The sequence below is a fragment of the Xiphophorus maculatus genome, chromosome 1 (assembly GCF_002775205.1).
Source record: "Xiphophorus maculatus strain JP 163 A chromosome 1, X_maculatus-5.0-male, whole genome shotgun sequence".
NCBI lineage: Eukaryota > Metazoa > Chordata > Actinopteri > Cyprinodontiformes > Poeciliidae > Xiphophorus > Xiphophorus maculatus.
The window spans coordinates 28,629,215-28,751,110 of NC_036443.1; the positions used below are offsets into that span (position 1 = coordinate 28,629,215).

General features: G+C 36.2%; 10 protein-coding genes across 16 annotated transcripts in view; 2 read left to right on the plus strand and 8 right to left on the minus strand.

The window, feature by feature from the left end:
• Positions 1–518, minus strand: part of gdap1l1 (ganglioside induced differentiation associated protein 1 like 1) — a 19,908-nt gene extending 19,390 nt beyond the window's left edge. The window contains exons 1-2 of one of the 2 annotated variants that reach the window (XM_023349547.1): positions 331–517; positions 1–121 (exon numbers count right to left, since the gene is read on the minus strand). The exon at positions 1–121 is cut by the window's left edge and continues 21 nt beyond it. In XM_023349547.1, the coding sequence (XP_023205315.1) occupies positions 1–102 (102 nt within the window). In that variant the 5' untranslated portion in view covers positions 103–121; positions 331–517. The other variant, XM_005811083.3, reaches the window with a different exon arrangement.
• Positions 519–2,724: 2,206 nt separating this feature from the next.
• On the plus strand, positions 2,725–28,183 carry jph2 (junctophilin 2). The gene is made up of 6 exons (XM_023339348.1): positions 2,725–3,429; positions 8,298–9,111; positions 20,336–20,454; positions 23,415–24,505; positions 25,527–25,627; positions 26,960–28,183. The coding sequence occupies exons 1-5, from the start codon at positions 3,051–3,053 to the stop codon at positions 25,605–25,607; spliced, it is 2,484 nt and encodes an 827-aa protein (XP_023195116.1). The 5' UTR covers positions 2,725–3,050; the 3' UTR covers positions 25,608–25,627; positions 26,960–28,183.
• Positions 28,184–33,335: 5,152 nt separating this feature from the next.
• LOC102227459 (CDK5 and ABL1 enzyme substrate 2-like) lies at positions 33,336–73,616 on the plus strand. The gene is made up of 10 exons (XM_005811093.3): positions 33,336–33,966; positions 50,695–50,790; positions 56,890–56,967; positions 58,773–58,881; positions 58,960–59,128; positions 63,743–63,840; positions 67,186–67,292; positions 67,375–67,494; positions 69,372–69,456; positions 71,037–73,616. Exons 1-10 carry the CDS (start codon positions 33,395–33,397, stop codon positions 71,181–71,183), a joined length of 1,581 nt encoding a protein of 526 aa, XP_005811150.1. The 5' UTR covers positions 33,336–33,394; the 3' UTR covers positions 71,184–73,616.
• A 1,935-nt stretch (positions 73,617–75,551) lies between these two features.
• LOC111606754 lies at positions 75,552–81,963 on the minus strand. The gene is made up of 7 exons (XM_023327983.1): positions 81,924–81,963; positions 80,890–81,219; positions 80,570–80,731; positions 79,899–80,000; positions 78,716–78,753; positions 78,461–78,616; positions 75,552–77,082 (listed from the first exon to the last, which is right to left on the minus strand). The coding sequence occupies exons 1-7, from the start codon at positions 81,961–81,963 to the stop codon at positions 76,963–76,965; spliced, it is 948 nt and encodes a 315-aa protein (XP_023183751.1). The 3' UTR covers positions 75,552–76,962.
• A 1,618-nt stretch (positions 81,964–83,581) lies between these two features.
• On the minus strand, positions 83,582–87,813 carry LOC111611618. 2 transcript variants are annotated; one of them, XM_023348846.1, is made up of 7 exons: positions 87,730–87,813; positions 86,810–87,130; positions 86,461–86,616; positions 86,116–86,226; positions 85,449–85,483; positions 85,194–85,349; positions 83,582–84,368 (listed from the first exon to the last, which is right to left on the minus strand). In XM_023348846.1, the coding sequence occupies exons 1-7, from the start codon at positions 87,767–87,769 to the stop codon at positions 84,177–84,179; spliced, it is 1,011 nt and encodes a 336-aa protein (XP_023204614.1). In that variant the 5' UTR covers positions 87,770–87,813; the 3' UTR covers positions 83,582–84,176. The 2 variants fall into 2 exon arrangements, with proteins under 2 accessions (XP_023204614.1, XP_023204562.1); XM_023348794.1 differs by having other exon boundaries at positions 86,810–87,133.
• A 591-nt stretch (positions 87,814–88,404) lies between these two features.
• LOC111611634 lies at positions 88,405–95,035 on the minus strand. The gene is made up of 8 exons (XM_023348930.1): positions 94,988–95,035; positions 94,072–94,392; positions 93,682–93,837; positions 93,337–93,447; positions 90,605–90,706; positions 90,111–90,215; positions 89,008–89,045; positions 88,405–88,921 (listed from the first exon to the last, which is right to left on the minus strand). Exons 1-8 carry the CDS (start codon positions 95,025–95,027, stop codon positions 88,841–88,843), a joined length of 954 nt encoding a protein of 317 aa, XP_023204698.1. The 5' UTR covers positions 95,028–95,035; the 3' UTR covers positions 88,405–88,840.
• A 1,240-nt stretch (positions 95,036–96,275) lies between these two features.
• Positions 96,276–100,906, minus strand: LOC111611640. Its single transcript, XM_023349012.1, has 7 exons — positions 100,843–100,906; positions 99,726–100,046; positions 99,452–99,523; positions 99,125–99,235; positions 98,614–98,648; positions 98,359–98,514; positions 96,276–97,481 (listed from the first exon to the last, which is right to left on the minus strand). The coding sequence occupies exons 1-7, from the start codon at positions 100,880–100,882 to the stop codon at positions 97,290–97,292; spliced, it is 927 nt and encodes a 308-aa protein (XP_023204780.1). The 5' UTR covers positions 100,883–100,906; the 3' UTR covers positions 96,276–97,289.
• Positions 100,907–104,435: 3,529 nt separating this feature from the next.
• On the minus strand, positions 104,436–107,114 carry LOC111608107. 2 transcript variants are annotated; one of them, XM_023330788.1, is made up of 6 exons: positions 107,016–107,114; positions 105,704–106,024; positions 105,454–105,510; positions 105,268–105,369; positions 105,162–105,199; positions 104,436–105,063 (listed from the first exon to the last, which is right to left on the minus strand). In XM_023330788.1, exons 1-6 carry the CDS (start codon positions 107,053–107,055, stop codon positions 105,016–105,018), a joined length of 606 nt encoding a protein of 201 aa, XP_023186556.1. In that variant the 5' UTR covers positions 107,056–107,114; the 3' UTR covers positions 104,436–105,015. The 2 variants fall into 2 exon arrangements, with proteins under 2 accessions (XP_023186556.1, XP_023186562.1); XM_023330794.1 differs by having other exon boundaries at positions 107,012–107,114.
• Positions 107,115–107,855: 741 nt separating this feature from the next.
• On the minus strand, positions 107,856–112,247 carry LOC111608647. The gene is made up of 7 exons (XM_023334147.1): positions 112,204–112,247; positions 111,130–111,192; positions 110,866–110,961; positions 110,518–110,703; positions 110,213–110,314; positions 108,940–108,977; positions 107,856–108,566 (listed from the first exon to the last, which is right to left on the minus strand). Exons 1-7 carry the CDS (start codon positions 112,241–112,243, stop codon positions 108,390–108,392), a joined length of 702 nt encoding a protein of 233 aa, XP_023189915.1. The 5' UTR covers positions 112,244–112,247; the 3' UTR covers positions 107,856–108,389.
• Positions 112,248–112,887: 640 nt separating this feature from the next.
• On the minus strand, positions 112,888–116,956 carry LOC111608658 (natural cytotoxicity triggering receptor 2-like). 4 transcript variants are annotated; one of them, XM_023334398.1, is made up of 5 exons: positions 116,825–116,956; positions 114,652–114,978; positions 114,365–114,493; positions 113,619–113,720; positions 112,888–113,550 (listed from the first exon to the last, which is right to left on the minus strand). In XM_023334398.1, the coding sequence occupies exons 1-5, from the start codon at positions 116,862–116,864 to the stop codon at positions 113,498–113,500; spliced, it is 651 nt and encodes a 216-aa protein (XP_023190166.1). In that variant the 5' UTR covers positions 116,865–116,956; the 3' UTR covers positions 112,888–113,497. The 4 variants fall into 4 exon arrangements, with proteins under 4 accessions (XP_023190166.1, XP_023190062.1, XP_023190116.1 ...); XM_023334294.1 differs by having other exon boundaries at positions 114,652–114,981; XM_023334348.1 differs by having other exon boundaries at positions 115,688–116,956.
• Positions 116,957–121,896: the final 4,940 nt, after the last annotated feature.

Below are 121,896 nucleotides of genomic sequence, written 5' to 3' on the forward strand. Positions count from 1 at the left end.
CGTCCAGTGGTACAAAACCAGCCTGTCTTTGTTGAAGGGTTTGGACTCCGCCGTGGGCTCCTCGCACTCCTCTCCGTCCGCCACTTTGCCGTCCTCATCCATGGCTGAGATGGGCCACCAGCTACAGTTGGTGGGGGTAACATGGTTGGAAGACGCCATGACAGAGCGTTTTGTGCGTGTGGAGGAGAGGAGTGGAGCGAGGAGGGACGGAGGGGATGGATGCACACAGAGGGAGGAGAGAAAGAGAGAGAGAGAGAGACAGAAAGAGAGAGAGGTAGAGGTGGAAGGGGTGGGGGAGGGAGAATGTCAGCAGCTCGAGCGCAGCATCACCTGAGCACGCGGCGCCAGCATCAGTCAGCTCCGGTGCTGAAATCCGCCTCACCTCCCGCTACAAACCCGCACAGACTAATCCGTATGCAAACTGCCTCTCAGTAATAGTATGCTGCTGCTGCTGATGATGATGATGAGGAGGAGGAGGAGGAGGATGCTGCTGCTGCACGCGGATAAATCAGAAGGACCGTATTACATCACGCAGTGAGGCACGCACAAACATGCGCGGTGCAGACGCGCGAAGGGAGCAGTCAGGGGAAGGTCATGCGGCTCCTGTAAGGACGTGGAGAATAAACCCAGCGAAACCTTTTATATCGAAGCAGATGGACCAACAGCAGGAGTATCCACACGTTTCATTTCATGCTTTTATGTGTTTTTACTGGGATTTTAAATTAAACACGAGCACAAAGACTGTGAGGTGGAAGGAAAATTATATAGTTTGAAAATCAATCAGTGAAGTTAATAGCATTTATCAGCAACACGTGATAATAAACATATTATACAATCACATTGAAGGTAGATTAACTTCAAAATGAAAGTCAAGATAAGGAAATTGTTTTGGTTTTAACTCAGAAATTAAAGTTCATGACGTTGATGTAACAATGTGTTTTTTTTATTTCATTTATCGTGAGTTTTAACTTAATGCTGAAATTTAAACCAAATAATTATTTCACAATATGCAAGAAAAAAACTGCCCTCACCTAGTTAAAGAGCACACATTTTTCTTATTTCCACTCACACTATGAAGTTAAAATAGCTACTTATTTAACTGTAGAATAATTTAATTCTTGTTTCAAATTGCATGAACAAAATTTCTGATCCAATAATGAATTCATTAAACATCTCGATTAATTCAGCTCAGAAACATTTAGTGTGAACAGGACATTATCCTCAAGCTTTGCTAACTGACAGCTGCATTAAAATAAAAATGTTTCTTAGTAAAACACAAGAGTCAGATCAATGTAATGCTGCTAAGCATTCTGGGAAATAGTTCCCACTTCTGTCTTTTTCTTCTTTCAGTTTTTTAAGTGTTAACCTAAAAACTCTCCAACTCTTGACAAAGTGATTAAAAAGTTAACACAACTTACTGCTGTAAGTTCATCTTTCTCAAACTCACACATTTAGGTTCAAAATATAAAACTTTATACATTTACTTGACTTAAACAGTAGAAGAGACACAACTAAATGCAGCTCAAATGTTTTACAGTGTAACCATTGTGAAAACCAGTAACATTACATTTTGTCAAGTTAAAATCATCAATAAACATCAAATATGAAATATGTTGGTTATTTCCCGTTTGTTATGGTTCAAAAGTAACTGGGATTTTTGCACCAGTTTAGTAATTGTTGTTCCCACCTCTCTCCAAATCTGAATTTCTTTCTGATTTTCCACAGTACATTTCCTTTTTATAAAAACATGCCTTAGTGCAAAACAACCACATAACATAATTATTGATTATTAACATCACTTATTCCTTAGTAAAACTTTTTTTCTTTAAACTGCAACTACAGTTCATTGTTTTTTCTTCAGAACTTTTTAACTTACCTAAATGCTCTGAACGCTACGAAAGGTTTTCACCACAATCATTGCTGTTGTCTGTCAACACACAGCTGTTAATTAATAAGAAATTACTGATAATTAGTTCCCTAAATGTCTTTGAATATATATTAAAACAGACCGCTTTTTCAATTTGACTTAGATTATGTTTTAAAATAAATAACACACAATAATACACTTTTTATGACTGAAAGTTAAATCACTAACTTATGAAATATTGCTATCCTTTATGACTGAAAGCAAGAGTTAAATCAATAACTTATGAAATATTTTTAAATAAATGGCGCCAAAAAATTAGGCACAGCATTCAGATTGAGAGAGTTTATCAGTACTTTTACTGTAGTTTCTTAAAGATCCAGCAGGGGGCGAAATTAACTTATAATAAGTTTTTTTTTTAACGAAAATTCTAGAAAACACGGATGTCAAACAATGCTACTATAATGTTACATTGATTTTAATGCAACTTAGAGATCAAAAATAGTAATTAGTGCATTTTAAAGCGCAAAAACAATTCCGGTACCACAGAATAAACGTGTCTTATCATTAAAATCCCACTTGACTTGATTAAAAATAATTATAGAAGAACGCATGGTTGGATTTATGTGCAGATCTTTGTGCTCAACTTTTCTACCTGCGTAAAAATGGTGTTTAAAAAGTGTGGAGTTGGACAGCAGAGACCTGAAAGGCATGCAGCTACTTCAGTCCCGAAGGGGCAAGACTCTGGCATTGCTCCTTGCAGGCAGCGGAGTTAAGGATTGGGTTGTATTTTAGGAAGGGTGTGTGTGTTTGTGGATTGGTCGCCTTGTTAGGTTTGCTGAAGTGTGTCCAACCGCGGCGGCTGTCAGGAGGCAGCTGGGTGGCAGGGACAGGGGGGGAAATGCCACCTGAGGAAGCCATGTAAGATCTCTGGCTTTTCAACACGCACTTCCACATTTTATTGGCAATTCGCTCTAATAAATCCGCAACACAAAAAAATGAGTTGTTTCCGGAACGATGCTTGATTTAGAATAACAAGTACTCAAATGGAGATCGCAACAGAAGAAACCCAATAAAGTTCATCTCTCAGCTGCATGTCAGGTGAAATCCACGTCAGGAACTTCGGACAGGTAAAAGGAAACGGAAAACCCAGAACCGTCTTTCAGTTCTCAATTTGCGCTTCGGGATGAGTGGAGGTCGCTTCGAGTTTGATGATGGCGGGGCTTACTGCGGAGGCTGGGAGGGGGGCAAAGCCCACGGCCACGGCATCTGCACCGGACCCAAAGGCCAGGGCGAGTACTCGGGCTCCTGGAACTACGGCTTCGAGGTGGTCGGGGTCTACACCTGGCCCAGCGGGAACACCTACGAAGGCTACTGGTCGCAGGGTAAGCGCCACGGACTGGGAGTGGAAACCAAAGGACACTGGATTTACCGAGGGGAATGGACTCACGGCTTCAAAGGGAGGTACGGGGTCCGGGTCAGCGTGGGCAGCGGAGCCAAGTACGAAGGAACCTGGAACAACGGCCTTCAGGATGGATACGGGACGGAAACATACGCAGATGGAGGTGAGAGTCATAAAATAAGACTTAAAAGTTTTCTGAAGTTCTTAAATGTACGGAAGGCCTGAAGTGACTTAAATAAATAAGTCCTGAATTAATAGTTCTTAATAAAATAGTTGGAATAAGAATAACTGATAGATACGGGACAGAAAAATACATAGATACAGGTGAGAGTGATGAAATAAGCATAAAAGTGTCCATCAGTCCCTAAATGTACAGTAAATGTAATGACATAATTCAATAAGTAAATGATCCCTTTATTAAAAGAAAACTTTGAATAAGAATAACAGGCGTCAGGGTAGATAAGGCACGAAAACATACAGAGATGGAGGCGAGAATCATGAACTATACCTTAAAAGTTTCCAGAAGTCCCTAAATAGGTTTATATGCAAGTAACTCCATAATTAATATTTATTAATAGATTACTTTGAACAAGAGCAGGTTTCAGGACAGAAACATACGCAGATGGAGGTGAAAGTCATGAAATATCCCTTAAAGTGTCTCAGTCCAAAATATATGGAAGGCCTAAAGTGACACAAATCAATAAGTACATAAGTCCTTAATTAATATTTATTAACAGAATAATTTGAATAAAATTGGAAATACATACTCTGGATAGTTATGTTTATTTATAACTATGTGATAATTTATAGAATTCACTAAAAAAAATGGATAAATGTGGTAAAGAACCAGAACCCACAGCAGGAATGACGTAGCGTTCTGGCCCGGAAACAGTTTGGTGTCACCTGGAATGAGCTGGAGCGTACCAGTGGTTGGAGAGATTGAAGTCTGGGTTTTCCTACCGGACCTGGTACCAAAGTGACAATTATTTCACATTATTTCATTTTCCTGTTCTACAGTCGATCTTGGTGTTGGAATATCACATATATGTATTTTGCCTTGTGTCTATCATGAGGTCTAATACTAAATTACATAAGACCAAGGCTTTACAACCCTACTGACTCTTTAAAAATGTTTTAAGAAAAAAGTAGGTGTGCAAAAGTAATATTTAATTTAAGATTTTAAAGTAAGGCAGACGTGTTTAGTATCAAAGTATACTCCAATTTGAAAACTGTTACAGTTTCAAAACCAAAACCTTTTTTTCATATTGTTTAACAAGCTGACATTGTACAAACTAGAACTGCAATGTTAATCTCCCAGGTTTCACTGCACACTGCCGGTCAGCTGGCTGCACCAAGACTTCTGTAATGTTTTTCTTGTTCACAGAAAAGAAATATGTCTGGTCACAGAAAACACATATAGATAAATAATACCTCAAAGGAAAGTTTATTTGTACAGAAGTTATAATTAGAAAGCCCAGATAATTAACCAGATTATAGTAGCTTCTCCTGCTCTTCTATAAAGGCAAAATGACAATTTATAAAAGTTAGAAATAACTACCAAATTTAGCAGTTCTTTAGTTTTTATTTGTGCACAAGTTTATCAAATAAACAATAAAAGATTATCAATAACATTATCATAATAACACTAGTCAGTGTTATATAATTTAATAGTAGCAGGACTAACTGTTGCTTTTCTGTAAAAATAAAAGCAATTAAATGAAACATTTTTGTTTTATATTTTTGTCTAAATATGATGATGTTGTAATGGTTTTACTCACGGCATACAGTGAGTAAAACCATATGTTACAACTTAAAATTACAGAAAGTTCCTCACTATTACTGTCCTACTCATATGCATCATGTAAGAGGTATTTTACACTAATTTGCAATAAATTAGTAACAATTTTAACAGATCAATGATTAGGTTCACTTTGTAAATGATGATCTGAACAGTTTCTTAAAGAACTTTTAAACCAGAGTCACTCTTACAGACATTCAAACATATCCAGTAGTTGTCAACTTAGGCATTAATTTGTGAGTTTGTATCAACATGTGACAGTCAGAATCAAGCCCATAACCTTCAGATTATGAGGAAACTACTCTTTCCACTGCCTCGTTTCTGCAGAAACAAAATCGTTTACCTTCACTCTTCATTCTAGTGTAGGAAAATGCACCACTCTTGTTTCTCACTACAGAGGTTTTGATGATGTTTTGCTTTAAATTTTGATTTGTTTCTTTACCAAAGATGAATATCATTCAGATCAGATCAAATCAGCAGCCAAATTATATTTATTATTTAATTGCACAAATATTCTTTCTAGAAACGTGAAAGGAAGTGAGTGTGTAAGAACGAGTCCATTGCCAATGATCTCCTGACGTTTTATGAAGTGAGTGTAACCGGAAGAAAACACCACCCTGCTGCTGTCAGTCAAGCAGAAATCTGAGCATGTTGGGAGTCAACCTCACAAAATGTTTTCATTCATTACTATAAAGACATCAAGAGCAAGACGAAATAGATATTCTATTTTTAAAAAATATAGAAACAAAGATAGCTTATGATGGATAAGCAAAATAATGCAGTCCTGCTGCTGTGCAGGTCAATATGGCGTCTTATTTTGCATCACATTGTTTATTTTGAACTGGTGAAGGTAAATACATGGAAAATGTGTTATCATTACTAAGTTCACATTTCCCTTCAGAAATCCACATTAACTAATGAATAACGGCATGAAGTTAAACAATGAATACTTTCCCAAAAGTTTATATTTATAACACCTTCACAATAACTGTTTTCTTTATGAACACGGCTAATAGACATGTGCATGCTTAAAATTAAAAATATTCTAGCCAAGTAATAGCTTTGACCTTGTTGGATAAAGCAAGATAAAAACATATTGACCCTGCTGGTACAATGAAAGCATTTCCCTGACTCATCAGGTTTCCAGCCTCGTCCACTGGAAGCTGTGGTGGGGGATGTGACGGCACCAGATCTCAGGATTTATTAATAGCACAGGCGCTCAGTGACCTTTTGGCCTTACCGGCACAGGACTAGCTATCTCTAGGATCCACACTCAACAGTTATAACTTGAGTAAAATCTGGTTGCTAACTTGTCATTTGGGTAATTAATGAGTAAAATGATTATTTGTAGATGTTTTGGTATCAGAAATGTACTTCCTGCTTTAGGAACAGCTAAATTTAGCAACTATGTCAGCCTTGAATAAAGCTAACTTTGGTAATTTAGCTTTGACCAGCTGGACAGAGCTAACATTTTATAACCCTTAGGAAATATTAATTGTAATAATTTTGGTGACAGATATTAATAAAAGTTAACTAAAGTCAATTAAATTTGATTCTTGTTTTGTTATAGAAAAATTAAGCAAATCTAAGGAAAGCTAACTTTGCTAAGTTAGATTTCACTAGTTTGGCAGAGCTAACTTTTCATAACCTTTAATCAAACCACTAAGTTAATTAAATGTGCTTCTTGTTTTGGTCTAGAAACATTAACTCACTCGTAAGAAAAGCCAACTATGCTAACTTAGCTGTCACAAAAATTAGCACCTCTGTGCATGCTCCCAGATAGAGCATGCTAACATGCTAACAATACAAATTAATTTGTGATCAAATTAATTTGTGGAAAATATATTGAACAAATATTTTTCAAATATTCCAGCTTCCTCCTACATGTTAATGAGTCCCTTAGGCAAGTCACTTAACCCCAAGTTTTCTACTGATGTGTGTTTTGGTGTATAAATATCTGCACATTTCTAAGTTTGATTAGGTGAATGTGGTTCTAGTGTGAAGTACTTTGAGTTGTCAGTATGACTAGAAAAGTGTTATATATATTCAGTCCATTTATTACACATCTATATAAAACGAACCAAAAATGTTCAACACATGCATAGCATGGTTGGGACTCTATCCGACCTTTCCCCTCCAGTTTGTTTTAAAATAGATCACTGCCATTCAGTGTTTCAGCTATCGCTGTCGAGTGTTGGTCGTCGGTGTAAAGACTCACCCTGCAAAGATAATAAAAAATTCATGACTCTTAAGACTCTGGATCTCTGGTCTTCAAGGATCAGGCCAAATATTCAATTGTTTACAATTGTAAACATTGTTTACAATTAGCAAATATTGTTTGCTGGAAGTTTACAATGCTAGTTGTAATTATTAAATGCTTACAATTAAAGCATTTAATGCTTAAATTAAATGCATTAAATCTAATCAAATTTAATGCATCTTACAATGCATTAAGTGCAAGAAGTCCCTGATCATATTCTCTTTCTGTATCAAGTTCAGATTTCAAATTCAATTTCAAATACCCCTTGTCTGTTATATTGAAAGCTTCTATTATGCAAATTTCAAAATTTTAAATCTTTTTGTCCATTTGGGTTTCAAATGCTTCAGAAAACCACCCCCCAGTTTTTGGTAATAAGTTCATGTTTTGTTGTGTCTGGAAAATGACCCGTTTCCAAAACCTCTGGAATATAACGTCACAAATCAGCAGGCACTGCCCCCCAGCAAAGACCAGCCTGTTACCTAGCAACCCAAGCGGTGCTCCAGCACATTTGGTCAGCTGGTTTAACTGCTGTACAATGTCTGCTGGAAAAGACATGTGCTTTGTTGTTGACTTACCATTTAGAAACCACATGGTGCAATCTTGTTGGTTGTGCAGGAGGCTCCACTTTTGCATTTCAAAGATATATTGTTGTATAATTCTGTTTCTGTTTTCAGCCATTTTCATGTGCGAGTTTAAACCTTCTATTACAAGATGCCCTAAAACATCTCATTCTGAAAAGAGCTAAAAAATAAGCATAACTGAGCAGAGTAAAATTTCATTATTGTAGAATGATTTTGGCATGAATGTACCTTCCCTAAACATATTCTCTAACCTCTGAACTCCTTTCTCTTGCCACTTAAAGCACAGGAATGGAAATTTTCCTATAAGTACTACCATATTGTCCTAGACTGAGGAATATTTTTGCTTAATAGAGCAGATTCCAAGTATCTTACATGCTTTGGTTCATTTTCAGGTACCTACCAGGGTCAGTTCACTGGTGGGATGCGCCATGGCTACGGTGTTCGGCAAAGCGTACCCTATGGCATGGCAGCAGTCGTGCGTTCCCCTCTTCGTACTTCATTAACTTCACTTCGCAGTGAGCACAGCAACGGCACCGTTCTACAGCAGGATGTCCCGGTCATCACCACCACCAATGCTTCGGGAGAAGAGACGCCTGTCGCCACCCCTACCCAGCTGGGACCATCCCGCGGAGGCTTTGCTCTCACCCTCCAGGTGGATCCGGAGGCTGTGAAGCCCAAGAAGAAGGGCCTGTTCCGAAGAGGCTCCCTGCTGGGTAAGCTGAAGAAATCCGAGTCAAGCACATCGCTGTCCAGCCAGAAGAGCAAGATCAGCTTCCTGAGGACAGAGTCCGCTCTGAGTTCCAACGCCAGCGACACAAACTCCACCATCAGTGGGGATGAGAGCCTGGCCGGAGCGGAGGATTTCCCCCCGGTGGAGGCTGACATTGACGCCACCACCACAGAGGTTTACATGGGCGAGTGGAAGAACGACAAGCGCTCAGGATACGGGATAAGCGAGAGATCCAGCGGCCTGAAGTACGAGGGCGAGTGGCTCAACAACCAGAGACACGGGTATGGCTGCACCACGTTTGCCGAGGGAGGGAAGGAGGAGGGCAAGTACATGAACAACATGCTGGTGAAGGCCATGAAGAAGAGGGTGATCCAGCTCAAGGGAACCAAGATCAAGCAGAAGGTGGAGCGGGCGGTTGAGGGAGCGCAGAGGGCGGCAGCCATCGCCAAACAGAAAGCAGAGATCGCTGCTTCTAGGTAAGGAAATACATGTTTCTGGTCCACTTTATGTCAACGTAGTTTTTGTTCTTGTATTATGAGTCCAAAAAGGATTGCTATTCATTTATTCAGCTAAATGGTTTGAGAGGCATTTTGAGGATTTTGAAAATATCTTCAGAAAAACCAGCCACTGACTTCTGGGTGGGCTTGTCACTATAAGTAATTTTGCAGGACAATAAATTGTCCCAAAAAATGGCTACGATAAACAATAATATTATTAATAAACTTTAACTTTTAAAGAACTCTTAAAGCAGCAGAAAGTTAGTCGTTTCAAAAACCTACTGAATGTCAAGCAGCCATTGACGTGGGCTGCACCGTTACCTAGCAACCCCAGTGCATCACCTAGCAACTCAAGCAGAGCACCAGCACGTTTGGTCACCTGGTTTTATTCTTGTACAATGGCTGCTGGAATAGACAAGTTTCCACTTGCTGTATTCTTGTTGGTTGTGCAGGAGGCTCCACTTCTGCTTTTCAAAGATGTATGGTTGTATAATTGCACATCTGTTTGCAGCCATTTTCATGTGTGAGTGAAAATGGCTCACACATTTTGGAGGTCACGCCGTGCTTATTAGCACGCCATGCATCTTATTAGGATTTAAAGGGACCAGAGGCCCTAAAATAGGCAGAACTGAGAACACTGAAATCTGGTTATTTTATGATTTTGTGTAAAAAAGAAATGCAAGGAAGATGTTTTGTACATCCCATAGACCTATCCAACCTGTTAAAGGAAGCATAGTAGGTCACTGGAACTGGAAAACATTTTAATTATCCAAAATAAATAATAATAGTAATAATAAAAAAAACAACCAAAACCAATAAACAAATTGGAAAAAACACACAGAACCAAAACCTAAATAAAACAGATTATATTAAATAAAATTGTCCTTCAAAATGTACTATTTATTGGTTTCAGACAGTGAACACAGGCAAAACTGCCAGTTAGAGCTTTTGTAAACAAATAGTGCAAACTAGAAACAAAAACACTCAATTTAAATAACTCAACTAGCATTTTTTTTGTTGGCTTGCTACTCCTAATGGGACTGTCATGCTTCAAAACCATGTAAGTAACTGATGAAAGAATTCCTTTGTGTCAGTGGAGACCGATGGACCGGAGTGAAGCCATTTGTCCTCCAGTCTCTATTTGAAACAAAAGAAAAACAAAGCATTCAAATGGAAATGATCAAGTTCTTTTTCATTTATAATGCGATTTATTGCTCATTGCAACAGCTTTGCTCTGAATCTTGATATTTATTTCTTTAGCTGACAGGTATTAGGACTCAGTAATGTAACAAAACGAGGTCCGACTCGTGTCATTCTGGTAGTGATGCTGCCAGTTGCAAAACAGAAGAACATAAAACTTGGTGTTTGTACATCAGAGAGTGAGCATGTCTAAAGGGGTTTCTGTGAGGATACTGGCTTCTTTCATCCAAACCGCCGGTCATGTAAGCTGTCTATTTTCAGTCCTCAGGCCTTCTGGGTACATTTACGTTTGTATTTTCTTCATGGAGAAATTAGCGGGCCAGTTACGATAAAAACAATTTGCTGGATGATAAATTGTTCCAGAAGGTATTGCGATAAATCATAATGTTGTTGTTGTGAGACCTTTTTCAATTAATATAATGGTAATGGCATAATTATGCAGCTTTAAATTCTAATGAACATTTAACAGTGGAAATGGAAGACATTTTAAATATCAAAAATAAATAAACAACATCAAATAAAATGAATTAAAAAGTCTCTGTAAATAAAACTATCCTTCAAAAATTGCAATAGTTGGGACCAAAGCACCAGACTGAAGACTTTTATCATCCAGTTTTTGGTTTAAAGAGAGAAAAAGGAGAAACATTGAGCTTGTTTTTATTTATCATGTGACTAATTGATATAATTTTTTTTATTTCATCTTATATTTAAATGAGAGGGCCTAGTTTTCTCTGTAGTGGGAAATATGTAAATTAGCTTTGCAAAACAAAAGTGTTAACAAATAAATCATTATTATGAAATAAATAATTAAAAAAACACATAAAACAATCCTGAAATAAATACATGAATATTGAAATAAAAATACTAAGTAAATAAATAAATAAATAAGTTAAACTGTGATTGAAAAAAATGAGCACACCAAATAAAAATATTTATTTAGTTTTTATTTCATGGTACATTCATTTGTTTGATTGCATATTGATTAAATATTTATCAATAACCATATTTTTAAAATTACTTATTTAGATCCATTCCATAAAATTCTGATGAATACATCGACGTTTCCGTTAATAAATGTGGAGAAAGTTCAACAGTTTTGGGTATTTTCCTAAATGCTCTGAGTTGAAGTGATGGTGGGTGAATTTTAGAGAATTAGCGGTTGCCAAGACGATGCATTTGAAAATATATGGATATTTAGGCGCATTATGCAACAAGTCACTTATTTACTATAATTAACTGGAGGAAAACTGTTGTGGTTATTTCTCTCTTTTTAAAACAACTCATTGGAGTCGTTTGGTTAAACAACAAACCAAACCCAGATTCAAAATGTACTCTGGCATTTTATGGTGACTTTTAAATCTCTTGTGGTTGAAGAAATGCCAGGGTGTTTTCACTTGATCAGTTTACCGTTCACATAGGTCAGATCTGGGCATGGACTCCTGATCGAGCGCCCATCAGTACTGCTTCTGTAATTAAAAATTGATCAGTACATAAATACATAAGGTAGTAAACTTTTCATTATTTACATCAGTGTGTAGCTTTTGGTTTCATTATTTTATACCTGATGTTGTTTTAATGGAACAGAATAAACTTTAAATATCCACTGGAGTGGTTGTTACATTTAATTGCACCTCTTCCCAAATATAAATCCCAGGTCACAAATCAGGGTGATGTTTGGTTCAACATGCAGTTTGTCTTTGACCGTACAAGGTGTTGGTATTTCTGTCCACATTCATTTTCAGAACCCAAAGTAAGCTCAGTGTTTACAGCAGGCGGACACTTCGCTGATGCTCTGCAGACTTTCTGCAGACACAAATCTAAATATCGCACTGCACAGATAGCCACTAAATATGAGTTATTATTTTTCTCTGTGTGTTGGGCGCACCTACAGCATGCACATGAGGATTTATGCAGGCCTGAGTTCGGAATATCTCAGTGGGCTTCGGAAACAACCAGCAATGTTCAAACTGCTGGAAAATAATGGACAGATTTAATCAAATGCATGCATTAATAACAGATTCACTGATTTGGCTATCTGTCTTTGGTCATATCTTAAAGGAATTGGATAATCTCCAGATTGCACCAGTTAGGAATAGAAATGGTTTGTCGCTTCTCATTCAATAATAGTAGATATTAACCTCATAGCTTAAAAGGAAGGTTATTTCCTGGTTTTATTAATTCAGATTACACATGTGAAAACACAAAATCTAACCAAGTACTTTTGTCTATAGTTCATTGTGCAAATATCTCAGTACACTTTAATTAAGACAAAACTAACTTACAAGTAACTTTTCAGCAACATATAGAAATTTACTTTAGAAAAATTCTCTTTCTTTAAGTACAAAACATGCTGTAGTATTTTTCATACTTTCAAAACAGCTTAAAGTTTGTTTTTCTTTATGTACTTTTAATCTGAAGATGGAAAGCTCGTTCTGTATTTGGGACATTCACTGTTGCTATAGTAACGGTTGCCAGGGGGATGATGTGTTGTTAGAAAATGACAGTTGAAAACGAATAAACAACACAACAAGATTAAATGCCCTCCATATCTTCAATGTTTTATGGCATGACAACAACATGATACTGATTTAGTGAATCGTTTGAAAATGAAATAAAACCCGATTTTGATTCGACTTTAGAAGTTAACATGGACCAGGCTAACTACTATTAGCAATACAAGCATTACATTCATTAAAAGACAATGTGAAAAATTTAAAGACATAAGATCACAAAACAAAAAGTTGCTGTTTTTTGTCTTATGTTTTAGATGTAAGGCAGCCATATTGGATTTTGGCGGTAAAGCTCCCAGTTTCCTATGTCAAATTCCAACTTTGGTGAAACTCTGTTATTGCTTCAATGTGAAACTGAAGAATTTTAACTAATAAGTAAAAATGGAATACATAATTAAATTATATCCTTGATAGGATTTTTTCTTTATACGAATTTCTTGCATTTACTTTTAGAACAACGCAACAAACTTTAACTTAAATTTCCTCCCGTAAAACTAATTCTTTACTGCGGCGGTGTGAACGTTTTGGGAAGCAGCGGTATATCACAGTACTTCTGTTACCACAGTTACTAAGTGGTGAGCAGCAATGAGCATTAAGCTTTATTATATAAGCAGTGGAGAGATGACACATCTGTTCCTGGCAGCGGTTTTCTCTTGCTATGATCCTTTGGCAGAGAAGTGGAGGGTTTAAAAATACAAGCAGCAGCGCGGTTCATGGGATGCCACACCGGACCTCTTCAGATCCAGTTGGTTAAAGTGTTTGCTGGTATTCAGACACTCTTTGGACATTGTTCTCTCTCTCTTTTTTTTTGTTGCTTGGGGCTGGCAGATGGGCCTGGGTGCCATGACAGGGTGCAAATGACGCACACCGAGGCCGCGCGGTCACAGACGGGCCTCTGACTAAATATGGACAGGCACACTCTTGCTGTATCACAATCGCAAGGGAATGCAACAGCTGATTATCCCCCTTCCCCCGCTGCTGTCTGACCCCATCTTCCGTGCCTGCACACAGACACACACGTTTGTTTTTTCTGTGTAGAAGCGCAGTGACTCTTCTTTTTGTTTGCACGCTTGCTCAGAGTTCCTCTCTATTGATTGGGACCTGCTGTCGACGGTCTGATCTGTGTGTCCGCCTCTGAGAGCCTCGGCTGCTCTGCAAGGCGGCGACAGTTAAAGACCCGGCTCGCCTTGCGTCAGCAGTGGTGTCAAATGGTTCTGCAGATAAAAATATGGCACAGCTCATAAGCAAGTGCTTCGGTATAAAGGGGTGGCATATACATGTACCGCACCTTGCTTTAGTAGTCGAGCTTGGATTACGCGCTGTTCTGCTGATACAAGCTGTTTGCGCAGTCGTCATTTGTAAACAATGTTCAACATGGAAATTATAGCTATTGTTGAGGAGGAAAAAGTAACTAGCTGAAAGCTCATTTTAGTAAATGAATTTAACTTCACTTCACACAAACTGCAAAAACACCAAATCTTACCAAGTATTTTGGTCTAGTTTCAATTGCAAATATCTTGAAATAAGACAAAAGTAACTTACAAGTAACTTTTTCATCAATATTAGGGATTATTGACTTAAAACAAAGCTTATATATCTTGCTGAAAAGTTACTTGTGAGTTAGTTTTGTCTCATTTCAAGTGTACTAAGATAGAAACTTTTTGCAGTGCAGCTGAACGGTAGCATCCAGAAAGCTCTAGCGCCAGTTTGAGAAAATATCTGTCGCCACCAGCTGGTTTTATTATAGGACGGCTGCTGCTGAAAGGAAGAACAGAAAAAAAGACAAAGCAAAATTAACTTTTGTTCTTTCCTGACAGTAAATCTTTATTTTCCCACATTGTACACTGCAAAAACACAAAAACTTACCAAGCTAGTTTCATTGCAATTATCTGGTAATAAGACAAAACTAACTAACAAGTAAAATTTTCATAAAAATTAGGGACTATTGACTCAAAACAAGCTTCTATATCTTACTGAAAAGTTACTCGTAAGTAAGTTTTGTCTCATTTCAAGTGTACTAAGATATTTGCACTAGACTTGGTAAGACTATGTGTTTTTGCAGCGCAGCTGAACAGTAGCATCCAGAAAAATCTAACAGCACAGGCCAGAGATTGAGAAAATATCTGACACCATCAGCTGGTTTTCAGACAGGATAACTGCTGCAGAAAGTAAAAACAGAAAAAAGACTTTTGTTGTTTCCTGACCAAAAATCTTAGTTATTTTCACTAATGTTTGGTGCAAAAATACCAAACATTACAAAGTATTTTTGGTCTAATTTCTACTGAAATATATATTAGTACACTTGAAATAAAACTAAACTAACTAAACTAAACTAAGTAAATTTGCAGCAAGATATAGGAGCTTGTTTCGTAATACAGACTTGCAGATTATTTCACTTACAACAAGGCATTTTTGAGAAAAGTGAACAAACCTGGCATAGGAACTTATATTTTTGATCAATATTCAAGAATTGTTGGCCTAAAACAAGGTCTTGTATTTTGCTACAAAGTTACTCATATGTTTGTGCTTTTGTAATAAGACAAAACTTAAACAATAGCTCTAGAAACGAAACAAAAATACTTGCTAAGATTCTGTTTTTTTTTGCCGTGTGCATTAAGCATCTGAGATCTCTTACCATCTCAGCATCAAAAAGCATGATACCTGCTAGATCACATCGCCATATGTTGAAAAGAAAGCCTTCAAAGAGCAAATGTGCCTTTGGGCAAGTCACTTCAAATGTAAAGTACTGTATGATTACTGTAAATAAGATCCAAAGGGGTGAATTCACAAAACTATTTGCGCACGCTAAATGTGTGCGAACCGGTGTTTGTACATCTGTCCAATATTCAGACTTCAAGCAACTGAAGATTTAAAATAGTTCAGCTCATCAAGTAACGCCCTTCTGTGCCAACGCTGTTCGCTCACATTTAAATAAGACTTTATGGAGTCTTTAAATGATAAATGTATTGAATTTATCTCATACTTTTCTACTCATACTGACCTCTAAAATTCAGACAGCTGCTCTCACAAACATGCTCACATTTTTGGAAACTTGGAGCTAAGTTCCCTCCCATCAGGAACATTGATGAGTGTTCATGTATTTTTGCATGTGTAAAAGAAGCGCATGTGCATTCAAAGAACTTACTAACACGTAGTAGACTGCATTACTCCATAAATGCCCCTTTACTTTTAACTTATATAAAATGTCATGTAATGATTTGATTTTATAGCCTGTAATTTAAATGTCAGCCTTTTCCTGTCATCAGGAAAACCAAAACAGGATTCCTGCTTTGTGATCACAAAGAATCAAACTAAAAGACTGATGTTGAGTTGAGAACTTTTTATTAATCAACTGCTAGAAACTTATTCAGCCAGATTTAATCCACTGTGTTTTTCTTCATAATTTAAATGTATGAGTCTATTTTAATTACTTTAATAAAACTGTCAGCATGCTGAATTAAGAGTCACATTAACACTTTATCCTGTTCATCTATAATTCCAGTTGGCATTCTTCGCAGACACTTGAGTATATTCATATTAAAATGTTTGCATAAAGGGTTCTTGAAAGCAATAATTGTGAGTATATTTGGCAGAGTAGCTGCACAATCTGGAAAATAAATTTTAAAGACTCTATTCGGCCATGAAATTAACCGACATCGAAGCAAGTTTATATAAACTCTAAGCTGGGAAAAGTTCACAACGTTGGTTTTTGTGCAGGTGGAACCGATTAATTTTACAGTTTAAACAAAATATTGTCTGTTCTAGTCCACTGGATTCAGATAATTTTCAATCCAATCATTGTGACTCTGCTAGCACCAATTGGCTGGACCTTTGTTGAATTAGGTCAGTCAATTTAAAGGGAAAGAATAATTATGCAATATTGTATTTATCATTATTTTGTGGAAATCAGTTTTACTGTTTTTTTGTAATTATTTTGTCAAAAAGCCCTTTTTTTTAGATCACAATTTATTTATAAAAGCAACAGAAAGTGTGAAACATTCAGTTTTATTGGCACTAGACAACCAGCCTTAGCTGTAAAGGACCAGTATTGGTTAATTGTCTCATCACAGAGACACTAAAGTCTTTTTGTTGACATCATGTTAAATATTTTTATTTGTCATTATTTTTGCAGAAATCAGTTTTCACTTTGATATTAAAGTTTTTTGGGGGTTTTTTTTTTACAATTATTTTGTCAAAAAAACAAACAAAAAAGGATTCTTTAAACATGATTGATTTCTAAAAGCAATAAAAATAGTAAAACTCAAGGTGATGAATATGTTTTATAGGCACTGCACAACCTACCTAACTGTATATGTAAGTTATCTGCAATTTTTGGTAACTAAAGTCTTTTTTTCAGCAGCATTCTGCTGTAATTCAGGCTCTTTATTTGATCACTGATTTTGACAGAAAATGTAGTGTTCATTCACATTGGTTGGTTTCCTGGAAGCATTGTCGCCTTCCAGCAAGACAGTCCTGAGTTTGAATCCCAGCCTGGAGTCTTTCTGTTTGGAGTTTGCATATTCTCCAAATGCATTCGTTGGTTCTCTCTGGTTAGTTTGTCTCTCTAAATTGCAAGTGTGTGTGTTCACTTGGTTGCTTGTCCTGTGTGTCTGGTGATTGGCCCAGAGTGTATCCTGCCTCTGACCCAATGACTGCTCGATACAGAAGTAGGTTTAGTTGACTGGATTGGTGGTTTCCTGGCACTGTTGCAGCTTTTAATCAGAGTGCAATGACCTTAAACAAGGTTGTGGTTATTGTGAAAGATGAATGTTAATCTGCTTTATTAAATTCAAAACTATTTAGCTGACAAAAAATGTTTGGAGGAGTGAAGGTGAGGGTTTATGTACACTTTACCGCCTATAAATAATGATGGTGTTAGCATATGTTGCTAACATAATGCAACATATGTTGCATTATGTTAGCAACATATGCTAACATAGTGCATATGTTCGCATATGCATTATGCTAACGTAATGCATAATGCATTATCCACTGAAAGCTAAACAGCTTTCAACCACTGACAGATGGAAAATCCTCAAATTCTTCAACTTCACCTCAAATAAGCATCCAAATGGTTGAAACTTGAACCCAGTTGAGTTTTCTCACTGCATCAAAATTGCTTTCGAAATGGTTAAAGCAGGTTAGCAAACCTATGGAATAAAACAACCCCAACTCTGCTGAAAATTACTGGACCATATTCAAAGCAAGCAAACAAACTCTACCAATTCTCCAGAGAAAAATGTTTTAATTATGCTAGAATCCTGATTACGTGGCCTAAAAATAAGCTGCTGATTAAGATGTAGTCAGGCAAAAACAGGTAATTTATGGCCATTTAAAGCTTTTGCTTTAACTAAAATCAAAATATGTGATATTACAATTGTAAGAAATCCTGTTTAAAAACAGCAGGAAGAGCTACTGGGATCTAAAGTGACTGACAATAAACACAACCTAAAACATGTTTATATTTCATTTGCACATGCCAGTGTAAATGTGTTTTGTTACAAAGGGTTTTCAGAGAGGTGGAGATCACCTAAGTCAACCAGTGGACTTTCTAATTATTCCACTGGGAAGCACCTTCTCCACTGGGTTTATAACTGGACTGGGGAGCTATATTCAGATCGGTATTAAGTTACAGTATGCCAAGTGTCTTCAGACTAATCACATTCAGTTATTCTCCCAGTTACTATGAGACAAACAGCAGCAGCAGCTGCATTGATTATCAGAGATGTCTGTCAGTTCGTAAAGACAGAAATATCTCTCCAGATTGTTGATGGAAAACTTTGAACCTTTACATACAATCTACAGCCGCATGAAAGTTTTCCTCATTATTTCTAAGACATTTAGAAATTTCGGGCCATTCAGAAATGTTAGTTCAAGATCTAATATCATGAGTTGTTGTTTGTTTTTGGATGATTCAGTTTAACACAATGTACAGTTGAAGTCAAAATTGTTAGCCCCCCACCCCCTCCTATGAAATTTACTTTTTTTTTTTATTCGCCAAGTGCTGTTAAACAAGTCAATGATTTTTTTAAATACACTTTTCCAAACATCCTAAGTGTATTTTATTTTGCACATAGAAACCAAACAATTTCACAACCCAGCATGCAACTTTAACTGAAATGCCAGCACCTTGTCAGTGTTTCACGGTCTGACTGAGGATATGAGTGTCGATGCATCTTCGCCTTAAAGATCATTGATAGTCCTGATGACGATTCAGAGCTTCCCAGCAATGATGCTCTCTTTAAGGGTTCCAACTCCTCATCTGTCTCCAAGGTTCTGTGGATCGATGCATCATGAATCTTGGAGTGTCTAAATTATGACTCCAATGGTCTAAGTGCCAATGCCTCATCACTTGCCAAGGATCCAAGCAACAATAGTCAATGACTCTGAGTGTCCAAGCAAGGATGCATCAATACTAAGCATCCAAATGTCCCCGCCTCATCCGTCTCTAAGGCTGTGGGCATCGACACCTCATCCGTCTCTGTGGGTCAGAACAATGAGTGTCTGAGCAGTGGTACCTTACTTATCTCCAAAGGTCCAAACGATCATGTCTCACATCAATTTTCGAATTTTACAATAAGGACTCATTAAGTCTAAGGCATGAGTGTCAATTCCAACTCTCGAGTTTAAGTTTAACATGCAACTTTTGAATGTGTCCGAATTACAATACATCTAAATCAAATTACAGAATTACTTCCTTGTGCATTTAGGTTCTACAGAGTCTTGCTAACAATCTTATTAAGTAATTCAGAGGGGTTGACGAATGCCAGGTCAACCTCTGCTGGGCCTTGCTTTATGTTTCAGATCTTTCTGGGTTTCTAACTTGTAACCAGACACTGGTTAAGGATGTGTTGCCATTTCAAGATCTGATGAACTTCAATAACCAGTGGTCTTTCTGAGCCTCAAACCAATAACAAGACATTATTGGTTTTTAATGCATTAGTTGTTACATTTTTAGTGATTTTCATTTATCTAAAACATCATATTGACGTTACCTAAAGTTTGTAAAAACATAAAGTTATTGAGTTCTCATTTAATCCCAGAACTATGGATAATGATAATGTATCTTTTGAAGCAGACTGTCATTGTAAGTTTTAAACATAGTTTTACATTTTCTTCATTGCTTCATAATTTGAATGTCTGTATTTGGGTGTAGTTAATCAAAATTGCTTTTTTGCTTTATTGTCGAAAGTTAATTAAACATTTTCTACAATAATCTGGACTTTATCTTTTATGCACCGCTGCCTTTTCTCTGGGGGTAAACTGATTGGCTGTAACCATACGGATTTATGTATATACTGTAGATCTTATTAACTTCTTGGTTCATGACCTCAAACGATGGTGTGCACTGATGATGTTCATTATAACAAATAGTACTGTTACACATGACAATTTGCCAACATTGCATTCTGTTGACGCAGTCTAAAAAAGGGAGGTGTGATGGACTGTTGTTGTCAGTGATTCACGACTTGTGTTGCATCTCTTGACTGCAGGACATCCCATGCAAAGGGCAAGTCAGACGGCGCTGAACAGGCCGCCCAGGCCTCCAACAGTGAGTCCAGCATTGCCAGACTGGTTGCCAAAGAGCTGTCGCCTTCTTTCTATCAGCCAGGTCAGTGGACAGCAACTCCTCAGTAACGGCATAATATGATTTTATGTTTTGTCTTAATACAAGCCTCATACTGTGGTTTGCAAAAAGGCATTTTGTCATGTAGCAACTAAAGAATTCAATGTAACTTTATGCAGTAGAAGCATGAAAGGTGTGCTGAGCATTAATTTTGTCCAGCCCCCTTTACTCTGATATCCCTAAATAGAGTCTAGTGTAACTTATTTGTAATCAGAATCACCTGTAATGGTGATTTTTTGGCATACAAACAATGCACATTTTGTTTTTAATGTACAGATTTCTTTTGTACAGATATTTGTGAAATACAAGGAAAAGAAAAAAAATATTTTTTGAAATTTCACATCTAACCTCAAATGTGTGCATTTGAACCATTTCTTGCAGTAGATTCAGCTGGAAGCATTTTGGGTTTCTACTAATGTTGCACACATACACGCTGATTAGTATTTTTTGCTTCCTAATTAAGTGATTTCTGAATGCACTTAACTTTATTAGGTTTATCAAAGTAAAGTAAAATATCGCAGTAAATGCTTACTCCATTCATGTCTAACAAAAAATGCCAATTAATAGATGAATACTAAGCTGTTTAGCTTTTTAATTTAATTTTTAACAGTAGAGCAACAATTCAATATATTGTTCTGGGCTAATATTGTGCAGCTCTAATTATGACAATAGTACAACATTAGAACTGCACAATTTATTGAATTCTAAAATCAGTGAGCAATACTGCAATCACTAGACATTGCTGGTATTTGATATTTGACAAGATATTATATTGCAGATGTCAGACACGTAAACTGCCTCTCACTATTATTTATGGATTGACTCTAATTGTCCTTTTTGCTCATAACTGATGCATATATTTGGTGGTTGAGATCGTAAAGCTAACTGAAGGTGGTGAAGACATTTTGTTATAATAAATAAAGAACGTCTTCAGGAAAAATTGGTGCAAACGTAATTTTTAGCAATAATATAGTTATTAAATACTTTCTTAGCCTTGTGCAAAATCAACATTTTGGTAACCAAAGATGGTGCAGTTTTGTGAGATGCATATATATTACCGTATTTTTCAGAATATAAGGGGCACCGGATTATAAGGCGCAGTATCAGTGAACGGATATATTTTCATATATAAGATGCACCAGATTATAAGGCGCATAAAGCGAAACAAAATACGGTAGTCGGATAGGTCAGACTTTATTCAAATTATTAACGATAACTGTTAATATCACACAAAAAAGTACACTCACTTTTTCAATTATTCATCTTCTACGAACCCATCAAATTGCTCGTCTTCGGTGTCGGAATTTAACAGTTGGGCGATAGCGGCATCAGGCAAGCCCGGATCCCTCTCGTCATCATCCGATTCAGCCTCATTGCTGTTGCTTGGCTGTTCATTGATGATTGAAGCACCGTACGTATCAGGAAAAGTGGTTCGCCGCCCCAAAACAAGTCTGTCTAGACAGCATAGAAAGCTGACTCCACGAGGTTTCTGACCAGCAGCGATTATGCTTCGACAATCAAGGGGAGTGGCTTCGTTGCTTACCAAAGTCGTAATAAAACATACAGTACACTGTTCATACATAAGATGCACTGGAATATAAGGCGCATTGCCGATTTTTTTGCAAATATAGGGATTTTATGTGTGCCTTATAGTCTGAAAAATACTGTACTCTGTCTATGACATGCAAAATTTGCTTCATACTTTGCCTCCTGATCTCAGAGCGTATGCTGTTGAATCTCTCTGCTGAGGCTCCCCACAAGGCGAGCAGAACTGAATGTCTAAAAAAAGGATGGTCTTATTCAGTCCTGGGGATTGTATCAGTTTCAGCACAGGCTTTTTGACACACACATTGACACAAAAGTAAAGAGCCACTTCGGAGGTCCCTGCTTTTCTCTTTCAGCAGTAGGCTTAATAAGACACAAATAGACAAAGACAGAAAAAGGTATCCAGTCTTCTGATGTTACTTACAAGTTCTGAAAATAGAAGGATGCATATTTTAATGCAAATGAACTACTACAAAGGTCAGAGGAAACCTTTTTGGCTTTAAGACGTGTTCTTTTCAGTGATTTTGAACTCAAATGTGTAAATAAAGAGAGTTGATGTCAGTAAAGTAGGAAACATTGCTTTAATAAATTTTTTAACAGTCTAAATTCCTTTCAGCAACTTACATTGTTGCCCATAAAGTTTAAATAATTTTGTTTTTAGACCATTTTACTGATTTGTCTGGAGAAGATTTAGGGCTACACTTTTTACAACATGACAGGACAATTTGGTAGTATATTAAGAAAGCAATGTCCTTAAGTCAACTAAGAGTTGATAGGGTTGATTAGTTGTCAGTAGTGTTACAATGCCTGGATGTTCAGCACAGGGATATAACCAAAAAACAAACATCGGAGGTGGCTACTGAACAGACAAGTTACACAGGAAAGCTCAGAGGAGAATGCGTTTTAGAGTTTAGGATAGTCACATCAATTAATGCCTAAATTAACACCTGCAATACTTTAAATGATAGTATACACAGTAAATTTTACACAGTATCATACTCAAACCTAGATACCGTCGACAAAGCCCTAACCTTCAGAGCTCCTGGATTCAAATCCCGGACGAGCCCCCAATTATGACATGGCTCAAAGGTCACAAAAAAAAGAGAGAAACACCCTATATTGGAGTTCTAAAATATAAATGTATTTAACAAAACCAAAAGTTAATATACATATTATTTATATAAAGTGTGACAGTTAGTAAAATTAGGGGTGTATGGTGTGCATGAATATAGGATGGATGGGAAAGTGTTGTAATGTGCAAGCAAAATAATCTACATTTCAAAAGGTGTTTGCATACCTGTAATAGATATCAGCTGGAGTTGCCCTTCATTTTAAGAATATGATCAGATTTTATTTGTAGATAAATTGAACTGAAACGTTTGACTGTTTTTAATTTTTAGGCCCTGAGTATCTAAAGAAAAGGGTTTTGCTGGAGGCTGTGGAAGACCAGGAGAACCCTGACACTGAAATACATGAGCCCCTGCTAGCAGAAGAGGAGCCTCTGCTAGCTGATGAAGAGCCCCTGCCCACACCACCAGAGAGCCCGATTCTGAATGAACTGGCCAGCCTCATGCCTGGCTCGTCCCCGGCCCGAACTCCCTCCCCGAGTCCGGCCATAATCAACAAGGAGGATCCCAAACTCCTTGGTCCAAAAGGCCGGAATGAAGATAAATCCATGAAAGGAAGTTCCACTAAGGGTAGCCTTAAACCCAGCAGTGCACCAGGTAGTCGTGCCACCACTCCTTCAGTGTCAGCTGCTGCACCTGCCTCGGCTGCACCTGAGGAGGGAGCGGCTTCCAGCAGTCGTCAACCATCACGCTCCCCGAGTCGTCTGAGTAACAAGATCGAGCAGGGCTCTGACTTGGAAATTAAACCACTTCAGAAATTTGACTCTGAGGTAAAACCTGCAGATGTCCCTCCAGTCACTGACGCTCCAGAAATGAATAGCCTCATCTCTCCAGATGAAGAAGAAGAAGAAGCTCCTCTTCCATCTGCCAGTGTGCCTCCCAAAGCTGTGACCCCTGAACCCAAAGCCCCTGAAGTAAAAACCGAAAGAGCTCCGTCTGTCCACGAGCGGCCGCCGTCCACCTCTGAGAAGAAAAGGCCATCCAGGGAGGGAAGCAGGCCTGGCAGCAGAGCAGAGACAAGACCATTACCAAAACGGCAACAGAGTCCAGCTCCGCCTCCAAAACGACAACCAAGTCCTGCTCCCTCTCCAAAACGGCAACAGAGTCCAGCTCCGCCTCCAAAGCGACAACCAAGTCCTGCTCCCTCTCCAAAACGACAACTGAGTCCATCTCCGTCTCCAAAACGACAACCGAGTCCGTCTCCGTCTCCAAAACGACAACCGAGTCCTGCTCCACCTCCAAAAGCTGCTGCTAATCATGAACCTAAAACAGTTTCAAAGCCGGCGGAACCCAAAGCCATAATTGCCAAGCCACTCGTAAAAAGCCTGATGACGAGAAAAATGGCAGAGTCTTCAGATCTGGAGGTGAGATGGTGAAGATACACAACATAAAAGGGACCTGTGATGCAATATTCACATTTTGCATGTTTTGTACTTCCATTTGGGTCTCTACAGCTTCTAAAAACAGCTCAAGCGATTTTAAAAACACTCCGCTGTTTTTTGGCAGTAAGTTAAAGTTTTTTGGTGTCCGAAAAATTATCAGTTTCAAAAGCTTTCCAAATGTAATGTCACAAATCAGCAGGCATTGCACCGTTACCTAGCAACCCCACCAAAGCCCAGCCCGTTAACTAGCAGCCCAAACTGAGTTCCAGCACATTTGGTCAGCTGGTTTTACCGCTTTATGCACTGTACAATGGCTGCTGGAGAAGAAAAGTATTTTGCTGTTGACTTACCATCCAACATTCTTGCTGCATTCTTGCTGGTTGTGCAGGAGGCTCCACCTTTGCTTTTCAAAGATGTGCGCTTGTATAATTGCACATCTGTTTGCAGCCATTTTCCCGTGCGAGTGTAAACATTGAGTTGGGGGAGTTTGGGGTCATTTAAAACACATTTCGATTTCATCATATATCTTTGTGCAACTTCTTCGTATCTTGTTTTGTATTAACTTTATTTCTTAACTTAATATGCAAAAAAAAGTTGATGAGCAAAGTGCACAGCTAGACCTGATGATGCAGCCATTTTCATAAGGATTAGGAATCATTTTGAGCAGATGTATTTTTTCTGCAATCTGTAAGCACTTAGAAACTGCCTCCTATTCAGTGCCGGATTAATTGTAGGGATTCTTTATTTTAGCATAACTCTGCGTCATTTGACTCTGTTCAAAGCTTTATAAGATCTCCAAAAACCAAACCAGCAAGTATACACGTAGCATTTTATGGATAACTCTTGACGTTAATTATTAAGGAATTTGTTTACCAACTGCGTCTACCATACTCTGGTAATTCCTAATCAGCCAGTCAGTAATTAGACATGATGTGAAAACTGGAGAGTAAATATGGCGTTCAGTGGATACACTGTGATCATTGCTCTTCTCCTTCCTTTCCAGGGCCCAAACACCATCATGGTGTGTATGGTGATCCTGCTAAACATCGGCCTGGCCATACTCTTCGTTCACATTTTGTCATGAGACGTTTTCCACCATATCAGGTAATTCATAACCTGGTTTCCATGGAGACATTTAGGTTAAAAAATAGGATTTTGGTAATGACTGAATATATATAATTAATGTCAGATTAAACTGTGAGTCTTAAGGGAGAGGTTGTGTTTTCATTGACAAAATCCTCCATGATTATGCTGCAAAAATTTAGTTTGGAACACATTTAATAACAACATTTAATATTTACAATTTCTACTCTGTTTTATTGTAATTTCCTAACAATACTGTCTGCAATTTTCAGAATTATAATTTTCAGCCATTGTTTACATTCAGACTGACCACATCTGGCTTCTTCTGGCGCAGAATTACGACGCATGTTTCTCGTCATTGACGTAAAAGGTGGATGATACATGACCGTTCAGACTGCAGACACTTTGAAAACTCTTGGATAATTATCCGATTTAGTTCCAAATATGGAAGCGGCCAGTGGATGAGATCAAAAAGTTTGGAAACCCCTGCTTTAGGGGTCTTAACAACTCAATACATCTTGCACCATAATATATGGAGGAACTCCTGATGGACAATTACAAAATATAATCCGGTGGTTTGCATTAGTCCATAAAAAACAATTCTTGACAAGCATCTCCAAGTCAATTAAATGCTAAAACATCTGCAGGACCTTTGGCCACCATACTTGTCCCAGCATATTTTATATACCAATTTCTAGCTGCGTTTCCATTAACCATATAATTAAGCAAATTTTTTTTCTATAAAAAGTTTCTTGCACTAGGATGATGTAGTTTTTCAACCGAAATAGATGTATTTCCCAAAACTGCAATGGAAACACTTTTATCACATCACGAGTCATGTGACTACTGGCGAAAATGATGAAGAAGACGACAGGAAGTAGAAGGAGGAAGATGGTTTGGTTTAATTTTTTTTCAGACAATGTGGAACTGCTTCCACCGGAGCTCTCACAGCAACGCACAGTTCATAAAAAGTTGTGCATCTTTAGATTGTGTTGAATGCAAAGCTCTTCAGTAAATTCGCAGAGTACAGTTTTCCCAAAACGTTGCATACATAGCCTCTCCCAAGTATGAGAAGCTTGTCGCCTGAATAAGATGCAGACGTCTCCACTGATTGTTGATAGATGCTGAGATGATGGCTGAGTTATGAATGTAATCACATCTAACTGTTTATATCTGTCACTGCCACGATATTTATTGATTTATCACGTAAACAAGCTTATTCACGTGTGATTTGGATTTAATTTCTAATTTAATGGAAAGATTTGCTCCATTTGTATTGGAAACAGTTTCTGATCTGCTTAGTTACCAACGAACAATTCCTTCTTTGAGTTTAATTGCGTTCTTCTGCTGCAGGTCGCAGGTGGTGTTGGACTGTGATGGCGCTGCTCCTCCACCTCATGGACCAGAGATCAGAGACACCACTGGCGGCTGGCAGGAGCCTCCTGGAGTCGTCTTCGTCGGTTCTGTGAAGCTCTTCTTCTGCAGAGCTTTGGGGAAAACTGAAGGACAATGAAGAGCGGAAACGTCTGAATATGACTGTTCTGTTAAAGTTGGTGGTTAGATGGTAGAGCAAGTCTTGGAGCTGTGTGGGCCTCCAGAATTCAACTTTGTCACAGAGTGTCACAAGGTTTGCTGTCATTTTGCAATATGGGTTGTCCTACTGCTAATTTGCCTTACACCGAGTGGTCCTCACAACACTGAATCAGTAGATCACACGCTGCCTCGACATGAAGTAATGTTGAAAACTCATCCAGACTGAACTTTCACTCCAGTTTGCCTTGAATTTGCTCGAACACAGCAGCGTCCCTGTGAAGAAAAACTGCGTTTTTCGACGCCTGCAGCGGGTTAAGCGCTGTGTGTTTGTGTCGGTCATCTAACACATATGTTCTCTTTTTACAGGGGTTTACTGTATGTGTGAGTTTTTATTCTGCTGCTTTTTTGTGTAGAAAGAAGATAAAAAGAGATTAAGAAAGGAAAAAATAGAAGAAATAAGGATATTTGAGAGTCCCTGCTGACATTTTTGTCCTGTTTGTTCCTGTGGAGCCATGCACTGCTAATTAGCTAAGGGGAATGATGTCTTCATTCAGATTTGTCCAAAGCAATCACTGTATATTTTAAGAAAGATGCTGAATCTGTGGATTGTTATTCCTGCAGCAGGAGGAGTTTTAAAGTGATCGCTATGTCTCTTGAGATCCTAACTCTGTGTTTCATTCAGCTTTAGAGCCAAATGTTTGTATGCAGGAGGTGATTTTCTGTACTTTTGTACATTTTTTGGGAATGCGCCTTTTCATCTTATACAGAATTCTGCTGTTACCTTTTATTTATAGCTAAAATAATTAAGCCACACCAAATCCTAAATTAATTTACCTCACTGTAGTTAGATTAAAAAACCAGAATGATTCTTAACTCCATGTCTTACGGTGAAAAGACTTATTTTCTCTTTCTTTGTGTGGGGGGTCGGGGCCTTACAGAGAAGAAGTATCTGAAGCTGATCTGCCTTTAAGTTTGATGGTGTTGTTGTTGATGAAGGAAAAAGCCTAAAAGTATTTGCATTAAAATAAAGAAAAAAAAATCTCCCATGATTCTTCCTCTGGTGGTTTTTGTAAGTGAGTGTGCAGGGAAATTTAATGCTATTTGAAGAACTGAGTTAAGTGTGTCACCAGAACCCATTTTTTCCAGGCCAATGTTAAGCTTTGTTTTTGCTTTAGTAAAGCAGGAAGGTCTGTTTTTACCATGTTACTCAGACATGATGAATCCAGTCTGGTATAAACAGTTTGAAGTATTTTTAAACAGCAACTGGCTGCCAGCATGCGACACCCTCTGTTCATCCATGGGGCCACTTTGAATATCACCTTATTTTAGGCTGCAGGTCTGCTATGGAAGACCATTCCTGACACAAAAACTTATTTTTTAGAGTCATAAAATATGTCTTTAAAACTTAGAGTTATGACTTTTTAGCTCGTTGCTAGAACTTTGTAACCTAACACTTTCTCAACACCCTTTTAATTGCATTATAATAACTTTAAAAGCTATTACTTATAAACTGAAAATCCATAATTACAACTACCATTTAATTGCAGTAACTTGAAACTTGTAATTTTAATCTCATAATTATAAAATTGTATATCACAATTATATTTTACCTCCTAAATATGAGTTTGAAACTGTAAAAAACTTTAAATTTTCTCAGTTTTGAAACTTGTAGCTTGAATCTTAAAAATGAATTGTAACTTAAAACTTTTATTTCACAATTATAAATTATTCTTAAAATCATGAGTTCATTTTTGACATTCAAGCTCCAACTTTGTAAAAATTTTATTACTTTTTCTTTTATCTCAAAGCTACTTTAAGTTTTGAGATAAATATTTTTTTTTAATCCTTTTTAAGATAAAAGAGAGAAAAACTTATTATTTCATGATGAGTGTGATGAGTTTGATTTCATAAGCATCACATCAAAACTCATTATTTTGTCTTTTTAGCTCAGAAATATACATTTTTTGTTTCATTATGACAACTTTAAAAGTTCTGAGTTTGAAAGTGAAAACCTTTTATTCCAGAACTATGACTGCAACTAATCATTATAAAAATTATTTCATAGCTGGATCTTTAAAAAGTGCAATTGTAACTAAATCTCTAAATTATAAAACAGCATCTCATAATTATGACCTTTTATATCTATAATCTTAAAAATTATTCTTTTTCATTGATTTGTAATTTGAAATTCAAGAATGGATTGCATGTTATAACTTTTATTTCACAATATAAATTATTCTTATGATTTTGAGTTTACTTTGACCTGCAGACTCATAATGGGACTTTTTACATTTCATTATTACTTAATTATATCAAACTGAGTTGTGTACAAAGCAGATAAGTTCAATCTTATATTAATTACAACAAAACTCTTAATTATGTCTACCTAATGCAGAATTTTTTTTAAATCATATTTTATCTTTAACATGACTGAAAACTTTATATCTCAGATTTGTGACAAACTCATAAGTATAACTATCATTTTATAACTTAAAATTTGACTTTTGTAACTATGACTATATAACCTTGTAATTATGAAACTATATATCATAATTCAGACTTTGCATATCACACTGTAATTAATTTGAAAATAATTTGACCTCAGAATTTTGAAACTCAAATACGAATTTTATGTCATTGTGACTTTTATTTACAATTTTGACCTGTTCTAAATCACTCAAACTCATAAATGAGACGTTTTTCATCGCATATCTATCGGTTTTCTCACCATAATCATAAAATAAATTAAACCGATTTATGTTTGATTTGTTGAAACCAGGAACGCAATTCAAACATTTACTCAACAACACTCCCCTCTAGTGGTCAAAATTAACAACTCATCAGCTCACAGGTTTAAAATAAAACATTTAGTTTTACATACATTTATAAAATCCAATCAAATTTTTGCACCACTAGACAAATTTTATTTTGTAGCAGCAAGAGCGAAAGCTGACCTCTGGAACAGAGTATTATTGCTCAAGTGTTTGTTTACTACTCAAGATTTAAGCTTAAAAGTGGTAAATGATTCTCTATAAGCTGTTTAAATTTAAGGTTTTGTCCAGAATCCGCCAGCGTTCGTGGTAGCAGAAACTCTACTAGAATAATATTGAAATTAAACGAGGAATATAGTGCAGAAGACCATGTAGGTCCATGCATTTAAAAGTCTCTGCTTCTTGCAAATGGTATAACATAGTTTATCATCAAATTCAAACATTTTAAAAATCCTTTCAGAACAATTTCGTTAAACAACAAGAAACAAAAACACGCATGGCATCAGGAAAGATTCCTCAGTTTTCCACCAAAGGACGCAAGGCTCATCTATTTGCTTTACTCTACTGCGCCCAGTGGTGAAATTAAATTGGTGTCTTTAAAGTTAGGAATTAAACTTGTGCTAAATCCTCTCCTTCATATTGAGGTAATATTTACTACAAGCAACATCAATCATCCATATTATGAAATATGCAAATTGGTATAAAATTGTGTATCTTGTACAAACAGTTTACATGGAAAATTTTAAATGAGGACTGTATTACTGCTGGCAGATAAGGATGCAATATGTATTTATCACCACTAGGTGGCAGGTGAAGACAAAAGAAAAACTAGTTATATTTCTGCAGTTCAGATAAAAGCTATGAATAAAAAGCATAGATTGATTTTGATTTGAATACACGGAAAGTCCGATGCATTTTAGTCCCAATGCTGCATTGACCCATTGTTCTGCATCATGACCTACCCATGATGCACTGCTTCTCCCCTCCTGGCTTTGCTCTGTGCCAGCATCAGTGAACATCAGCAGGGACTGTCAGAGCATCCATGGGCTTCACCCGAGCTGCACCACTCGCTCTGAGTAATTATGTAACAGAACCAATTTATTTGTCATAACAAAGTAATTTCCTTTTCAATAGCAGTGACACAGTGCAAAAAGGATGAATATAGTGTCATTAATGATTTAATGCAAAATCCTTCTTCCATAAAATCTGTCTGTTCATTTGGAAATAATGAATGTGGTGTTTCAGATGGAGACTATAACTTTAAGTTTTACTTGTTTATTAATTCAGTCGTTATGATAAAAAAGCAAAAGCAGGGATAAATAAAAGTAAAACTAACACCTTGCATGTTTTCACAGTTTGTTTGCATCATGTTTTAAAATCACAAAAATGTTAAGTAGATTAATCTGTTTTTGTTTAATGATATTTATTTTTTCAAAAATATGCCTAGAAACATCCCTGAAATCTTCTATGTACTCTGAATTTATAAGTTTGTACATTTTTACAGAAATTAAAAGCCTCATGGTTTGTTTTAGAGAGGAGCGACGGTAAGCAGTTAATCACTCCATAAAACATGACCCAGAACCTCGAGAAAAATTTGGGGGCAATCGCAGCTTTAAGATATTTTTTGTTGGTCATGAGGTTTGTGCAGTTCTAAGGAGGGATTTGGTACAAAACCTTTTTAAATCCATCAGTTTTGTTGGCAACTCAAGTTTTAGCTCCCTCTAAAGATTTCAGGATTGAGGTCCGAAGAACGAATAAGCCGTTTCATGACCCTCATGTGATTGTTCTCTAGCTGGGCTTTTGTTGATCTGGTGACATGTTTTTTTGTTGTTATGTTCATGTAGGAAGACAAACTTCTGACCACTACTTGGTGTTGGTGTTAAAGAGTTTAATGTTTTACGGCTGTGTTTATTGGCATTTCTGCATGGTGATGTCATTCTGTGCCTTGAGCAGAAAAACAGTCCCTAATCATGATGCTCCCACCTCTGTGGGGATGTTGATCTTTGGATCAGAATGAACATTTCTTTCATGGAGCGCCACTCCGAGGATGATTAAATTAAATGGTTTTGATTAAAAAAAAAACTTTCACATGTATCTACACCACTGCGGTGGTTTCAGACAGATGTGGTTGTAATTTTACAAAAATAAATAAATCATGGACAACATGAATGTCCTGTAATATTAATCTGGTTTAGGTGGCTTTCTACCTTACAGCTGTTCCAGCTTAGCAGGCAGGTAAGTGGTGACTCGCCTGACGCATTACAGATGTAGGGGATCAATGGATGACTACACACACAATCCAAGCCGGCAGAGATTACAGTGTGTCCTGCAGGATATATTTAGCAGTAAACTACAAGTAAACTGTAGCTAGACACTGTGACTGTCCTGCTAGATTCACCCAGGCCAGCACCGTGTCACTGCAGGGGATCAGCACAGAGAAAATCCACTGAGGTTTCTTAACAAGAGGGCAACAGCCAATCAGAGCTGCTGTCATGCAGAACTGCAGCAACTGCTGTGTGGAAGCTACTGCAGTGCTGAAACAGAGAGGAGCACTGGGAATGTACAAACACTCAAGAAAGTGTGACATTGCTGAAGTGTTTTGTATTAATCTGGTCATTTTAATACTAATAAGACAAAACAGGATATTAATGTTAAATATTTGAAACATAGTCGGTCCAAAGTACAACTGAATTAGGCTGTTGCTGTTGACTTCTCAAATAATATGAATATGACAGCTTGGAATTGCAGTAATGTGTCAAAAAATTAGCCTGCTTTTAAATTTACTCTGAATATTTGAAGTCATAACTTTAAAATGTTTTCAATTTAAAATCCAGATTTTTTTGTGATTTAAAATCATGGAAACTAGTTGTGCTAACTGTTTTGGTCACAATAGTTATCTTCATTTCCATGACCAAAGTATATTCCTACAAAGTAATTTACACCCTGCTTTTGTGGAAATAAAAAAATGTGTTATATTTGTTGCTGCCTCTTGGTCAGGCCTCCATTGAAACAGAAGTGTTTAATCTCAGTGGGGGTTTTATCCTAGTAAAATAAAGATATAAAAGTTTAAAAAAAAAATTTTATTAAAAGGCATGACATTTTGTTTTTGTCAAAAATTATTCTAAATTGTATTATCCTCTTCAAAAATGCTCTCTCTCTCTCTTTGTACTAAATATATATTTATTTATTTAATTATTTATTTATTTTTTAGGTTCCCATACATTTTTGCATCACCTCTGAATTAAAAAATATTGTAGGACTATTGATTACTTCGGTAATATTTTGATGATCCCTTTGTTTTACTCGGTCATCTTTGTAATGTTTACAGCGTGCTCTGGTTCTAAACGTCATTACGTTTTTCCTGGTTGACCAATCAGCTCGCAGAAAGGCGTAAAACGGTCTAGCGCCGGGTAAAAGGGATTTGACAGATGCAAGTCTTGAGCGGATCCCCGCACTTCGCTTCCTCAGTGGGGCCGGAGGAGCCATGGCGGCTGCTGCCTGCGGACTGCACGGCGCTGTGGTAGCAACCTCAGTCAGCGGCAAAAAGACGGTCACTTACCGGGAATACAACAGGAGGAACCGGGAGAACTCCCGCCGAAGACAAGCAGCTCTTTTGTTCCTGACTAACATCTCTCTCGACGGCCGGCCGGTCCGGAGTAATTCAGCGGAGACTGGAAGGAGCTACAACAAAGAGCCCGAGTTTGATGGAGCAAACCCCGGCACCGCAGCAGCGGGAGGTCTCTGTGCGGATCCCCCTCACATGAACAGCCTGTCGGCGTCTGTCAGTTGTGGGGTCGTTAGTCCCGGATCGAAGGCAAGTCTCACAGTACCGCCAATCCTGGTCCTTCCGTCCGATAGCGGGCATATCGATGTGGGGAGCACGGAGGTGCTGCTGGGAAGCCGCCGAGGCTCGGTCCCCTCACCGGGGGACGGTAACCTGCTCTCCCCGTCCCTTTCCAACAACAGCCTGCTACCGTCTCCGCTGGGACCGCGGAAGTCCTCCACGCTGCTGTCGGTCCAGAGCTGCAACTCTGTGTCCTCCGAACCTCGGCACAGGTGAGACAAACGGCGCTGCTGTGTTTTTTAAATGTATATATTTAACTGTAATTTCAGCGACCAGTAACGGTTTAAACCAGTCCCTCATTCAGTCTAGTCAAACTGGATAGATTCTGCGGGACCTTCACTGAAAGCAAAGACTGTTGTGTTTGGAGATGTCATGTTGTAACCTGCCTAAAATCCCACTTTTCTGTTCCCCTGCATTCTATCAAAAATGCTGGAAAGTGTGCATGGAGTAGTTTTGTTCAGAATAAGGTTTTAAGATTATTTCAAATTGAGTCAGAACAACAACAACAACAAAAATCAAGCAGCTTGTTTCTGGGTTTTGCGCCTTTCAAATTCATTCATATCCTTTCATCTTTTATTTGGACGTTACAAACTTCAATTCACTGGTTTTGATATGTAGGTCAAAGTACTTAATATTAGTGACCTGGAAGAAAATATACACTTGAAGTGTTAGACTAGGGGTGGACGATATTGACTTAAAGTTTTATCACAATGTAAACTTTTTGTGATGACGATAAATTCATTTATTGCATCTTTTTTAGACGACGGTATGGTTATTGCCTAATAACCCCATAAACACAATAAATACTCTAAAAAAATGTCCATTTGTAACGTGCTTCTTTAAGACAGGAATCATAAAGAAGTGTGATTTGTATCACTAAACTGTAAACAACAACTTTATTGTCAAATATATTGGCATTTATTGATGCGTTCATTGAAGAAACAGGAGAGAAAATGGTAAAACTGTCAATCAAAACAGTAAAGACAATTTTTTTTTTCTAAACATTATCGGTTGGAACAATAAATAAGTTTTTATCATTAGCAATTAATTGTGATAAATGATAAACGATGTCATAAATTCCAACACCTAAATTTAATACTTCCTAAAGCTACTTTCTGCTGCAATTACAGCTGGAAATTGTTTGAGGAGCTCCCTACATTAACCTCAGATTTGTGGGGTGTGTTCATCAACAGAGATATTGTTTGGGAACCTAACCCTTCCTTAAGCGTCTCCACAACTTCCTCCCTGACTAGTCTGGTGTGCTCCTTGGTCTTCATGATGCTCTTGAGTCTCTAAAAAAATCCTCCGAGGTCTATGTAAAGATAACTGGGTATAGACAACCGAAGGATGGATGATTTTAATTGGACATTTGCAAGGCACTGAAAACAGGGTCAGCTGTAGAAGCGCGCTAGTTGTTTGGTTTGGCAGACAGGAAGTGCAACCAGGAACGGTTGAAAGCCACTAACAGATGGCATGAAGTCAAACCGTTTATTGTGGTGAAGTATCTCTCAGTCAGTGATGCTCAGGTGTTTTTAGCGTGCGTCAATAGCTGCTTTTCCATAACTGCACACTTGCTGGTTATTGTAATGATGTTTCTAACTAACAGTGCTTCCAGTCACATAGTCAATGCTGTCAGAAGAAGCAGATCGTTTTATTTCTGGTTGTTTCATCTCTTTGATTCGATTCCCTCCGTCAGTCCAGCTGGTTGCTTTGGAAGTGAATGAGTTGGAGAGATGCAGCCGCTCCCAGAGGGGGAATGAATGTTGTCAACTGTTCTGGCTTCCTGCTGGGTCCCACTTTAAATGCACTTATTTCCTCACCTCCACGGTTTAATCTGCCTGCTTCCTGAACAAAGTCGCTGTCCATCAGATAAAAGTGTCAGCCTTGCTCTGTTTTGCATCGGTCTGCACAGGGAGGCTGTGTGTGAAGTCCCGCCAGCGATTTTGCCAGCTGGCTCAACACTTTATTAGCCTGCTGACTGAACACACACTCTCTGACACGTGTGGCTGATGAAGTCGCGCGCCTGCATGCGGCCGGCGGGGCTGCTGGTGTGGATGCTCCAGGCTCTGATGCTGTTTAGATTTAGGGCTTGATCATCTGCTTCTGCTGGTTTATAGTCATGTTGTGGGTTAGCATGTGGCTAACCTTAAAGTTCAGGTTAGTGTTTTACCTATATTCATAAATGCTACATTTTAATATATTTATGGTAGGCTTGAGAAATGATAAGATGTACATATATGTACGTATTTGCTCTTTTATTTTTTAAGTGTGTATATGTTTAATATGAGAAACAAAGTCAAATTCCCTGTTTGTGTGCACAAACTCTGTCAATGAATTTGATTCAGTTTAAAAACATTCCTTAGCAAAAAGTAGGGTATTCAAGCATACATGTATTTTATGCTAAAAATGAGGCAGTATACAAAAAGTTTACTTTTTATAAGCTATATTTAAATGCTAACAGGTGACCTATTATGCTTCATTAAACTGGTTAGGATACGTCTATGGCCAATACAAAACATGTTCATTGCATTATTTGCCCAAAATCTTTCTTAGATAATGGGATGAATTTGGCCACGCCCCCTGATTCAGCGTTTACACTAGCATGTGAAAATGGCTGCAAACAAATGTACAATTATACGTATTTGAAAAGCATTAGTAGAGCCTTCTGCACAGCCAACAAGAGTGTAGCAAGTGGTTCCTGAATAGTAAGTCAACAACAAAACACTTGTCTTTTCCTGCAGCCATTGTACAGCGCATACAGTGGTAAAGCCAGCGGACCAAACGTGCTGGAGCTCTGCTTGGGTTGCTAGGTAACGGCTCATTTTCAGACACCATAGAACATTAACTTATTACAAAAAAAGTGCTGGTATTTTCTTTTCTTGCTATTTTTAGTGAGGGTATGGAAGTCATGATGAAAGTAGCATTTTTGTTTCTGTCTACATATTTACTTTTTGATTCAAAGATGTGCGTTCTTTTTTTTAATTTAAATTTTGGTTGTTTTTGGACAATAAAGTATTTCAGTTCTTATTTGGAGACACTATTTGATTACATTTTTAAAGGCAAATTCTCACTTCTGGAAATAGCCTACTATTTTTTTCAGTCAAGAAGGCCTTGATTTCACAGAGCCTCTTTGTATTTTAAATGCACTTATTTAATATTTAAGTAGATATTTGTAAATAACACCATGTTTTTATTCTTTGACAAAGAAACACTTGTCATGGCAATATGATTGTGTTCTATATTGCATAAAAAAGACTGCGGGAGTGCAGTATTTATTAGGATATTATATTTCAAGAGCCATATAGTAATGCTCTCCATGCATGTAATATATAAACAATGACCAAAGCTGATTTGTATTTTAGTAACCGAGGTAAGCATTAAAGGATTTGTGGAGACATTACCATAATGGGAAAAAACTAAATAAAATGTGGATTTGAACCATTTACATATGTTACGTTCTTTTTAAAACAAAGTTTACAAATTATATTGCAGATAGTGAAACATTTCTGTAAATGTCTTTGTACACATTGTTCAACATAAATCCTGATTAGCTGCACTGTGGTTTAACATTCAGGTGCTGATTGGTAAAAAGTCTGTTTCACAACGATGAGATATTGATCAAATATTTCTATCAGTTTGTGGTTTCTCTTTTAAAACCTTCTGACGTTTTGCTGTAATTTTCCTCCAGAAGAATTTGCCCTCCAGCGTTTGTAAGATTTTTCTCCCGTCTGATTGAGAATGCTGTGCAGATAAGACTCAGTTTAGGATGTCCGGTCATGTTCTCAGTAACAACTCTGTGTGCTAACTTTGCAGAATTATTCCAGCTCGGGGTCTGGAGCATTTAGGTCCAACATGAACAGTGACTCTGTGTTCCCATCATGCATTTTGTTCTTTTATTTACACTCTGTTAACCAACTGAAAGATTATTGTCATGTAGAAACAGATATCCTAGTAGGACTTGTATATTTTTGCATTGATGGAATATTTACAACAAATGTAATCACATTTTTATTCGCTATAAACAGTCTGCATATTATCTAAAGTGACTTTAATTCAGTTATTATATAATCTTGCATCTGAATCGTGTCCTGCGGGAAAGGCCCTTTGCCTTCTGTCGCTGCATGTTTGCAAATATCATGGAATACATTGAGACATGAAGCACAGAGTTTTAAAGGTTATATTAGGTTATGAAATACTTAATATCAAAGTAAGCAAATGCATCCTGTCAACCCAGTGGACAAAAATGAAAGGTCGTTATGCAGAAATGTATGATTAGAAAAGAGGGAATCTGCTGCAAAGATGTCAACATTCTTATGCATTACAGTATAATAGCAACTATGCCCAACACAAGACAAACTGAATAGCAGGGATCTGTTCTGATTTTTATAATTTAGAGAAGTTTTGATGAGTGTGACCAAGTGTAAAGAGCATCCTGAGATTAATTTCTTAAATTTACACACCTTCAGCATAAGCTTGTCAGTTACAAAGCAGTGGAGAATGAATTGACAGGTACAAATGGAAAAATTCTCACTCTTTTCATAAAGTGAAACTTATATTTTATAGATTCCTCACACTCATTTATTTTTGGTGCAATATTAGTTTATCTTGCTTTGACATACAGTACAGACCAAAAGTTTGGACACACCTTTTAATTCAATGAGTTTCCTTTATTTTTATGACTATTGACATTGTAGATTCACACTGAAGGCATCAAAACTATGAATAACACATGTGGAAATATGCACTAAACAAAAAAGTGTAAAACAACTGAAAATACCCCTTATATTCTAGTTTCTTCAAAGTAGCAACCTTTTGCTGTGATTACTGCTTTGCACACACTCTGCATTTTCTTGATGAGCTTCTAGAGGTCGTCACCTGAAAAGGTTTTCACTTCATAGGTGTGCCCTGTCAGGTTAATAAGTGGGATTTCTTGCCTTATAAATAGTCATGAAAATAAAGAAAACCCATTGAATTAGAAAGGTGTGTCCAAACTTTTGGTCTGTACTGTATGTGTCGCACCCTAATCTTCACTCAAAATACCTGCAAAAGTTTCCTGATTCTCTAAACAGTCAGTCTGGCTCAGCAGGAGACACAATCATAGGGAAGACTGCTGACTGGACGGATGTCCAGAAGACAGATATTGACAGGGGAAGTCACAACATGTCAGTGCTGAAGAATCTGGGTGTAAAAAAACTGCTATATCCATCCATACTCATAGAAAGTTGAGTGGAAAATTAAAGTGGACACCAGCCTCAGCACCCTTGGGAGAATTCTCAAGTAAAATCCATTCAAGAAAGGTCAAAGGTTATGACTCGGACTAGGAACACTCAGAACCCCAATTTATTGCACTCGGTTTTTACAGGACATTTCAGGATTTTCAAACTTCTCCTTTGCAGTTGTGTTGGGCTTGTATTTTATTACAATTATATTAATTTTACTGTTTTAAAAAAATGAGCAAAAGAAATCAAAAACAAGGTTGGCAACTAAAAATTGTTGAATAATGGTAACTGTATGTACAGAACACCAACATTGGGTTTCAGTGCAGAACACAATGTCTCCACCTTGAATGTGAGTTAATAATTTATTTGATTATTTATCCAGTGAGCAGGAGGAGATGAGGAGAAACATTGAAAGAGACTGGTGCTCTGCCTCTTCGTCTTCACTGTGGCAAATTTCTGCTTTTGATAAAAAAATATAAAAAAATGAAGCAAAATTCTTGCAGCATTGAAGTAGATGTTACACTTTCTGCTCCATTCCGACAAGCATTATTGTTTTTTGTTAAACAACTGCGTTACCTGAATACATTTTATTTGTTAGCTAGCTATGTGGTGGTTGGAAGCAGCCAAAAGTCTCACTTTCCTGCCTAAAATCAATCCATGTTTTACATCTGAGGGTTTAACTACACAGCAGAAACGTGACAGTCAAAATGTTTGCAGACAGATTGCCGTAGCTAGCTAACTTTATAAGTTCCTCCACAGTTAGCGCTTTTTGAACATGAGGTTTGGCTCTAAAAAGGGTAAATAAGAAGGAAGTTATAAATGGTCATTCATTTAGCTCGGACACTGAGAAGAAAAAGATTAGTCTTTCTCAACTTGTTGTTGTGCCTAAAAATGCAACAGTTTGCAAACAATGTTTAGTTATTTGAAAAACTTTATGCTCACAAACAACACCTCGCAGTCACTTCAATGGTTCAATGGTGGTCTGACTATTTAGAGTTGATCTGTTGTCAGCCTTTGGAGCTAGATTTCTACTTGTTTCTTTATCCTGAGGTGAGAAGTGTTTTCAACAGATTGACGTTTTTTGGTGAAGATTTCTTCACCTTTGTGCTTTCATCATTCTCGCCCAGTTTGGACAAAGCTCAGCCTATTTGTTACTGTTTTACCACACATGCTTCTCGTTCCTGAGAGAAAATAGATTTTGTTTGTCAAGGAAACAATGTTTTCCTGTTTTCAGTCTGTTGTTCCAGACAGCACATTATCAGAAACCTGAAGGCTCTTTTTGTATCAGAAATGTTTTTAAATTTTCTGCTTTCAGATTCAGAGGATGAATTACCAGTTATTTTGTGTTTCATACTTTCAAACTTTAGTTTCACTAAAATATGATCACATTTGTCCTTTAAATTAGTGGTATTGTGGTTGTTGGGGGGGAAAAAATGAAGTATTGGACTGTTTTGAACTCTAAAGGTCCTGATCTAAATGAGTAATGACATCCAGTCTGGCCTGATCGGTTCAATGACCTCAGAGTCGGTGAAGTAAAACTAACTCTGCACCGATGAAACAAGCGTATTTCTCCATGAAACCAATGATTTTGAGTTTCCTCTGATGACCTCAGACTGTGAAGTCATAATTGGCTAATATGTAACATTGCGAGGAGGCGGTTAGTGTAGAAAATATCTACCACCACAAAAGGGGAAATGAAAAGAGTGTGGATGGTGAGAATGACGCAGTGTAACGACCTCAATAAAGGAATTAATTACGTAATTTTTAATCAGATAATTACTAATAGTAAGATGGTTTATTTTAATAACTTTTGCATCACATATATTCCATAACCATATGTGGAAGAAAACTGGGACACTATTTGATTAATAATAACTTGGAATCATTGTATAATGGAATAGACGTGATAAATACGCAACTATTTTTTTCTAGCATTAAGTCATCCTTACACTTATTTTTATGTTTTAGTCAAATTAGTAACACTGAGTTTTGGTTTGCGCCACATTTCTTCCTTAAAATGAACTTATCTGACCCCTGAGGATGTTTATTCTTGAAATATTATCCTGATATAACCCGCCTAGAGGAAGTCAGCATCATGACGCACGCATTGGGTTTTAGTCAGCATAACTAAATAAGAGGTGAAAGAGCCAAGACCATTTTAAACAACTTTTTGATTACTAAGGGAAAAAAAACTTGACACAGTGGCAAACAAGACAAAAATCTTTTTTAAACACTAAGAAAATATCGTCACAGTAATTGCATCCAATTTGTTTCATAACCATTTGTACTTCATACTCTGGAATATTTGTCAGATGTGAACTTATGTAAAAAAAAAAAAGAAAAAGTTTTTCTTAAGGATTTTGGACCACATTTGATCAGCTTTTGCTCAAAAACCAAAACTGATAAGATAAGATAAGATAAGATAAATCTTTATTGTCATTGTCACAAGGACAACGAAATTCAAAATGCAATCAAATCCTCTGATGCAATCAGAGGTGAAGGTATTTTATTATTTAAAAAAAAACGGAGATGAATTACGAGTTTATAATCTTTAGTACCTTTTACTGTAACTGAAAGACTTGATAAAGGTAATTTTTCACTAGAATTTGTGCCATTAGAACAATATAAAAATCTAAATTCTACTGTCATTACAAACTCTTTAAATTTAGATTGGTGAAACCTTTAGATTGGGGATTCTTAGATTTTTAAAACACTGTTAAGGTCCTGTAAATCTTATGAGTTGGATGTATAGTTTCATCTCCCTCCCTGTCTTTTTAATCAGTTTTGGCAGAATCCAAATGGACTATTTTACTTTTGTAAAGTAATTCTTTGTATGTTTCTAACAGAATACTTTTGAAATGATTGTATAATGTGTTCATTTTTAAAGTGCAAAGTATTACACAATCCATACTCAATCAAAGGTGACTAATTGTCTGAGTTCTCATCCTGTCATTTAGTTGCTGGTAACGGTGAATTATCAGATTAAACACTGGACTGCTCAGTCAGACACAACTTCCCTGAAAACGCACATGTTTACTTTGTTCGTAAGATAAAGGTAGGGTAGCTAGAAACTGACTGACATCATCTGTATGCCTCGGTGTGTGTTCCTGAAAACTGCCAAGCCTCATTTCTCTGCTTTCACACACAAGCACAGGCATGCTTTCTTTCCGAAACCTTCACTCCTTTCTTACACAGCTTTCACTCACATAACGTACAGGTAACACCAGTTACATTAGGGATGACATCGAAATCCTGTATTAATATTGCCATTATGTACTTCAATACCCTTTCAAGAATCCACAAACTAATCACTATCACTGTCACATAACCAAACAAATGCCCCATGGCCAATCTCTGTCCCTCAAGAAATGCAAACATCAAAATAGAAATTACAATCTGTGTTTATTGACATACTTTCTTATCGATTTGATACCGTTATATTAAAAAAAATTATGAACACTGACCAAAACCTATGTTAACGGCAATATATCATACATCACTAAGTGACTTGCTAATACAGAGAACTTGCAGTATTGTTCAGGTTTGAGACCACCTCTGCTCACCAATTGCTAAAATCCGCCAAAGCTTGGACCTCTCTGAAAAGGTTACTAAGTGACTATTTTAATAGTTCAAACATCAAATATACCTAAATGTGCATTAAAACACACAGTGGAAACCGCCTTAGCAGTACTTTAGAAGCTAACATCCTTATTTCAGCCAATCAGCGGCGAGAAAAATAAATTTGAGCTCCTTTATTTACAAACGGCAGGCAGTAGTGTGTCAGATAGCATCATTCTTTAGTATTTCAGCTTCTTGAGCTCCCTTTCTATGTCCAACTCCATTTTGTAACCTGGCAACACGACCCCAACTCACTTAAAGTCACTCCACTATGCTGTGAACTTCTTGATTGTCTAGTTTGAAGATGTCAACAAAATCACATCATCTGCAAATGGGAAAGCAGATAAGAGCCTGGGGCTATTTCAGCAGTTTCTGCATGCACTCTGATAGCGTCAACTCAAGTAACCACTTTCATGTTGGAGTGCTTGACCCAGAAAAAAAAATCACAAGTGATTTTCTTTTTGCCCTTTTTGGTGTCTGAGCTTAACACCAAGTCAAACATAGTTACTGAAATGACATAAAATGGAAGCATCACATTAAACAGCAGACTGTGTTGTTGGCTTGATTGTGCTTAAATATAAAATGGCCCAGGAATGTTAATTCTAGAGTGCAAATTTCTCCTCTGTAGGACGCACAGCCGACATCAAGGGAAAATGAGGCCATGGCTTTTTAAAGTGGAAAGTTAGTTGTTTGTCCAGAATGAGAGTCTGTGAGGAGAAACGTTAGTGGAGCTTTACTGTAGAAAATCTGATTTCATACATCATTTGAAACAAATACCAGTACGTTAAGGGGAGAATATCGCTCCCAGGCTTGGAAGGGCTTTAACATAATGGGTAATCTGTGCTTTACAGAGACAGATTAACATTAAAATGTCTGTGTTGATTTAAGCTGGTGTGCTGCTTTGGTTTGGTGGAGGAAGAAATGGCTGCCAACTCATTAGAAAGCAGCAGTGATCATCTTCGGACGATTTGGATGGCAACTGCACGTGTTTGGCATCATCTTTGGGGCTCAGCTTTTATTTTTTCAGCTCTACTCCAGACTGGCAGCATGATGATGCAGCCTTCAGTGAAGAGCGTCTCTCTTATGTCTCTCTGCTTGTTTTTAGCTGTAAAAGCTAGTTCTAAAAATATGTTTGGGCTGTCACAAACGGGACATCAAAGCTGATATTTTTACAATAAAAACAGAAAAGGGAGACGAAGGCAACAGAAAGCAGTAAAGAACTGAAAATGATTGCAACTTTGATAAGACAATTACAGCTTTTCTTAGACTTCCTGGATGATTCGATGTGTCCTTTGTTGTGCAGTGACAGACAGTCTAACACTCACAGCTCAAAGATCTGAGTTCAAGTTCTTCAGTCGGAAATTAAGCTGTAATTTGAAGTTTTTATTATAAACATCCACTGAGCAGAGTTTTACAAGGGTATAATGAAAAAACACAAGAATGTCATTCCTCCCGCTTAAACAAAACATTATAAATCATTTAAAAAAACTCTTTACTCTCATAGTGTCTTTTTGCTGCTTTATTTTAGGCTATATATCCATTAAAACAGCAGCTATTATTGGTGATAGTGCACAGAACATGCATCAAACTGGGTAAAATCAGTCTGCAGCTCAGACCAATTCATCATCTCAGACCCAAAAACATGACCCCACCGTATCAATAGATTTATATTTAGCTGAACCCATAATGATTCATACCTCTGGCAGATTTAGATCCTCAAACGTTTCTTTAAACTATTGACTTTTGGCATCTTGTTTTATTGTAGTTATGAGCAAAATAGTTTCACGTAGTACTAAAAACTGTCCTTCCCTTTTCTGTTAAGCATTTCATTAAGATTTGAATTTAAATTTCCTGCATCAGTGTTACATGATTCACACAGACGGATGACGATCACGACATCAAAATCAACTGATATTCGTCTGAATTCATATTTTCTGCAGATTTCCCTTCATTTTGAATCCTGCCTTCCCTCTTTCCTTTGTCTTTTCAAAAATTTCCTTTAAAGTTCAGCTCAACCATGCAGAGCCTCATCATTTACTTTCTGACTTGGCTCATATGTTCGCTTTTGATATGACTTGTCAATTATTCAGCTCTTAACATGTTTTCTGTGAGTTTCAGTTAATTGACTGTGGATTTATCATAGAGAAAGGCATCTGAACCTCTATATAAATGTTGAATTTTTCTTCAGAAGTCTAAAATTTTAAGAGCGAGTGTTTCAGGTCTGAGGGAGAACTTAGCTTAAAAACATTTACCGTAAGTTTTCCCCCCAACAAATCAATCACTGTTAGCCAGAATTTGGACAGATGTTTTTGTTAATAGCCAATCTTTTGTGAGCAATATATTTTTGTGATTGGCAATCAAGACACAAATTTGATAAAAATGATTCCCTTAGAAACGTACTGATTTTGTGTTGGTGTTTCAGATGTTTTTAATCCATATTCAGGGATTATCATCACCTTTGTACAGTAAAGGTCACTTCCTGTCAGGATGTTGGTCAACACAGAGTCACAAAGTTCTTCATGTGAACCACAGTCACCATCACCATCAAGTCGAGCATCAGGGGAGTTTTCCCACCGGATTTTTCCATTCCCACAGAGGGGGAAGTTTCCACAACATCCCAGAGACGTGAAGCGGGCTGGTTCTCATGGGAATGGGACGCTGGTCAGACTATTGTGATAATGAGTCTGGAGATCTACGGCTCAGATACTGGGACGGATTTAGAATGACTGGGAGAGCACTGGTGTCTGTGATCTCACTGGGTGACAGAGTAACATGTGCTGTAATGATGAACCCACCACTCTGGCAGCTTGATGATGCTAATTGTGTTTGCAGATTGGTTTGTGCTTCATTAAATCTGATTCTTATTTGCAGCTGCCAGCATTGAGTTAAATGCTGTCATTACTCAGGCTCTGAATATAACTCTGGCCACTATTCAGCAATTTTCTGAAAGTGATGGGTATTTATTTGGGCACAGGCTAAAATTAAATGACTGGATAAACACTGCAGTCATTTAAGGTGAAATTAACTCTCAGACTTGGACAGATTGGGATGTTATGACTGTAATAAGAAGCGTAATTATGATGGCCATCATCATAATTATTGATTAGCTGCAAATGCTGCTGATTTCTGAGCATTCCCACACATTGGAAACATCCAGTAATGCTCCAGGATTTTCCTTTCTGATAGTTCCCACGAACATGTAATGCTGAGAATATTCCATCATGTGAATGAGGTTATAATGCTAAAGTTAGAAATTCTTAAAATGGATTATTTTGGTTAAATAGTGCGGAAAATATACAATCAGAGTGGATATTTTTACTGAAGATATTTTTATTTTTGCCCTGTGGAGACCACTTGATCTACATTTCTGTAAACACTGGAGCTTTGATAAAAATAATTCTGATCATGTTCTGACCGTCCGTGTTTAGTCCACTTTAATCAAACTCGAGTTTATTTGCGTAGAAAGTCTGGTTTGTTTGGGGAGGTGTGAACACTCAATTAAACTCTGATTCGGACCAAAACGGCGAATGCTAGTCCCCCTACAAAGCTATAGGTCTCAGTTCAGTAGAAGTGAACTCTGGTGCATTTCGAATGTATATGTGGACACCAAGTGGACCAGAAACCGCTCCAAAAGCAGGAAGCAGACTGTAGCGCAGAGCATTCTGGGTAAATCAATCAATCAATCAATCAAATTTTATTTGTATAGCACATTTCAGCAGCAAGGCATTTCAAAGTGCTTTCCATCATATCAAACACAGAAACACAAAGTCATCAAGTGGGGGGTTTTCTTGCAACCAAAGCAAACACAGGAATTTAGTGGGGAAAATGGTGGGAAAAGTCCTACATCCTCTAAAATCTGACACGACTCCATTTTGTTTACATTTAGTGAAGAAGAACGTTACGCTCAGAGGTTTGTTGTGTCATTTCCTTCAGAGGTTCTTGGTTCAGCGCCACCAAAGGTGAGGGGGTGAACTGGTTTTTCAAAGCGTTTGGTTTGTTTGACACAGTGCAATGTGGAAGAGAACCAGCTGAAAATGTAACAAAGTTCACAATTTTGTTTCCCAATCTACTAGACTATCGTGTGTGAAAACGCCCTAAGACTCTGTAAAAATAGAGACGAAAACAAAGTAATTACACCCCCGACAGATAGGCCTTCCCTATAAAAGAGAGAACAGAACATGTTAAACTGGATGCTAATGGCACTGCATGAGTCAGCTGGTGAAGCAGGATGTCTTCAGTTCCAGGTCTTATTCCATTTGCTGCATCTCTTCTCTTATCATCTTGCAGCTGATGCACATTCCTTAAATGATAAAGTTTAACTTGCTGCTACATTGTGTTAGAGAGCTTAGTGATGAGGTCATGTCTATTCTTCTGCTTCCAGAACTGCTTGAAAAAACTGTTTCTGTTCCCTCGTCGTCCTTGGATCCTGTTTGCTTCCACCAAGGCTGCTTGCAGTCAGAACCGTGACCCACGTCCTGGTCCCTTTAAATGAAGGACTCAAAATTAACAAATCTTCTCCTGGTCCGTTTACTGAGCATCTGGATTTAAACTGCCTGTTCTTTGGTTTCTGCTAAGAAACTGAAAACTACCAATAAAAAGCTATGAAAGAACTGAGGTTTGACAGCTGTCCATCCATCCATCCATCCATCCATCCATCCATCCATCCATCCATCCATCCATCCATCCATCCATCCATCCATCAATCATCTGAAGCACCAGCCAAAATCCATTCAGTCATTCATCCAAAGCACCAATCCCAAATCATCCATCCATCTCTGGAAAATTTTTACATTTTTAAAACAGCCTGGTTCAAACCTGAGGTCAGTCATTTGGACTTTTGGTTCATATTATGTATGTGCCAAGTATGGACCTGCATAAGAACCATGAGTAGAAATGCAACCGTTTCACAGTATAAACACAAAATGTAAAACCAAAAGTATACCATGATGGAATTGCTTTAAACCTAGTTTCATTCATGAAGGGAGCTGATCATCAGTGTGCAGCAACAGGTGAGGGAGGGGTAGCACTTCCGTACTGCCATGGAGAATTTGGTCTCACCAGCACGACTCTTACATTTCAGTCAAAGTATTAAAACAGTGCGACGGCTTTGAAATTAACTTTTTAAAATCTAGGGTTAAACATCAGCTGATTTTACTGGGGTAAAGGTAACACAACTAACCACAAAAATGCTCTAAAAACAAATGAAAAAAATGAGTCAGTTCATTATTAATCGTCATTGGAATAGAAATATCTGGCTACTGGCTGCCCTGACTCAGGAATATCAGCACCATCCATAGAAAAAGCTGTAAAACTAAAACCTGATTTGACATCATTTTGTTACAAATTAATTTTATGAAGTGTGATGTTGCCACAAATGTAAAACTATTAAGTGGGTTTCGAGTGAGACAGAGTTTCCACATGTTTCTCCCTGAGGAAGATGAATGTTCTGTAATAACATGTCTGGGAGGTGGAGTGACCGGCAGAGGGTAGAGCGTCACATTGAAGTCTTAAATCCAGCGTGACTGATGAGAAACATCTTAGTGCCCAGATGTTCCGGCTGAGTAACAGACACACTCGCAATAAACATGTATTAGTGAGTCAGGCAGTGAGCAGCAGTGATAACAGTGATTTAAAGCCCATGTGCTGTGGAATCAGCAGGTCAGTCCCAGAAAAACAGCAACAGATGCTCCCTCTGTGTGTGTGTGTGTGGCGACGTGTGGGGGCGTGGGTGTGTGTGTGTGTGTGTGTGCATATTCACAGTTGTGTAACCATTGTGCTTCACTCCAAGGCCTTGTGGTTTTAAATCTGTTATTGCTGTGTGTTTTTATGTCTGTATGTGTGTAAAAATGTTTCATTTAAAATGACTTGAGTCTTTTTTTGGTCCTTCACACAACCTGGAAGTGACATAATGATAAAAATAGCATGAGTTGGTTTTAAAGGAAACTTACCAGTAGGCCTGACATGATAACAAATTTTGCTGGATGATAAATGGTTCCAGTAATTATAGCGATAAATGATGATATTGTTGTTTTGAGACCGTTTTCAAGTAAAGTAGCTCTGGAAAAAATAAAGAGATCACTGCACAGAACCCCAATGAACACTTCATGGTTATTCCACCAATATTTATTTCTGAACTCTTCCTCAGTAAAAACATTAGTATTGCTGTTTCTAAATGAATATGACCTTTTTTTTCTTTGCATTATTTGAGGTCTGAAAACACTGCATCTTTTTTGTTATTTTGACCATTTCTTGGTGTCTGCAAATAAATACTAAATTTTTGCTTGGAATTTCGGAGACATGTTGTCAGTAGTTCATAGAAGAAAAGAACAATGTTCATTTTACTCAAACATACAGCTATAAAAAGTAAAATCGGAGAAACTGACATTTTTAAGTGGTCTTTTAATTTTTTCCAGGGCTGTATGTTGATAATTTCTACTCCCTCAGATCTGTGAGGTGTTGCTAAACATGGAGACTGTGGACATGTGGAAAAAGCCTCAATCTCTCTAGTTTATTTGTATCTATTTGTATTTTATTTGTAGTTCATTAACAAGGCAGTTCAAAGTGTGTTAGATAATAAAAACACAACAAAAAAGTCATAAAAACATCATACAATAACCCATTGAGAAACCCACACGGTTAGTGATAAACACAAGAAGAAAATGTCGGACAACAAAGTTAAACTTTTTGCAGTTCCTCCATCACTCTCAGTTCCTCAGAGTAATCCACCATTGTTGTTGTTACATATGATGTGTTTGGGATTGGAGGTCAGGTTAGCAGTTGGGCTAATGCATCAGCATTTCACAAAAGATACTTTTTTCGCTGTCCACATGAGTACGTGAAAGGGAAATATTAACTGGAACATTTATTTTTAAAAAACTAAACTTTTTTGCATGCCCTAAAACGCCGCTTCCATGCAGAAGCTTTGCAAAAATCTTAAAAACTTTCCTGTTTTAGAAGAAAATGTTTCCATAAGGACGAGACCTTAACCTCAGAAGTGGCACCTGATGCCTCTTGTATTTATAAACCTTAAGTTTTTCTCTTTTAATATGTTCTGTCTTGTTTATTTTTATCTGTATTTTTACTCCTACAGATTTTTTACTTATTTATTGTTATTTTTTGTTTTTTGTTTGTACTCTGTCAGTAGAGAGATGTACGATATATCCGCATTAACATCGGTATCAGCTGATGTTAGTTATTTTCGTTTAACACATTGGTTCTGGTACCAGAAATAACACTGGGCTGATATGTATAATTAATGTTTATGTCCATCTTGTTACTGTTTGTGTTCATGTTCACGGAGCGGAAGCGGAGGAGGTTGGTCATGTTAAACTGAAGCAGAGATGCAATGTTAGTAGTATTATCAGTTTTTATGGTGTTGAAAGGATAGGAAAATATAAATATTGATAAATATCTGCTATCAATCACTGTGATCTTAATATTGTGTATCAATATTGGCCCAAATTTTCATATCCACTGATGACGACTCTTATCTTCTTATTTAACATGCATTACATTTACCTGGGCAGGTAATTAACTTACTGCTTCAAATATCATCCATTATCGTGACTAAACGACCACCAAATGAGAAAGTCTGTGCAGATATGAAAACATGTTTATTTTAAAATGATAAATAAATCTTCTGCCATGACTGTTGTTGTCATCAGTGTGTTAGAGCTGTGAAATAGAAATGTTTTGTGTATTTTCTGAAATTTTGCATCCTTGCTGCACCCAAGTGCAGGTGTCATGTGCGCGAGACAAACTAATGCTGATGTCAGTGTTATGTAAGAGCTGTGATGTCATCGCGCTGAGCTCCTTGGCCTGCTTTCATGGTGAGGTCTGTCGTTTTTAAATCAATAAGGTCAACACAGCAGCGCAACCTGACCTTCAACACACACACACACACACCCACACCTACACACACACACACCAGCTCTGTTTCCGCGTCTTAAACGTCAATATTTACTGCACTGTAATTACTTTAAACATTGTTTAATCAAAGTCAAATAAGATGGAGTCTTATAGTGCCTTCTGGTTGGATGTACGGATGATTTTCTGAAGTACAAGTAAACTCTTCATTAATATTTATGTTCTTTCTTTCTGCAGAACTCGGAACCTCTCTGGTGGTTCTCCGAGACCTCGACAAGCAAAGAAGATCCACTTCATTAAAAACATGAAGCAGTACGACACCAGAGGCAGCAGGTGGGAAACAAACAGAAACATGTTATTGTTCTGCACCTTTAACCTATAGATTATAGAAATCCTGCGCAAAAGCAAAGTCTGATCCAGTTTTTCTGTACGTCACAGTTCACTTTTCTGTTCTAGGGCGAGTATAGATAGAAAATAAATATTTATATCGTAGAGCAGTTCTGGATAGATGCAAACTGCATCTCGTTGCTTGTACTTGTGACAGTGCAATGACAATAAAGTTGAATTCTATTCTAAAAAAAAAAAAAAAAAGAGTAAATATGCGCCAAAAAAACAGATATTGACTTTTATCTCAGAAATTTTCTAGAGAAAATTTAGGAATTCATGAGTTTCAAAGTGGAAATTTGCTAGAAGAAACTCAGAAATTTTGAGTTTAATCTCAGGAATTTTCAAGAAAAAACATGGAAATTTCTGAATTTCAAAGGTTTAAAATTTACTAGAAAAAAATCAGAAATTTTCAGATTAATCACAGAAATTTTCTAGGTAAAACAAGGTAATTCAAAAGTAAAAAAAACTTGCTAGAAGAAACTCAAAAAACTTGCAACTTTCAAACTTGATCAAGGACAAGGAGAAACATGTGAAAGCGTATTAGGGCCATTATTAAAAGAAAAAAAAAAAGAACATTTCTGCCAAAAAATTAGGAAATTCTGATATTAATTTCAAACATTTTTTATTAAAAACTTGGAATTTTGAAGTTTCGAGTCTAAAATTTACTAGAGTAAACTCAGCCATTTTGAAATGAATCACATAAATCTTCTAGAAAATGTTTTGTTTCTAAAGTAAAAAAAATAATTGGCTTTTGAAACTCAGAAATTTCAAAGTTTTTCTAGAAAATTTCTGAGAATAATCTCAAAATTTCCACATTTTTTGGCAGAAATGTACTAACTTCTTTCTTTTAATAATGGCCCTAAACGCTTTCATATGTTTCTCTTTGTCCTTGATCAAGTTTGAAAGTATAAGTTTAATTTTAGCCAACATTGTTCCATTGCTGCAGCCAAGTGTACATCCAGGTGTTGCAGCATGCTGAGCCTTCCTGTTCACACCGTTTGAAGTTACTGAAGAACAACAACAATAGAAAGGAAGGTCAGGCCAGCTGGCTGGCGCTCCAGCTCTCTAAATATCTGCGCAGCTTAAACAGAAGTGACACGAAGGCTGCAGCAAACACCAGTAGGAAGCATTTAGCGTGCATGCACAAGTGTTATTGTCAGGACTAATCACTCACTGCTACTCCAAAGAAAATTATGTTGAAACGGCAGAAATTCAGATCTGCTCTTGGGCATCTGGTGTTTGTTTTTAACCCCGCTGAGCTCCACATTCCCAGCAGTGAGTCACTGTTGTCCTTTGTCAGTGGACTGGCACTGATTTAATACTGTAGTTAACCTGTTAGAAAATCTCAGTTATTATGCCTCAAATCTAAAAATGAATCTTGATGTTCAGAGTGCAGAGTACATGCCTTAGGGCTTTTATTGTGAAGGTGTGAAGGTGTAAATTAGATGCTTGTCAAACAGCTTCAGGCTCATGTTCTTGTTTTCCAGTCCTGCTGAGTATAAGCAAGCCTTGGGATAATCTACGCTGCTACTCAGACATACAGACCAGACCATCCTGAATATCAAAACACTGTGAGAAAAGCTGCCTTATAGGCTACCAGAAGCTACAGGAGGCAGAACAGTCGAGTCATTTCCTGTCTCTGTATGGAGAAAGGACAAAAAATATCTTTAAAATTAATTTTTAGTACAGTTAAACTGAAACACACTGCTGCACACATTGCAACTCAGGTTGAAATATTTCTGTCCGAGACGGTGTGTTTAAGAAACATTAAAAAAATTATTTGAAAGGGTTGTGATGAAATGCATGGAATGTCCCTAACTGACAAACTAACAACACTGGTTTCAGGAATTAACACTGTAAAACTTTACAGCCTAATATATCAGTCACTGCTATTCACAGTGGTGAGCACACTTCTGCTAATTCGCTAATAGCGGAGCTGATTTTTTGTTTTCTTTGCTAACTTTGTTAATATTTACCGCACTTAGCTTCCCCTAACCTAAATTTTCTAGATAAATTCTAAATCGATAATTTACCCGACTGATTTTAAAACTTTGAGTTGAATAAAGTTTTACATTTGAGTTGAAGTTTTGGTTATCGATTGTTCAACATATTCATGTTCTTTACTTCAGAAAAACTTTTAAACTTTATTTCAAACAAGAAACATACAAGTACAAAGAAGATATAAGCAAGAGATAAACATATATAAAATATTTAAATGCATTATAGAACATGTAAATCATGATGTCAAAATTAAATCGGTGCTTGATGGTTGCTGTCTTTCATGGGCAGATATAATTTAGATTGAAGTTACCGCTTTAGCATTAGCATATTCTAAATACCATGTTTACTTTTAGTGGAACTAATATTTATGATTAGTGCTTTAGAGTTAGTACAGCTAACTTTTTAGTTAGCAGTTTGACTTTAAATGGAATTTAATAAGACAAATGTTGAGCTTTTCATCAACAAACATTAAAAGTGTGTTTGGAAATAAATATCTCCACTATTAACCTTCTCTTGTAATGAACAAGGAAACCTTTTCTACAGCAGATTATGACGTAAATTATAAATAAAAATGTGGCAAAAAATGAAAACGAGATGTCTATGGGTCAGGAGATAATTTCCTGGTGTGTATTTTCATGATATAATAATTATACTCAAATAAAGGTTGTATTTTCTTTCATTTTCACTGACATAGACAGCAGGAGGAAGCGTGGCACTGCTGGGGAAGCCTGGACTTTGTCAGTCTGAAGTGTTCGCTTCTATTCTTGTCCTTCCTGCAGAGAGCATGAATTAAACCTGGGCATCAACAGAGCCGAGGACAATTTATCTGTGTGAGAAATGATTGTTGTAAAAACAGGTCCAGCTGGGAGCATTGAGGCGTGTTTGTGGTTCAGCCAAGATTATTATCATTAACTGGAATTAAACATCATAATGATAAATTAGAATTTTATAGGAAATTTATCACAATATATGATAAATATTACGATAAATGCCCAGCCCTTCATAAACCTTTTGCCTTAACTGAGGATCAAAGCTTCCTTAAATAAATGAATCTTTATGTCAAATGTTTTGGACAGAAGGAAAAGTGTTAAAAAATCTACATCAGTCAACAAAAACATTTCATTTGTAACAAAAGTTTGTTTTCCTCTGGCTGTTTTTCAGAGTCTCGTTGCTCTTTGATTGCTCCCTCCTTCGGCCCGTTCTTAGACGTGATGCAGAAACTCAGTCTGACAAACGGAAAACCCCCATGAGCTCTTTGTGCTTCTCTTTAACCTTTAGTGAGTAATGGTTACAGAATGTTTAAATGGAGCCAGAATAAAGACAAAGCTCAGCAGACTGCTGTGTTGAATTGACAGATCAGTACTTTCTGTTTCTTCCTGATCTGATTTTATGTTAGGAGCTAAAAAAATCCCTTCATTAAATCTCCATTTTGCTGCAATTTCATTTTTCAGTTTCCTCCAACTTGATTTGTTGCCACCTTGGTTCCTGTTTCTGCACGTCAGCTTGTTTTAGAAATGATTTGACAAAATAAAGCAATATTTTCTAATTGATAGATCTGAATAATTTACTCAGTTGTTTTTTTTTTTATTTCTGTTTTAATGTCCATTCAGACTGGTCCATAAAAACACCCAGTTATTTTTAATGGAATTTAAAATTAAACATCTCCAAATAAATAAATAACATGTGTACTTCAGGGGTGTCCAAAGTGTGGCCCGGGGGCCATTTACGGCCTTCTGAAGGAGTTTGTGTGGCCCCAAACCTCAATGCAAGTTTAGGTGGTTCATGCAGATGGACTCTTTTTTTTTTCTAGAGCAACTTTTTTTTTTTACAGATAAATAACATCTTCTTAAAAAAGAGATACAAATGTCCATTTATCAACATTTTTGCAATCTTCTTACTAGAACCTCAAGCATTGACCTACTTTTACTCAACGCAAATTGTTCAGCCCAAAAAGAAAATAATCGAGCCTAAAAAGTTAGAAACTGTATGCCTGTCTTATGATAACGCAATTGTGCAAATCATTTTTTTTTACATTTTTTTCTACAATTATTTAACTAAAAAGGAGAAAAAGGCCCAGAAAGTTTGGCTTTTGCAGCTCAAAAACCAAACTGTTTTTGGCCCAAAACGTTTGGACAACACTGGTGTACTTGTTAGAAGTTATTAAACAAATAAGCACAACTGAACAAGTTTAGAAGTATAAATCAACGTCCATGTTCCAACATCTTTGCTGACCCCAAACTGTTGTCAGATGATTGATAAATGTTTTGGGGAATGATCTGCTCCTCGTCCTTTTCGACCAGCTCTCCCGCCGCCATTTCAACATTTGAAATTTCCTCCATTTTCTCAAGCTTACCATCTGTTTTACTTCCTACAGACTGGACAGGGGGTTTTAAAACACCCAAAATACCAAATTTATGACAAAGATTACGTTGATCTTTGTCATAAATTTTGGTGTTAATTTTCAGTTTATCGCCCAGGCCTAATCCTGTGTTTTAATTTTGAACCTCCAGAACACCAATTTGGATCCGGAGGTCTGTTATGAAGTTAGTTATGTAATAATGTCACTGAATGTTATGAAATGTGTCCTAACAGCTCGGTGAACTTGGGGTCTCCCCAGCTGGGTTCTGACTGCAGCAGCCATGTTGTGATTGGTCCACTGTTTCCTCTCCTCTGCCTGGTGACTTCCTGTTCTTGACTTTCCCACTGATCATCAGAGACAAGCGAGGCGACCGTGCCGAAGGTCCACTTTGAGATAAAAAAGCCTATCTGAAAACAAAAGCATCTTTTATTTTTTTATTAATCCCTTATCCATAGAGCCAATGTCAGCACTAATCTCATAAAGCCATGCAGGTCATATTAGCCAAGATTTCTTTTAAATCTCTGTTTAATTTGTGAATATTGTTAAATCCAGTTTATGTAACCACTTCAGCAGATTTGCTGCTCTCTCTGCCAGCGTTCTGATTAACTTCAAAGCTGATCTGGCTGCGTTTTAGCGTAGCATCTGCTTCGCTTTAGCAGTTTTAAAACAGGCTGCTTGTAATTTCGTGGACATCCTCATCGTTTTGCGTCACTCCGACACTGACCTCTGTTTCAGAGAAACACAAGGTCAGTAAATATGAAGTTGTCCAAAGGCTTCATATTGAAAACAGATTAGCATGTGTTTTTTGTTTTCACACGTTTGTCTTAATTGTGAGCCTGAGTGTTGGAGTGTGAATATGTTTCTCCAGAGCGGCGCTCCTCGGGGGTTTGACCTCTGGAGGAGATGCTTTAAAACACACACACACTCTCACGCTCCAGACGGTGCACTGATAAGACGTCATAGTTAACACATCAAAGCTAAAAAGGCAAGCAAAGCATCTTTCTTCTTTTAAAAAAAACACAAAATGAATTGATTTTTAAGTAGGGGTGAGCATTTACCATATCTTTGATCATTTACTGTGAAAGGATTCCCCCTTTCTTTGGTACAGAAAATAAATTAAAATGACCAGATTCAAGGAATCAAACATATTTACCGTCCTCTGAATAAGCTTATAATGGGTTTTAATTAATAATTTGTTGTATTAGCCAATAACAATAATTGGAATATGTTCATATTTTTAGGATACAATAATTTTTGTTCTTGCCCCATATTAAATATTGTTTTGTTTATTGCATGCTCAGTAATTTTTAAGACTAGTTGCCACATTTCTCTTCATAATGTTAAAATATTACGTTACCCAAGTGTTGCAGGGTTGCAGAGTCACTAACATGGACGGGCGGATAAATTTACCATGTAAATATGTCCAGAAAGTGAGTAAAATAATAAATAAATACTATTTCAGTTTTCAGATGCTTCATGGTGTTTGCTGAGAGCTTCTCAGCTCAGCTGTTTCGAGTCACAGCTGTGCTTCAGAGTTGACTGTCTGTGTGTGTTTTTGCGATATGACGACGGCCGCTGCTCCCCTGAGATCCTGCAGCCCAGCCGAGCCTCGGTTCTGCTCTTATAAATGGAACCGAATGGGACAGATGTTAACCGGTTTGGGTTTGGGCTTTTTTGCATTTCAGGATCGTGCTCATCTGTGCGAAGAGGTCTCTGTGTGCTGCCTTCTCTATCCTGCCGTACGGAGAGAGCTTCTACCTCAGGTAATCAACACACTTCATTCAGCATCAATCTCAGCAGACTGAAGGACTGGGGACGGGGACAAAGGGTTCAAGAAGAGAAAGAAAGCCGGCCACAGGAGGAGATAAACTGGAAGATGTCATTTCCTACTTCAAGACAAAGGAAAATGAGAGAGGAAGCAGTTTGGAAAGCTGACATGAAGCCATCTGGGTTAACCTTGGATCTCCCTGATGACTGACGCAAACACAGCGATATAATCGCACATAAACATCCTCAAAGATACCACTTAGTTCTCACACAGACGCAGAGGAGGAGTTATGTAAACTTCATTCTAATCTTCATACACTTTGTTTCAGGATGATATCTTTTGCACGCCATCACGTCTCGTTGGTGTGATGCTGCAGAACGACAGGAAAACAACCTGATAATTATCATAACCTTACTACTGCCCCCACACACACATGCATACGTGGAAATGGTTTGAACACACACACAGTGGTTGAGGCAGATGAGACGCTTTTGTTTTTTCTGTTTCACCCGCAGAGGGAACGAGCTCAGACCTCACATTTTATCAAGTAGCTGCGGCTGTGATCTGGAACTGAAAGGATCCAGCGCTGTGGTTTCTGTGACCTTTCAGGCACAGACACGTCCCACTTTTGTTTTTAGACGCTCTAATGTGCAATCTATTTACATTTCCTAGCTCGTTGTCTTGAAACTTACAAACTCTAACTTTATGTTTCTCAGTTCCTTGCAGAATGAGTCATGTGCCTTGAAGTTTTTCATTTTTACTAATGACGAACTGAAATTGGATGTGGTAGACCTACAAAGATGCATCAAACATTGGTCATGGTTTTCAAAATGGCTTAGAGATTAAAAAAACCTTCTGAGTGCTGCAAGTCATTTGGGGTTTATCTCCACCAGCTAGATGCTATGAAATTGTCACGTATTTGTCACACACCACCCGAACTGCATCAGTCAGATTGGGTGGAAAGTGAATACGAATATACATGTTTACGTCTTGGAACCCGATCCTCTAAAGGTCTCCGCATATATAAACAAGAACTACAAACGACATGAAAAATGTTTCAAACTGAGGAGAATCGATAAATTTAGTGTGTCTGTCTGTCTTCATGAATATGCAAAACATTTGCACACAGATGTGTCTGCAGTCAGCATGAGGAATAGATACAATGGCAGAGAGTTTGCATGAGGGACCCCACATTTTCACTTCGAGTGGATCTTCCGTGCAAATCAGAGCTGTTTATTTAAACATCTCAGAGTTTCCACCAGTGTTTCATAAGCCTGGCGGGCCACCAGGCTTTACTCGCCCCCCACCACCAGGCTAAGTGTTGTTTGTTTATCTTAAGTGACTTTTTAAAATCAGAATCTGAATGCTTCTTATTGTTCATTCCATTTCAGAAGACCATAAACAGACAAAAAATAACAAGGAAGACACCAGTAACATTGATAGCAAAGAGTTAAGATAGATTTATATACATCAGTAATCTTTAGCAAACAATTCTTCCAAAAGATAATGGCATTTCAGTAGTTTTATTTAACTGTATTTTCTTCAAAATTTCCTTAACATTTTTTAATACAAAAACACGACGGGGCAAATGGTGAACTGCCCACATGCCCCTACCACCAGGCTTATCTAGATTTCCAGGAGAAATCCTGGATCTTATACACAAAGTATTTACGGAAAAAAATAAAATCAAAAGTAATTCTTTCATTATGAAATCTAGAAATTTGAGTCTGTATATAAACAGGAACTCTGTCATGCTGTCGGCTGCATTTGTTTCAGTTCCCTGCCTCTTTTTGTGCTTAGTGACCCCACATTAAACCACCCCAGGAGGAGACACTCCTCTGGAAACATTTCCACCACCCTGGAGATGGTGCCGGGACTTGAGGGTTTCCAGCTGGACTCGTATGGGAGGGTAAGTTTCTCCTCTCTTCTTTTCTAACCTAAAGTCATCTATCTTCAGATCCATTCATTTACTTTCTTGCCCCGTCAGTCGGTGTCCTACGCCCAGTTCCTGTACCCCACCAACGCTCTGGTGAGGTGCAAGCCGTCGTCAGTCAGCGACCTGACGCTGCAGATCCCCATGTCCAGGAGCACACACAGCATCCCGGGCAGGAGCCACCCGCCCAGCCGCCTGAGCAGCACCGTGGGACTGGACCTGGGTAACGAACGCACACAACAATGCAAATGTAATGCAAAAACAAGTTATTAGGAACAAATCCTGAAACATCAAGTTACTGTCAAGCAAATTAACACATAAAAACTATTATTTTATATTAACTTTGACTTTCAGAGATGTAATCAATTTTATATTGATCTATTTTTACAAATTCACTTTCAATACTTTCACTATTTTAAATATTCCTTAAATGTTTTTTTCTTTTGGTTTTTGACTCGGCTTGAGGTGATGGCGTTAATCTCTTAATTATTTTGTTTTATTTGTTTTAGTGTAAGCACTTTGGCCAACGGTGTTGTTTTAAAGTGATTTATAAATCAAATTGTAGCTTTTGATATTAATGAACCAAAAGGATGAAGTTTTCCAGATGTTCTTTTGTCCCATTATTTCAGCAGAGCGGATCTTAACGTGATTTTCTTTACTCATTTTTTGCCTTCAGTCCAGCTGGAAAAAAAAATCTGCACACATTTTACACAACCTTTTTAAAAAAGACAACTTGAATTGTTTTTATAAATATTTATTCTAGACATTTTGTTGTCATTGAAGGAACCACATTTTTTTTTCCTCATTATAGGTTTTAAAATAGTGGAAAATCACAAAACTTTAGCAAAACCAGTATTGATATATTTTCATCTGCGCTGATGTTGCTAGAAAGTGAAGAAAATAAAACCACATAGTTTCCAACTTGATGATGAGAAACTTAGGTAAAAAAATATTACTGACACTTTCTTATTTCTGTTATGGAAATTCCATTAAGAAAATGAAAAATGGCTAAAACTTACATTTGTTATATTTAAAAGATTAATTGGTTCTAATTGGGGCATTTTTATCCAAGTTTTGGAAGACCTCAGGGTTAGGTGGTGTTTTTTTTTTATTGTCTTTCTGCAAAATGCATGGAAGGATTTAGCGCAGTGTATGCTACTCCAGTTTATCTGCATTAATGCTGCAACCACAGAAGTGGATCTGAGTTTTCCCAAAGGAAACGGTGAAACCCCAGCACAGGGACCGACTGCAGGGACCTGTTGCTGAAATGAGTCTAACTGTGTCTTTTTTTATCTTCTGGCTTTTGGGGAAAAGAAAATCAGTATTCCTACTCCGTCTGACCACAGTCCATGTTTTCAGCCCAGATATTTCTGAATATCTTTGGAAATCAAAGTTGATTATTGATGAGATTCGTGCAGAACAGTTGAAGCGACTTTGGTGAATATCTATTTTCTTCCCTAATGAATGTATTCTTCACTCTACTGCTGATAGAAAAATATTTACTTTTTCTTTCACGTTCTCAGCAGCTCCTTTAAGTGTCTGTACCAAATCATGTTTTCAATCGCCTAACATTACCTGACTTTTATTACATCATCTATGCTCCTCAACGCCCCCTAGTGTTTGTTTATTGTGTTGCAAGGCTGAAAAAGCTCAGTGACAGCCAGTGGGTTGCAGTCAGTTTGCCACACTTTAATCTTTCAGATCATCAAACTGATTTTATTATCAGACAAAGACAAACTTTTTCAAATGACAATTTTGTTTATTAAGAGAAAATCAAATCAATCTGGCTCTTAGTGAAAAAAGTTGTGACAAACCTAAAACATTTTCAGCAGCTGGATAAGTTTGTTTTACGTTGATGTGGAGGAATTAGAGGTGGATTGTCCTGCTTAACAATCCAAGTTGGTTTTAGTTTGCTTGTTATCTCAGATTTGAAGAGTAGGATTTTCAGCTGGAGAGCAGGATCTGTTTGACTGTCAGCCTGTGGTACTATTTCCTGAAATGCTGTTTGTTTTACCTCCGATGTAATGGAAACGTCTGTGTTTGTCGTCAGTCCACTGAAGATTTTCCCAAATGTCCTGGGATCATAAAGATGTTTTTTTTTGGCAAATGTGAGATGCATCTTTGTTTAGTTTTTTTTTTTTTTTTGGTCAGCAGTCGTTTTTTTCCTTAGAGCTCATAGATGCCGTTTTTTTGCCTTTCTTACTGTTAAATTATGAATAATGACCTCATCAGAGACAAATGAGGCCTGCAGAGCTTTAGATGTTGTTCTGGGTCGTTTTGTGACCTCCAGGATGAGTCAGGACTTCGGGAGTCCGACCTCTCCTGGGAAAGGGCACCGCTGTTTCATGGTTCCTCCATTTGAGCAGAATGGCTCTGACTGTGGTTCACTGAGGTCTTAGCCTTGACGTTTTAACCATTTCTACTCTGATAGATGTCACTGACGTTATTTCTCATCTGGGCTTTAAATTCCCAAGATTTTTTGCACATAACATGTCAGATTTTGAGATTTCTCACCCATGATGTCAGACTGGTTCTATCTAAAGGATATAATGATCCTAGAGGGTGTGTTCTTAATTATTCATTTTGAAACTACATGTTTTGTTGACTCAAGTACACTTTGGTATTAAAATTAGTTTTATCTGAGATATTTAAGACTCTATAATGGACTGGCTGCCTGTCCAGAGTGTAGGCCTGTTGCAGTAAAGAAGAAAACAATGAATCATATGATAAATTCAAACAAGCTCAATAATTTTCATTTGCATAATTTGTCATTTTTCTCATTTCTCTCTTTCTATCAGAAACTGAGTGATAAAAGTTTTCAGTATACTGCTTTTTGTTGCAGTATGAGGTTCTAATTGTTTTTAAAGAACCGAGACTTAATTCATTTTCTGTGTTGTTTCTGTTGTTTTGTCTATTTTGGATATTTAAAATGTCTTCCACTTCCAGTGTCCAAGGTTATTGATCTTTGAGAATGTGTTCCTGCATTATTATACTATTACATTACATTACTTGAAGATGGTCTTTAAACAACAATATTATTATTTATTGCAATAACATTGTGGTCAAATAAATCAGTATTTGTCTCCAGAAAACATTTGTCTTGCTCCATACGGACCACTGATTTTGAAAATTTTAGTTTTAAATTTGAAAATCTCTACATTAACCTGCATCAGAACATTTAATAACTTTAATTTCAGATGTAAATTATATGGTTTTAGATATAAGAAGTGAATCCAGGAAGTAAAGCCAGAGGGGCAGGAAGGCAAAAACACAAAGACAGATGAAGGACGCCACTGGAGGAAGTGAAAACAAATACAGGATGGAGGGAGGGACAACAAACAGCTGTGCTGGAGTTTGGGTCAGAGTATATCTCCAGCATATGTCACATCCTTTATCTGCAAACACACACACACACACACGCACACGCCGGATTGTTTTAATATAACACAGCTGTGTGTGTGCGGGTTGAGGAAACTCTTAATTTGTGTCAGCATGCACACTGATGTAAGGATGGTATTTTTAGTTTTCCTGTGATGTAATATTTCATCCTCTTAAATCTCAGTTTACATATAAAGTTAAAGATGCCAGAAAATTACAGAACCTCCCTCTGTCTTCAGTTTCTATCTGTTTAGAGGCCCAGCTGCAATAACCGAGCTCATCAGAAGGTCGGCTAACATCTGCATCATGTGACCTCTCTGCAGGTTGAGCTGCATATAGTTAAAACAAAAGCAAGATTGTTTAGCTAAAACATAAACAAAATGGCCTTTTATTGATCTTATTGTTCTTCATGGTGTGGCAACAGTTTGTGTGCAGAGTCCTCCATCTGGAAAGATGTTTAAAAAATAAGTTCTTTTGTTGTTCCACCTGCAAAATGATTAAAATAATCGTTAATTTAAGGATGTTTAATATGTAGCAGGAAAAATGTTAAGAAATAACATAATTATTGTCATATTTGTTGTAAATGTGCTGAACCCAGCAGGTTTTATGTAGGATTTAGGTTTGGGGATTGGAGGAATTGTGAGCTTGACTCTTATGAATCATTTAATTGTTGATTTGGTCGTACATTTTGGATCGTTATCACTTGGTTTCATTACTCTAACAAAGGTTAGATTTTTAAATAAAAATGTTTTGGGATATTAGAGAGTCTACAATTCCATGCACTGTAGGGCTGAAACGACTAATCGGATTAATCGATTATTGAAATAATTGTCAACTTATTTAGTAGTTGGTTAATCATTAACCAAAACAGTACAAAAAATATAGAAAGTTTGCATTTAAGATGATAAAAAAAAAACATTGTAAAAAATGTTTTACCCGAACCCCCCCTGGTTCAAATTTTGTAAAAAAAAAAAAAAAAAAAAAAAGCTCATTAACACCTTTCATTATCCAATTATTAATTATTTAATCCAAAAAATATTCAACATGAGTATTTTCTAGCTGTAGATGCATCCTTTGCCACTAATGATTTAAGCGTTCTCTAAATGAATGCTGTTATTGCATTTTAGGGAATAACATGTTCTTATTATAAAAATTATAAATTATTTGTTTACTTGCATCTTTAAATGTATTTCTGATATTGTGTAAAAAACTAAAGTTAAGTGGTTCAATGAAAAATCTGCAGAATTTGCCTTTTTTTTATCTGAATAATTATTTATCATAATATTTAATTTCTAAAAAAAGTCATTAGTTGCAGCCTTAATGCAGATTAGGACAGATTCTCCAGCTTTTTTCAATTTTCAAAACAAAATGGCATCTTTCTTGACCCTTGGATACAGAAAGTGATTAATTACTAGCAGTGTGTTTGTTTTTGAATGTGTCTGATTCTGTTTTGGTTCAGGTGTGGAAGACGTGTCAGAATACGACCCCAACCTCCTCAGTGACCCCCAGTGGCCTTGTGGGAAACATAAACGGGTGCTGATCTTCGCCTCCTACATGGTAGGAATTCACGCCGCTGCCGCATTCAAACGCTGTCCGTGTTAACTACAAGGCGTATTCATATTTTTAGTTTTTTGTTTTGAACACATGGTCTCGTCGTTCCACATCCCAACGCTTGGCAAATTTAGATGATTAATTGCTTTCTGTACACTGCTAGTTTATAAAAAATCTATCTTACTGGATTTAAGGCTGTGTGAATGTGTATAAAGTAAGAGGAATATTTCAGATAATCCGAGCTTTGATGGCGGGGCAGCTGTGGTGTGGCTGCAGCCTCTGAGCCGACGTCAGTCTAACATGCTCTGAGCTCTCGGTGTGACGCCAACTGACCTGCCGGGCGGCTCCAAGACTTCAGCAGCAGATCCTTTAAGCCCTTTAAGTTGAGGTTTGAAGCCTCTGCGTATCAGATTTGCTCCAGCTCATCACTAAACACCTCGTTGGTGGGTCACGGTTTATCCTCACCACCATCAGGGAGACCAGCAGCCGCCCACTGGCAGACAGTTTTTTATATATATATATTTTCTTAATTCAAGTTGAGGTAGTTGAGTTATCTGTTCTTATTTATTGAATTCAATGTATTTATTTTGCAGCATTTCTAACAACTATTATCTGAAGGTACTTTACTGGACTAAAAGCTTTGATTTATACATAATTACAGTAATTTCTGGACTATTGAGCAGAAGCAATAAACCAGTTAATCAAATGATTAATTGGTTTAAATGATTAATAAACCAATCTCTTCCTACCAAAAACTGAATGATGAAAGTCTTCAGTCTGGTGCTTTGGTCTAAACTAGTCTTTTTTTGAACAACAATGAACTTTTAAAAGCCTTCAAGCAAAATAAAAACACTGCATCTCCAAAGATGTATGACACAATATTGGGCTTGTACCAGTCCAGTCCAGTCCAGACCAGACCAGTTCAGTCCAGTCCAGTCCAGACCAGTCCAGACATTCACTGCTGGTTTTCTGTTTTACGTTCAGCTCTGCATTGGCTTACTGCAGTTCCTAATTAGGAATATCAAATGGCTCTTTATAACAATGCTGCCTCATAAAATTGATTTCTAAAAGTGGAATAAATACTGGAGTTCGTTACGACACAGCTGGATTTCTGGTTTTTCTAATTCTGAAAAGTGGGGCAAATTAGCAGTTGAATAAAAAAAACCTGAAGAAAAGATGAAAATGTGGAGCCATCATGAGAAACTTGCCTCCTTTACGTCGGTAGAATTATCCTGGAGGCTGCGGTTTAGTTTGATCCCTCTCTTGAGATGAATTAAATGTATGGAAACACACACACACACACACAGGCTAATGTCATGCTACTTAACTCCTCTGAGAAGATTAATGTGAGGTGGGTTGCTCTGACACCCACCTCAGAGCAACCCAAGAAGTGTGGGATTATTTTACCACCTTTAAATTATGCCTAATCTGTGGATACATCACGGCATACTCTTACACTTTTACTGACATTTGAATAAACACAGATTTAAGGACGAATTAAGGAAGCTTACCTTCATTCATTGCTGTCTATAACAGGCAGAGGGAACGTAGCATGAAGCTGACATGAAAGCTCGAAGGAAGGATTAGGAGAAAACTGAAGCAGATTTGTTTTTTAAAGTATGGATTTATTCAGAAAATTACAAAGACTACAATTGTTTTACAAAATTAATACAGTACTGTCCAGACTCAGGGTACATCCCTAAAAAGTCTTAAGTAAAAAAAGGTAAGTTGGCCTTTTAATGTTAATCACAGGTCTTAAATTTTGTCTTGACAGAACTGTGTTTATTTATTTTTTTCAGCAGGTTTTTTAATCCAGGCAAACGTTTGAGTCGTAGATTTAAAAGTTTTACCGTAAATTTACGGAGTTTTTTTTACAGTGTGGACTGTAAGTCGCTTTACCAGATAAACTATATTTTCCAACATGTAGTCTGGAAAATATGGTAGCTTCTTTATCAGTTCCTGCACTTTGCAGTAGTAGTGATTAGACACTAGATAGTGTACAAATATATGGATTATAATAGGGTTAGCTCAACATTTACAACCAGATCCCTCAATGTTTTTCAGTGTAGCAGCTGCCCCATAATCAGCTTGAGAGTAAAAACCTTTTTTTTTTTTTTTTGCCATTTCTGTTCCCATGTGAGGGAAAACTTTAGCGATATGCAACAAGGCCAACAACCTCTCATGCTTTTCTTTGTGTCGTATCACACAAACTAATAGGAGGAAAACATATTGAAAACAAATGATTTGTTGCAGTTGGAGTGCATAAAGGCATCAGCAGCATGTTTATTTTTGGCTGTAAATCAAGTTCTGATTGTATTAAAGCTTTTTTTCCCCCAGTGGCTGCATGGTCACTCTGCAATCACTACAGGCCTCACATCTGCATCAAATGATTCCCATTGATTTCTGCACAGCAGAAAACATAATAAAGCTAATTAATTAAACCAATTGACATATTTTAAATGTGCCAAATGTGTTCATATACATCTTTTTCATAAATCCCTCACAAAGTAGCTTTATGTGAATAGATGACATCTTTCTGCATTAGCACACTTTACCCTTAAATCAGGTATTCCTTATTCATTTAGAGAAAAAGACGTATATATGCAGGTATATTTATGTAAATGTAAAAGGCACAAAGACATCCTGTTCTCAAAGATTAGTGCCATTTGTGACATGCATCACATTAAGAGGATCAAGAGGATAACGTTGCCACTTTGTTCATTAAAATATTGCATCTTTATTTTATTGCTCACCACTTAAATTGTTTTAAGTTGGAAAAACAATATGGCCCCTGAATACTTTCAACTTTCAAACTAGCATCTAGTGACAAAACTAGATGCTAGTTTGTAAAACGGTATTTTATATTTTCTCTTTTGTAACGTCAATTTACCAAAAAATAAAGTTAATCCCTCAGTTTCTTTGTTTATAAACCAGCTACTATCTTTTTTAAAGTCTGCATAAATCTGAGTTGGGCTTTATGAACTTATTTTGTCATTAAATGAACAAAAATACAAATTACATAATTCATATTTCACAATCCGGTCATGCAAAAGATGGAGCACAATGACTTTCTCTAAAGTGAAAAACAATCAGGAACAAACGGCGTCATGGAGAGCAGTTTGAAATTTCCACATTGTCCTGAATGTTTCTGTGAACAGTCGTTTCCAATTGTCCTGTAAAATAATCCTTGTAATCCTGGTATAATGAGAGAAATATTTACTCCTCTCAATGTTTACATTCTCCTGCAGTTGTTTGACTGTTCTATACCTCTGCTTACACTCCATCCAGAGATCATCTTTCCTCTGTTTATGCATTTTTTCCCTCATTATGTTCTTTTTCTTTCTTCCTCAGACGACTGTTATCGAGTACGTCAAACCGTCCGATCTGAAGAAAGACATGAACGAGACTTTTAAGGAGAAGTTTCCCCACATCAAGCTCACCCTCAGTAAAATCCGCAGGTAAAGCTGTGAAATATAAACACTTAAATGTGTGTATTTTATTCTGTAAATCGTCTCTGACCGTCCTGGATGTTCTGCCCAGCCTGAAGAGAGAGATGAGTCTCGTCGGGGAGGACTGCGGCCTGCAGCCCGTCACCGTTGCCATGGCGTTTGTGTATTTTGAGAAGCTGGTTCTGCAGGGTCGGCTCAACAAACAGAACAGGTAAATTCAAACCTTTCGTTTCATATTCTTCCTTTTGTTTATTAATGTTTTTGGACTCCACTGTTTCTGCCTTCAGGTCAGTTCCACTCACTCTGCTGCAGAGCTGGGAAATATCTAGTTACATTTATTCAGTTACATTTACTTGAGTAACTTTTTGGGAAAAATGCACTTTTAGGAGTATTTTTACTACACTGAACTTTTACTTGAGTGATTTTATAATGAAGTATTGCTGCTTTTATTTGAGTAAATATTTCTGGATACTCTACCAACTGTGTGTAGGTTCACTGAATGAAAAACAGACAAAGACAGACACACAGCTGCAGTTTTTGTTATGTTTTTATAAATAAATCGGAAGGAACAGATTTAAGACATTTTTTGTTTGCTTTATTTTGTAATGATGTTATTTATATTAATTAGTTTCATTTTGATCTTTAAAATAACAAAATTTTCACATAACTTTATATTTAAGCCCATCTGAGGTCATTTTAAAATATTAAATGATCGATGATAATTTGATCAGTTATTCATAACTTGAGTAGCCATTTTTTCCAAATACTTTTTTACTCTTGAGTCATTTCTTGGATGGATACTTTTTACTTTTACTTTAGTGAAAACATGTTGAAGTAGTGCTACTTTTATGTGAGTAAAATCTCTTTTTTTTTTTTTTTTTGTGGGATCTACTCATCTCTCCTCTGCTGGAACGCTTGCGCCATCTTGTGGTTCACTTGTTATTAGGATAAAAAAAAAACAAGCTGCTACATTAATTATATCTCTGATAACCAGCTGTGCCTCACTGATTATCTCTGAAATTATATCATTATTTGCAGTGTTAATTGTTGCCCTTTAAAACCAAAGCAAAACTTTAGCCTCTCTGTCCGTCGCATAAAACATAAAAATATAATCATGTATTTTCTGTTAATCATTCAGAGCAAATAAATCGGCATCCTGCATGTTTTAGTGATTTTCTTGGTTCATTAGAGGATTTCTGCAGAATTTTGACATATTAAGGAGTAAAGCTGGGATGATATGATTTAAGAATAAAATCTCTGATTTTTTTCATATCGGATCCAATTTTCAATTTTAATCAATGGTTTGTTGTTGTTTTTTGCTCTCTTTCTTCTCTAGGGTAAGGCTACAAGAATATTTGTTTAACTTTGAAATATAGTCATTATATTGACAGAAAAATGATGCATTTGTACAAGAAAAAAGCCCTGAAAATTATGTGATAAAAACAACAACAACCTGTTTTATTTGGGGGTAAAAACCTTCCAGAGTTATCAGGATCTGACGTGACCACCTCAGTTTGTTTGGTTCGTTCTTCAAAATAAACTCAATCAAATGTTTAGTCAATCATTTCAATGTCCTGCTGCTAATCTGATACTGATGTGTTAAAAGATGAAGTATGTCTATTTATAAATATTTATCTGTAAAACTGGTGTCAAAGAATAACGTCACAAGATTCTCAGTGTTCCTCATTTAATGTTTTTATTTTTCATGTTGGAGTTCTCATGGAGTTACTACTTTATTCTCCAAATATTACAACTTTTTTCTTGTAATTTTTTTAAAATATATCGCAGCCTGGCCCTAATATTCCATCAAAGAGTTTACCCGAATTTAAAGTGCAAATAAATAGAAGCTGTAAAACTCGCTCGTCAAACAAGATGGCCGCCCTGGGTGTGCTGACATCACTCTGAACTACGGGAACCCGAGGAGTGTGTTGGTGGAAAAAACATCCAGATTTTCCAAAGATTAAATCATCCAATTTGATTAATCAATAAGATCAAGCTGTACATCCATGATTTAAAGTGACAGAAACCAACATGGCTGCCCCTGCAGACGCCTGATCAACTACCTGACATGTTGTTGTTGTTTTACAGGAAGTTGGTGTCAGCTGCCTGCATCCTTTTAGCTGCTAAGATCAGCAGCGACCTGAAGAAGCAGGAGGTCAAACACCTCATAGATGTGAGTCACACACACACACACACACACACACACGCACACATACACACACACACACACACACACCGGTTGTCATGGCGGTGACTCCCGCCTGCGAGTCAGATCAAGTTGCTCATGTGTTTATATGATTGTTCCACCTGAACAAGCGGAAAAAATCGGACTGGATCGCTGAGCTGCAGAATCTGAACTCTGAACCCGGTTCGCCCATCAGCTGGCGGTGACTCATTTAAAAACTTTAGCTTGAGCAGCTTCTTTTCCTCAGTTCACTGCAAAATACACATATTTATGTGCAAATATCTTAGTGCACTTCAACTAACTGGAAATTAACATTTCAGCAAAATATAGGAACTTGTTTTAAGTAAATAATTATTTTTTTTATTGATGATGAAGTACTACTAGCAGATTATTTCACATGGGGAAAAAGGTTTTATTGTAAGTGGAACTAGTCTCTTTTTATTAATATTAAGGAATTACTTACTTAAACTCTCATAACTTAGTTTTGTTTTTATCTAGTTTTAACTGGAAACTAGATGAAAAGTACTCTAAAATTGTGTTTTTGCTCCTCCCTCCACAGGTTTTAGCTAAAATAAACTCTTTGTGATTCTCTATCTAGTGCTAAAGAAATTCATGGTTATTTTTGCCTCGCAGCTGGTTGCTGTGAGAAACGTCTCCGAGGAGCCGAATGATGCAAATTTACCCAAAACTTCTCTTATCTTCTCACCAAGTTTATGATTTCCTCATATTTAAAACTCTGTGTGTTGTAAACTTCTCCTTACTCAACAAGCCAGAAGACTTGTCTACAAAAACACAACACAAATTTAGTCTGTCTGCCACAGTTCTTCTCTGATGGTATCGGCACAGAAATTTGAAACAGAAAACTAAAAAGTGTCTCAATTTTGCTCCTGCTGTTAAAATGTTACCTACCAGTGTTTCTATAACATTTTTTGTTTTGATTTTATTTGTTTTTATTAAATGTTTGGATGAAAACAGAGAATAAAACATGACATCAAGTAATTGGAAATGTACAGAAATTGAGTTTACCTCTTTATAGGTTTAGATATATATGGAAAAATAAAAATATTAAATATAAAGGACTGAATTTCTTTCTAAAAATATTTAAAATTCCCAAAGATGGCTGGTCCAAAAAGACAAACTTCTAATGGTTTAAATATTTTTACTTAAAAAACATTTAAAACTTTTGATTTTTTGTCTGTTTTTTGAAACTAATGTTTTAAATGTTTTATTTAAGATAGGATTTAAATTATTTGCATGTTTTCATCTTTCATTGTATTTATAATGTTGTGTAAAAAAGGCTTAAGTACTTAAATGAAAAATCTACAGAATGTTTTTATCTGACTAATCATCAGAATAATCAATTACTAAACTAATCATTTGTGCAGCTGTAAAATAAATAAATAAAAATATTTGCAATAACACTTTAATGCAAAGATATAAAGCAACAACACGGCTTGTTGTTAGCAGAAGTCTAATGGCTGATTGAATGAAGATTTACTAAAAACTCTCTAAACTTGAACTGATTCTTAAAAGTCGAACCATTGAATTGAGATTTGTTGTCTGTGCAGAAGCTGGAGGAGCGCTTCAGGATCAGCAGGAAGGAGCTGATTTCGTTTGAGTTCATCATCCTGGTTGCCCTGGAGATGGCGCTGTACCTCCCTGAAAGTAAAGTGTTGCCTCATTACAGGCGGCTGATGCAGCAGCAGCAGGTATAGCGGCGCTTGGCTCAGCGGCACAGCGGCAGTCTGCTGCTCCGTCTTCCACCCGGAGACTCCCAGCACCTTCCACCACCTACACTGTGATGATCCTCACGATGCCTTGCTCAGAGGCGGCTTCCACACCGTCCTCTGAGTGGTGCACAATAAAAACCTGAGAGGGGAACACCAAAGTTACGACACACTGTGACATCACCAAACGAATCATCAGAGAAATACTGAGGCCTGAGAAATTACTGTCCCCAGTATAAACCAGTCATTTTAGATCCAGTTCCTACCAGGAAACTCCCAGTTTGATCCTTAATTTTTTACACACAGTTGTAAAATTTAAAAAAGTTGTTTCTTTGACATGTTAGCAACTCTTCTGAGCGATAAGAAAGACTTATTTCAGTCTAAATTAATTTAAATAACTTAAAATGAACTTAATTTTTCTAGTACCTGAATTCACTGAAACATCGTAACAATAATCAATAAATAAAAAATATAAAATAGAAATAAATACCTTAAGGTAAGTATAGACCAATGTCAATTAATTTAGTGGTTTTAGTGAGCATCTTTTCAGTTTAATTATGCTCGAACATGCGTCACTGTGTTAAGAATGGGTGATATTGACTTAAAATTTCATCATAATCATTTTTTAAATTTTTTTATAGTTGATTAAATTCCTCAACATGCAGATGTGGCAGTGAGACAGATGTTGACTAAATGAACAATGTACAAAGTACAAAGAAGGATTTGAGTTTAACAGAATAACTTCTGTTATTTAGTGGGGATGCACCGATCCACGTTTTTCACTTCCGATACCGATATCTGAAGTTTAGTATCGGCCGGTAGTGGCCTGATACAGAAAAATATCGCTGGATTGACTTTTTTAATCACAGACATAAATCTACTGAATCACAACGTTTGTCAAACATGTAAAAAATAAACTGCTTCAAACCACTAAGAGGAGAATTAAGGAGCACAAGCTTTTAAAACGGTTAACAGGAGAGTTTAAATGTGTCGCCATGATTACTGAGCATTTGACAATCATTTTATTGCACTCCAAATAATCTGATCGGCTGCTGCCAGATGATGTTTCTGAGGATCAACGGAGGATAATTAGGAAGAGTTCCTGGAAAGTTTCGGGATCATCGTCTCCTCCTCCTCCATGTGCTGTGATCGTGTTTATTCACCGTCTGAAGGTGTTTCTGGTAGCGCCTGAAAGCGTCATCCACTTTTCTGTTCACACTGAGCTGCACTCAGAAGCTCCAGCTGTGGAGTTTGGATGTTTAAGTGCCTTTGTGTGGCGATTTCATGCAAAGCAGAGCTGATTCAGTCGTCTTCCTGTCCTGTAATCTGTTTTCCTGCTGTACCGGCAGACGCTGTGATCAGAAAACGTTTCTTCCGCTCTGAACATCTTCCAGCATGAGAAACGCTGCCCTCCTGTGTCCGCTGTCCGGAAACATCTGTAGTGTTTGTGTTGCTTACGGTTATCTCTGAAAAGTGAGTAAAAATGGATATTTTGAGACGGTGAAACAGGAACAAACGTTGTGGTAAACATCCCATTTAAGGGAAGGAACTCTCTGTGGCTGCAAACATCCTCATTCTCTGAATCATCACTAAACAAATTCCAACCTTTGGGTTCCTGAGCTGCAGCAGAAAAGCAATAATGAACTCTTGAACTCTATTTATTGTTTTTATTGTACAATAAAGGGATGAATCTGTATCCAGACCGAGGTTTCTGTCAGGATGTGTGCAGTTGTTCTTTTCTTCCTTCAAGCTGCAACGTTAAATCGGCTCCTTGAGCTTCTAAATTGGGCATTCTTCCTTTGGCGGCCATGTTGGGGGAAGTCACTTCCTGCTGAGCCTCGGTTATTTTTGCACTTTGCCTTTTTAGCCTCACCTCAGTCTTTATTTTGTCACTAACTAATAATATTTTTCTACATGTGAACAATCTTTATTGTAACCTTGGATGTTTTGAATGAACTGTGTCACAGAAACGTATTTATTGCTAATAATCCGTCAGATAAAGGAGAATCATGTGCGAGCAGATATATGTAGCTGAAAATTACTCCAAGTACAACCCGATTCTGATTCTGGTTCTGATTCTGATTCTGCGTTCTTAGACTGACATCCATGTTCTTCCACTTGTGTTTTTTCTGTTTTGTGTTAAAGAAAATGTGTTTGTTGGAGCAGGAGAGACGCTTCCTGTACTGCAAAAACACAAAGTATTTTTGTGTAGTTTCTAGTGCAAATATCTTGGCACACTTGGAATAAAGTAAAACTAATAAGTAACTTTTCAGCAAGATATAGGAGCTTGTTTTATGTCAATAATTTATAGTTCTTGGCAAATGATTTCTCTTGTAACAGGGGAAATATATCTTGTTACAAGTTAAATAATCTGCCAATGTAACAAGTACTTTGTTAATCAATATTAAGAAATTATTCACTTAAAACAAGATCCTACATCTTGCTGAAAAGTTACTTAAGTTAGTTTTTTCTTCTTTCAAGTTTCCTAAGATGTTTGCACTAGAAACTAGACAAACATTTCTCTACAGACCAAATGTTTCCATTTTCTTGTCTAATCTGGAGGTTTCTGCAGCTCCACCATCAGTTTCAGCATGCTGATTTCTGTTTTGTTTTATTTAGCCTGTCCCTGTTACGTTTTACATCCATCTCTGTGCTTTCATGGGTTGCAGTTAAAAAATTAAAACCATGGTGAGGATTCCTCTCCTGCTCCAGCTAAAAGTGCTGAATAATCTGCAGTCTGCTCACTTAATGGACAGCAGTCAGATTTTTAATCAATTAAGGAAAATAAATGAGCTTCATACAGAAGGTATTTGATAGAAAAATAAAAACAAAACACTTCAGCCGCCATTTTAAATGGTTATTTTGCCGAATCAGGTTAGCAAACACTATTTTTAACCTTTTGTTTTCCTTCAGGCAACAAAAATGACCATTTTCTGTTATAAAGTAACCAAAAATCTCTAAATATGGCCATATATGCTGCAGTCGTTTTCTCTACATTAGAGAAGTTTTATTTTTGCAGCTTTTATTCTCTCAGTTGACCTTAATTCTTTCCTATGTTGTGCCACAGCCTCATTTGTTTTATTTAGTTCATTTTTGACTCTTCTTCCAGCACTGAAACACTGTAAAGGGAAATATTTATCAAGTGTTTGTCTTCTGTTTCGCTCCGTTTTCATTTTAACTTATTTCTACTATAAGCTGACATGCGTTCTTTTTGTTTTTATGTAATTACCAGTTTATTTCGACAGCAATGTCACATGAGTGGAAGTTTTTGCAGTGTTATTTTCAGCTGCCAGTTTCAGTGAAACACATTTATTCAGTGCGTGAGAACGGCTGCTGCAGTGGAAATGAGTGCAGTTTTCTCTGCAGGACAGTTTGGTTTTCTAATTTGTCTTGCAAAACATGGAGACCATATACTGTTAGAACATGCAAATGTTTAATGTCAAATTTATTTTCATTAAAATATTTAAATTTACTGCTTTTTATTGTCACTTTTGTTCCAGATTTTATCATCTCAGCAAAATACTGTTTTTTGGGTTTTATTTTTTTATCAAACAATTACAAAATGGTGTCATCGAGAAAAAAATAAATAAAAATACTGTTGGTGTAGATGGAGTATCCAATGAATCTGAGTTTTATCCATGTTTCTTACTGTTTACATTCACAATTAAAGAACACTGATGTAGAGACGGTGTTGGTTGCTGAAGCACCAAATCTGACCAGAAGGCCTGAATGTTTTGGAACAACAGCAGCAGATCTTTAAAACATATTGGTTATAAGCCGATCAGGGATTTATAAACTAACAAAAGTATTTTAAAATCTATTCTCTGAGCCACAGGGAGCCAGTGTATTTGTTCAGACCTGTAAAGACGCTGTTGCAGTAATAAATGCAACTAAGGATAAACACATGGATGAGTTTCTCTAGGACTTGCTGAGACATCAGTCCTCTGGAAATGTTCTCCAGGTGATAGAAGGCCGACTTTGTAACTGTCTTTATGCTTTTTAAGGTTCAGGTCTGAGTCCACATTTTGGGCTGATCTCTAGTTTAATAGATGGAATAAATGAGGGAGGGAAATGTTCCCAGTAATGAAATCTCATTAAAACAATGACTAACAAAACTCTTTTTGATGGACAGTAGATTCAGTTGAAGTGAAAATATAAAGCAAAATTATTAAAGCATTTTACATTCTAGTGGATTTTATTTTTTAAAAAAGGACGTGATTAAGTTCAAATAATGCAATCTCTCTCTCTCCAAATATAATGAATAATACTATTTTATTTATTTCCATATTAACCAAAATAATGCATCCTCAGTGAAAATAGGTTTTATTTTATACATGTTCAACATAAAACAGCCAAACACCAAAACAAACTGCACAAAGGAAAACACTATCACAAACAACAACAATACCCCGTTAAATATTAAATATTACTAACGTTCATCGATTTCAGTTCATATTCTCTCATAAAACTTCGGTTTTTCACTTCACATGTAAACAGATGCATGTAATTACAGAAATATTTGCATCCATGTCGACAAACCTTTGCATGTGTGACGTGAACAACTGCAACATTATGTAGGTCAAAGGTCAAACAATGCGTCATTAGTGTTTGGTTTTTGGGAAATTAGGTCACTTGGACAGATTCGGTGCTTTATCAGATCTCCATGTTGATTGATCAGAAACGATTATTATAGATTGTACTTCTGAAGCAGAAGTGAAACTATTGTTCACTAAGATAAGAAGTAGTTTTAAATGCTAGTTGATTAAAAGCAGAACCAGGCAACTGTTGCTCCGACAAGTCAAAAAAAGAAACATTTTCTATGAACCACATCCTGTCGAGTATCCGGACTCACAAATGATAAAACACAAACCCTTGAGCTGACTTCAACGTGAAGACTTTTCTAATAAACCAAACTTTAATAATGTTTAATATTGGGCTACATTAGTAATCCTATTTCAATCACCACACATGCATGTACAATTATACCCAATAAAAATTCTTCTTTTTTCCTGTACTTTTCTAAAACATATATTTCTGCTCCACGTTTCGAGCTGCTGGTGCAGGAGCATTGTTTCAGTTCCTCTTTCGTCCGTTTCCACCGCAAAGTGAAGAACAGTTTTTAAGTTCTGCCCTCATTCATTTAAACAATAACTTTAAGCTGGAAGTTGCTTCATAGTTTTATGCATACGTTTTACAGAGTGCAACTAAATTACAGTTATTATAACCAGCATCACAGATAATATTTATTTGCCTATTTTACAAATGTACAACAATGATGATAAATATTGCCCAAATATTTAGCAATTAGAAAATGTTTAAAATAATGAAAATATTTGCTAACTGTTCTAACAGATGTAAACTGAAAATACAGGCAAGAAAAGCGCAAAGCAGGTGATCTCAGTTAACAGAGTGAAAAACAAAATCTGCCATATTAAACTCAAACATTGAACTGATTATCCAGTTTGTTATGCGTTTATAGTAAAATCTCGAAGAATCACCATGTGGACTGATTTTGATATTGTCACTGTGTCTGAGTCCATATTATATGGATTTTACGGTCCAGTAAATCAGGTCAGCATGTGTCCTACAAAAGCAAATGAATCAAATTTACAGTTTTAGTGACTGTTAGCTCAAAGCTAATTACAGAGCTAATGAGTTTGAGTTTTCTCTCAGGACAAACAAACAGCAGAACCACGGCAAAGCTAGACTCGTACAGTAATGGACTAAAGAGGAGGTGATCCGTTGCCATGGCTACCAGAGGTTGAGGCTAAGCTAAGCGAGGATCTGAATAGGTGACGTTATCTGAAGCAGCAAGATGGCCGCCGTTTGATCCGGCAGCAACGTTTGACAGCTGCACTTCAGAGTACTCTATGTCTTCCTCTTTAGTCTGAAACGAAACAAAGAGAAAAGTTTGTACATTTATGTATTGGAATGCTTCAACAAGCAGAATATAGAATAATTAAATACGTAATTATTAACTAAAAAGTTTAGTCAGTATGATTTTAAGTGCATACAGTTCAGTATTTGCAGATTCAACTCAAATTCTGTACTTTTGTGGATTCTGTGGAATATGACTCAAGGTTTTTTTTCCAGTAAATAGTGTATCTGCAGATTTTGTTTGTAGATTATGTCCAAAATATTCAATATGCAGCTATGGAAGCTGAACACACAATGCTGCTTGATATGCTATTAATTGGCATTTGCTTATGTTTTGTACTGTGCATATTAATGCATATTAAGGTATATTTAGTGCTTGAAATATTAAAGTAGGCATTTGTCTGAGTTTTTTTTAGTGTGTCTCAAGTACTTGCAGATTTGTGATCCACTATAAATTATTTCTAAGTGTAGTTTACTAAGAGACAAAGAATAGTTGGTGACAAGACATGAAATATTGAGCTGTATATCCTGCTGATTTTGTGCAAAGATTATTGTTATGTTGTGTACAGTTTCTTTCTGCTTCCTGGATTTTATTTCAAACATTTCTGACAAAAACACCAATTTATGACTTTCTGAATGGCTACAAAGATGTAAAAATTTAACAACCTCACCAGCAGGTGTTTGTAATATGGGGAAACAAAACAAGGAAAATACATTTACTTACATTTTCACTTGATCCTGTAACCGTCACATAAATAGATTATAATGTACTTTTAATAACTGCAGAGAGCAAACACGTTTCAGATGTGCTAACCGAGGATTTGAATAACCATGCAGGAGCAAGCTTGCATGGATGTCATAACTTTAAGAAGTTAAAGTGCAACCCAGATTAAAAAAAGATCCACTGCAAACACAACAGATGGTTTAAAAAGCTTAGAGGAAATGAAATCTTTTCTGAATAAAATTCTGACAAAGATGATATTGTTCTTGCTCCAAAGAAAATAAAACCGATTTAGAAATAATTTGCAAATCTTTTCATTTCACTTGCAAATCTATTCAATGCATCATAGTACATTGGAATTGCTTCCCATAGCTAATGCAACTGGGACAAAAAACTGATATTAAAAAAGTTCCTCGTCTTATGAATTAAATCTACCTGAAAAATTTACCTTGTTTGCAAAATTTTGAGCAAAAATATAAAATGTTTTACAACAATCTGAAGAAATGGAAGATAAAATAAAACACTTAGAGCTCAGACTTCCCTCACAGTAAAACTAGATGTATGAATTTTTATTTTTAGCTCAAACTGAATGAAAATATAATGCATCCATTCTGATCAATTATTATCATTATTATTACTATTACTGTCGTTCTAGAGTTCCACTTACTTGCCCCTGTGGTTCGCTGGCCAGGCTGTATATTTCGTTGCTTTCAGTTGCAGTTGGTTTGTCGGGTTGGACGCAAACATAAACTGAAGATATTTCCGCAGCAGGAGGTTTGTTCTCTCTGTCCTCCTCTCTGATCTCCTCATAAACGGTGTTGATCTGCAGAACCAAGAGTTTAAATTGGATCAATCAGCAGGTTTTATAAACTGACTGCTGCAGGATTAGAAAGATGGTGGAGATGTTTTTACTCTGACTTACCGTTTTGAAGTCAGCAGGCTCTATTTTCACCGGAGGACCTGAAAAACAAAACGGGGAATTATCTGATTTAAAGCAACACTGTAAAACTGTAATAAAGTCAATATCGTGGGATCCAGATTTTCACACCTGCAGACTGAAATATTTGCTTATTTTTATGTTGGTTGGACAGAATATGGGAACAGTAATTATTAAGTTTTGCCAGAGATTCAGTTCGACTTAGTTTTTTATGACTATTGAGGTCATAAATAAACTTCCATAAAAAAGCAAAACAGCTGAAACACTTGATTCCTTTAAATCAAGAATAAAAAACCAGCTGTATGGAGTTTCATTTGAACCATAATAAATGAAACATTGATCAACAGTATTGATTTTGGCGACGGCGATCACCAAAATGTAATGTTTGTTCAATTGTTGACCATAGGCTGTTTTCTCTATAACTTCATAATTTTGTGTTTTTATCTAAAGCACTTTGAACTGCATTGCTGCTGAAATGTGATTTACAAATAAACTTGATTGATTGATTGACTTAGGCCTGTACTTTAACTGGGCCATTCCAACATGAATAAACCAGGCGTTTGGATCTTCAGTCCTCAGGTGCTTCTAGGAGTTGAGTTGCATTATTTTCTGCTTAAATAAACACAGCCAGGAAATTCAGACTAATCACACAATATGTTCACTTGAAGAGGAGGCGAACAGTTTGATGGTCGCTGAAATCACAATAATTACAAAAACATTAAAACCAGTTCATTCCACAGTTTCTCCACTCCAACAATTACAAGTCCAAGAACATTTCTAACTGGCCGATCTCAGCTTGTTGTGAAAACGTTTAGCAGAAATGTTTTCACTCTAACTTTCCACATCAAAATATTGAAGTTACAGTAAATGTTGAACATTAATCTGCTTCAACTTTGCACAATTTCCTCTTTATGTGCACGACAAGTGAGAGCAGCTCAGCACAAACAACAACAATTAAATGTTTGCTTTTATGACAACAAAGCAGGTATTCTCAAGTCCACTGTTTAAATTTCTTGACTTTATAGATTTTATAGTTTGTGAACATGCAGAAGTTCATTACAATTAACAATATGTGAAGACAGGGATAGTTAGTTTAAGTGTGTGAAACTAAATATACAGTTGTTTTTTTTTTGCTGGTTGAAAAACAGCAGTGTTTGTCACAACTCACCTTTCTGTTGATGGAAACGTTTCTTCTGGCAGAAAATCAGCAGAGTCGTCGCTAACATGACGAACAGGAGGCCCAGAGTCAGACCCACATAAAGCAGCGGATCTGCAGGGATGTTAATAGTTGAGTTTATTTAGTTTATTACACAAACATGTTCCACTAAAACATGCCATGTGTATTAATGTTTCTCCTTCATAAGCTGCTCATTAAAAGACAGAATTGAGTATATTTACTTCACAGGACACACATTATGTGTTTAATGAGCTTCACTGATCAGATTCTCCAGTTTTATTGTTGTTTTTAATTCATTCAGTGTTTTGTTCTTGTCTCTGTCCAGTTAACTACAGTTTCTTAGAGCTCTGTGAAGATTTTACACTTTGTGTCCAACATCTTGATTCTTTCTTGCTTCATAATTCCTGCTCTGTCTGCCTCTCAGCCTTTGATTCAAACATAATTCAACACTAAACTCGAGACATTTTTCATTGTTTTACTAAATTTGAATCAATTTGTATCAGTTATTATTAATTAGGTAATATTTTTGTTTTATTAACTGCAAAGTTCTAACTGTGTTTTTAAGAATAGGCTCTTTATTTCTTAGTTTCTCCTTTAACAGGTCGGAGTCTCTGGTCCGAATCATCAAATCAACGTCTAATAAACATGAACAGATGATGAACCTGGAGCTGCAGCTGGTTTCTCAGGGAGTTTGATGGTTTCAGATGGAGAATGAGAGAAACTCTGAGTTGTTGTTCTAGTTGTTCTCTTTCTTGTTGTTGAAGCTGTAGGGAGAAAAGTTGATCCTAGAAAAGGTCTTTGAGTCCATTTTGGTTCTGAAGAATCTGAGGATGTGAGAATGAAACAGAATCACATCCACTGAGGTTAAATTTATATTCTTCCTGTTTTTATTATTGATTTGTGTCTTCATGAGTCGCAGTTTGGAGATGATGGCTTTGTAAATCAGATATCCTGAAATCTGAGTTTAACCCAGAAAACTCACCTTCAGTCACAACAAGATCAAAATCATCGTACTGAATTCCTGTCCATCCATCTGAGCGACACCGGTACCATCCTGAGTCTAACGATTTCAGATCAGTGATGCTCACATGTAGAAAATCAGATTTGGTATAACCTCTTTCTTCATATCTGATGCTGAATCTGCCTCTCTGATCTTTATCTTTAGTTGTTTCAATGAGAATATTTTTTCTTTCACAAGTTTCCTTACAAAGGAACCTTTTCTCTCCAAAGTAACCAAATTTACATCTAACTGTGATGCTTCCTCCTTCCTTTCCTCTGTAGATTATCAGAGTTTCTCCATCCTGCAGAGCTGCTGAGGAGAAAAACAGTCAGTAGTTACTGTCACTGTAGAATATAAAATAGATTAAATAAATTAAACTTGATGCTTTAGAATAAATGTTAATTTAACCAAGTTTCTCAGCTAAATTCTCTATATTTATTTTTCTTCTTACTTCCTGGTTGGTTTATGCAAAAAACAATAAGTTTGTGAATAAAGCTTTGGAGAACAAAATCAAACATTTTTTTCTGTTTATGTCTTTAAGGAAAGTTTCAGTGTTGCTGCACTCGATGTTTTTTTGTTTTTTTTGCTCTAATATTTGTCTTAATTTACATTAAAAATGATGAAACAAGCAGCTGTTTCCTCATTTTCTTTTACTAGATGACTTTTATAAAGTCAACAGTTTTCCAAAATGACTTGTATTGGATGTAAGTTTTATTAGTTTATATATATTTATACGTATATCTATATCTATCTATATAGATAGAGATATATATTTATCTATATATATATATATATAAATTACTACATTCCTGTGTATGTGTGAATATGTGTTTAGATTCTGAGCTTATTTGATCAGCTTGTCAAGAGAAAGAAACAGATGACACTGGAGGAAAGGTTAAACAGAGTTCAGTTTAAAACTTTTCAACAAGTTTAAAAAACTTCCTAATAAACTGAGGAACTGAAAAAATGAAGGACTGAGAGCAGAGAAACTGATATAAATAAAATAATGTACTTACTGAGGAAGAAGAGGCAGGTCAGAGTGAGACAGACCTTCATCCTGAGCTGCTGATGGTTTCTAACTCAGCTTCTCTTCCTGCTTCACTGATAAACCAGGAACTTCTCTGCAGGATGCAGTTCCTCCTCTGAACACCAGAGGGCACTACTACTTTTACTGCAGAGTTAAAGTTTCTGTAGATTATTCCGCATCAGATCAGTTTGTTTTCCATCTGGGAATCAATTAATTATTTTAGTTAATATGGTTCCTGCTTATTTAGACCATTTTAAAAGAACAAAAAAAATAGTTTCAGATTCAAACATTAGGAAATGAGGGTTAAATTTAGAATATTTTAGAACATTAGAACATGAATTAGTTGACAGTGAACCTTTAAACATCCAAACAGATGACTTTATTCATCACATTCATGACTGTAGATCAGCAGCAGTGAAATGATGAAATGCAGCAACTCCTCATAGCAGGACAGATCTGATGGTTCCTGGATCTTCATCCTTTAATGAAAACGTCTTGGAGGTCAGGAAGTGAAGTTCTGGTGATGCTCTCTGATCGTCCTGCCAGCAGATTTTCCCAACAGAACATCTGGTGGAAGTTTTAAGAGGAAAACAGAGGAGGAGTTTTATTATAAGTAAAATTTTATAAAATGGTTGTTTGGTATTCTTGGGTTATAGATTTAAGAAATAGACAAACTACGTTTTCATTCTTAGTTATAAAAAATATAATTTTTACATGTTTACAGTTTTCAGTCTTAAGAAAATGGATTTTTTTTCTACTTGGTTTTGTTGTGATTTAAGGTCCAATGTGTCACCTCAACCATTAAAAACTGGCTAATATAAATCAATATAAAGGCTGTGAGAACATTACATGTAACACTAAAGAAACTTTTGTTTCTTTATTGTTGTCTAAATCGGTTCTTAATGTTTGTATTTGTCCGTTTCTGTGCATATTTTGACTTTATCCTGTAAATTTGTTTACAGCTAAACCCGTCTCAGTGCTGCCCTCTGTGGTCAAACAGTGGTTACTGCAGTTGAGCTCCAGCCCCTCGGCTCGTCACCATGTTTGGCCCCTCGGTGTCATTTAGAGTCCACATTTATCAGGGGCGGGGCTTTCACAGAGGAGTTAGTTCAAAACTAAAGACGTGACAGTTTGTTTAACCAAATGTAACAGAGTTAATGTTGTATAGAATTCCACTTGTCATTACTTCCAAGTTTGGGTTCATGTGTAATGGGTGAAACAGCACCCCCTCCTGGTGGTTGGCAGTGTTAAATATACTGAACACAGATATCTCGTTGCCAGTTCATGAGAGATGAGCGCGAGATAAAAATCATTTCATCTCATCCTGTTTCCTGGCCCTTATTCACACAACGCAGAACTGAGTTGAACTGAGCTATCACGATTATCGAGGTTACACAAAGTCTGAAAAAATATTCCTGTTGAATCATAAAAAATATATATTTATTTTATTTGATCCACAGCAAAACTTGTTCAAACGTCTTTTAAATAGAGAAAAAGCAGAAAACAGAGACATTTAATTAACCAGCAACATATTGCATATAAAAAGTAAAATAATAAAAATGTACAATATGAAACACATGTATACATATTTTGATTTTACTAAAAACCTAATGAATGAAAACAATTTTATAAAAACAGTTACAGCACAGCGATTAGATCAGCTTTCAAATATCTTCAGTAACATTCAATGAAGGAACATTATTCAAATATGGAAACCTATTTAATAATTTAGCTCCTCTATAATTTACAGGAAACTTTAGATTGATTTTTGGTGATTTTCTTACAAAAACATGAGACTAAATGTTCTTTATCTGAACTTTGAACTCTGATTGTTTCAGAGTTTAGTTCAGGAATGAAGATGATTTATTCTGTCTCTCCTCTTTTCTGGTTTCTTCTCTCTGGGTTGATCAGCTTTTATTCTGTCTGACCTTCAATCTCTCCTGTGTTTTCTGTGTTTATGCTACAGTCTCCAATGTTGTATTTAGTTTATTTTTAATTCTTCTTCCAGAGCTGAAACACTGTAAAGGGAAATTAGCAAATATTTGTCTTCCATTTCCCTCAATTGTTTTGCATTTTAACTCATTTCTACTTAAAGCTGACATGTTTTGTGTTTTTATCTAATTATCAGTTTATTTTTCCATGTCGTTTGGCCTGATCTCTCGTTTCCAGCTGTAATAAACGAGTAGCTCCAAAAAGCCTCATATTTACTGATTTTGGTTACGTCTCTGTTGCTGAGTCCATATCAGCAAAGCTCTTGTTCTAAAGTAATGCTGGAATAAAGAGGATTTGAACTGTTTCCATGGCTACCAGAGCTCATATCTAACTGAGGTTCTGAGCAGGTGACGTTATCTGAAACACCAAGATGGCCGCCGTTGGATCCGGTGTCATCGTTCAACAACTGCACTTCAGAATACTCTGCTTCTCCATCTTTAGCCTGGAAGAAAACAAGGAGAAAAGTTTTAGTTTGTACATTTATACATTAAAATGCTTCCACAAGCAGAATTTAGAATAATATAATATTTAATTATTCATTATTCACAAACTCTTTCCATCTATTCTGACTGAGTTTCATCTGTTTTGCAAGGAAGAATTAGCAAAAATGTCAGTCACTACATGTGCAAAGCTGGTAAAGAAAGAAATGCAGCAACAGGAGTTTCAACAAAATGTTTTCAATCATGTATAATTTTCTTTGTACTTCACAACTGCATACCACTTTGTGTTGGGCTTTCAGATAAAACTTCAAGTTTAAACTGATCCGTTTTCTACAAGTTTGCATGAATATCACAACTTTAAGAAGTTAAAGTGAAACGAACATATTTATTACAAACACATCAATACATCAGATAATTGAAAAGGTGAAATTAAAAATTAAATCTTTATCAAATAAAAGTCTAACAAATATATTGTGCTTCTGCCACAAGAAAGTAAAACCAAATTTTTATGACATAAAAGAAGCAAAATTGCAAATATTTTTCATTTAACTTGTTAATCCATCCAATGTATTGCAGGACATTTTAATGGCTTCCAATTTTCTATAAGTCAGTTAAAGCAACTGGGGGAAAAATTATTATCATCTTATGAATTAAATCTACCAGAGAAAGTTACCTTGTTTAAATATTAAATGTTTTCCCATGAAACAACAAACAAAACAAAGATTTTGCCCACTCTGTGTGATAGTAAAACTATATTTTGTATTTTTAGCTCAAACTGAATGAAAAAAATAAAGAAAAAATATTATTTTTACTGTCCTTCCACTTACTTGCCCCTGCGGTTCGCTGGCCAGGCTGTATATTTCGTTGCTTTCAGCTGCGTTTGGTTTGTCGGGTTGGACGTAAACATAAACTGAAGATATTTCCCCAGCAGGAGGTTTGTTCTCTCTGTCCTCCTCTCTGATCTCCTCATAAATGGTGTTGATCTGCAGAACCAAGAGTTTAAATTGGATCAAGCAGCAGGTTTTACAAACTGACTGCTGCAGGATTAGAAAGACGGTGGAGACGTTTTTACTCTGACTTACTGTTAAATCAGTGGGATTTGTTTCTGCTGGACGACCTGAAAAACAAAACGAGGAATTATATGAATTAAAACAATATTATTACATTTTTAGAGTCAGTAGAGATTCCCTTTTTGATTTAGATCTGGACTTTGACTGGGCCATTCTAACACAAGAATATTTCTTTGAGCTAACGTCTGCAACTTCATGCAGCGTTTTGATGCATTTCTGATTCAACACATTCAGAAGGTTGAATTACCTCCTTAGCATGTCAACAAGTTCTGCAGAGGCCTGGCAGACGAACGTTTTCCCACCACAGAGTCAAAATGATGAAGTTACAAATATATGTAACTTCTGTCTGCTTCAGATTTGCACAATTTCCCCTGAAGCTTTATGTGAACAGAGCTATGCATAAAAAGCCTTGCCTTCATGTAACTCATTACAACAAAGCAAGATTTTTCAAGATCACTTTTTATACTTACTGACTTCATGTACATTTTATAATCTATGAGCATGTAAAACACAAAATAACTTTAGTAAAATTATAATAAATGGAGGAAAAGTTACATTCTGTTGGTAAATTACATTTGGGACAAATAAATGAACCAGGTAGTGAGTTTAGTTTCAGGCTGTGACGATGTGAGAAGTGTGTGTGAGAAGGAAACAGCAGTGTGTGTTATATATAACTCACCTTTCTGTTGATGGAAGCGTTTCCTCTGGCAGTAAATCAGCAGAACTGTCGCTAACAAGACGATCAGGACGGCCAGACCCAGACCCAGATAAAACAGCAGAAATGTTTCACCTGTTTTAATACAAATTAATATTTTTGGTCACAGAACCACACACATTAAACTCGGTTAGATTAATTCAGAATTATTGTATTTAGATGTTGATGTCTGAAATTCTGTTGCTTAAAGAAAATAAATTGTGTGGCCTTCTGTTTTGTCAACGTTGTTGATTTACAGAAATGTAAGAAAATCATAAACACATCAACTTTCATTAACCAACATTATAAAAACCTGAGCAAATACTTTACCATTGGGTTCAGATAATATTGTGGTCTGTTGGATGGTTGTAGATGAAGAGGAAATCAACCTTTGTGTTAATGTTGCTGCTGTTGTTACAGAAGTTGATGATAGAAATGTTGCTGTAAAAGTTTCCAGGGTCCAGTTTGGTTCTAAACTGTTTGAAGCTGTGAGAAAATAAACATTCATGATACCAATGAAGATGTTTTTCTGTGTGAGTCTCAGTTTGAACATGTTGGATGATTTGATCAGTTAAAAACATCTGAACTCAGATTTAAACCCAGTTTTGGATCAGAAGCTGTCAGTGAGCAGAGTTTACTTTCAGAAACATGGAGGAACATTTTCAGGAGAGAAACTCACCTTCAGTCACATCCAGATAAAAATCTTCATATCGACGTGCGATTGAACCCAAACCACATCGGTACCGTCCTGAGTCAGACCGTTTCAGTTCTGAGATGCTCACATAGAGAACATATGACATAAAATCATTTTTTACCCACTCAATGCTGTATCTGCCTTTCTGAGCTGTGTTTTCTTTTGTTTCAATCAGAATATTTTCTCCTTCACAGTTTTCCTTGCAGAAGTACATTGGGCTTCCAGAAAAACTAAATGTACATCCAACTGTGATGTTTCCTCCTTCCTTTTCTGCATGAGTTCCTGCAGCGTCTCCATCCTGCAGAGCTGCTGAGAAGATAAACAGTCAGTAATTACTGTCAGATTATGCAGCTTGAAAATAAAATATTTTTTTTAATTAAACTGATGTTGTGAGGAAAAATTAACACTGATTCCAACATTTCTAATTCTAATAAATTTCCAGACTGTTAATTTTGCTCAACAACCGTCTGGTTTCTTTGTTCCACCTTCGTTTTTATCTTTGTAGAGCTCAGCTCTGTTCTGCAGATTTTATCTCTGTGTCTGTGATCAAGTTCTGGTATTGCAGAACTTTGTAGTTTCTGCTTATGCTTCTTTTTATAGTTTATTAAAAGGGATACAGAAAAGAAACTGCATTTGTGCAACATTAATAATGGCTAATTTGCAAATAAATGAGTGATTTGACAAGTTTTGCATAATTTAGATATCCTTAGAATGAAGCTATTTATATTTAAAACTGATCGACATGTTTTACTACAGAAGCCAGCTGGAGGCAACAGATAAAACTACTGAAACAGTCGACTTCAAATCTTTCAGCAAAGTCAAAAACTTTGTGATAAACTGTAAGGAACTGAAAGAATGAAGGACTGAGAGCAGAGAAACTGATATAAATAAAATAATGTACTTACTGAGGAAGAAGAGGCAGATCAGAGTGAGACAGACCTTCATCCTGAGCTGCTGATGGTTTCTAACTCTGCTTCTCTTCCTGCTTCACTGATAAACCAGGAACTTCTCTGCAGGATGCAGTTCCTCCTCTGAACACCAGAGGGCACTACTACTTTTACTGCATTGTTAAAGTTTCTGTAGATTATTCCGCATCAGATCAGTTTGTTTTCCATCTGGGAATCAATTAATTATTTTAATTAATATTGTTACTGCTTATTTAGACCATTTTAAAAGAACAACAAAAAATAGTTTCATATTCAAACATTAGGAAATGAGGGTTAAATTTAGAATATTTTACATTAGAACATTAATTAGTTGACAGTGAACCTTCAAACATCCAAACAGATGACTTTATTCATCACATTCATGACTGTAGATCAGCAGCAGTGAAATGATGAAATGCAGCAACTCCTCATAGCAGGACAGATCTGATGGTTCCTGGATCTTCATCCTTTAATGAAAACGTCTTGGAGGTCAGGAAGTGAAGTTCTGGTGATGCTCTCTGATCGTCCTGCCAGCAGATTTTCCCAACAGAACATCTGGTGGAAGTTTAAATAGTTGGACAGAAAAACAGAGGAGTTGTCTGCATTTTATTTAAATTAAGGTTTTATAACAGGGTTGTTTCCTATACTCAGGTTCAGGTTTTAGAAACGGACACAATATGTTTGCATACCAAGTTATAAAAATGATCCAATTTACATGTTTGTAGGTTTTACTGTTTTAAGAAATCAGTCCAATGTGTCACAACAGCATATAATGCTTTTTTACATTTTTATTTAAAAAAAACCCAACATAAACTCACACATGAGGTTGTGTTGAATTAAAGGACAGCAATTTTTCTAAATTTGTCAAGGGATGAGTTAGTTACAACTTAAAGACATAACAGTTTATTTAGCCAAAGTCTGAAATATATTTCTGCAGAGACTTATATAATATAGTTATGGGTTAAACATCTTCTGTAACATTCATGGCATGAACATATTTTAACCAAGTTTTAAACAACTAGAAAACATTTTTTGTGAAAACACGAAACGATAAGTTTTCATCTCTCATCTGATTATTTCAGAGTTTAGTTCAGGAATAAACTGAAGATATTTCCTCAGCAGGTGAATTGTTCTGTCTGTCCTCTTTGATTTCCTCCAGTTCTGGATCGATCTGCAGGAAGAAAAAGAAGATGATGATGAGGAGGAGTTTTTTAAAAACTATTGAGACTCAGGCGTTTTATAAAGATTCAGACTCACCTGAGAGACGTCATCAGACTCGGTTCCCACAGCAGAATCTGAAAAACATTCAGATCAGAGAGATGAAACTTCTGATTTAGAGACTTTTGCTCAGGCAACCTGACAGGCATCAACTCCTCTTCTACCTGTTAGTGGTGAGGACCAGGTGGAATCAATCAGAGCCTGCAGGTACTTTTGATGTGACTGACCAGTCACTCCTGTTTGAACCAGTGTCACAGCATGAGGAGCAACCAGTACTGGTAGCAAATGTAAAATCAGAACTGTGAAAAAAGTTTACTATAAACTGTGAAGGACAGCCTTTAAGCCCCATAACGCTGTAGATCACTTGCTGAAACTCACTGGACTCTGATTGTGCTGCTGAACAGTTTTAATGTTGTGTTATCGAAATCAAGTGAGTCAGTAAAAAAAGAAATACACTTTGTGTTTATTGTATATGGTAAAAAATGAAATAAAAATTAAAAAAGACAAAAGAATAAATGTCGGACAGAATGTTTTGACTATGAGAAAATATATTTACATGCTAATTTATTTATTAATGTTTAATTTTACTATGAAAATATTTGCTATATTTTATATTTTTGGAATATAATTGGTTTAAAGGGGTTGAAATATGTTTGATTATTTCACAATGTATTTATCTTGTTAATGTAAGAAAATCTAAGATGTATTTCTGTTTCTTTTGAAATTTTTCACCTAAATCACTGCAGTGACCATCTATATATAAATAAAGACGAGTCAGCTAAAACTAACTTCATTGAGTGAAATCCAGTTGAAAACTTAAAGGTAGAGACTTGCACGAGAAAATTAAAACTTGACAACTTTCCAGGAACGAAAAGAAAAATCCTAGAAACTTGCCTTGTATTCTCTCTATCCTTCTTTTCCTTTAAACTTTTCCCTTCACCTTTATTTTCATAAAGCAGTAACGATCCAATAATAATAATTCAGGCAACAATTCTTAGTGATCTGAGCCGAACCAAACGCTGCTGATTGATGCCACGGAGCATGATGGGTAGATTTTGCTCTGATTCAACAGACAGAAATATTTTCCAGAAATGATGCAGCTAAAACATTAAACTAACTTAAATGTTCATGTTCTTGTTCACCTTTGTTTATCATGGCGGATCGCCACTTCCAGCAGAAAATCACCAAAGGTGTTGATAACAAGATGATCTTGGCGATCAGAGTCAGAATCACATAAAGCTGCAGATCTGCAGGGGAGAAAACAAGAGAACAACTTGATTTGATTAGGACATTATTATCATTATTATTGTCTTCTGAGCGAACATCTGATGATCTTTATCTTGTTTCATTTAAATGTTAATTCATTTTAAACTTTAATGTTGGTAAAAAAAAATTCTGTTTTTGTAAATTTGTTGCAGAATCTCAATTTTTACTCCTTCCTCTTTAGGGATCCATCAGCTATGACTGCTCTGCTGATTGCTCCAATATGTTCAATGCAAACATACTTATTGTTTGATTTTTGCTAAGGTTTGGACAAACTCTGAAGAAGAAGAAAACAAGGACGAATCCTTCATGGTTGAAAAGAGTTTGGGTATAAATGTAGTTGTTCATAAATGGAGAACATCAGTTTTCTCACCTTTGCTTTTCATGGCCCAACTGTTCCAGCAGAAAATCACCAAAGGCGTCGATAACAAGATGATCTTGGCGATCAGAGTCAGAATCACATAAAGCTGCAGACCTGCAGGGAAGTTAAAGAGAGAACAGCTTGGTTTGATCAGGACAAAGTGGAAAATGTGGAGCATCTGATCCAAAAGCTGATTTATCTTTGTTCTTGTTTGCAAACACAACATTTAAATGTCGGTATCCCTTCAAATTATTCTGGCTCTGCGGCTAAACATGGTGAATGCTGAGCTGTGTTTTCATTTCTCGTCTGTTTTCATTTTATTACATTGCTAACATACAGTAAGTATTTACAAGCTGTCAGAAGGGATCGTGAATTTGTCGCTCGTAAACCTTTTTCCCATCTTTTTTTCCTGCATTCCTCCCGCTTCCAACAAATGTTTTGTCCTGCACCGTCATTCTACGCCTGCTGACTGGAATGCATGTGCCCTGGATGCAATGGTGGACAGTTTTCACAGACCCGACCCAGTGGTTTCCAATGAGAATGTAGCCGAAAACTGGTGCATTTTTGAACAGGAGTACACATTTTTTATTGCTGCTGCACACCCTGACAAGCCTGCCAAAACGAGAGCTTAAATTCATCTCAACATTGTGGGTCCGGACCAGATGCAATGGAGCGGGAGTGTTTGTTTATGCTGCTGCTGTCCAAAACGAGGACGGAGCCATCATCACATCAGCAGAGTCACGGGACGATCCGGACTGTTTGAAACTGAAATTCTGTGAAATTTGCAACCCTCAGTGGAATAAAACAATGAAGTGGCACAAGTTTCATTCCAGAAATTAAATACATTTAGAGCATTTAATCTTTTATCAATTTGAAGATAAAAGTTCAGACCTGAAACTCCAGTGAGATCAGTGACTAACTTGTCTGCAACAAAACAGTTTGTGGCATCTCAAGTGATTCTATCAGGAAGGTTTTATTAAGAGACAATGACTTTAGTAATTGTCTCCATCTGGGCCCCAAGATTGAGGAAAGCAAAGCTCTAAGTTAGTACTCTTCCTGCCAGCACCCAAGTCCTGTGTGACCTCACCATCCATGCAGAGACAGAAGCTCATCAGACCTACTGAGATCCCTGCCTTCGTCGATCATCCTCCTCCTCCTCCTGCTGCAACATCTTCATCATCAGGCCAGTTCTGGGGTTCAAAACGCCAAAATCCGTCCGTCTCTCTCAAAGGTTCCCTTTTTAGTTCTCAGTGTCAGCATTAGGGAAACATAGACTAGATGATTGATTTTACTTATTTGATTATTTCTGCTACTGAATTAAGCTGTACTGACCTTTGCAAATCTGCCTTACTAATAAAATATTTAGCATAAAGAAAATCTAAAAGATGTTGTGGACATTCAGTTAATGAGTCACCTTAAAGTTCTTTGATGGTTGTAAAACAGCTCTGATGTTTGATTCTGGAGAGGAAAAGCTGGAAAATGTTTTATAGGTTGCTGGTAGCCCATATGTAAAACATCATCCTTGGGACTCGACCGAGTCACTAAAACCAACCTGGTTCAGTAACAAGTGCAAGTTGTAATAAAGAGAACGAGCGACCGTTAACAGGTGAGCTCTGTGAAACTAGTTGGCTGCAGGCTGATCAGTCTGGCTGATTCACAGGGGGAAGAAGGGAGGGACACCTGGATGTTGGCCGTCAGGAACCAGGCGAGTTTTTCTTAAGACCAGCTTTAAACAGAGTTTACTTCAGTTCTGGACAGGGTAAATCCCAGAACATAGATTTAGGAAATTCATTTCACCTGTTAGACGGAGAGCTGGTAGCACATCTCCCCTCTCAGGAGAGGAAGGAGAGAGAGAAGGGGGGAGGCAGCAACAACGAAGTTCATCATACTGTCATTTATGTGGATACTGACATAAATTCACAACAAACTACTTTAAGCATAATAACTGATGGAGCCATTGGAGCATTTATATTTTAGACATTCACAGATTACTACATTTTTTAATGTTTTTCTTTTTAAAGTAATTTTTGGGTTTGGAGATTCTGTACTGTTGACAACTTTGTTGTTGAAGTGTGAATATTGTAACGTTCAAACACATCCAGCACAGAGAGACACAACAGTGTGTAGTCTGGATTAAACGAACAATCCAACGAACGCTGTGAGGTGATGGTAGATGAAATCACATTAATAACAAAAACATTAAAACCAGTTCCTTCATGAGTTTCTCCACTACAACAATTGAAAGTCCAAGAACATTTCAAATCTGTCGATCCTAAATAAATAAAAAAAAAAAATATGGAGTTCATTTTTCAGTTTCTTTTGTAAAAACTTGTGACAGGCTGATGTTTCCACACTAACTGCCCACATCCTAGTCAAAATGATAAAATGTTGAACATTGTTCTACTTCAAGTTTTCACAATTTCCCCTTTTTTTACCACAAAAGTTTTTGTGTGAGCAGCGCTATGCATGGAAGGTTTTAACTTTATGTAACACATTACAACAATGCATATATTCTCAAACATATTGTTTTTATCTGTTTATTTTGTGAAGATTTTAAAATCTGTGAACATGTAAAAGACAAAGAAACTCTAGTAAAATCACCATAAATGGAGATAAAGATACAATATTTTAGTACATTATCGACAAAAAATTATATTTTGTGAAAAATAAATCAACCAGATTGTGAGTTTAGTTCCAGGAAGTAACAGTGTGAGATAAAAACAGCACAGTTTGTTATAACTCACCTTTCTGTTGATGGAAGCGTTTCCTCTGGCAGTAAATCAGCAGAACCGTCGCTAACAAGACGATCAGGACGGCCAGACCCAGACCCACATAAAGCAGCGGAAATGTTTCACCTGTTTTAATATAAATTAATATTTTTGGTCACAGAACCACACACATTAAACTCGGTTAGATTAATTCAGAATTATTGTAGTTAGATGTTGATGTCTGAAATTCTGTTGCTTTAAGAAAATAAATTGTGTGGCCTTCTGTTTTGTCAACGTTGTTGATTTACAGCAATGTAAGAAAATCATAAACACATCAACTTTCATTAACCAACATTATAAAAACCTGAGCAAATACTTTACCATTGGGTTCAGATAATATTGTGGTCTGTTGGATGGTTGTAGATGAAGAGGAAATCAACCTTTGTGTTAATGTTGCTGCTGTTGTTACAGAAGTTGATGATAGAAATGTTGCTGTAAAAGTTTCCAGGGTCCAGTTTGGTTCTAAACTGTTTGAAGCTGTGAGAAAATAAACAGAATCAGAACATTCCAGTTTAAAGTTGACATATTTTCCATATTATTGATACCAATGAAGATGTTTTTCTGTGTGAGTCTCAGTTTGAACATGTTGGATGATTTGATCAGTTAAAAACATCTGAACTCAGATTTAAACCCAGTTTTGGATCAGAAGCTGTCAGTGAGCAGAGTTTACTTTCAGAAACATGGAGGAACATTTTCAGGAGAGAAACTCACCTTCAGTCACATCCAGATAAAAATCTTCATATCGATATGTGATTGAACCCAAAGCACATCGGTACCATCCTGAGTCAGACCGTTTCAGTTCTGAGATGCTCACAAAGAAAACATATGACATAAAATCATTTTTTACCCACTCAATGCTGTATCTGCCTTTCTGAGCTGTGTTTTCTTTTGTTTCAATCAGAATATTTTCTCCTTCACAGTTTTCCTTGCAGAAGTACATTGGGCTTCCAGAAAAACTAAATTTAAATCCAACTGTGATGTTTTCTCCTTCCTTTCCTGCACGAGTTCCTGCAGCGTCTCCATCCTGCAGAGCTGCTGAGAAGATAAACAGTAATTACTGTCAGATTATGCAGCTTGAAAATAAAATATTTTTTTTAATTAAACTGATGTTGTGAGGAAAAATTAACACTGATTCCAACATTTCTAATTCTAATAAATTTCCAGACTGTTAATTTTGCTCAACAAGCGTCTGGTTTCTTTGTTCCACCTTCGTTTTTATCTTTGTAGAGCTCAGCTCTGTTCTGCAGATTTTATCTCTGTGTCTGTGATCAAGTTCTGGTATTGCAGAACTTTGTAGTTTCTGCTTATGCTTCTTTTTATAGTTTATTAAAAGGGATACAGAAAAGAAACTGCATTTGTGCAACATTAATAATGGCTAATTTGCAAATAAATGAGTGATTTGACAAGTTTTGCATAATTTAGATATCCTTAGAATGAAGCTATTTATATTTAAAACTGATCGACATGTTTTACTACAGAAGCCAACTGGAGGCAACAGATAAAACTACTGAAACAGTCGACTTCAAATCTTTCAGCAAAGTCGAAAACTTTGTGATAAATTGTGAGGAACTGAAAGAATGAAGGACTGAGAGCAGAGAAACTGATATAAATAAAATAATGTACTTACTGAGGAAGAGGAGGCAGATCAGAGTGAGACAGACCTTCATCCTGAGCTGCTGATGGTTTCTAACTCAGCTTCTCTTCCTGCTTCACTGATAAACCAGGAACTTCTCTGCAGGATGCAGTTCCTCCTCTGAACACCAGAGGGCACTACTAGTTTTACTGCAGAGTTAAAGTTTCTGTAGATTATTCCGCATCAGATCAGTTTGTTTTCCATCGAAGAATCAATTAATTATTTTAATTAATATGGTTCCTGCTTATTTAGACCATTTTAAAAGAACAACAAAAATAGTTTTATATTCAAACATTAGAAAATGAGGGTTAAATTAGAATATCTTAGAACATTAGAACATTAATTAGTTGACAGTGAACCTTCAAACATCCAAACAGATGACTTTATTCATCACATTCATGACTATAGATCAGCAGCAGTGAAATGATGAAATGCAGCAACTCCTCATAGCAGGACAGATCTGATGGTTCCTGGATCTTCATCCTTTAATGAAAACGTCTTGGAGGTCAGGAAGTGAAGTTCTGGTGATGCTCTCTGGTCGTCCTGCCAGCAGATTTTCCCAACAGAACATCTGGTGGAAGTTTTAAGAGGAAAACAGAGGGGGAGTTTTATTATAAGTAAAATTTTATAAAATGGTTGTTTGGTATTTAGAAATGGACAAACTACATTTTTATTCTAAGTTAAAATAAATATAATTTTTACATGTTTACAGTTTTCAGTCTTAAGAAAATTATTTTTTTCCGACTTGTTTTTTTTTGTGATTTAAGGTTCAATGTGTCACCTCAACCATGACAGAATGAGAAAATAGCTAAATTCATACTTGTGAAGTTGTGTTGAAATAAATAATACCAAACAAACACAAACATTTTAAAATAAAATCTAAAACAGGAATTTTAATTGGAATTAAAAACTGGCTAATATAAATCAGTATAAAGGCTGTGAGAACATTACATGTAACACAAAAGAAACTTTTGTTTCTTCATTGTTGTCTAAATCGGTTCTTAATGTTTGTATTTGTCCGTTTCTGCGCATATTTTGACTTTATCCTGTAAATTTGTTTACAGCTAAACCCGTCTCAGTGCTGCCCTCTGTGGTCAAACAGTGGTTACTGCAGTTGAGCTCCAGCCCCTCGGTGTCATTTAGGGTCCACATTTATCAGGGGGCGGGGCTTTCACAGAGGAGTTAGTTCAAAACTAAAGACGTGACAGTTTGTTTAACCAAAGTCTGAAAAAATATTACTGTTGAATCATAAAAAATATATATTTATTTTATTTGATCCACAGAAAAACTTGTTCAAAAGTATTTTAAATTTGAGAAAAACATAAAACAATAAAAAGGTACAATACGAAACACATGTATACATATTTTGGTTTGACTAAAAACCTAATGAATGAAAACAATTTTATAAAATCTGTTACATCACAGCGATTAGATCAGCTTTCAAATATCTTCAGTAACATTCAATGAAGGAACATTATTTAAATATGGAAACCTATTTAATAATTTAACTTATCTATAATTTATTTCCTGTAAGTTTGATATTTGGTCATTTTCTTGCAAAAACATGAGACTAAATGTTCTTTATTTGTACTTTGAACTCTGATTGTTTCAGAGTTTAGTTCAGGAATGAAGATGATTTATTCTGTCTCTCCTCTTTTCTGATTTCTTCTCTCTGGGTTGATCAGCTTTTATTCTGTCTGACCTTCAATCTCTCCTGTGTTTTCTGTGTTTATGCTACAGTCTCCAATGTTGTATTTAGTTTATTTTTAATTCTTCTTCCAGAGCTGAAACAACGTAAAGGGAAATAATTAGCAAATATTTGTTTTTCATTTCCCTCTAATGTTTTGCATTTTAACTCATTTCTACTTAAAGCTGACATGTTTTGTGTTTTTATCTAATTATCAGTTTATTTTGACAACATTGAGGATCCATGTCATTTGGCAGAGCTGCAGCTGAAGCATCACATGAGCAGATCTCCAGCAGCAGCGGTTCTGGATCTGATTGATTTCTTAGGCAGACCTGTGTGAACACGGTTGCAGTGATCAATGTGACTCAGAATAAACATATGGATGAGTTTCTTTAGATCCTGCTGGGATTTTAGTCCTTTAATCCTGGGAATGTTCTTCAGGTTATAAAAGACCGACTTTGTAACTGTTTTTATGTGTTTTCGAAGGTTCAGTCCATCATTACATCCAGATTCCAGGCCTGATCTCTCGTTTCCAGCTGTAATAAATGAGTAGCTCCAAAAAGCCTCATATTTACTGATTTTGGTTACGTCTCTGTTGCTGAGTCCATATCAGCAAAGCTCTTGTTCTAAAGTAATGCTGGAATAAAGAGGATTTGAACTGTTGCCGTGGCTACCAGAGCTCATATCTAACTGAGGTTCTGAGTAGGTGACGTTATCTGAGACACCAAGATGGCCGCCGTTGGATCGGGTGTCATCGTTCAACAACTGCACTTCAGAATACTCTGCTTCTCCATCTTTAGCCTGGAAGAAAACAAGGAGAAAAGTTTTAGTTTGTACATTTATACATTAGAATGCTTCCACAAGCAGAATTTAGAATAATATAATATTTAATTATTCATTATTCACAAACTCTTTCCATCTATTCTGACTGAGTTTCATCTGTTTTGCAAGGAAGAATTAGCAAAATGTCAGTCACTACATGTGCAAAGCTGGTAAAGAAAGAAATGCAGCAACAGGAGTTTCAACAAAGCTGAATACTTTTGCACATCACAAGTTTTATTCATTTATAGAAAATGTTTTCAATCATGTATAATTTTCTTTGTACTTCACAACTGCATACCACTTTGTGTTTAGTTTTCAGATTAAACTTCAAGTTTAAACTGATCTGTTTTCTACAAGTTTGCATGAATATCACAACTTAAAGAAGTTAAAGTGAAACGAAAATATTTATTACAAACACATCAATACATCAGATAATTGAAAAGGTGAAATTATAAATTAAATCTTTATCAAATAAAAGTCTAACAAATATATTGTGCTTCTGTAACAAGAAAGTAAAACCAAATTTTTATGACATAAAAGAAGCAAAATTGCAAATATTTTCTTTTAACTTGTTAATCCATCCAATGTATTGCAGGACATTTTAATGGCTTCCAATTTTCTATAAGTCAATAAAAGCAACTGGGGGAAAAATTTATTATCATCTTATGAATTAAATCTACCAGAGAAAGTTACCTTGTTACAGGATTTTAAATATTAAATGTTTTCCCATGAAACAACAAACAAAACAAAGATTTTGCCCACTCTGTGTGATAGTAAAACTATATTTTGTATTTTTAGCTCAAACTCAATGAAAAAAATAAAGATAAAATATTATTTTTACTGTCCTTCCACTTACTTTCCCCTGCGGTTCGCTGGCCAGGCTGTATATTTCGATGCTTTCAGCTGCGTTTGGTTTGTCGGGTTGGACGAAAACATAAACTGAAGATATTTCCCCAGCAGGAGGTTTGTTCTCTCTGTCCTCCTCTCTGATCTCCTCATAAATGGTGTTGATCTGCAGAACCAAGAGTTTAAATTGGATCAAGCAGCAGGTTTTACAAACTGACTGCTGCAGGATTAGAAAGACGGTGGAGACGTTTTTACTCTGACTTACCGTTAAATCAGTGGGATTTGTTTCTGCTGGACGACCTGAAAAACAAAACGAGGAATTAAATGACTTAAAACAATTTTATAAAACTGTTAGAGTCAGTAGAGATTCCCTTTTTGATTTAGATCTGGACTTTGACTGGGCCATTCTAACATGATGAAGTTACAAATAAGTGTAACTTCTGTCTGCTTCAGATTTGCACAATTTCCCCTGAAGCTTTATGTGAACAGAGCTATGCAGAAAAGCCTTGCCTTCATGTAACTCATTACAACAAAGCAAGATTTTTCAAGATCACTTTTTATACTTATTGACTTCATGTACATTTTATAATCTATGAGCATGTAAAACACAAAATAACTTTAGTAAAATTATAATAAATGGAGGAAAAGTTACATTCTGTTGGTAAATTACATTTGGGACAAATAAATGAATCAGGTAGTGAGTTTAGTTTCAGGGTGTGAAGGTGTGAGAAGTGTGTGTGAGAAGGAAACAGCAGTGTGTGTTATATATAACTCACCTTTCTGTTGATGGAAGCGTTTCCTCTGGCAGTAAATCAGCAGAACCGTCGCTAACAAGACGATCAGGACGGCCAGACCCAGACCCACATAAAGCAGCGGAAATGTTTGACCTGTTTTAATATAAATTAATATTTTTGGTTCCTTCTTTGTTCTGTTTCTGAGCCACATAATTACAGACATTCAACCTGGTTAGAGTAATCCAGAACTCACATATCACATGTTGAGACTCTTTAACTGTTTTGTCATAATTGCTGATTCACAGCAGAAAATTATGAAACATCAACTTTCATTGACCAACATCATAAAAACCTCAGCAGATACTTTACCATTGGGTTCAGATAATGTTGTGGTCTGTTGGATGGTTGTAGATGAAGAGGAAGAAGAAGATGAAGATGCAGCTGTGAGAAATTAAACATTCATGATACCAATGAAGATGTTTGTCTGTGTGAGTCTCAGTTTGAACATGTTGGATGATTTGATCAGTTAAAAACATCTGAACTCAGATTTAAACCCAGTTTGAGGTGATTTGGATCAGAAGCTGTCAGTGAGCAGAGTTTACTTTCAGAAACATGGAGGAACATTTTCAGGAGAGAAACTCACCTTCAGTCACATCCAGATAAAATTCATAATCTTGAGATCGGTCTTTACCAAAACCACATCGGTATCGTCCTGAATCAGATCGTTTCACCTCTGAGATTCTCACATAGAGAACAACTGAAGTATAAAGTGATTCATAGAAAGTGCTGTATCTGCCTTTCTTAGTGCTGCCTTCTGTTGTGTTAATCAGAATATTTTCTCCTTCACAGTTTTCCTTACAGAAGATTATCGGATTTCCAGAGAAATTAAATTTACATTCAACTCTGATGTTTTCTCCTTCCATTCCTGCATAGGTTTCTGCAGCGTCTCCATCCTGCAGAGCAGCTGAGAAGATAAACAGTCAGTAATTACTGTGATATTCAGCAGCTTGAAGAGAAAATATGTTTTATAAATATAACTGAAGATGTGAGAATAAGTTAACATTGATTCCAACATTTTAAACTAATTCTAATAAATTCCCCAAACATTTATGTTGCACATCAACCTTCTGGTTTCTTTGTTCCACCTGGTTAAATCTTCAACAGCAACTCAAAGCTTGTTTAAGAGCTAAAAAGTTAGCATCATTTAGTTTTTATTTTTGTTTTTATATTTTAGAGCACGGCTCTGTCCTGCAGATTTATCACAGTGTCTGTGATGAAATTTTGGTATTGCATAACTTTGTCGTTTCCGTTTATTCTCCTTTTCAACTTCTTTAAATTTATGACAAAAAATGTCTTTTTCTAGTTCTCTAAAGCAACAAACTCTGAGATCAAGACAAAACTGAACATTTTGTTTATTTAAATCTGCATTTTAACAACTACCAGGTGGTTAGTTTGCTGTTTTTGTTCTGAAATAATTTGACTTTGCGTCCAGAAAGGAAACTGTGTAAATATATTAGTGATTTGAAAAGCTTAAAATAACTCAATTAATTTTGGAATTATGTTATTTATACTTGAACAGATCAACATATTGGTTTCTTTTACCACAGAAACCAACAGGAAGCAGGAAGAAAACTACACAGAAACAGAGTCGGCTTCAAACTTTTCAACCAAGTTGAAATTCTCCCTGGTAAACAGTGAGGAACTGAAAGGATGAAGGACTGAAAGCAGAGAAACTGATATAAATAAAATAATGTACTCACTGAGGAAGAGGAGGCAGATCAGAGTGAGACAGACCTTCATCCTGAGCTGCTGATGGTTTCTAACTCTGCTTCTCTTCCTGCTTCACTGATAAACCGCAGGATGCTGTTCCTCCTCTGAACACCAGAGGTCACTCTCCTCCTATTTTACTGCTAACGAATAAGACTGGATTTCTTAAAACTCAAAATGTTTCATTTCACAAATTCTGCAGTCCAGATTTATCATTTAAATAGAAACTGATGCTGAAATTAAAAGATGAGAAGTAAAAAAGCTGAAGCACAAACACAGAAAACATCACAATGATCTTCAGATACTTTTACACACGCACAGATATTTTGAGACTATTTTCACTCCATACCCCTCAGCCTGTTGGAGGAAACGACTAAGAGTTTATTTTACGGCGTCCCCTAGTGGACAGAGTGGGTTTTTTCTCTCTGCTTTTGCCTTCCCTTGCAATAAATTAGCAATCTCTATTTTATACAAAGTCACAGTGATTACAAACTTAAAACCGCAAATACCTTTAAAGTTCCTCAGTGAAAAAGTGTTTATACATTCTTAACCGTAACTATTTTTGTCACCTTCTAGACCATAAGGCCGCATTAATAGAACTTTTAAAGTAACATTTGTGTTACAAAGGTTTAGAAAAACACAGACTGCATAAAAGTAGGTGGCCTTATTGTCATGTTCCGTGTTTTTCTGTGTGTTTATTTCAAGTTTTCTGTGTCTCCGTGTTGTCCTGTTCTCCCCTCGATTACTCCCAGGTGTGTCTCATTCCCTGATTACCCTCCTGTGTATTTAGTGTCTCTGTGTCTCTGCCGGGTCCTCGTCTAATGTGCGCTCAGTCCTTCGTGTGTCCAGTCGTAAACCAGTTGCTTCCGGCGTTGAGCCCTGGCCTCCGCTCAGCCGTGCTGCCTGTGTTATTGGACTGTTTTTGGACTGACGTTTATTTTTCATTAAAACAACCATCATTCATCTCATCTGTGTCTTCTGCGTCTGCCTCACCACCGCATTACATGACACTTCTTCATTTTCACAGCAACACAAACAGATCTTGTATTTGCTGCATGCAAGAAAAACACACTGACTGGTCTGGTTTTGCTTGCTGTTTGTAATTTATTGTCACCTTCTTTGATGTGTGTACGTGGAAATGCGAGTAAGTAATGTTGGAAGATAATGACATTGTTTATACATTAGAGTATTTCAGTTTTTGCCTTTAATGCACGTAAGAGCTACACAAGGTGGGTATTTTCGTGTCGTGTATTTATTTAGAAACAGGATGTTTGTAACCATTAATATTGCAGTTGTTTAGTATGTGTGATATTATTTTAGTCATTTTGTTTGGGAATTATTTGGACACTGACGTTGTATTGATGTTTGTCTTTTCTAGAACCACACAGTTACGTCAAATTAAGAAATAAACAGCAAGTGCAAGTTAAACCCACTGGAGTTCTAACCGGACTCACCACAGTGATCTGAACATTTCCACTAGCAATTACAATCCCTAACTTTTAAGAACCAACACACAGCTCATTGACTGCTGCCATTTTACACCAGCTCATACTGCCAGATCTAACTCTAGACTGCCACCTTCAGGCTTCTCGTGATCAGTTAATAACAGTTTCCAGTTTTATTTCTCCCCTCTGTGGGCTGCCACCTTATCGTGGTGGAGGGGTTTGAGTGTCCCAGAGATCCTAGGAGCTGTCAGGGGCTTCATGAATCTGGATGGGGTCTGCTGTGTCAAACGGCTCCTAGCTGAGGGATCCGGACCAAGAGCAGCCTGAAGACAACTATGAAATATAGACAGATGTCAAGGTTTATGAGGTGAGATATGATAATAAACTATGAACTGAATTTAAAGAATTAAGACCAAATTAAACTAAATAATAAACAAATTATGAAAACCAAAAACTACAAACACTTGCAGATCATGACTTATTGTTTTATTGTTGTGCTCTATTGATGGAAAGTCTGTTGACAGTTAAATATTCACTCTGCTTAGACTTTCCTCATTTTTTAGATGTTCCCTGTTAGTTTAATCTGATAACAGAACATTTAGTTGCTTTTGGTTTTTATTTGCAGATAAATGACGGAGGAGTTTCAAAGAAACTGTCGACTTCTTCAGGACCTTCAGTGAAAACTGACCCATGTGGTCACATGACTGCTGGGTGAGTAACAGCGAAACGATGCATGTTTTCTGTAACCAGAATACTTCAGTAGTGCCTCCAATAGTATAAATTTATGCTCTAAAATTGAGTCACAAATCAAAATATTGATACTTTTGATACCTCAGGTATTTCAGGTAGTGTATACCGTTAACAAAAACACAGTAATTTGTAAGAGTGATGTGGCTCTGCTGCTCAGCTCAGTCAGTTACTTGATAAAAATAAATGCATTTCACAATTAAAATGTTGAAATGTAAGTGTTTTTTCTATCTTATATTAAGTAAACATTATAGATAAATAAAATGTAAGTAATGCAATGAAATGCAGGTATTGACAAACTTCAGTTATTTAAATATTTTACTGCGTATTTCAATTTGAGTCTGTTTGAGCATTATAAAACTGCAATACTTTGAGATTCGCTAAACATATCTGGATTTACATTAACTGTATCAGAATTGGATCGGTATCGCTGATACCCGCATCAGCTGTCGAACATCGCTATTTAAATATGGAGCGATAACGGAAGTGAGGAGGAAGGGAAAAAGTTTCTTACAGGATTTGGTTCATTTGATAAAACAGAATATTAGGGCAACACTAGAAAAAATAAAACTGAGAATTGAGAATAAAGTCACAAAATGATGATAAACTGGCACAAGAATAAAGTCTTAGTATTATGAGAATAAAGTAGTGATAATGAGAATAGTCATGTTTCAGAAGAGATGTTATAAAATTACAAGAATAAAATCAAAATGAGAATTAGAATATTTTAGTATTATGAGAATAGTCGAAATGAGAAAATTACAAGAATAAAGTGATATTACAAAGATAAAGTCGTAATATAAATATTTTTGTAATACTATGACTCTCATACAACTTTCTTCTCATTATGACTTCTTGTAATTTAATTTCTTTAATCAGCATGGCCCTAATACTTTTTAGTTTGACCCAGTTCAGTGTGAAAGTGAATAGTAGCTGGAAATATAACAAATGTTTAGTTTTGGTTCCCAATCGAACTGAATCTACCAGGTTATCAGGTGTGAGAAAAAACCTCCACATTCTCATGAGCCAAGGTTTCTAAACTTATCCTCATTTACTCCTCAGCGGAAACACAAACATATTTACACTGAAGGACAATGAGAGAATGACATGAATGCATCAGTGAAGGAATCACAGTATTTTGGATTTTCTGCAGGTTTAACGATAAAAGTAAAACTGAAGGAGTCCATGCAGAACTTCAGGTGCCATTCCTGCTGTGTGTTTCCTGCTGGAGAGACTCTTGGTGTGCCTGTTGAAACATGCAGTCTGAAGACGGTTCTGTCACTTTTTAAGGGAGACATAAAGCTGGGCATGGGGCATAAATCAGCTCCATATCAAATCAGCCAAAGCGAAAGTATGAAAGAATATATAAACTTTATTTTTTTAGTTTTTCCTCTCAAACTGATGTTACATCCTCTATATTGTTGTTTTTTCCACAGTAGAAAATTCACATTCATCGCAATATTCAACATAGACTATGGAATATAAACAAATGAACAAAATGGGGTCCTAAAAATCTCAAATGATGATTTTTTTATTTAAAAATCTTAGAAATGTTAAATCTATATTTGTGTTCTAAGTTATAAAAATCATCCTTTTTATGTTTGTAGGTTTTATTGTTTCATCCAAATCTAAATTATTCTGACCTTTATTTGATACTTTTGTCTTATTTAAGGTCTTATCCTCATATTTTTAATGCTAACGTAGAAAATTGAATTTATTAAAATACAAAATATTTGCTTATTTACAGGAGTTTATTAAAAAAACATCTTTACAACACGGTAATTAGATTATCTTTCAAACATCTTCTGTAACATTCAATGAAGAAACATTTTTTAGCCAAGTGGCAAAACTCCTTTATAATGTGTAGAAACGTTCCTGTATCTTTGACATTCAGTTATTTTCTAGTGAAAATATGAGACTAAATGTTTTTTTGAGATTAATTCAGGAATAAACAGGAATTATTTCATCAGCAGATTAATTGTTCTGTCTGTCCTCTGGGTTTTCCTCTCTCTCTGGGTTGATCTGCAGGAAGAAGAAGAAGTGTTTAATTAATTTATTTTTATTAAAGGAGGTTAGAAACTCTAATCAAACTCAGGTGTTTTATAAATATTCAAACTGACCTGAGAGACGGCAGCGTTCCCAGTCTCCCCAGCAGAATCTGAAAAACATTCAGATCAGAGAAATGAAACGTCTGATTTACAGAAAACTCATCGTTTATTTTCTCACCTTTGCTTTTCGTGGTTCTCTTCTTCCAACAGGAAATCATCAAAGGTGTCGATAACAAGATGATCTTGGCGACCAGAGACAGAATCAGATAAAGCTGCAGACCTGCAGGAGAGTTAAAGAGAGAACAGCTTGGTTGGATCAGGTTGGAAAATGTGACTCTTGAGACAAACGAAGGTAAACAGATACCTTTGTTCATTGTTAATGGAAAAGTCTTCAGGGTCCAGTTTGGTTCTGAAGTTGTAGCTGTGAGAAATTAAACATTCATGATACCAATGAAGATGTTTTTCTGTGTGAGTCTCAGTTTGAACATGTTGGATGATTTGATCAGTTAAAAACATCTGAACTCAGATTTAAACCCAGTTTTGGATCAGAAGCTGTCAGTGAGCAGAGTTTACTTTCAGAAACATGGAGGAACATTTTCAGGAGAGAAACTCACCTTCAGTCACATCCAGATAAAATTCATAATCTTGAGATCGGTCTTTACCAAAACCACATCGGTACCGTCCTGAATCAGATCGTTTCACCTCTGAGATTCTCACATGGAGAAAAGCTGAAGTATAATGTGTTTCATAGGAAGTGCTGTATCTGCCTTTCTTAGTGCTGCCTTCTGTTGTGTTAATCAGAATATTTTCTCCTTCACAGTTTTCCTTACAGAAGATTATCGGATTTCCATTGAAATTAAATTTACATTCAACTCTGATGTTTTCTCCTTCCATTCCTGCATAAGTTTCTGCAGCGTCTCCATCCTGCAGAGCAGCTGAGAAGATAAACAGTCAGTAATTACTGTGATATTCAGCAGCTTGAAGAGAAAATATGTTTTATAAATATAACCAAAGATGTGAGAATAAGTTAACATTGATTCCAACATTTTAAACTAATTCTATTAAATTCCCCAAACATTTATGTTGCACATCAACCTTCTGGTTTCTTTGTTCCACCTGGTTAAATCTTCATTGGAGAAGCAACTCAAAACTTGTTTAAGAGCTAAAAAGTTAACATCATTTAGTTTTTATTTTTATATTTTTAGAGCACATCTCCGTTCTGCACATTTATTACTGCATCTGTGATAAAATTTTGGTTTTGCGTAACTTTGTTGTTTCCGTTTATTCTCCTTTTCAACGTCTTTAAATTTATGACGAAAAATATATTTTTCTAGTTCTCTAAAGCAACAAACTCTGAGATCAAGACAAAACAGAACGTTTTGTTTATTTAAATCTGCATTTTAACAACTACCAGATGGTTAGTTTGCTGTTTTTGTTCTGAAATAATTTGACTTTGCGTCCAGAAAGGAAACTGTGCAAATTAGTGATTTGAAAAGCTTAAAATAACTCAATTAACGTTGGAATTTTTTTTTTTTTTCTCGGAAGAGTTTTTGCGGCGCTAGTGGCTCGTATTTTTTCTACAGTAGGCAGACAAGAAGGAGGGTGAGGAGGGGGAGACATGCGGTAAAGGTCGTCGGGACCGGGAGTCGAAACCGCGACGTCCGCGTTGAGGACTAAGGCCTCTAGACGTGGGGCGTGCTAACCCCCTGCGCCACCACAGCACGCCCCAAGAAGTTTATTTATACTTGAGCAGATCAACATCTGTTACCACAGAAACTAACAGGATGCAGGAGAGATAATTACACAGAAACAGAGTCGGCTTCAAACTTTTCAACCAAGTTGAAATTCTCCCTGGTTTCAGTGAGGAACTGAAAGGATGAAGGACTGAGAGCAGAGAAACTGATATAAATAAAATAACGTACTCACTGAGGAAGAGGAGGCAGGTCAGAGTGAGACAGACCTTCATCCTGAGCTGCTGATGGTTTCTAACTCTGCTTCTCTTCCTGCTTCACTGATAAACCAGGAACTTCTCTGCAAGATGCAGTTCCTCCTCTGAACACTAGAGGTCACTCTCCTCATAATTTACTGCTAACGAATAAGACTGGATTTCTTAAAACTCAAAATGTTTCATTTCACAAATTCTGCAGTCCAGATTTATCCTTTAAATAGAAACTGATGCTGAGATTAAAAGATGAGAAGTAAAAAAAGCTGAAGCACAAACACAGAAAACATCACAATGATCTTCAAACAAACAACTTTGTATAAATGAGAGATAAACATTTATAGCCTGGTAACCATAGAAACATTACAACACTAGTTCATGTTTTAGCCGCAAGTTTCAGTTTAGCACTAATCAGAAATCATGATGCACAATTTAAACCAAAGAATTCAACTTCAACTAGTTTAGTTTACTCTGCAGGTAAATTTAGTTTATCAGCAAAATTACAGGACTTTCTGTATCCTGCAATGTGGAGAACATCTACTGTAAGAAAACATAAATATTTAATTATTTTTCTTTCCAATTATTATATTGCTCAGTCTTTGTGGCTTTTGTTTTACATATATATTTATAAAGAGATGGGCTAACTGCTCTTTTTGTTTATCTTAGCAAATAAATACTTTTATTAAGAAATATATTTACATAAACTATAAAAAGGGTGCTGTGATTACTTATAAAAATATTTAATAAAATCTGAGATCAGACCTCAAAAACTTAAAGATTAAAAGGATAAAAATAATTTTACATTAATATGTCTGCCTTTTCAGTTTACATCAAAATAGATTAACAAGAAATTTGAAGTAAAGCAATTCACATCAGTTTGTTCACATTTAAATTTACTAATAAACAACATGAACATTGAGACATTTGGTTCATCTGGAGTAACAAAAAGTAAAGTCTGCACACATCCAAGTTGAATTTAAATTATTAAATATAATCAGAAATAATGAGAAAGAATAAAAATAAAAAGAGAAAATCATTTAATTTAATAATATTCATTCTTTGCAACACAATACCCTCTGTTTTCTTTTCATTGTTAGTTCCTTGAATTTATTTTCTTTTCATTAATGTAATGTATCACATCATATATTTTCTACTTTGATATTAAATAAAAGAAATTTAATTTCCATCTCTTTTGTTACTTATAAAGATTTATGTTCTCAAGACCTGAAAGAAGAAAATTACTGGAAGTGAATTTCAGTTTCTGAACTATTTCTGCAGTTATGCATCTCATTTATAAATCAGGATGATTATTTGTAGAGAAATAAAAACAGTAACGTTTTAGCAGAGCCAGAGCAGAGCTACTGCTGTAAACTAATGTTGGAGTAAAGAGCAGAATCATCGCTGCGGTTTGCAAAGTTCATCTGGATCTCTGAGTAAGTGACGTTTTCTGCATGACCACAGGGGGCGCTGTCGGCTGAAGTAGAGGCATCTTTCAGGAAACGAACCTCAGAGTACTCTACTGCACCACCTTTAGCCTGGAAGGAAACAAGGAGAAACATTTCACTTAGCAACTTTATGTATTATCATTTTCCTTCATGTAGAAAATAATATTTGAGTCAAATAAACCATTAGGAAGACAAAATCTGTTCATTTAAATTAGCCTGAGTCAAGTTTAGATGTTGATTTACTACGTTATAATTCAAATCTACTGAAGCAGATTATGGAGGCAGAGTTGTCTTAAAATACTGTTAATATTTTACACTTATTTCATGACACCGTGATATTTTATTTTTGTTGTTTTCACAAGTTGATTTTCTCAAATTTTACTAAGATTTTAAACAACAGTTTCCTGTTAGGCTGTTGAAATGCTTCCTCCTTTATTCCTTCCTTTATATTTTCTTTAGTTACCTGGAAGTTTTTGCTGTTTTCTGTTTCTCCTGAAGAACCTGAAAAACATGCAGTTCAGTAAATATGACAATAGATTTTCTAATGTGAAACATTTTTAGCATCTTATAAGTAACATATAATACAGTAGAAAATGCATTTAGTTACTTTAATGGTTTGTAACATTGTAGTTGTTATATTACAAAATTAATTGAATTAATAACTCGTTTATTCAAATTAGCCTTTGAATATAAATACAAAAAGAAGTAAATACTTTCCAAAAAACAAAAAAACCTTCAGACTAGCCCACTGGGAATTGCCCCAGTTTTCCCGATTAGCCAATCTGAGCTTCGCTCCGCCAGAACATTTCATATTTCACAATAAAAATAGAGCTGGAGCTGAAAGATCTCTTGTGAAATGGTGTCCAAACTTTTAGCAGACTGATGTTTCCTCACTGACTCTCTGCATCAGGGTCAGAAATGATGCAGCAACTTTCAGTGTTGAAAGGGAAGCATTGAGTTTATTTCATATTTGACATTTTCACAACATTACAGACACTTTGTGATTATACCAACGATCACATTCAGATGGTAAAATATGGGAACTTCTGAAATAATGAAATAAAGAACATTTTCCAACAGTGGAGAATCATTTACAGCCTCTTCTTGAATTATTCTTAAAAAATAAAGTTTCAGGTAAAAATTTTCTTTTTCATTGTAGACATTAATAAATGTGCTACAACAATTTATTATATTTATTCATATAATTTTGTTACTAATTCAAATCTTGATAAGATTTACTTTAAATATGGATAGTTTATAACCAGTAGAGGTCGAAATTATTCATATCCCTGGCAGATTTAGTTTTAAAGTATCCTTTAAATTTGACCAACATGTTTCTTAAGACTGAAAGTAATTTTAACATTTTGGAAAAATCTGAAGGAAGCTAAAGATTAGGGTGATGGATAGGAGGCGTTCCGTCCTCAAAGACTTGGAGATCATCAACAAGAAAAAATATTGAAATATCAGCGGAAACTTGAAACAGCTGTTGAGAAATTATAAGAAATAATTGATTGCTGTAATGTCAGCAAAGATATGAATGCATGAATATGTTTTAGAAGTCCATTTTCATGCTAAAACTGCAAAAGAAATAAAGAAAATTGGTTATTTTGATAAAGTTTCCCCTGATAGTTGTTAATTTAGTGGGCTGGTGACTAAATGACTTTAACCTTGTGATGTGTATTATTTTTTCTATAGGTTAGTTTTCAGTAATATTTCACCCTCATCCTGTAACTCACCTTTCTGTTGACTGAAGTTTTTCCTCTTGAAGAAAATCAGCAGAGCTGCAGCTAAAGAGACGATCAGGACGACCAGAACCAGACCCACATAAAGCAGCGGACCTGCAGGGATGATCAGAGTTTATCTCAGTTTATTCTGAGTCAAAGAATCTCCAACAAAATGTTTTAATAGTTTGATTATTTGTAAACTTGTAATCATGCTGAATTGTGTAGTTCTTTCATGTAACTGCTCTGAGTCTCACTGATGAACAAAGTTGGATTTCAGCAAAACCAAATGATCTAATAAACATAAACAGATGATGAACCTGGAGCTGCAGCTGGTTTCTCAGAGAGTTTGATGGTTTCAGATGGAGAAGGAGAGAAACTCTGACTCTGAGTTGTTGTTGCTGTTGCTGCTGCTGTTGTTGTTTTTATTGTTGTTTTTGTGGAGGTTGCTGGGATAAAAGTTGATTCTATAAAAGGTCTCGGAGTCCATTTTGGTTTTGAAGAATCTGAAGAAGTGAGAATTAAACAGAACCACAAGTGAGGTTAAATTTTTAAGTTTTCAAAATTTTACGATTGATGCGTCTTCATGAGTTGCGGTTTGAAAATGTTGGCCTTTTAAAGTTGGTCTGGTGACAACTTGAACTAAAATTTCAGTTCAGAAAACTCACCTTCAATCACAACAAGATCAAAATCATCGTATAGAGTTCCATGTAAGGTTTCATCGGAGCGACACCGGTACCGTCCTGAGTCTGACGGTTTCAGATCTGTGATCCACACATACAGAAAATCAGATGAAAAAATATTTCTTCTTTCATATCTGATGCTGAATCTGCCGTTCTCATCCCTGTCTTCAGTTGTTTCAATGAGAATATTTTCTCCTTCACAGGTTTCCTTACAAAGGAACCTTTTCTCTCCAGAGTAACCAAATTTACATCTAACTGTGATGTTTCCTCCTTCCTTTCCTCTGTAGGTTCCTAGGGTTTCTCCATCCAGAGCTGCTGAGGAGAAAAACAGTCAGTAGTTACTGTCACTGTGAAATATAATATTGTTTAAATACAGAATAAATGTTAATTTAACCTTTTTAATTTCATAAATTCTCTAAATATTTTCTGGTTTCTTTATGACGGCTGAAAAAATCTCCAGAGAGGAAATTTGTAAAATCTCAGTAAAGCTTTGGATAAAACTGTTTTCTCTGTTTTATGTCTCTAAGGAGAGTTTGAGTGTTGCTGGTCGATTACTTCTGCTCTCAATTTCCTCTTCAGGTGTTTTAAAAATTATGAAACAAACAGCTGTTTCCTGTAGTTCTTTAACTAGATGAGCTGTAGAAAACCAATAAGTGACCAACAGAGCATGAACTACATGGGAAGTAAGTTTTGTTTATCTAATTATAAATCTGAACAAATTTCATTTGGCATTTTGTGTGAATAAAATCAGAGTTTACATCCTCAATTTTAATATCAGCATACTTAACCACAAAATAAAACTGAGGAAAAACTCAAAAAAAAAATTTAAATTGAGAAGACATCCAGAAATGACTGTAAAACTTTTCAGTTTCTTTCAATGATCTATGAAACACCATTGAAAGTCTTTTTCTTTTTCTCTTTTTTTACTCTAGGTTTTGTAGCAAACTGCAAGTTCTCCAAAGCAACAGATTGTGAGCTCAAGATAAAACTTTTGGTTATTTATATCTGCATTACAACAACTGATAGATGGTTAGTTTTCTGCTTTTTTCCCAAAATAATCTGTTTTTGCCCCCTTTATTTTTGATACATTCATGCATAATTCATTTGTCAAATCACAAATAAATGAGTGATTTGACAAAGTTAGAATAATTAAACGAAATGTTTAAATTAACCATTTCTATTTAAACTGACCTTTAAAACAGAAACCAACAAAGAAAACCAGAGAAACTGAATCGGCTTCAAACCTTTCAACATAGAAAAACCTGTGAGGAACTGAAAGGACTGAAAGCAGAGAAACTGCTATAAATAAAATAACGTACTCACTGAGGAGGAAGAGGCAGATCAGAGTGAGACAGACCTTCATCCTGAGCTGCTGATGGTTTCTAACTCTGCTTCTCTTCCTGCTTCGCTGATAAACCAGAAACTTCTCTGCAGGATGCAGTTCCTCCTCTGAACACTAGAGGTCACAATCCTCCTACTTCTACTGCAAAGTTAAAGTTTATGTAGATTATTGCTGATCAGATGAAACAGTTTGCTTCTCATGTAGGACTTCACTAACTGTTTTAATTAAATAAAATAATTCTATATTAAAAAAAACATTAGATTAGGTTAAAATGTTAATATTTTAGAACATTACAACATTAATTAGTTGACTGTGCCTCTAAACATCCAAACTGATGGTTCAAAGGGAAACAGATGACCTTATTTATCACTTTATCACTATAAATGTAGGTTTTATAACATGGTTGTTTGTGATATTTAGGTAAAGATTTTAGAAATGCAAATCTATATTTGTGTTATAAGTAATAAATATAATTGTTATTTTTGCAGGTTTCATTCTTCAATAAAAATCTAAATGATTCCAATTTGGATTATATTCCTTTGTCTGATTTAAAGTGCAATGTGTCCCTAAAATCTGTCAAAGTCTAATTCTGACATGTGAAGTTGTGCTGAAATGGATAATACCAAACAGGCAATATATTAAGTTTTTATTAATATAGAAATAAAATGGAACGTTTTCCAAACATAGTCATGTAACATTGGGATTATAAGAATGAAAACAAATTTTATTAAACAGGAAATGTTTTTTTAAAACATCACATTTTCTCTAAAAGAGCAGTAATACACTGAAAAATACCTCACAAAATTAAATTGATGTAAACACTTTAAACGCATAACTTCTTCAACCACAGGTGGAAAAATATTCATGTTGAATAATAACAAAAAGATTTATTTGCTTCATTGCTAAACTTGTTCAAAAGGATATTTAAAACTGAGAAAAAGCAAAAAGCAGAGAAATGTCATCATAAAGAACCAATATATATCACAGGGGAACAATAAATCAAACAAAAGAGGCAAAAATATAAATGGAGAACATGAAAACATTTACATACTTAAAATATGTTAAATAAAACATTAAAACGGTCACAGCACAGTGATTAGATCATCTTTCAAAGTTATGCAACACTGAGGAACAATTTTTAGACAGGAAATAGAGCTTATTTCAACATTTAGGTTCTCTATGAAACTGTGCAATATGATTCATTTTGATTATTTTATTGTGAAAACATGAGACTAACCGTTCTTCATCTGTACTTTGAGCTGTGATTGTTTCAGTTCAGGAATAAACTGTAAATATTTTTTCTGCGTTCTCAGTTTCCACAGCAGAATCTGAAAAACATTCAGATCAGAGATCAAACTTCTGATTTACAGACACAACTTATTCTGTGTTTTCTCACCTTTGCTTTTCGTGGTTCTCCTCTTCCAGCAGAAAATCACCAAAGGTGTCGATAACAAGATGATCTTGACGACCAGAGACAGAATCACATAAAGCTGCAGACCTGCAGGAGATTTAAAGAGAGAACAGCTTGGTTTGATCAGGACAAAGTGAAAAATGTGGCTCTTCTGATATAAACAGCTGATGATCTTCATCTTTGTTACTGTTTGTAAAAACAACATTTAGATGTCGGCATCCCTGCACATTAACCTGACTCTGACATGAGAGAACATAGATGTTCATTCATGCAGTTTAATCTGTGCTCGTATAAAATAATAAATATTTAAAGTTTGCAGCACAAACATCAAACCTGCAACAGTGCAGAGGCTGGTACAATGAATTTCACAGGAATTTAAAAAATGATTCATTCTTTAGCTAAAATCATAGAAAATGGTCACAATACATGACTGATTATTAAATATTCATTTTACCTTACCGTATACAAGACAAAAATGAGATAGTGCTCCATAAAACCTCAACGCATCATGATGTGAGTCAACTGGTTTTCTGGCCCAAGACCAATAACCAACACATGAACCACAAGTAGTTTTAGTTACATTAGTTTCTGTAATTTTGTTTGTTTACTGAATGTTAAGCCTTTTATTTTTAATGGTTTCTTTACCATCTTTGAGATTCACTGATAAATTTGGACTTTAATAAACCCAAATTATCTCATCAACGTCTAATAAACATGAACAGATGATGAACCTGGAGCTGCAGCTGGTTTCTCAGTGAGTTTGATGGTTTCAGACGGAGAAGGAGAGAAACTTTGAGTTGATGTTGGGAGAAAAGTTGATCCTAGAAAAGGTCTTGGAGTCCATTTTGGTTCTGAAGAATCTGAGGATGTGAGAATGAAACAGAATCACATCCACTGAGGTTAAATTTATATTCTTCCTGTTTTTATTATTGATTTGTGTCTTCATGAGTCGCAGTTTGGAGATGATGGCTTTGTAAATCAGATATCCTGAAATCTGAGTTTAACCCAGAAAACTCACCTTCAGTCACAACAAGATCAAAATCATCGTATAGAGTTCCTTTCCATCCATCGGAGCGACACCGGTACCGTCCTGAGTCTGACGGTTTCAGATCAGTGATGCTCACATGTAGAAAATCAAATGAAAAAATATTTCTTTTTTCATATCTGATGCTGAATCTGCCTCTCTGATCTTTATCTTTAGTTGTTTCAATGAGAATATTTTTTCCTTCACAAGTTTCCTTACAAAGGAACATTTTCACTCCAAAGAAAACAAATTCACATCTAACTGTGATGTTTCCTCCTTCCTTTCCTCTGTAGTTTCCCAGAGTTTCTCCATCCTGCAGGGCTGCTGAGGAGAAAAACAGTCAGTAGTTACTGTAAGATTCAGCTGCTTGAAGAAAAAATATTTGTATGCATTTAACTGAACTGATTGTATATTATAACACAGTGGGAATATAATCACAAATTAACTTATATGTCTTAGAATAACTGCAAATTTAAATATAATTCTCTAAATAACTGGATTAATAATGTTTTGTTTTTTAATATAAAAGATCTTCATTGAAAAAGGCTGTAAATTAAAGTTTTGGTGAAAGAAATAAACATTTTTCTCTGTTTTGTTTAATTAAGAAGTGTTTCATTATTGCTGCTCTCTGAGTTACTTCTGCTCTGATGTTCCTCTTTATTTGTATTGCAACTGTTGAAACAAGCAGTTGTTTCCTCTTCGTCTTAGACTAGATGATTTTTATAAAACCAACAGTTTTCTGAAACAACAGACTCTGAGCTCTATGGGAGGCGAGTTTGATGTTTTTTATTTTAATATAAATTACTACATTCCTGTATATGTGTGAAGTTTAGATTCTGAGCTTTACAATATCAGTATTTGACCAACTTGTCAAGATAAAGTAACAGATGAAACTGGAAGAAAAGTCAGAGATCAGTTTAAAACTGTTCAAGTTAAAAATTTGTTTATTCCTCAGTTTATTCCTCACAGATAAACTGAGGATGAAGGACTGAGAGTAGAAAAACTGATATAAATAAAATAACGTACTCACTGAGGAAGAGGAGGCAGATCAAGGTGAGACAGACCTTCATCCTGAGCTGCTGATGGTTTCTAACTCTGCTTCTCTTCCTGCTTCACTGATAAACCAGGAACGTCTCTGCTGGATGCAGTTCCTCCTCTGAACACCAGAGGTCGCTCTACACCTTAAATTCAAATTATGCTCCAATAGTCAACTTTATTGTTACAAGCTAACATTTACAACTATGAGAAAATAGGATCACACTGTTTGTATTTGAAGCAAAACTTACTGCCGTTATTTTTAGAGCATTTAAATCACTTCACACCTTCAGCAGTTTGTTCCTCCAGAAAGTTTTTAATCCTAAACCAGTCGTTCCCAAACCCCGGGCCGCGGACTGGTACCGGTCCGTGGACCAGTGGTTCCCGGGCCGCACAAGAAATAATTAATTATTTCCGTCTTATGTATTATCTGAGTCTGGATGATTTTTTATTTTGAAAATCCTTTAACGTCTTGCACGCCAACATTGAGCCCACAAGCAGCAAAATGAGTCAGAAACAGATCAAATGTCTTTAGAAGACTTATCTGGAAGGGGAAAAGGCTGTATTTTAAGAGTTTAGTTGAGTTAGAAGTAATTTAGTTTTTTGTTCTTGTTTGGTTCTTTCTGTGGGTGAAACCTGTGGCTTTAAAAGCTGGGCTCTGCACTGACAAGTCACACTGAAGGTGACGGACTCTTACACTGAAGGTTCTGCTGTTTGTCTGTTTTTAATCTGCCTTGAACGTCATTTTACATATTCTGCACCTCTCCTCTTTGCTCACCTGAATAAAAACATAATAAATTTCACTGAAGTGATCTCTGGCCTTGGCCAGTCATTTTTCTTTGTCCAAGTTATAATACAACCTCGCTACAATATATATATTTTTTACAGAATAGTTGCTATCCACAGATTTAAAGTCAAATTTCTTTTTACTAAATGACCCCCAACCCAGCTGGAACTGCAAGACAAATATGAAGGAAGTTATTTTTAAACAGATCGACATCTTTTACCACAGAAACTAACAGAAACAGAGTCGTCTTAAAACATTTCAGTAAAGTAGAAAAACTTTTAAATAAACCGAAAGGATGAAGGATTGACAGCAGAGAAACTGATATAAATAAAATAATGTACTCACTGAGGAGGAAGAGGCAGATCAGAGTGAGACAGACCTTCATCCTGAGCTGCTGATTGTTTCTAACTCTGCTTCTCTTCCTGCTTCACTGATAAACCAGGAACTTCTCTGCAGGATGCAGTTCCTCCTCTGAACACCAGAGGTCACAATCCTCCTACTTCTACTGCAAAGTCAAAGTTTCTGTAGATTATTGCTGATCAGATGAAACAGTTTGCTTCTCACATAGGACTACACTAACTGTTTTAATTAAATACAATAGTTCTATATTCAAAAAACATTAGATTACGTGAAAATGTTAATATTTTAGAACTTTACAACATTAATTAGTTGACTGTGCCTCTAAACATCCAAACTGATGGTTCAAAGGGAAACAGATGACCTTATTTATCACTTTATCACTATAAATGTAGGTTTTATAACATGGTTGTTTGTGATATTTAGGTAAAGATTTTAGAAATGCAAATCTGTATTTGTGTTATAAGTATTAAATATAATTGTTATTTTTGCAGGTTTCATTTTTCAATAAAAATCTAAATGATTCCAATTTGGATTATATTCTTTTGTCTGATTTAAAGTGCAATGTGTCCCTGAAATCTGTCAAAGTCTAATTCTAACGTGAAGTTGTGCTGAAATGGATAATACCAAAAAGGCAATATATTAAGTTTTTATTAATATAGAAATAAAATGGAACGTTTTCCAAACATAGTCATGTGACATTGGGATTATAAGAATGAAAACAAATTTTATTAAACAGGAAATGTTTTTTTAAAACGTCACATTTTCTCTAAAAGGGCAGTAATACACTGAAAAATACCTCACAAAAATAAATTGATGTAAACACTTTAAATACATAACTTCTTCAACCACATTTGGAAAAATATTCCCGTTAAATAATAACAAAAGGATTTATTTGCTTCATTGCTAAACTTGTTCAAAAGGATATTTAAAACTGAGAAAAAGCAAAAAGCAGAGAAATGTCATCATAAAGAACCAATATATATCACATGGGCACAATAAATCAAACAAAAGAGGCAAAAATATAAATGGAGAACATGAAAACATTTACATACTTAAAACATGTTAAAAATAAACATTAAAACGGTCACAGCACAGTGATTAGATCATCTTTCAAACTTATGCAACACTGAATAGAGGAACAATTTTTAGACAGGAAATAGAGCTTATTTCAACATTTAGGTTCTCTATGAAACTGTGCAATATGATTCATTTTGATTATTTTATTGTGAAAACATGAGACTAACCGTTCTTCATCTGTACTTTGAGCTGTGATTGTTTCAGTTCAGGAATAAACTGTAAATATTTTTTCTGCGTTCTCAGTTTCCACAGCAGAATCTGAAAAACATTCAGATCAGAGATCAAACTTCTGATTTACAGACACAACTTATTCTGTGTTTTCTCACCTTTGCTTTTCGTGGTTCTCCTCTTCCAGCAGAAAATCACCAAAGGTGTCGATAACAAGATGATCTTGACGACCAGAGACAGAATCACATAAAGCTGCAGACCTGCAGGGGAGTTAAAGAGAGAACAGCTTGGTTTGATCAGGACAAAGTGAAAAATGTGGCTCTGCTGATATAAACAGCTGATGATCTTCATCTTTGTTACTGTTTGTAAAAACAACATTTAGATGTCGGCATCCCTGCACATTAATCTGACTCTGACATGAGAGAACATAGATGTTCATTCATGCAGTTTAATCTGTGCTAGTATAAAATAATAAATATTTAAAGTTTGCAGCACAAACATCAAACCTGCAACAGTGCAGAGGCTGGTACAATGAATTTCACAGGAATTTAAAAAATGATTCATTCTTTAGCTAAAATCGTAGAAAATGGTCACAATACATGACTGATTATTAAATATTCATTTTACCTTACCGTATACAAGACAAAAATGAGATAGTGCTCCATAAAACCTCAACGCATCATGATGTGAGTCAACTGGTTTTCTGGTCCAAGACCAATAACCAACACATGAACCACAAGTAGTTTTAGTTACATTAGTTTCTGTAATTTTGTTTGTTTATTGAATGTTAAGCCTTTTATTTTTATTGGTTTCTTTACCATCTTTGAGATTCACTGATAAATTTGGACTTTAATAAACCCAAATCGTCTCATTAACGTCTAATAAACATGAACAGATGATGAACCTGGAGCTGCAGCTGGTTTCTCAGGGAGTTTGATGGTTTCAGATGGAGAAAGAGAGAAACTCTGAGTTGATGTTGGGAGAAAAGTTGATCCTAGAAAAGGTCTTGGAGTCCATTTTGGTTCTGAAGAATCTGAGGATGTGAGAATGAAATAGAATCACATCCACTGAGGTTAAATTTATATTCTTCCTGTTTTTATTATTGATTTGTGTCTTCATGAGTCGCAGTTTGGAGATGATGGCTTTGTAAATCAGATATCCTGAAATCTGAGTTTAACCCAGAAAACTCACCTTTAGTCACAACAAGATAAAAATCATCGTATAGAGTTCCATCAATGGTTTCATCGGAGCGACACCGGTACCGTCCTGAGTCTGATGGTTTCAGATCAGTGATGCTCACATGTAGAAAATCAAATGAAAAAATATTTCTTTTTTCATATCTGATGCTGAATCTGCCTCTCTGATCTGTATCTTCAGTTGTTTCAATGAGAATATTTTTTCCTTCACAAGTTTCCTTGCAAAGGAACATTTTCTCTCCATAGAAACTAAATTCACATCTAACTGTGATGTTTCCTCCTTCCTTTCCTCTTGTTAAGGAAATATGATTATTTTTAATGCTTAATACAGTTAATCTTAAAAGGTATATGGAACACTCTTATTTTGAACGAGGTTGTGTTAAGCATTTAAAATTAAACCAGATGGGTAAGCATTCAGAGACACAGGAACCAAATGCTGATTGGGGGAGATCTCTCGGTGGGACCCCCACTGTGAGGCCAGGCCACAGGCGAAGCCATAAAATTTGCATTTTCCTTGGGAGACAGAGATTTTAGATTTCTCAGGTATCTGTGAGGTCTTATCTCAGGTCGTTCTGTACTCAGAATGACCGAGGGAGCCACGGGGGGTCAGGGCCAGCTATCCGCTCTTTTGTTTAGGTAGAAGGCAGATGGCCCTTTGATCTTGGCCGTAGATTGAGGGGAGTTCCAAGTCTCTCTGGGAACTTCCAGTTGGTCAACAAGAGGAACGCCTTGGCTGCATATATTAAATAGGGAAACTCCTCTTCTGTTTAAAAATTCCAGGCCAGAAAACGGAGTTAGAGTTTTTTTCCATCTTTTTACTCCACGCGGGCGCCTTTGTCTGTCTCTGTGTTCGTTTGTCTTCCCTTTGTGTGTTTTTTATTTTTATGAGAAAATGCATATCTCTGTTCCTCTGCAGCTTTGTTGTCGATTGCTTAGTATGAGATTAAACTCCGTGATCTGTGACGTCAACACGTTTTGTTGTTGTTTCGTTTTAGCAGCACGCGGTTGCGGGTCGCTCATGGAGAACGCCGCTCGCCGGTCCCGGGCAAAATTAAAAGAGGAGGAAGGACCCAAAGGTTTTGTCCAAAGCTAGCATTAAATGTCTCTCTTTTTTAATAATTGGGGGCTTCGTCCGGTTCTGAAATCTTGGCGGGCGGATCGGCCTGTTTCGGCTCGACGGCTTGATGCGGTAAGATACTAGTTGATTATTTTTTTTTTGGTCGTCTGTGGTCGGGCCGGAGTGGATTGTCGCAGCCAGCTGCAGCTGCTCGGAGTTTCGAAACTGCGGAGGTATACAGATTGTTTCTAAAAGATTTTGTTGTTTAGAAATTGAATTAAAAGGCTGGAACGTTTGTCTGTGGTAGACTTTGACGAATAGTGTGTGGTACACTTGCAGAACAGGGGACCGTGGCGGGTTCAGACGGAGGGTTTTGCGCTGCCTCCGCCGTAAAAAGGCTGGGTTTTCTTAGTTTATGTTCTTTTTCCCTGGAGATTCATGACTGTGCTCCTTAAAGAAAGGAATTTAGCGATTGTGTATTTAAAATAGCCTGGGGTAGGCTTTAGATTTTTGAGAAATAGTCTGAGGTAGACTGTTAAGGAATCAAGTGAAAATAGTCTGGGGTAGACTTTAATATGGTGCATCTTTTATTTTTTTAGCCGGCATTTTATTTTTATTTTTTCCCTTTGTCTCTTACGTTTGTTTGTAACTGTGTTTGTGTTCTCTGTATTTTTTGTGCGTGGTGATTTGTGTGCGGGCTGCCGTAGAAGTGTGTGTGTCTGTGTGTTTGCGTGTGTCTGTGCGTGTGTATGCGTTAATTGCTTTGTGTGGAACGTTGTGTTTGAAAAGCGCTGTTTGCGTGAATGTGAGTTGCTTTTCCTGCGTTTTATTGTAAAGTTATTATGGACACTGAGTTGCGACACGTGGTATACGCTATTTTATGGTCGGGTTCGTTGAAGAATCTTGACGGGGAAAGTAGAACGATGGCGAAAACGTGGTCGTTTAGTTTAAAACATAAATAAATAAATAAAATAAATAGGAGTTCAGTACATAGAACTGGTACCAGAAAACAAAATTATTGGTTGTGGTTTGATTTTAACATAACTTTGAGATGTCTCTCTTTTTAAACGTGCACGGGGAATTAAAAGGTTCCTGACGATTGGACTTTAAAATTAATTAAATTGACACATGAAAATATATTAATAAAACATTGGACAATTTCTGAAGCTTCAGTAAATTTGATATAAATTACAGTAAAATTTGATAGAATAATGACCTCAGACTGACATTTGGGGACTGATGAAATTCTGACTGACTATAAACCTGGCCAGATGTGTTGTGTTCTGTGTTTTTGTAATGTGCTTTGTGTTTTGTATTGTGTTGCAATGCATGTTGGTGTGAAAGATTGTGTGATTGGAGATAAAATACCACTTTGTATTTTATGTCATATAAATACAACGAGAAGGTAAACAGCACCTCTGTCAGCAGATGCCATAGGCAAGAATTTCTCACTTGGCACGCCAAGTTGAAGTAGAAATTACTCTACAGAGTATTTTTTAGTGCTGTCTCGTGGTGCAAAATTTCCAGTTTTTAGAACACCCTATGTGTTGAACTGGACT

What these genes read in the sequence shown, in the direction of transcription:
- LOC111608647 (XM_023334147.1), bottom strand. Translation starts at nt 112,243, where the DNA reads ATGAAGGTCTGTCTCACTCTGATCTGCCTCTTCCTCCTCA. An exon ending in AGGAAACATCACAGTTAGAT is followed by an intron (nt 110,962 to 111,129) that starts GTAAATTTGGTT and finishes TGTGGATCACAG; the next exon opens with ATCTGAAACCGTCAGACTCA. An exon ending in AAACTTCAGTCAACAGAAAG is followed by an intron (nt 108,978 to 110,212) that starts GTGAGTTACAGG and finishes CATGTTTTTCAG; the next exon opens with GTTCTTCAGGAGAAACAGAA.
- LOC102227459 (XM_005811093.3), top strand. Translation starts at nt 33,395, where the DNA reads ATGGCGGCTGCTGCCTGCGGACTGCACGGCGCTGTGGTAGCAACCTCA. An exon ending in TCCTCCGAACCTCGGCACAG is followed by an intron (nt 33,967 to 50,694) that starts GTGAGACAAACG and finishes TTCTTTCTGCAG; the next exon opens with AACTCGGAACCTCTCTGGTG. An exon ending in TACGACACCAGAGGCAGCAG is followed by an intron (nt 50,791 to 56,889) that starts GTGGGAAACAAA and finishes TTTGCATTTCAG; the next exon opens with GATCGTGCTCATCTGTGCGA.
- LOC111611634 (XM_023348930.1), bottom strand. Translation starts at nt 95,027, where the DNA reads ATGAAGGTCTGTCTCACTCTGATCTGCCTCCTCTTCCTCA. An exon ending in AATATTATCTGAACCCAATG is followed by an intron (nt 93,448 to 93,681) that starts GTAAAGTATTTG and finishes ATATTAAAACAG; the next exon opens with GTGAAACATTTCCGCTGCTT. An exon ending in ATCCGCCATGATAAACAAAG is followed by an intron (nt 89,046 to 90,110) that starts GTGAACAAGAAC and finishes AATGTTTTTCAG; the next exon opens with ATTCTGCTGTGGGAACCGAG.
- LOC111611640 (XM_023349012.1), bottom strand. Translation starts at nt 100,882, where the DNA reads ATGAAGGTCTGTCTCACTCTGATCTGCCTCCTCTTCCTCA. An exon ending in GATCTGCCTCCTCTTCCTCA is followed by an intron (nt 100,047 to 100,842) that starts GTGAGTACATTA and finishes TTATCTTCTCAG; the next exon opens with CTGCTCTGCAGGATGGAGAC. An exon ending in CCAGCGAACCGCAGGGGAAA is followed by an intron (nt 97,482 to 98,358) that starts GTAAGTGGAAGG and finishes GTTTTCTTCCAG; the next exon opens with GCTAAAGATGGAGAAGCAGA.
- LOC111608107 (XM_023330788.1), bottom strand. Translation starts at nt 107,055, where the DNA reads ATGAAGGTCTGTCTCACTCTGACCTGCCTCCTCTTCCTCA. An exon ending in TCCATTAACAATGAACAAAG is followed by an intron (nt 105,370 to 105,453) that starts GTATCTGTTTAC and finishes ACTCTCCTGCAG; the next exon opens with GTCTGCAGCTTTATCTGATT. An exon ending in GGAACGCTGCCGTCTCTCAG is followed by an intron (nt 105,064 to 105,161) that starts GTCAGTTTGAAT and finishes TTCTTCCTGCAG; the next exon opens with ATCAACCCAGAGAGAGAGGA.
- LOC111608658 (XM_023334294.1), bottom strand. Translation starts at nt 116,864, where the DNA reads ATGAAGGTCTGTCTCACTCTGATCTGCCTCTTCCTCCTCA. An exon ending in GATCTGCCTCTTCCTCCTCA is followed by an intron (nt 114,982 to 116,824) that starts GTGAGTACATTA and finishes TTTTCTCCTCAG; the next exon opens with CAGCCCTGCAGGATGGAGAA. An exon ending in GAGAACCACGAAAAGCAAAG is followed by an intron (nt 113,551 to 113,618) that starts GTGAGAAAACAC and finishes AATGTTTTTCAG; the next exon opens with ATTCTGCTGTGGAAACTGAG.
- LOC111611618 (XM_023348794.1), bottom strand. Translation starts at nt 87,769, where the DNA reads ATGAAGGTCTGTCTCACTCTGATCTGCCTCTTCTTCCTCA. An exon ending in TTATCTGGATGTGACTGAAG is followed by an intron (nt 86,617 to 86,809) that starts GTGAGTTTCTCT and finishes ATTTTCTCACAG; the next exon opens with CTTCAAACAGTTTAGAACCA. An exon ending in CAAATCCCACTGATTTAACA is followed by an intron (nt 85,350 to 85,448) that starts GTAAGTCAGAGT and finishes TTGGTTCTGCAG; the next exon opens with ATCAACACCATTTATGAGGA.
- jph2 (XM_023339348.1), top strand. Translation starts at nt 3,051, where the DNA reads ATGAGTGGAGGTCGCTTCGAGTTTGATGATGGCGGGGCTTACTGCGGA. An exon ending in GCCTTCTTTCTATCAGCCAG is followed by an intron (nt 20,455 to 23,414) that starts GTCAGTGGACAG and finishes TTTAATTTTTAG; the next exon opens with GCCCTGAGTATCTAAAGAAA. An exon ending in CAGAGTCTTCAGATCTGGAG is followed by an intron (nt 24,506 to 25,526) that starts GTGAGATGGTGA and finishes CTTCCTTTCCAG; the next exon opens with GGCCCAAACACCATCATGGT.
- LOC111606754 (XM_023327983.1), bottom strand. Translation starts at nt 81,963, where the DNA reads ATGAAGGTCTGTCTCACTCTGACCTGCCTCTTCTTCCTCA. An exon ending in GACCTGCCTCTTCTTCCTCA is followed by an intron (nt 81,220 to 81,923) that starts GTAAGTACATTA and finishes TTTTCTCCTCAG; the next exon opens with CAGCTCTGCAGGATGGAGAA. An exon ending in AGCCTGCTGACTTCAAAACG is followed by an intron (nt 78,617 to 78,715) that starts GTAAGTCAGAGT and finishes TTGGTTCTGCAG; the next exon opens with ATCAACACCGTTTATGAGGA.